Source organism: Ovis canadensis, chromosome 14 (assembly GCF_042477335.2).
Source record: "Ovis canadensis isolate MfBH-ARS-UI-01 breed Bighorn chromosome 14, ARS-UI_OviCan_v2, whole genome shotgun sequence".
Taxonomy (NCBI): Eukaryota; Metazoa; Chordata; class Mammalia; order Artiodactyla; family Bovidae; genus Ovis; species Ovis canadensis.
In genome coordinates this window covers 62,119,240-62,260,355 of record NC_091258.1, presented here as the reverse complement: position 1 = coordinate 62,260,355, position 141,116 = coordinate 62,119,240, and the positions used below count along the sequence as shown (strand labels likewise).

At 47.6% G+C, this 141,116-nt stretch overlaps 6 protein-coding genes and 1 pseudogene across 14 annotated transcripts; 2 read left to right on the top strand and 5 right to left on the bottom strand.

Annotated features, from left to right (window-relative positions):
• Nucleotides 1–21,602: 21,602 nt before the first annotated feature.
• Nucleotides 21,603–40,715, bottom strand: LOC138418859 (placental protein 13-like). 4 transcript variants are annotated; one of them, XM_069550756.1, is made up of 6 exons: nt 40,155–40,715; nt 38,657–38,731; nt 28,325–28,452; nt 23,019–23,098; nt 22,411–22,618; nt 21,603–21,859 (listed from the first exon to the last, which is right to left on the bottom strand). In XM_069550756.1, exons 4-6 carry the CDS (start codon nt 23,054–23,056, stop codon nt 21,746–21,748), a joined length of 360 nt encoding a protein of 119 aa, XP_069406857.1. In that variant the 5' UTR covers nt 23,057–23,098; nt 28,325–28,452; nt 38,657–38,731; nt 40,155–40,715; the 3' UTR covers nt 21,603–21,745. The 4 variants fall into 4 exon arrangements, with proteins under 4 accessions (XP_069406857.1, XP_069406859.1, XP_069406860.1 ...); XM_069550758.1 differs by having other exon boundaries at nt 40,403–40,709; XM_069550759.1 differs by lacking the exon at nt 28,325–28,452 and having other exon boundaries at nt 40,403–40,715.
• A 21,350-nt stretch (nt 40,716–62,065) lies between these two features.
• Nucleotides 62,066–65,889, top strand: LOC138418858 (EP300-interacting inhibitor of differentiation 2). Its single transcript, XM_069550755.1, has one exon. It carries the CDS (start codon nt 62,205–62,207, stop codon nt 62,856–62,858), a length of 654 nt encoding a protein of 217 aa, XP_069406856.1. The 5' UTR covers nt 62,066–62,204; the 3' UTR covers nt 62,859–65,889.
• A 12,360-nt stretch (nt 65,890–78,249) lies between these two features.
• LOC138929744 (alpha-ketoglutarate dehydrogenase component 4 pseudogene) lies at nt 78,250–78,560 on the top strand (annotated as a pseudogene).
• Nucleotides 78,561–81,990: 3,430 nt separating this feature from the next.
• On the bottom strand, nt 81,991–87,506 carry SELENOV (selenoprotein V). Its single transcript, XM_069549077.1, has 6 exons — nt 85,874–87,506; nt 84,399–84,423; nt 84,214–84,267; nt 84,029–84,103; nt 83,830–83,929; nt 81,991–82,107 (listed from the first exon to the last, which is right to left on the bottom strand). The coding sequence occupies exons 1-5, from the start codon at nt 86,893–86,895 to the stop codon at nt 83,840–83,842; spliced, it is 1,266 nt and encodes a 421-aa protein (XP_069405178.1). The 5' UTR covers nt 86,896–87,506; the 3' UTR covers nt 81,991–82,107; nt 83,830–83,839.
• A 1,608-nt stretch (nt 87,507–89,114) lies between these two features.
• DLL3 (delta like canonical Notch ligand 3) lies at nt 89,115–99,686 on the bottom strand. Its single transcript, XM_069549075.1, has 9 exons — nt 99,602–99,686; nt 99,188–99,469; nt 97,980–98,037; nt 96,804–97,046; nt 95,683–95,900; nt 94,612–94,834; nt 92,334–92,913; nt 92,011–92,095; nt 89,115–91,401 (listed from the first exon to the last, which is right to left on the bottom strand). The coding sequence occupies exons 1-9, from the start codon at nt 99,668–99,670 to the stop codon at nt 91,396–91,398; spliced, it is 1,764 nt and encodes a 587-aa protein (XP_069405176.1). The 5' UTR covers nt 99,671–99,686; the 3' UTR covers nt 89,115–91,395.
• Nucleotides 99,687–104,927: 5,241 nt separating this feature from the next.
• Nucleotides 104,928–112,394, bottom strand: TIMM50 (translocase of inner mitochondrial membrane 50). Of its 2 annotated transcripts, none has more exons than XM_069549073.1 (11): nt 112,130–112,394; nt 111,045–111,201; nt 110,490–110,521; nt 110,263–110,284; nt 108,338–108,396; nt 108,138–108,257; nt 107,655–107,759; nt 107,449–107,547; nt 106,636–106,792; nt 106,185–106,291; nt 104,928–105,137 (listed from the first exon to the last, which is right to left on the bottom strand). In XM_069549073.1, the coding sequence occupies exons 1-11, from the start codon at nt 112,235–112,237 to the stop codon at nt 105,036–105,038; spliced, it is 1,068 nt and encodes a 355-aa protein (XP_069405174.1). In that variant the 5' UTR covers nt 112,238–112,394; the 3' UTR covers nt 104,928–105,035. The 2 variants fall into 2 exon arrangements, with proteins under 2 accessions (XP_069405174.1, XP_069405175.1); XM_069549074.1 differs by having other exon boundaries at nt 111,817–112,261.
• A 1,674-nt stretch (nt 112,395–114,068) lies between these two features.
• On the bottom strand, nt 114,069–140,657 carry SUPT5H (SPT5 homolog, DSIF elongation factor subunit). Of its 5 annotated transcripts, none has more exons than XM_069549068.1 (30): nt 140,562–140,649; nt 140,222–140,299; nt 134,586–134,751; nt 131,126–131,191; nt 130,589–130,603; nt 130,038–130,107; nt 129,853–129,921; nt 129,682–129,747; nt 129,324–129,354; nt 128,534–128,602; nt 125,497–125,748; nt 124,244–124,333; nt 124,066–124,136; nt 122,342–122,447; nt 122,019–122,112; nt 121,795–121,931; nt 121,227–121,382; nt 120,999–121,145; nt 120,012–120,158; nt 119,800–119,925; nt 118,843–118,927; nt 118,393–118,512; nt 118,209–118,311; nt 117,998–118,125; nt 117,802–117,907; nt 117,179–117,337; nt 116,700–116,868; nt 116,381–116,584; nt 114,567–114,662; nt 114,069–114,490 (listed from the first exon to the last, which is right to left on the bottom strand). In XM_069549068.1, the coding sequence occupies exons 2-30, from the start codon at nt 140,294–140,296 to the stop codon at nt 114,347–114,349; spliced, it is 3,267 nt and encodes a 1,088-aa protein (XP_069405169.1). In that variant the 5' UTR covers nt 140,297–140,299; nt 140,562–140,649; the 3' UTR covers nt 114,069–114,346. The 5 variants fall into 5 exon arrangements, with proteins under 5 accessions (XP_069405169.1, XP_069405171.1, XP_069405170.1 ...); XM_069549070.1 differs by having other exon boundaries at nt 130,589–130,600; XM_069549069.1 differs by having other exon boundaries at nt 140,474–140,570.
• Nucleotides 140,658–141,116: the final 459 nt, after the last annotated feature.

Here is a 141,116-nt window from a genome sequence, read left to right as displayed (position 1 = left end):
GGACCACCAGGGAAATCCTCAAATTAAATTTTAAAAAATCATGCTCTCTTGCCTCTTAGCTTCCCTTTCCTGGACCCTTTGTTCAGTTTTTTTCCTCTCACCTTCATTTATCCTTCCTCAGTGTTTTTCTCTGCAAGAGGTATTACTCATGTATTTTGGTGAACATATGTAGACATTTCTGTATTTTCTGAGGACTTTTTCCCAGGACCCAGATTGGGAGATTACACTTTCTCAAAAACCATATGTACCTTGCTGAGTTTGTTATGAACTGTGCTGAACTGGCCACTGGAGCCTGCTAAACTCTAGCTATCCACTTAGGGTTTGTAGTGGTTTTTTGTTTGTGTGAATAAACTTTCAATAATGGAATAATTTTAAATTAACAGAAAAGTGGCAAAGATAATTAGAGAGTTTCCACAAACAATTCATCCAGCTCCCTTTAATGTTAATGTCTTACATACCCAGGTACATTTGCCAAAACCAAGAAATTCACATTGGTATATTAACTAAATTTCAGACTTTTTTCTTCTTTTTTGCTGCACTGGGTCTTCACTGCAGCGTGCAGGCTCTCTAGTTGTGGCGTGCAGACTTAGATGCCCTGAAGAATGTGGGATCTTAATTCTTCTATCAGGGACTGAACTATGTGCCCTGCACTGGCAGCAGATTCTAAACCTCTGGACCACCAGGAAAGTTACCAGACTATTTTTTATCTCACCAGCTCTCACCCTAATGTCTTTTTTAAAAGACTTTTTTAAAGAACAGTTCTAGGTTCCAGGCAAAACTGAGAGTAAGATAAAGAGGCTTCCCATATGCCCTCTGCTGCCACACATACATGGCACCCCCCACCATTGTCCACACGCCCCATCAGAGTGGCACATTTTTTATAACAGATAAAGTTACACTGACACATCAGAATCATCCAAAATCCACAGCTTACCTGAGGGTTCACTCTTGGGGTTATACATCCTGTGGGTCTAGAGACATGTGTACTAACATACATTCATCCTTAAAATATTATGCAGGAGGTTTTCACTGACCTAAAAATCTTCTGTGCCTCACCTACTCATCTCCTGCACCCTGGGAACCTCTGATTGTCTTACCATCCTCACAGTTGTACCCTTTACTGAATGTCCTATGTCAGAATCATACAGTATGTAGCCTTTTCAGATTGGGTTCTTTCACTTCGTAACACACCTTTAAGATTCTTCCATGTCTTCATAGCTCACAGTTTTTAGTGCTGAATAATATCACATTGTCTGAATGTACCAGTTTATTTACCCATTTACCTACACAGAAACACCTTGATTTCTTTCAATTTCTGGCAATTATGAATAATGCTGATATAAATATTTACATGCAAGTTTTTCAATGGACATGTTTTCAACCCCTTTGGGTAAACATATATAGGAGCACAGCTGACGGTAAACACAGTGAGAATACGTTTGGTTTTGTAAGAAAGCATCAAACTGTCTTCCAAAGTAGTTGTACCATCTTGCACCCTCACGAGCACAGAAGGAGAGTCCCTGCCCCTCCATACCTGCCTTGCTGTTTGGTGTTGTCTGTGTTTAGCTTTAGACACACTAGAGGGTTTGTGGTGTTATCCTGTTGTTGTAAGTTACAGTTCTCTAATGATGTCTGATGTTAAGCAGCATATATACTTATTTCCCATCTGTGTATCTTCTTTGTTAAGGTATCTGTTCGGATCTTTGCTGTTGCTCAGTCACTAAGTTGTGTCCGACCCTTTTCAGACCCCATGGACTGTAGCCTGCCAGGCTTCACTGTTCTTGGGATTCTCCCAGCAAGAAGACTAGAGTGGGTTGCCATTTTCTTCTCCAGGGGATCTTCCTGACCCAGGGATTGAACCCTGCATAGGCAGGCAGGTTCTTTACCACTGAGCCACCAGAGAAGCTCCTTCAGCTCTTTGGCCCATTTTTAAATTGATTTGTTCTTCTTCTTGTGTATTTAAGAATTCCTTGTTTTGACAAGAGTCTTATCAGATATGTGTTCTGCAATTATTTTCTCCCAGTTTGTATGTCTTCTCTTCTCATTCTCTTGAGTTTGCAAGGTTTTGACTTTTTTTTTTTCACCAGAAGAGAGATCTTTGTCAGCCAGTAGTTCTCAAACTTTAGGATACAAGAGAGTCACCTTGAAGGTTTGTAAAAACATATAAAGCTGGGTCCCACCCCCAGAATTCAATATATCACTATATATGTAGATACAGATTGGGACCCATAAATACACATTTTAATAAATTCCCAGATGAGCTGATTTATTGATCTGGAAAGCACACTTAGAGGACCACTGTTCTTGTAATCCCAGGGTAGTCTTTTTGTATATATTGAAACCTGCTCATGACTTTCTAGATGAACTATAAAGCCTCAGGTCAACTCTGTATCTGTTAAATATTTTCAGCATCCAAATTTGATGGCAGTTTTCTCTTTTAAAGAACCATTTTAATTTAGGTCATTGTAGAGCACAGAAATATTAGCAATATTCAATAACCTTATACAATGGATATAATTTAATTTCAACATTTTCTGAAATTGTGTATTTTCCATAATTTGGAGAGAATTTAGTTTAGAAGGGGTCATTTGCAAACCTGTAAAAATCACAGATGAGTCGCTGTGGGAGAGGATAGCTAGATATTCACCAGTCACATTTCCTCTTTCCCAGGCATGTGGAAAAATACATATGGATATTGATCTGTAACATTCCTTTCTTGTGATATCTTTGTCTGCCTTTGGTATCAGAGTAATGTTGGCTTCATACAATGTATTGCATAATTCAGCAGTGAAGCCATCTCATCTAGGGGGGTTCTAGTAGGGAGGTTACTGAGTCAATCTCTTTACTTGTATAGTTCTGTTTATATTATTATATTTTTTTTTCTTGAGTCAGTTGTGGTATATTAAAAACAACAACAACAAAAAAAAAAAACTTGGCTGAGTGGCCAAAATGGCAAAGTAGGAAGACCCTGAGCTCACCTCCTCTCATGAACACACAAAAGCTACAACTATTTACAAAGCAACTGTCCATGAGAATGACCCAAAAACTAACTGAAAAGATCTTCTACAACTAAAGATACAAAGGTATAAAAAAGAAACCACGACAAGATAAGCAGAGATGCAGTCAAGACCTACTTTAGGTAGGCAACCCACGAACAAGAGGATGATTACAACTGCAGAGATTCACCCGGAGGAGTGAGGATTCTGAACTCCCCAACCTAGAGGTTCTACATCAGGAAGACCAACCCCCAGAAGAAGGCCAGTGGGACTTACTTTGGGAGAGTCAGTGGGTGTAGGAAACAGACTCGACTGAAAGGATGCACACGGAATCCCTGATGCTCTGAGGCCCAGGGCAGGAGCAGTTGTTTGAAAGGAACCTGAGTCAGATGCATGTATAGATCCGGGAGAGCCTCCTGGAGGGGCAGGAGAGACTGGGACTCACCTGCCAGCAGCCCTTCTGAGGAGCTCATTCTACAAGGATACTGCTGCTGGTGCGTGTCCTTCTGGAATCTTCCCTCTAGCCGATTAGCACAGGACCTGGACCCACCCATCAGTTAGCTGGCCCCAGTCCCGGGATACCCAGTATCAATCAGCGGACTCCCCAGGGACCTGGCCCCACCAACCAGAGGGTCCAGGACCCACCAGTGGGCTGGTATTAGCTCTGGGACTCCTGGGGCCCCACAGCTAGTCCACCAGTGGGTGACACCAACTCCAGGACTCCCAGGACCCTGCAACAAAGGTCCTAGGACACATCTCCACCCACCAGTGGGCTGACACCAGTTCTGGGAACCCCAAGCCCTCTGCCAGAAACCCCTAGACCTGGCTCCACCCACCAGTGGTTCAGCAATGGCCCTAAGACACTGCCTCATTCCCCAATGTGTGGGGATCAGCCCCAGGGCCACCTCAACCCACTGCCAGACAGGCTGGGACCTGGATCACCCACCAGCTGGCTGGTACCAGCCTCAAGCAACCTGGGGCTCCTGAGCCACCTGCCCCAGAATCCGGCCCCATACAACAGCAGGACAACACCAGCTCTGGGACCCTGGTCCCTCAGCCATTCATACCAGAACCTGGCTCTGCCTGCCAATGGGCCAGCACTAACACCAGGACCCTTGGGACGCCCTGGCCAGCAGCCTTGTTTCCCAGCCCCACCTACCAGTAGGTGTCAGGACAGGGACTCCCTGAGCCATACAATTTCAGTTTGTGCTTCCTCTTAGAGCAACAACAACAAAACCTAACTCAAAGACCAGGTCAGAAGGGATCTGAGACTTGTCTCACACCCCTGTGCTTGGCACCCTTCAATAAGCTTTCACTTGGCTGCAAACACACACTGATGCTCAGAAAAAAGATTATGTTTCAGTAGATACTAAATCCTAGTTTTCAGATCTGTATTTACTGCCCAAGACTCTCCTCCAAAGATACCTGCTTATGGTTATGTTACATTATTGTGTAAAGTTTAACTGAATTATTGAAGGACACTTTAAGTTTACTTCTGAAGCTGATCACACCAGTCTATCTTTGGATGATCAGATGCCCTAAGAACTTCAAACGGGAGACTGTGTATACTTGAGAAGGCAGCACATAAAGGACTGTCTGAAACCTACATAAAAGGGCCCTCATCAGGTACTCTTAAAAAGCACATCTGCAACAAAACTGAAGGGAACTGACTGCTGAGTTTATTATTTCCCACTCAAGAAAGGGCTCTGTGTTGGACTGGCCTATAGAAAGGCCTGCTGATGCCAAAAGACACCCACATCAGGATAAGACCACAGCAGTGATAGGTGGCTAATCCAAGAATCGGAGTCAGGCTTGTGAGACCCATCCAGTTCATGTGACTGAACTGTTCACAAGTTGTCTCTCTTCCTACAACACTGAAAATTATTATTATTTTTTTACTTCCAACCATTCTGTTACCCCCAATATTTAAGATGAAAAGAAAACTGTCCAGTGAAGTTGTAAGAGTGTAGCTACTCATAACACGTCACTGCTTGTTTTAAGTTGATGCTAAAAGCAGCATATTAATACAATGTTTCTGTGATAAATTGGTATAATTGATAAAATGTACAGCCTATAAAGTGTTTCCTCATTAAAATGCCTCTGAGTTTGTTCACTATGTCTGATCAGTTTTCTCCCAATGTGGATAGCTAGGCGAAATATATATATATAAACAAAAGTAGGCTTAGCACAACAGGACATGATGTATCAACCACCCTGGCACCAAGCGGCAAATATTTTGACCTAGCAAAAGATCTGTAATCAAAACAGGAAATGACAGAAGAAATGTTCACATATTGAGTGAGGTATGGGGAAGTCATTCTGGCTTATACACTGTACATCTGCTTTAACCATTAAGGAAAAAATACATTTAGAAATCAAAACAAAGCTGGATAGCCCTTGTGGACATGGTTTCAAACAAATGCCTGTATTACTGTGAACTTGAATTTTTTGAAGCATATCAGAATCAAGAATACCACCATCAATTCTCAAAACAATATCTGCCAGCAGCTTCTAACTACAGCATTATAATCTCAAGGTAACAATGAAATCTTTCTCTTAACAGGACTTCCCTGGTGGCTCAGTGGGAATCCGCCTGCCAATGTAAGGGGCTTTGGTTCGACCCCTGGTCCTGGAAGAGTCCACATGCCATGGGGCGACTAAGCCTGGGTGCCACACTACTGAGCCTGTGCTCTCCAGCCAAGCTCTGCAACGAGAGAGCAGTCTCCACTCACTGCAACTAGAGAAAGCCCAAGAGCCACAGTGAAGGCCCAGCACAGCCAAAAATACATAAAATAAACAAAAATAGTAGTAACAAATGGTAGAGCTTAAGCTACAGCCTCTCAGAATAAACCACTAGGTTTTGTATCATGAATAGTGCTAGACAATTGCTTTAGATTAGATTTTAGCAGAAAAAGGACATGTATGTGCAGTAGTCATACGTGTTTTATATCTTAATGGCCAGATTACAAAGTTAGACCTACTTAGATAAAATTAGACAGCTGCCTATCAGGCTTAAAACAAGTCTCCCCAGAAGTGCCCAAGCCGGCCTGTTCTTCAGGATTCTTCTCCTTCTTTCCTCAGGGAATGAGATCTGCTTCCCGAAACTTATTAAATTTCCAATCGTCCCTCTTCCACTTCTCATAATTGGGTCTGTGGACCAAGGGAAAAACCTTAAACCATGAAAGATTCCAATCCAGTACTTGGAACACGGAAGATCCCAAAGCAGGGTCAATTCCCCAGATTGAGGCAGGATGATGATCTGTTTCAGCAAGAATTAGCTAGAGCAATTGTGGTCTTGTTTCCTCAAAGATTCAGGGGAAGTTAAAACAGGAGTGGGGATTGAAACCAAATTCCTCTAAAACCAATTCTCCTTACCAAGTTTCTGATTAATCTCTCTATTCAAAACTTCTTTCTTGTCCCCTTGGATCTCAATCCTGTGCTAACCGAACACTTCTCCACCAGAGTCAGATGGCTGTAACTGCTGTTTTCGATAACATCTTTAATGTACTAACATTGCTGTTACAGGTATCATTACTAATGTACAAATGCAGGTTGTTTCTCCAGAGCAAAATGAGCTAAGAAACCCCAGAGCTATGGACCCCATGGCCAGAGAATCATAACCAGGCACATCCTGATTCCTGAAATTACATTCAGGAATGTCACAAGATGACAATTAATCCCTGTCTCTGCATTCTTCCCCCTTATAAAGCCCCCTAACTCAAAGACCAGGTTGGAGCAAATGTAAGGGCTTGTCTTCCACTCCCTGCCTGGATGCCCTGCATAAACCCTTACTTTGCTACAAACACCCCCAAACAGAGTTTGTCTTTCTTGGCCATGGGTACACAAACCCTTACTGAAAGAACACTCCTGGAAACTTAACAAAAATGGTACAACGAGGCAGAAGAGTGTTCTCTATTGAAAGAGGCTAAATATCAATAACTGCAAATATGCAGATGACACCATCCTAAAGGCAGAAAGCAAAGAGGAACTAAAGAGCCTCTTGATGAAGATGAAAGAGAAGAGTTTTTTAAAAAGCTGACTTAACACTCCACATTCAAAAAAACTAAGATCATGGTATTGGATCCCATCACTTCATGGCAAATAGATGGAGAAACAATGGAAACAGTGACAGACTTTATTTTCCTGGACTCCAAAATCATTGCAGATGGTGACTGCAGCCATGAAATTAAAAGACACTTGCTCCTTGGAAGAAAAGCTATGATAAATCTAGAAAGCATATTAAAAAGCAGAACCATCACTTTGCTGACAAAGGTCCATTAAGTCAAAGATATGGTATTTCCAGTGTATGGATGTGAGAACTGGATCATAAAGAAAAAGGAAAGATAGCACCAAGTCGTGTCTGACTCTTGCAATCCCATGAACTGTAGCCTGCCAGGCTCCTCTGTCCATGAGATTCTCCAAGCGAGAATACTGGAGTGGTTTGCCATTTCCTTCTCCAGGGGAGCTTCCCAACCCAGATTGAATCCAGGTCTCCTGCAACTCTGGCAGATGCTTTCCTGAAAGCTGAGTGCCAGAGAATTGATGCTTTTGAACTGTGGTGCTGGAGAAGACTCTTGAGAGTCTCTTGGACTGCAAGGAGATCCAACCAGTCCATCCTAAAGGAGATCAGTCCTGGGTGTTCATTGGAAGGACTGATGCTGAAGCTGAAACTCCAATACTTTGGTCACCTCATGAGAAGAGCCAACTCACTGGAAAAGACCCTGATGCTGGGAAAGACTGAGGGTAAGAGGAGAAGGGGACCGACAGAGGATGAGATGGTTGGATGGCATCGTCGACATGATGGACATGAGTCTGAGGCAACTTCAGGAGATGGTGAAGGACAGGGAAGCCTGCAATGCCGCTATGGGGTTGCAAAGAGTCAGAAGTGCCTGAGCAAGTGAAAAACAACAAAAAGAGGCTAAAGGGATATAGGAACCCAATGGAATGCACAGAATCTGACTGGATCCTGGGCTTAAAATTTGCTATAAAAGACGTTTTTGGACAATTGGGGGAAATGTAAATATGAGTTATGTATTAGTTGCCAATTCTTAAGCAAGAGCAGAGTTGAACACCTAGAAATCTTATGGAAGGTATAAAAAGTGCAGCTTGGTGATTACCAAAGGGAGATTTGATAAGCACCTTCAGTTCAGTTCAGTTCCGTCACTCAGTCATGTCAGACTCTTTGCAGCCCCATGAATTGCAGCATGCCAGGCCTCCCTGTCCATCACCAACTCCCGGAGTTCACTCAGACTCACGTCCATCGAGTCAGTGATGCCATCCAGCCATCTCAACCTCTGTCATCCCCTTCTCCTCCTGCCCCCAATCCCTCCCAGCATCAGAGTCTTTTCCAATGAGTCAACTCTTCGCATGAGGTGGCCAAAGTACTGGAGTTTCAGCTTTAGCATCATTCCTTCCAAAGAAATCCCAGGACCACTTGTTAGAGAGATTGTCTTTACTCCATTATATATTCTTGCCTCCTTTGTCGAAGATAAGGTGTCCATAGGTGTGTGGATTTATCTCTGGGATTTCTATTTTGTTCCATTGATCTATATTTCTGTCTTTGTGCCAGTACCATACTGTCTTGTTGACTGTGGCTTTGTAGTAGAGCCTGAAGTCAGGCAAGTTGATACCTCCAGTTCCATTCTTCTTTCTCAAGATTGCTTTGGCTATTCGAGGTTTTTTGTATTTCCATACAAATCTTGAAATCATTTGTTCTAGCTCTGTGAAAAATACTGCTGGTAGCTTGATAGGGATTGCATTGAATTTGTAGATTGCTTTGTGTAGTATACTCATTTTCACTATATTGATTCTTCTGATCCATGAACATGGTATATTTCTCCATCTATTAGTGTCCTCTTTGATTTCTTTCATCAGTGTTTTATAGTTTTCTATATCTAGGTCTTTAGTTTCTTTAGGTAGATATATTCCTAAGTATTTTATTCTTTTCATTGCAATAGTGAATGGAATTGTTTCCTTAATTTCTTTTTCTACTTTCTCATTATTAGTATATAGGAATGCAAGGGATTTCTGTGTGTTGATTTTATATCCTGCAACTTTACTATATTCATTGATTAGCTCTAGTAATTTTCTGGTGGAGTTCTTAGGGTTTTCTATGTAGAGGATCATGTCATCTGCAAACAGTGAGAGTTTGACTTCTTCTTTTCCAATTTGGATTCCTTTTATTTCTTTTTCTGCTCTGATTGCTGTGGCCAAAACTTCCAGAACTATGTTGAATAGTAGCGGTGAAAGTGGGCACCCTTGTCTTGTTCCTGACTTTAGGGGAAATGCTTTCAATTTTTCACCATTGAGGATAATGTTTGCTGTGGGTTTGTCATATATAGCTTTTATTATGTTGAGGTATGTTCCTTCTATTCCTGCTGTCATGGGGTGGGAGGTGGGAATGGGGTTCAGGATTGGGAACTCATGTACACCCGTGGCAGATTCATGTCAATGTATGGCAAAACCAATACAGTATTGTAAAGTAAAGTAAAAATAAAAATTAAAAAAAAAAAGAAATCCCAGGGCTAATCTCCTTCAGAATGGACTGGTTGGATCTCCTTGAAGTCCAAGGGACTCTTAAGAGTCTTCTCCAACACCACAGTTCAAAAGCATCAATTCTTTGGTGCTCAGCCTTCTTCACAGTCCAACTCTCACATCCATACATGACTACTGGAAAAAACCATAGCCTTGACTAGATGGAAGGACCTTAGTCGGCAAAGTAATGTCTCTGCTTTTGAATATACTATCTAGGTTGGTCATAACTTTTCTTCCAAGGAGTAAAGCATCTTTTAATTTCATGGCTGCAGTCACCATCTGCAGTGATTTTGGAGCCCCCAAAAATAAAGTCTGACACGGTTTCCACTGTTTCCCCATCTATTTCCCATGAAGTGATGGGACTGGATGCCATGATCTTCGTTTTCTGAATGTTGAGCTTTAAGGCAACTTTTTCACTCTCCTCTTTCACTTTCATCAAGAGGCTTTTTAGCTCCTCTTCACTTTCTGCCATAAGGGTGGTGTCATCTGCATATCTGAGGTTATTGATATTTCTCCCAGCAATCTTGATTTCAGCTTGTGTTTCTTCCAGTCCAGCGTTTCTCATGAATATAAGCAGCATTTCTCTGCATATAAGTTAAATAAGCAGGGTGACAATATACAGCCTTGATGTCCTCCTTTTCCAATTTGGAACCAGTCTGTTGTTCCATGTCCAATTCTAACTGTTGCTTCCTGACCTGCATACAGATTTCTCAAGAGGCAGGTCAGGTGGTCTGGTATTCCCATCTCTTTCAGAGTTTTCCACAGTTTCTTGTGATCCACACAGTCAAAGGCTTTGGCATAGTCAACAAAGCAGAAATAGATGTTTTTCTGGAACTCTCTTGCTTTTTCCATGATCAAGCGGATGTTGGCAATTTGATTTCTGGTTCCTCTGCCTTTTCTAAAACCAGCTTGAACATCTGGAAGTTCACGGTTCACGTATTGCTGAAGCCTGGCTTGGAGAATTTTGAGCATTACTTTACTAGCATGTGAGATGAGTGCAATTGTGCCATAGTTTGAGCATTCTTTGGCATTGCCTTCCTTTGGGATTGGAATGAAAACTGACTTTTTCCAGTCCTGTGGCCACTGCTGAGTTTTCCAAATTTGCTTGCATATTGAATGCAGCACTTTCACAGCATCATCTTTCAGAATCTGAAATAGCTCAACTAGAATTCCATCACCTGCACTAGCTTTGTTCATAGTGATGCTTTCTAAGGCCCACTTGACTTCACATTACAGGATGTCTGGCTCTAGATGAGTGATCACACCATCGTGATTATCCGAGTCATGAAGATCTTTTTTGTACAGTTCTTCTGTGTATTCTTGCCACCTCTTCTTCATATCTTCTGCTTCTGTTAGGTCCATACCATTTCTGTCCTTTATCGAGCCCATCTTTGCATGAAATGTTCCCTTGGTATCTCTAATTTTCTTGAAGAGATCTCTAGTCTTTCCTATTCTGTTGTTTTCCTCTATTTCTTTGCACTGATCGCTGAAGAAGGCTTTCTTATCTCTCCTTGCTATTCTTTGGAACTCTGCATTCAGATACTTATATCTTTCCTTTTCCCCTTTGCTTTTCACTTCTTTTCTTTTCATAGCTATTTGTAAGGCCTCCCCAGACAGCCATTTTGCTTTTTTGCATTTCTTTTCCATGGGGATGGTCTTGATCCCTGTCCTGGAGATTAAGTGTATCAATCACCTCTCAAAGCAAGTAAGACTGAATCTAATCAGCTCTGTTTTATCTGGATGAAAGAATGTGTCCTCACTCTTGCTGTTGTTCAGTTGCTCAGTAGTGTCTGACTCTTTGCAACCCCATGGACTGCAGCACGCCAGGCTTCCCTGTCCTTCACCATTTCCCAGAGCTTGCTCAAACTCATGTCCATTGAGCTGATGATGCCATCCAACCATCTCATCCTCTGTCAGTCCCCTTCTTCTCCCACCTTCAGTCTTTCTCACCTTCAGTGTCTTTTCCAATGAGTCGGCTCTTTGCATCATGTGACCAAAGTATTGGAGCTTCACTTTCAGCATCAGTCCTTCCAATGAACATTCAGGAATGGTTTCCTTTAAGACTGACTGGTTTGATCTCCTTGCCTGGAAAAGTTAATCCACTTAGAAAAGTTAATCCACGTAGAGGTTGATAACAGAATTTAAAGCTTTAAGAATACTTGCATCTAAAATACATACATACATACATATATATATATATATATATAAACACTCCCTTTATTAAAAATCTAGCAGGCGTACCAGGAGATCTTTTCATACAAATCTACTTGCACAAATTAAATTTGTAAAATCTAACTGCTTTAAATGACTCAAAGCTCTGAAACCAGCATCCCACAATTATTTTATTTACTAGAGAAGACAATACTCTCACAGTTTCAGGATAAGAGTTAAAATTTTAAGGTGATTTCATATATTTCCTTTAATCTTATTAGAAACTATGTCCTGCAGGTTTACTGATGTTTAGGCTTTACAGATGAAGACCCTAAAGCAGCAGTCCCCAACCTTTTCGGCACCAGGGACCAGTTTTGTGAAAGACTGTTTTTCTGCAGATGGTGGGTGGGGAGGAGTGGGATGGTTTGGGTTGATTCAAGCACATTACATTTATTATGCTGTCACTGATTTGACAAGGCATGGAGTTCAGGTGGTAAAGTGAGAGAGAGGGAGTGGCTGTGGCCTGGTACCAGTCCTTGGCCTGGGGGTGGAGGACCCCTGCCTTAAAACTTAAGTAACTTGTTGTTACTCATGTTATTCATGTTATTCACATCAAGTGGCAAAATTAGATTTGCGCCTAGCCAGTCTGAACCCAAATTTCCCTGTCTTAAATGCAGTGGTATTAAGCACAGGCTCTAGGGAGTGAGCCCATCAAGCGTGGGATTCCCCAGTGGTTCAGTGGTGAAGAATCCACCTGCCAATGCAGGAGACTCAGGTTGGATCCCTAGGTCAGGAAGATCCCCTGAAGAAGGAAACATCAACCCACTCTAGTATTCTTGTCTGAGAAATCCTATTGACAGAGGTCTGGCAGGCTACAGTCCTTGGGGGTCACAAAGAGTCAGACATGACTAAGGACTAAACAACAAAAACAGCTAGGGAGTGAGGGCTTCAGTAGTTGCAGCTTGCAGGCTTAGATGCTCCATGGCAAGTGAGATCTTAGTTCCTGAACCAGGGATTGAACCCGTGCCCCTGCATTGGCAAGTGGATTCTTAACCTCTGACCATGAGAGAAGTCCCTCTCACGCTTAGGTCTGTCATGCTGATTACACTTTTGCACAAACTGCTTTTCCACCTGTATATTCTTCCCTTTTATCCTAACTTTTACTCTTTTCTCAGAGCCTAAACAATCTCCTTCAGGAAAATATTTCTTGACCTCCCTGGTCAGGTCAACCCATCCTAGAATTAGCCCTCAAAGCCCTGTACCTACCCTTTGTAACAATCATCACATTTGACTTTTTTTTTTTTTTTGAGGGGTTGCTGAGCAACATTTCCATATCTAGAACAGGAAAGCAGTGATTCTAACTGCTTTCCCCCATTCTCTAATGAAAAATTTCCAACAAGCACCAAAAGAAGAAGAATGTTAACCTAAAATAATAAAACAGTCAGTTATTTTACCTGCCAAACAGATTTATTCAGAAGCACCAAAGGAAGTACGATCCAAGACATGCAGCTATGGTGAACCACATGCAAGGCCATAAACAAAAGGAGAGGAGGGGACTTCTCTGGTGGTCCAGTGGCTAAAATTCCATGCTCTCAAATTAAGAGTTCAAGCGCTGCAAGTAAAAGGCCCTGTGTGTCACCACTAAAGACCCCCACACAGCACAACAAAATGGAACATCTCGCCTGCTACAACGAAGACCTGGCCCGAGCAAGTAAGTAATTTAAAAAAAAAAAAGAAAGAAAGAAAGAAAGAGGGACTTCCTTGGAGGTCCAGTGGTTAACACTCTGAGCTTCCAATGCAGGGGGAATGGGTTCGATCCTTGATCAGGAAAATAAGGTCCCACAGGTCATATGGCATGACAAAAAAAAAAAAAAATTTTTTTTTTTTTTTTTTTTTAAGAAAAAGGAAAGAAAACTCTTACTGAGGAAAAGGGAAAGTTTCGAGAAGCTGGTATAAACAAAAAGTCCATTGGAGGAAACTGAGAGTTTAAAGTACAGTGTATTTTCATTGGCTGAGCTGTTTCCAGGCAGAGAGAAAATCTTTCTTCTTCCTGCTGGGGGTCGTAAAGTAAGGTCACTTTTGCCAGAGAGCTGAGGTACATCTCTTCCTGCTGGGATCTATGATGACAGCCAGTGGCACATGCATAAGAGCTCCCTCTTCTGGCTGCCCAACTTCATTTTAGTGAGGTTTTTCCTTGATTAATTCTCACAAGAAAGAATAATAGAAAGAATGCCTATGTACCTACTCTCCCACTTTAACTATGAATATTCTTGTTTCATTATTCCTCCCACTTATTTGGGGGGGGGGGATTTTAAAATAAATCTCAGTCATACTATCATTTTTCATATAACACTCCAGAATTTATCTTAACAGATAACGACTTTGAAAACATAATCACAACTACCACTACAATGTTCCAGAAAACTCCCTGGATATCATCTGATGCACAGATTACATCTGAATTCTCCAACAGAATCTGAAGTGTACTTTTTCAATCATTGCCTTTCAAAGGCAATGGGGAAACCTTGACTTTTTCAGAAAAGGTCATCAGTAACAAACCCCTTCTAGAGAAATGTTAAAGTACATCCTTCAGATAGAAGGAAAAGGATACCAGTTGGAAATCTGGAGTTACACAAGAATGAAGAGCAATGGAAATGGGTGTTACATTGGAAAACATAATTGTTAAAGAGAAATTATAACAATGCATTGCAGAGCTTATAACATATAAAAATAAAGTGACAGACTGAGATAGCACTGGGAAGTTGCTGTATAACACAGGGAGCTCAGCCCGGAGCTCTGTGATGACCTAGAGGCACGGGATGGGCATGGGGAGGGGCTCAGGAGGGAGGGAGGGGCTTCTATGGATACTTGGGGCTGATTCACGTTGTTGTACAGCAGAAACCAACACAACACTGTAAAGCAATTATCCTCTAGTTAAAAAGAAAACACAAAAATAGCACACATGAGAATCATAGCATATGTTAGAGGAGAGAAATGAAAATGTGCTATTGTAAAGTTATATTGCTTATAAGGTGATATATCATTTGACATAGATTGTGTAAGTTAAACATGTACACTAAAATTCCTGAAGAACCACTAAAATAACAAAATGAAGATTTTTAGCTCAACAGCCAACAAAGAAGATAAAACAATAATAAAACTTGATTAGTTTAAAAGATGGCAGAAACTCTAAAACCCTGGTGAAAGAAATCAAAGAGGACACTAATAGATGGAGAAATATACCATGTTCATGGATCGGAAGAATCAATATAGTGAAAATGAGTATACTACCCAAAGCAATCTACAGATTCAATGCAATCCCTATCAAGCTACCACCGGTATTTTTCACAGAGCTAGAACAAATAATTTCACAATTTGTATGGAAATACAAAAAAACTCAGATAGGCAAAGCAATCTTGAGAAAGAAGAATGGAACTGGAGGAATCAGCCTGCCTGACTTCAGGCTCTACTACAAAGCCACAGTCAACAAGACAGTATGGTACTGGCACAAAGACAGAAATATAGATCAATGGAACAAAACAAAAAGCCCAGAGTTAAATCCACACACCTATGGACACCTTATCTTTGACAAAGGAGGCAAGAATATACAATGGATTAAAGACAATCTCTTTAAAAAGTGGTGCTGGGAAAACTGGTCAACCACTTGTAAAAGAATGAAACTAGAACACTTTCTAACACCATACACAAAAATAAACTCATAATGGATTAAAGATCTAAACATAAGATCAGAAACTATAAAACTCCTAGAGGATAACATAGGCAAAACTCTCTTTAACATAAATCACAGCAGGATCCTCTATGACCCACCTCCCAGAATACTGGAAATAAAAGCAAAAATTAACAAATGGGGTCTAATTAAAAGCTTCTGCACAATAAAGGAAACTATAAGCAAGGTGAAAAGACAGCCTTTGGAATGGAAGAAAATAATAGCAAATGAAGCAACTGACAAACAACTAATCTCAAAAATATACAAGCAACTCCTGCAGCTCAATTCCAGAAAAATAAATGACCCAATCCAAAAATGGGCCAAAGACTAAATAGACATTTCTCCAAAGAAGACATACAGATGGCTAACAAACACATGAAAAGATGCTCTACATCACTCATTATCAGAGAAATGCAAATCAAAACCACAATGAGGTACCATTACACACCAGTCAGAATGGCTGTGATCCAAAAGTCTACAAGCAATAAATGCTGGAGAGGGTGTGGAGAAAAGGGAACCCTCTTACACTGTTGGTGGGAATGCAAACTAGTATAGCCACTATGGAGAACAGTGTGGAGATTCCTTAAAAAACTGGAAATAGAACTGCCTTATGACCCAGCAATCCCACTGCTGGGCATACACAATGAGGAAATCAGAATTCAAAGAGACACGTGTACCCCAATGTTCATCGCAGCACTGTTTATAATAGCCAGGACATGGAAGCAACCTAGAAGTCCATCAGCAGACGAATGGATAAGAAAGCTGTGGTACGTAACACAATGGAGTATTCAGTTCAGTTCAGTCACTCAGTCGTGTCTGACTCTTTACGACCCCATGAATCACAGCATGCCAGGCCTCCCTGTCCATCACCAACTCCCGGAGTTCACTCAGACTCACGTCCATCGAGTCAGTGATGCCATCCAGCCATCTCATCCTCGGTCGTCCACTTCTCCTCCTGCCCCCAATCCCTCCCAGCATCAGAGTCTTTTCCAATGAGTCAACTCTTCACATGAGGTGGCCAAAGTACTGGAGTTTCAGCTTTAGCATCATTCTTTCCAAAGAAATCCCAGGGCTGATCTCCTTCAGAATGGACTGGTTGGATCTCCTTGCAGTCCAAGGGACTCTCAAGAGTCTTCTCCAACACCACAGGTCAAAAGCATCAATTCTTTGGGGCTCAGCCTTCTTCACAGTCCAACTCTCACATCCATACATGACTACTGGAAAAAACCATAGCCTTGACTAGATGGACCTTAGTCGGCAAAGCAATGTCTCTGCTTTTGAATATACTATCTAGGTTGGTCATAACTTTTCTTCCAAGGAGTAAGCGTCTTTTAATTTCATGGCTGCAGTCACCATCTGCAGTGATTTTGGAGCCCAATAAAATAAAGTCTGACACGGTTTCCACTGTTTCCCCATCTACTTCCCATGAAGTGATGGGACCGGATGCCATGATCTTCGTTTTCTGAATGTTGAGCTTTAAGCCAACTTTTTCACTCTCCTCTTTCACTTTCATCAAGAGGTTTTTTAGCTCCTCTTCACTTTCTGCCATAAGAGTGGTGTCATCTGCATATCTGAGGTTATTGATATTTCTCCCAGCAATCTTGATTTCAGCTTGTGTTTCTTCCAGTCCAGTGTTTCTCATGATGTACTCTGCATATAAGTTAAATAAGCAGGGTGACAATATACAGCCTTGAGGTCCTCCTTTTCCAATTTGGAACCAGTCTGTTGTTCCTTGTCCAGTTCTAACTGTTGCTTCCTGACCTGCATACAGATTTCTCAAGAGGCAGGTCAGGTGGTCTGGTATTCCCATCTCTTTCAGAATTTTCCACAGTTTCTTGTGATCCACACAGTCAAAGGCTTTGGCATAGTCAATAAAGCAGAAATAGATGTTGTTCTGGAACTCTCTTGCTTTCTCCATGATCCAGCGGATGTTGGCAATGGAGTATTACTCAGCTAGTAAAAAGAATACATTTGAATCAGTTCTAATGAGGTAGATGAAACTGAAGCCGATTATACCGAGTGAAGTAAGCCAGAAAGAAAAACACCAATACAGTATACTAACACATATATATGGAATTTAGAAAGATGGTAACAATAACCCTGTATGCGAGACAGCAAAAGAGACAAAGATGTATAGAACATTCTTTTGGACTCTGTGGGAGAGGGAGAGAGTGGGATGATTTTGGAGAAAGGCATTGAAACATGTATAATATCATATAAGAAATGAATCACCAGTCTAGGTTTGATGCAGGATACAGGATGCTTGGGGAAGGTGCACTTGGATGACCAAGAGAGATGGTATGGGGAGGGAGGTGGGAGGGGGGTCCAGGATTAGGAACACATGTACACCCGTGGCAGATTCATGTTGATGTATGGCAAAACCAATACAGTATTGTAAAGCAAAATAAAGTGAATTTTTTTTTAAATGGCAGAGAAAAAGTGAAGGTGGGAACAATAGCTGAGACAAATAGAAAACAAGTAGCAATATGTTAGACTCAATATTTAACAATATCAATAACCCAATTAAAAGTAGATTTAAATTAAACTGGATTTCCCACCATAATCTGACTAAAGCCACATGATACCCATATGAGTGCAATAAACCTGCAAAACTGGGAGAGATAATAAATCATTGCTTTAAACCAGTGTATTCTCAGGAGATTTCTTATTCTGCAATGAGTAAGTGGAACATCAAAACCAGAGTCTGGTCACTGCATCCATGTGTATAACTGTGCTTGTTCTAACAATAAATTCTGTCTTCCTCAGTCTAAAATGCTGACAACTCATTTCCAAACATAAAGACCTAGGTTTCTGACCACAAAAATTGGAAAAAAAAAACCCTTGCAATTGTTTGGATACAAGAAAAAAAGAGATTCTTTAAGGTCAGTTTTCTATGGTTCTCTAACTCTGTCTTTCATTAAAAATTTCAAGTGCTGACTTGGTCATTTTCTCTCTTTAATTTCTCCCATGCATTTTGCACAAAGCCAGGCAGGGGCTTGATATACATAAACATCCTTAGAACAAACAACCAATTACAGCTTTGTGTGGGAACCCACATTGGACACACACAAACACCTCCTCTGCCAGCTCCTCCCTCGTGGAAGGCCGGCCTTCCTGGGGGTGCTGTCATCCTTCTTCCTGGGGACCTGCTTCCTCAACTCACCCTGCCCAGGGAAGCAGGATGCCCTGGTCCTTGGCCCGAGATTCAAGCTGAGCAGCAGTCACTGGCCTGGGCCTGCATCTTCTGGACGTTCTATGTCCTTTGATAAAGAACCAAAGCCCTAAGCCTTCTCCCAGACCCCGAAACCTGCCAGCAGCCCTGCGCCTGCACTGTGTGTCCCTGAAGCTGGTTACACACTTGAACATCACGTGTGAACTGGCCATCCCCACACACACTCAGGAAGCAGCAGTTAGAACTGGACATGGAACAACAGACTGGTTCCAAATTGGAAAAGGAGGACATCAAGGCTGTATATTGTCACCCTGCTTATTTAACTTCTATGCAGAGAAACACTGCTTATATTCATGAGAAACGCTGGACTGGAAGAAACACAAGCTGGAATCAAGATTGCTGGGAGAAATATCAATAACCTCAGATATGCAGATGACACCACTCTTATGGCAGAAAGTGAAGAGGAGCTAAAAAACCTCTTGATGAAAGTGAAAGAGGAGAGTGAAAAAGTTGGCTTAAAGCTCAACATTCAGAAAACGAAGATCATGGCATCCGGTCCCATCACTTCATGGGAAGTAGATGGGGAAACAGTGGAAACCGTGTCAGACTTTATTTTATTGGGCTCCAAAATCACTGCAGATGGTGACTGCAGCCATGAAATTAAAAGACGCTTACTCCTTGAAAGAAAAGTTATGACCAACCTAGATAGTATATTCAAAAGCAGAGACATTACTTTGCCGACTAAGGTCCTTCCATCTAGTCAAGGCTATGGTTTTTCCTGTGGTCATGTATGGATGTGAGAGTTGGACTGTGAAGAAGGCTGAGCCCCGAAGAACTGATGCTTTTGAACTGTGGTGTTGGAGAAGACTCTTGAGGTCCCTTGGACTGCAAGGAGATCCAACCAGTCCATTCTGAAGGAGATCAGCCCTGGGATTTCTTTGGAAAGAATGATGCTAAAGCTGAAACTCCAGTACTTTGGCCACCTCATGTGAAGAGTTGACTCATTGGAAAAGACTCTGATGCTGGGAGGGATTGGGGGCAGGAGGAGAAGTGGACGACCGAGGATGAGATGGCTAGATGGCATCACTGACTCGATGGACATGAGTCTGAGTGAACTCCGGGAGTTGGTGATGGACAGGGAGGCCTGGCATGCTGCGATTCATTGGGTCGCAAAGAGTCGGACACAACTGAGCACTGAACTGAACTGATCTTTCCAGTCTTTTTTCTTTTTTTCAGTTTTGGAAGTTTCTATTGACATATCCTCAACCTCTGAGATTCTTTCCCAGCTATAACTAATCTAGATAATGGGCTCATCAAATGCATTCTTCACTTATGTAAATTTTTTACTCTGTAGCGGTTTTTTTTTACTGCTCTCAGAATTTCCATCACTCTGCTTCTATTGTCCATCTGTTCCTGTAGGCTGTACTTTCTTCCTTAAAGCTTGTAGCAAAGCTTTGTATTAAGTTTTGAAACCGAGATGTGGGAATCCTCCAAAGCTGTTCTTTGTTCAGACTCTCTTGGCTGTTTGGTGTCCCTTTCTGTTCCATGTGAATTTTAGGATCTGTTTTCCATTCTGTACACAGAGGCCACTGGCATTCTGACACTGACACTGAATTTCTCAAACCACACTGGATGACATATTTAGAATTAACGGTATTAACAACATTGTCTTTCATCCATAAACATGGAATGTCTCTTCATTTATTGAGGTTGCTCGTCTGTAATCTCTATCAGTGGTGTTTTGTCATTTTCGATGTGGAAGCCTGGCACCTCCTTGGTCAGATTTTGTCTTAAGCACTGTATTCTTTTTTTACGCCACTCTACAAGAATTGGTTTCTTCCTTTCCTCTACAGGCTGTTCATTGTCAAGGTATAGAAATAGGGAAGAAGGCTCAGAGGGCCTGAAGAGGTCAAAAGCAAGCAGCCTCCTTTTATATATGGAGTGTCTAGGAAATGGTAGGCACTCAGAAAGTGAGGGATTCCTTAGGTCCTATGTCTCTAGCAGACCTCCAGGCTGGAGGGGTCCGGAAGGATCTGGGTGCAGCCTCCTACATCACACTTCATAACTCCTGAAAGCTGCCAGATGTTCCTAAGCCAGGGGGACAGAAACCAGGAAAGCCACGCACTGTGGTTTCTGTCGTATCTGCCCGAACACCTGACATTCAGCTCCTGAGTTCGAGACACCCCACCAGGCTGACTTTGTCCTTGACTTATCAGTATTGAGTTCCTTTTGCCAACAGCACCATTCTCTAGCCCTCTCAGCATCACATAGGGTTCACACGGACTTTCTGGCACGTATAAAGGTAAGTTACAGAAAGGAGCTGTAATGGTTAATCTTCTGTGTCATCTTGACTGGGCTGTTGTGTGGTCAGGTGTTGGGTTATACGTGATTTTCAGTGTGTCTGTGACAGTGTTCCTGGGATGAGATTCACATCTGAATCCCCAGACTGAGTAAAGCAGACTGCCCTCCCTCGTGTGGATGGGCTCCCCCATCATCTGAAGACCTAAACAGCACAAAAATCTCACCGGCCCAGAGAAGGGAGGATTCTTCCTGCCTTCAGAATGGAACTGAAATGCTGGCTCTCCCTGGGTCTCGGGCTTCCAGACTCAGACTAGAACTACATCATTGAAGATCTTGGGACTCGTCAGTCTCCATAACCAAATTCCTCTGTGTGTACATGTGTACAAACACACACACACACACACACACACACACACACACCAGTCTCTCGGGAGAACCCTGACAAACTCAGGGACCAATAAATATTTGAGGAATGAAAAAACAAGTCAAAAGAGGCTCACATATAAAGTCGTATCCATTCCTTAAACAACCCCAAACCGGACCACCTTCTTCACGACATCCTGAGACACTCACTCTGTCTCTGCTTCAGGGAGAGCCCTTGACATTTTGGCCAACTGGGCCCTTCCCAAACCACACTCTGCATTCCACACCTGGGACAACTTTTCTCTTTGTGCCAAATCTGCCCTTGATGTCTTCCCTACAAGCAAGAGCCAAGTCCTAGTTCGTATCAGGAATCTTTTATTATCACTGGCATAAGTGTGAGGGCAGGGGGACATCCTGGCATCTTCTGGGAGTGGCCATGATCCTGCACATTATAGTAGAGTGTAACCGGATGGATATATTCACTGGAAGATCTTCCGCCCCTTATAACGTATCCACTGAAGTCAGCACGATATCTCCCCTCACATCCAGCATTTTCACAGACTGCAGGGGCAGGCGGTGCGCAAACTGGCAGATGGGCTTGTTTTTCACAAACACCTAAGGAAGGAGATATATTTCTTGTGAGCTCAGAACAATTAGGCCTCCCCTTTCCCTTTCCTATTTTCATTGCCTTCTCTAAAATTTCTTTACTCTGTAAAAGCAAAGCAGAAATTCTCCTCCTGGACATCCTGCCAAGACACTGCTGTAGGAATCATCCTCCATGTCCACTTCCTTGCCTCCAGAGCTGCCACCCCTGCTTTGCCCTGAGGGCAGGGGGCCTGCATGTCTCCCTCCACACTGCTGACTGTCCGATACAGGGAGAGCTGTGTGGAGTTCACCACAGAATCTCTAATTGTACAGCACACAAGATCCTGAGTATAGAGGCCTATGCTATACGGGGACAAGGTGCTCAGTCACTCTGCTGTGCACCTGAGATTCACACAGTAAGGGAAATCAATGACACTTCAATTTTAAAAAGCACATGTGTTAAAAGTACAAAACAAACAAAATTGGTCTGTTGCGATCACATCAGAGTTGGACTCTCCGCGTGTTTCTCCACGGCAGGTCCGACACAGCCACAGCACCCCACACCTGGAGGGCTCACACACCTGGTATTCATTCTCCAGCACCAAGAACTGCAGCTCAAATGGCTGGCCTGGCACAAAAGCGTCAGTAAGCACTTTCTCTTCCTTCTCCCAACTCCCGTTCGTGAAAGTGTTCATCACCACCATGCGGTCACAGTACGAGAAACGGAATGGAATGTTGCCGCCTTGCCCAGTACCAGTGCCGAAATCCACCTGAAGCTCTGGGTTCTTCCTGCAAAGACAAGAGGACAGCTCCTGCAGGCAGGCATTTACTGCAGACAACAACTTCCTCAGGAACAACCACAGCCCTTTTTTCTCTCTCCCCACCTCCTTCCTTCCCCTTCGCCTTGCCCTCTTTCTCAAAATATTTATACCTTTCACACTTTGCTATCTCTCTCTCTTTTCCTCCCCTGCCTCCCCCCATTCCCCTGCGCAACACACACACATACACACAGACACACAGAGGAAGGAAATCCTGCCTGGAGTGTAATCTCACACTTTTGCATGAGACACCTCAGCTTATTCCAATGATTCAAGAAGATCAAGCTCTTTCTAATGAGTGTCCCCAAGACATGCTAACACTCTCCCCTTCTGCTTCACCCTCCATCAGACATAAACTGGCCTCTACTCACCCAAAAGGAGACAGAAGGTTTGCCTTGATCTTCACCATGTAACACACAGTCAGGGAAACAGACTGCAGGTAGGGGTTCGGCTATGGAAGAGACGGATGCGTCAGTGAATGAAGAGCCAGTGTCCTCTCCCCCACATCGTTGCCCAAGCAGAATCAGGACACAAAACGTGATCTCCTCCCGCAGCTAAGAGACATTAGTATACCTCCAACAAGGAGACATTAATCCGAATCCAGATATGCACTCAGAGGCACAGATACATATGTTATATACAAACACTTCCAAACCCAGAGAAACAGTGTGCAAAAGGACATACAATAATGCAAATCCAGTGATTCCCACTCACACACGCACACTCTTTCCCATTCTCTACCAGCATTCATGCAATGATTGGTCTCAAGGTGACCCGGCACCAGCGGCAGAGGTAATCAGATTCCTTCCTCCCATCCTTCATACCAAGGAGTCCATCGTCTCCAGCTGGGCCTTTCTTCCCTGTTGAAACTGTGTGTGTGTCTGTCTAGAGAAGGCGCCCTATAAATGCAATTAGGAGCTGAGTCACTCCTGACCCTTTCACTCAGGCTACAGGGCCCTGCCCTCTATTCTTCTGAAATTCATGACATCAAAAGTGTGTTCAGTCCACCTTTGATTGCTTTACTAATAACCCTCTGTTTTGGGATTATGGTCATCAGATATTCTATGTGTAAGAAGACTGGGTCTAGCAGAGGTTACACTTTGAAGAAGGCTTAACAGTGGCAGAGCTTACTCTCTCATCCAGGTGGTGGGTCTCTCCAAGGACCCAAGAAGTGGGTTCAAACTGTACTCAGTTCAGTTCAATTCAGTCACTCAGTTGTGTCCGACTCTTTGGGAATCCATGAATCGCAGCACTCCAGGCCTCCCTGTCCCTCACCAACTCCAGGAGTTCACTCAAACTCATGTCCATCGAGTCGGTGATGCCATCCAGCCATCTCATCCTCTGTCGTCCCCTTCTCCTCCTGCCCCCAATCCCTCCCAGCATCAGGGCCTTTTCTAATAAGTCACCTCTTCACATGAGGTGGCCAAAGTATTAGAGTTTCAGCTTTAGCATCAGTCCTTCCAATGAACACCGAGGATTGATCTCCTTTAGAATGGACTGGTTGGATCTCCTTGCAGTCCAAGGGACTCTCAAGAGTCCTCTCCAACACCACAGTTCAAAAGCATCAATTCTTCAGTGCTGAGCTTTCTTCACAGTCCAACTCTCACATCCATACATGACCACTGGAAAAACCATAGCCTTGACTAGATGGACCTTTGTTGGCAAAGTAATGTCTCTGCTTTTGTATATGCTATCTAGGTTACTCATAACTTTCCTTCCAAGGAGTAAAGCATCTTTTAATTTCATGGCTGCAGTCACCATCCACAGTGATTTTGGAGCCCCTCCAAAATACAGTCTGACACTGTTTCCTCTGCTTCCCCATCTGTTTGCCATGAAGTGATGGGACCAGATGCCATGATCTTCGTTTTCTGAATGTTGAGCTTTAAGCCAACTTTTTCACTCTCCTCTTTCACTTTCATCAAGAGGCTTTTTAGCTCCTCTTTACTTTCTGCCATAAGGGTGGTGTCATCTGCATATCTGAGGTTATTGATATTTCTCCCGGCAATCTTGATTCCAGCCTGTGCTTCTTCTAGCCCAACGTGTCTCATGATGTACTCTGCATAGAAGGTAAATAAGCAGGGTGACAATATACAGCCTTGATGTACTCCTTTTCCTATTTGGAACCAGTCTGTTGTTCCATGTCCAGTTCTAACTGTTGCTTCCTGACCTGCATACGGGTTTCTCAAGAAGCAGGTCAGGTGGTCTGGTATTCCCATCTCTTTCAGAATTTTCCACAGTTTCTTGTGATCCACACAGTCAAAGGCTTTGGCATAGTCAATAAAGGAGAAATAGATGTTTTTCTGGAACTCTCTTTTTTCCATGATCCAGCGGATGTTAGTAATTTGATCTCTGGTTCCTCTGCCTTTTCTAAAACCAGCCTGAACATCAGCAAGTTCATGGTTCACGTACTGGAGACGCTGATATGCTTAATCTAAGTGCAATTCCTTGTGTCTACTGATAAATGACAATGATACAGCTATAACAGAGAGCTCCCTGGCTACCCTTCTTCATAAAACTGGCACCCATCCCATGCCATATGCAACTGACTTTTTCTTTGACATCAAACCTGTTCCAGAATCTTTGCTGGCAATTTCCCTATTGGCCCTAGACTTGGAGAGACACACCACCCGGATGAGAGTCTAAGCTCTGCCACTGTGAGGCCTTATTAAAAGTGTAACCTCTGCTACACCCAGTCTTCTTACACATAGAATATGATGACCATAATCCCAAATCAGAGGGTTGTTAGTAAAGCAATCAAAGGGATCCAACCATCTATCTATTCATTTGACAATTGCTTATTGAGAGATGAATCGGCAGCAGGCTTTGTACTATCTACATAAATGGGAAAAAACAGATAAAAATCTTGCTCTATGTAGCTTATACTCCAGCTGGAAAATATATGCAGTACCTTTCAAATTATAATACACACGTAAAATATATAATGTGTTAGAAGGGAAGAACTGTCTTCAAAAAGATGTGGGTAATAGAACACGGCAGTCCACAAAGTGCTTAATCTAAATAGGCTAGTTAAGGCAGCCCTTGTTGAGGAAATGAGAACTGAGCAAAGGCGTAGAGGTCAGGAGAAGAGCCATATGTATTCTGGGGAAGAACTTCTAGTTAGAGAGATCAGCATGCAGACCACAATGTGAAAGGACAACGTGAAGTTTCGAGGAACAAAAGGGTGACTGTGTGACTGGAGTCAAGAGACAGAAGGAGGGTTGAAGTCAGGAGATGGAAAAGCGGATCAGAGGCTATTGCAGGAGTCCTGCTGTAAGTAACTTGGGAGCTTGAGGCAGAGGAAGAATCTGTTCTCATTTGTGTTTTAAAAGGATCTCCTCTGCTGCTATGTGGAAAATAGACTGTACGTGGACCTGGACAAAATAAGACCATTCGCAAGGCCATTAAGTAATCCTGGAGAGCAGTGAACGGGACTTGGGTGAGGTTTGTGGGAGAGGAGTTGGTAGAACTGTGGAGTTCAGTAAAGAGGTCATGATGTACTCTGCATATAAGTTAGATAAGCAGGATGACAACATACAGCCTTGACATACACGTTTCCCAATTTGGAACTGCACAGAACTGGACAAAAAAAAAAAGAGTGACATATCACCAATGGAACAGCATTGAGAGCCTAGAAAAAATCCACACATAAATGGACAATTGATTAATGACAAAGGAACAAAGAACACACCATGGAGAAAGGACAGTCTCTTCAATAACTGCTATGAAAGTCGGGCATAAAAAATGGAAACTATTCTCTCACATTATATACAAAAATCAACTCAAAATTGATGAAAAGCTTGAATCTAAGACCTGAAACCAGAAGACTCCAAGGAGTAAACACAGGCAGCATGCTCACTGACATCAGTCTTAGCGGTATCTTTCTAGCTATGTCACCTGATCGGAGGCAAACAAAAGCAAAAATAAACATCAAACTAAACATCTCCTTCATGGTAAACAATACCATCAAGGACATGAAAAAATAACCTATCAAACAGGGGAGGATATCTGCAAGTGATACATCTGATAAAGGCTAATATCCAAAGTATATAAAGAACTCATACAAGTCCACAGCAAGAAAACAAACCACCTGGCTAGAAAGCAGACAGAAGCTGAATAGACAGTTTCTCATTATCTGGAAGAAGACATCCAGATGGCCAATGGGCACATGAAAAGATTGCTTAACACCACAAATTATTAGGGAAATGCAAATCAGAACCACAATTAGATACCAACTCATGCCTGTCAGAATGGCTATTCACAAGAAGGTAAAAAATGACAAGTGTTGGCAAGGATGTATAGAAAAGGGAACCCTCACACATTCTTGCTGGGAATCTAAATTGGTATAGCCTCTATGGAACAAGTTGAGGACAGAACTAACATATGATCCAGCTACCCCCCTTTAGGGTGTGTGCACAAAGAAGACAAAAACACTAACTCATAAGATAAACGCACCCCTATGTTTGTCAAAGCATTATGGACAACAGCAAGCTATGGAAACAAAAAGTGCCCGTCACTGGATGACTGGATAAAGAAGAGGTGAGATATAGACATATATATACATGAAACAAGACTCTGCTATAAAAATGATGAAATCCTGCCAATTGCAACAACATGGACAGGGCTTGAGGGCATCGTACTAAGTGGAAATAAGTCAGGTTGAGAAAGACAAATATCATATAACTTCACTCATAGGTGGAACATAAAAAGCAAACAACATCAACAAAATAAATAAGCCTAATGAAAATAAATGCATAGGAAACAGAATAGTAGCTATAGGGGGAGGCACAATGGGTGAGCACATCAACTGTACGATGACGGACAGAAACACAGTTTTTGGTCATGCAGACGATACAGAAGCAGAAGTATAAGGCTGCACACATGAGACTGTTATGATGTTATGAACCAATGTTACTTCACTAAAACACTAAAAGTGAGAATCAAGAGTGACTAGTAGGATTCTGATCTTATTTACTGAACTACTGAAGTCATACACTGAGGTCAGCAAACTGTGGCTGGGACCACTGGCAAGAAAAAAGGAATTCAGCTTTGGGCACTTGGAGGTTGAGATGCCTATTGTACAGGGGTTAATGCATGAATTTGGAAGAGAGGTCTGGTCGGAGATATAAAATTTAAAATTCTAACATATAGACAGCAATTAAAACTGTGCAATGCTGAGATCACCAAGGGAGTGAGTGCAGCTTACAACGGGAATGAATCGGCACTGAGTTGTTCAGATCACGGACCCAAAAGAAAAAGAGGCAGAAGTGAAGCACAGTGAGGTTAAGAGGAAATCAAGAGATCACATGATCATGGTCCTGAGTGGAAAAGCCGACCTGAAAAGGTCACATAATGTGTAAGCGCGTTTGTCTACCATCCTCAAAAGTGTAAAGCCAGAGACAGAAAGGACACGGGTGGTGCTTGTAGACGGCGGTCAGGGAGAAGCGCCAGATGCTGCTACACAGGAACAGCATGCAGTCCATCTTGACGCTGCAGTAATGTTTGATCTTGATTGTGGGGCTGGTTACACATGCCTACATTTCTCATAAAATGACACAGAACTATATGCATCCATTGTACTGATGTATAATCCCTGGTTTTGACACTCTACTATAATTATGTAAGACGTATACAATTGGGAAAAACTAGGCAATAGGTGGCAGCAGCAGTAAAAACCCACCTGCCAATGCAGGAGACGTAAAAGTCATGGGTTCGATCCCTGCGCCAGGAAGATCTCCTGGAGGCAGGCATGGCAATCCACTCCAGTATCCTTGCCTGGAGAATTCCATGGACACAGGAACCTGGGGGCTACAGTCCATAGGGTTGCAAAGAGTCAGACTTGAGTGAAATGACGTAGCACAGCACAGGCAATGGGTGCATGGGGCCTCACTAGACAACATTTGCAGCTTCTCGGGAATTCATAGTTCTTTCCAATAAAACTTTATCTTTTAAAAAAAATCTTGTTTTTAATTTTAAATTTATTCAGTTTTTAATTGAAGGGTAACTGCTTTCCAGAATTTTGTTGGTTTCTGCTAAATATCATCAGCAACCTAGATATAGAAGGGAAATTTCTCAACCTGATAGAAGGCTATAATAAATCTACAGTCAACATCACACTCAATAATGAAGAATGTTTTCAGTCTAAGATCCAAAACGAGCCAAGATTCATTATCACTACTACCTGACCTACTACTGGAGGTTTTAGTCAATAAAAATAAGGCAAGAAAAGGGAATAAAATAAATAGAACAGAAAGTCTGACCCTGCCTACAGTTAAGGAGATTTTGTATTGATTACTTGATACTTGGGAAAAATTAAACAGAATGAATCTCAAGGGTACTCTGAGGAATGAAAGATGTCGATCTCAACAGGTTACTTACTGTAGGACTCAACTCTTGACAGCACAAAATTCTAGTGATGAAGCTCAGTGCTCATCAAGGCTTCGGATCAGGCTGAGAACCTGACTATAAAGGGGTAGCACAAGGGAACAGTGTGTGCATGGAACAGTGGTGGTGGTTACACGGTGGCTACACACATGACAAAATGAGATGCTATCTCTCTCTCACACACACACACACACACACACAGAAAAACTGCTAAAATTCTAATAAAGCCTCGTGTTTTTAAAAAAAATATTGTGTCACACGGAAAAAAAATAAAAATAAAATAAAAAATATTGTGTCACATGGGATCTTTCACTGCAGTACACAAACTTTCACTGTAGTGGGGGAGCTCCGGTAGTTGTGGCCACCGGCTTACTTGCTCTGACGAATGTGGGATCTTAGTTCCCTGACAAGGAATCGAACCTGTACCCCCTGCAGTGGAAGCACAGAGTCCTAACCAGGGGACCACAGGGAAGTCCCTGGAAGCCTGTGTTAAATATCATTCCCGCCAACCTTACATGAAGATGCCCAACAAACATGGGTAAGCAGTCACCACTTCTTCTAGAAAATGAAGCAATTGACAGCAGTGTTGATACGATTTGCAATTTCCTCATTGCTTTGTATTACACATATTACTTTTTATACTGTTTAACATTTCCCACTGTCTTGCATTACAGCAAAGGTGACACGGCTACTAAATACTTTTCATATTAAATCCTAAGATCAGATACATCAGCGTGGTTTCACCAGAATTTTCTCTTCCTTGTTCTGATTAAATTTTAAACATGAAATACCTCTCTATTTACTTTACGTTCATTTAGTTCAGTTGCTCAGCCGTGTCCGACTCTTTGTGACCCCATGAATCACTGCAGCCAGGCCTCCCTCTCCATCACCAACTCCCGGAGTTTATGCAAACTCATGTCCGTTGAGTCGGTGATGCCATCCAGCCATCTCTTCCTCTGTCGTCCCCTTCTCTTCCCCCCAATCCCTCCCAGCATCAGGGTCTTTTCCAATGAGCCGACTCTTTGCATCAGGTGGCCAAAGTACTGGGGTTTCAGCTTCAACACCAGTCCTTCCAATGAACACCCAGGACTCATCTCCTTTCGGGTGGACTGGTTGGATCTCCTCGCAGTCCAAGGGACTCTCAAGAGTCTTCTCTAACACCACAGTTCAAAAGCATCAATTCTTCGGTGCTCAGCTTTCTTCACAATCCAACTCTCACATCCATACGTGACCACTGGAAAAACCATAGCCTTGACTAGACACACCTTTGTTGGCGAAGTAATGTCTCTGATTTTTAATATGCTGTCTAGGTTGGTCATAGCTTTTTCTTCCAAGCAGCAAGCATCTTTTAATGTCATGGCTGCAATCACCATCTGCAGTGATTTGGAGCCCCCCCAAATAAAGTCTGTCACTGTTTCCCCATCTATTCGCCAGGAAGTGATGGGACCAGTTGCCCTGATCTTAGTTTTCTGAATGTTGAGTTTTCAGTCAACTTTTTCATTCTCCTCTTTCACTTTCATCAAGAGGCTCTTTAGTTCTTCTTTGCTTTCTGCCATAAGGGTGGTGTCATCTGCATATCTAAGGTTATTGATATTTCTGCCGGCAATCTTGATTCCAGCTTGTGCTTCATCCAATCAGGCATTTCTCATGATGTACTCTGCGTATAAGTTAGATAAGCAGGATGACAACATACAGCCTTGACATACACCTTTCCCAATTTGGAACTGCACAGAACTGGACCAAAAAAAAAGAGTCATACATCACCAATGGAACAGAATTGAAAGCCCAGAAAAAATCCACACATAAATGGATAACTGATTTATGACAAAGGAACAAAGAACACACCATGGAGAAAGGACAGTCTCTTCAATAACTGCTATGAAAGTCGGGCACACAAAAAAAGAAACTATTCTCTCACATCATATACAGAAATCAACTCAAAATTGATGTAAAGCTTGAATCTAAGACCTGAAACCAGAAGACTCCAAGGAGAAAACACAGGCAGCATGCTCATTGACATCAGTCTTAGCGGTATCTTTCTAGCTATGTCACCTGATCGGAGGCAAACAAAAGCAAAAATAAACTAAACATCTCCTTCACAGTAAACAATACCATCAAGGACATGAAAAAATAACCTACCATACAGGGGAGGATATCTGCACACCACAAATTATTAGGGAAATGCAAATCAGAACCACAATTAGATATCAACTCATGTCTGTCAGAATGGCTATTCACAAAAAGGCAAAAAAAGACAAGTGTTGGCAAGGATGTATAAAAAAGGGAACCCTCACACATGTATAATATAATATATGAAATGAATCACCAGCCCCGGTTCAATGCAGGATACAGGATGCTTGGGGCTGGTGCACTGGGATGACCCAGAGGGATGGTCGGGGGAGGGAGGAGGGAGGGAGGTTCAGGATGGGGAACACATGTACACCCGTGGCAAATTCACGTTGATGTATGGCAAAACCAATACAATATTGTAAAGTAATTAGCCTCCAATTAAAATAAATTAATTTTTATTTAAAAAAATAAAAATAAAAATCTTTTACATATTCTGTCTCTCAAAGAACTAAGATCCTGTAGAGTTGTGCAAAATTTTTTCTATTTTCATTTTCATAAAAAAGAATTCACCTGCCAATGCAGGGGACATGGGTTTGATCCCTGGTCTAGGAAGATTCTACAGGCTGTGGGGCAACTAAGCCCACGTGCCAAAATGCTGATCCTGTGCTCTGGAGCCCAAGAGTCACCAACTACTGAGCTTGTGCGCTCCAACTCCTAAAGCCTGTGCACCTAGAATCTGTGTTCTGCAATGAGAGAAGCCTCCGCAATGAGAAGCCTGTGCACTGAAATGAAAAACACTCCTTGCTCCCCATAACTAGACAAAGACTGGACACAAAGACTTGGCACAACCCCACAGAAAATAAAATGAATAAAATAAAAAAGTTTTAAAAACTGCGATAGTAAAATAAACCTACATTCCATACTATGGACTCATAAGCCATATATTAAGACAGGTGAAATTTCCTTATGCTTCCCTCATGAAATAGACAAAATATTAATATAGGGATAATTCAACAAGAGTTAGCAGTTCCTAAATATTAAAGTACTGGTATGTTCTATCAATAAAAATTAATCAGAAGTTGCAACATAACCAATGAAAAAAGGAACTGTATCATAGCATGTTTATGGCAGTAGTTCAATGTTTTATTTTTAGGGCCCTCAAGATGAGTTAAAAAGTTCTGGTAAATATCAGAGAAGCAGGATCCCTATCACAAAAGCTTTCAGCACCAACTTAAGAGGCTTATACTTGGTTCTAAGTACACCTGTGAGCCTTGGGAAGCTACAAGGAAAGCAACAGGTCATCTTCTGCCATCAGACACCGTTTATTAAACAGAACAATTGGTGAAGGCCAAGTGTCTCCACCCCTGAAGACTGTCCCATCCCCAGAACCCCTGCTGCAAAAGCTGTCACATGGACAGAAAGCATGGTTTGGAAATCAGGGGATGTTTATTTCAAGGGGGCCTGTCATAGAGAAGCTACTCAAAACAGACGTGTGGAAGGAGTGCACAAATAACCAAGCGAGTGAGTGTGCACCGCTTCTAACCTGAATAGTAAACCTGGGACACTGTTTCTTATAGATCTCTCTGATATACAAGATCTACAAGGGTGATGTCTCCTCCCACCTCCCTTGATGGTGAATGGTTGGGGCAGGACAAGAAGAAAGACTCCATCTATATAGGGAACAGAGCAATTCTTGAAAATAGCCCAGACTCTAATGGGAGCATGCCTCAGATCTGAATGAGCTGAGTATATTAAAAGCAGTTGAGAACAGAATCCAGGCTTCACTCCCTGCCTCTGTGTGACCTTTTGCAAGCACAGCTAAGGCATCAGCTTGGAGATTCTACCCTGTGGTGCTGGAGTACAATCCCTTGGGATGCCTTAAACCAAAAGCCATTGTATGGTATAGTTCTCAATAAGCAGAATACCCAGGTTTGGGCAAATGAGAGGTGGATGGAGAAGTGACCCCTCTCACCATGACCCACTTGGAGAATATGAGTTTCTGTCCTGGAAATTCCAGATCTTGAAGCTCTAGAGGTCTTGGTTTTCAGGAGAAGGACCACATCCACCAGAGGACACAGCCAGAGTTCCATTAATCTTAAGCTCTGGTTGCCACCCAATCACTTTTGGGCTCTTCATGCCAAGAGAACAGCAAGCAAAGAAATAGATTACTATACTGGCAGGATACAGAACTGATGCCATGTAACAGGAACAAGGAAGAATACACCTAGAACTTTTGATGTTTCCATGTCCAAAACTAACTGTAGATAGAAGACTGCAGCATCATCAGTGCAATGAGGGAAAAGTAACCAGGGGTTCAGATCGCTCAGACAAGAAGGCATATAGCTTATTCCAGCAACTAAGCAACACAGATCAAGAGAAGTACTGGCCACATATGAGAGAAGTCTAGAATAATATAGAAGTAAAATTTGACCAAGGCCAGCCAACTACAGCAGTGAAGACCTTAACCTGTCCAATGGTATATCTTTTTGAAAGACAAGTGTGACTTGCTGCCACTTGACAATCAGTGGCAGGATGGACTGAACTTCACTGAGGCAACAGTAGACATGAGTGGTGCAGGGGAGACTCTAACAGAAACCATCAGCACCCTGCTCACACTTCTTGGTGTCTGTGTACCAGTGGATTTCCAACAGCCAGAACCTTCATCAGTGCCTTACTGTCCTTTTCTGGAACTATAGGAAACAATACTCCCCATAGATGCATGGCAATCTGGAAATGCCAAGGAATTAACATGTACCAGGAAACAACTCTAATCAAAGATACTCAGGAGTTGGTGTATAAATTGCCCAAAACCCTCAGTCTCCCATGAGATAATTCTGAGGCATGGGTTTTGTTACTTCCCAGAGTTTTCATGTGGCCTTAACTTTCTGCTTTGTACTGTAGTCACTGGGTTAATAAAGCACTCTTTATCACTTTCCCTTCCCTGTTAACACATCCCCCCCCCCAACTTCACTTCCCAAATAAATCACTGGCACTTGCTCCCAGGTCTAAGGGTCTACTTCTGGAAAAACTCAAATAAAGAGACATTCTGTAATATTTTTCAACAGTTTCCCTTTTCTGTTGCACCTTGAGGATACATGCACACTAAATCACTTCAGTCGTGTCCAACTCTTTGTGACCTATGGACTGTAGCCCACCAGGCTCCTCTGTCCATGGGATTCTCCAGGCAAGAATACTGGAGTGGGTTGGCATGCTCTCCTCCAGGGGATCTTCCTTCCCAGGGATCACACCCGTGTCTCCTGTGGCTTCCGCACTGCAGGTGGATTCTTTACCGCTGAGCCACTGGGGAAGCCCAGCTTAAGGATAGTTTCTTGGGCATAAGCAAATTTAAGATAAACCTTAAGGACAATTTATCTTAAATTTGCCTATGTCCAAGACTCTTCATCTCTCTTCCTTCAGGTTTCATTTTCTAGGCGTATTACTTGTTTTGTTTCACGTGAGAAAGCTCTTGATGTGTTCCTATAATTGACACTTTTTATAAGCATTTCTACTGTATATGTGCCAATTGTTATTTCTAGTATTACTAAAATAACTGTAAAATATTTATCCCCAAATTCCCCAAAGGCTACAAGTATGTAAACAGAACCCAGCTCTTAGTCTTGTGCAACCTCAATGCTTCTTTATGGACATTTTCAATTAACAGTTTCTGGGTCACACAGGCCTGATATTTTTTATCAGTGACAGTACACATCCATTCTACTAGTTAAGGTCTACCATAAATGGACAGCTGCAATATTAATTTCTCCTGCTAGCCAAGCAAAATCCAGAGCCACGAATCCTATATGACTATAGTTCCACTAGCCACCATTATTTCAAAAGTTATCTGATCTAAAGAAGTTATCACCAAGATCTTTTAACAAGTGGAATATGCAACCTCATTGATGGTAATGTTATTCTCCAAATACACTGTCCTTCTCTTATATTACTGTGGTGGACTCTGCTAGTATTTCACAAAGTCCTTGTCATTTTTTCCGTAGCATAGAGATAAGCACACTTCCCAACCTCCTTTGCAGTTAAGCATTTCTATGGCTGACTTGTAGCCAATGGAATATAAGTCGTGGCCACCATGTCCAAGCTTGTCCCACAAAACCTTCTATGCAGGCTCTATTTTCCCTTCTTCTTCAAGCTGACTGGAAGCAAATCTCCCACAAAACCTCCTATGCAGGCTCTATTTTCCCTTCTTCTTCAAGCTGACTGGAAGCAAATCTCCAAGGTGACCTGGGAACCCATGGGCTAAGGAATGGCAGGGCTGAAACCAACCTGGTTTCCTGAAAGACAGCAGAGAGCACTCCAATTAAAAGGCAGAGATTGGTAAAAATTATTTTTATGATTCAAATATATGGTGGCTCAGATGGTAAAGAATCTGCATGCAGTGTGGGAGACCCAGGTTCAATCCCTGGATCAGGAAGATCCCCTGGAGAAGGGAATGGCTACCCACTCCAGTATTCTTGCCTGAAGGATTGCATGGACAGAGGAGCCTGGTGGGCCACAGTCCATGGGGTCTAAAAGAGTCAGACACAATTGAGCGACTAACACTTTCACTTACATGCTATCTACAAGACACAAATCAGATTCAAAAACACAAATAGGCTAAAAGTAAAAATATGAAAGAGATATACCAAGCAAACAGTAAACAAAAGAAAGCCAGAGTGGCTATGCTAACACTTTAAAATCAGACTTTAAGATAAAAATTATTACTACAGACAAAAATAAATTTTTTTTACTAGAGACAAAGAATGACATACTAAGAGAAATCATTTAATCAAGAAGTAAACAAACATATAAACACCAACAACAGAGCCCCTAAATACATGAAGCAAAAAACAAAATCAAATGGAGAAACAAACAATTCAACAATAATAGTTGGAGATTTCAGTATTCCACTTTCAATAATGGACAGAACAATTAGGCAGAAAGCCAAGGAAGCAGAAGACTTGTACAACTAATCCTATCAGAAATTTATCATTCACCCAACAAGAGAATGCAGATTCTTCTCAAGTGTACATGAATCATTCTCCAGGGTAGACCATCAATTCAGTTTAGTCAGTCAGTCCTGTCTGATTCTTTGCCACCCCATGGACTGCAGCATGCCAGGCCTCCCTGTCCATCACCAACTCCTGGAGTTTACTCAAACTCATGTCCATTGAGTCAGTCATACCATCCAACCATCTCATCCTCTGTCATCCCCTTCTCCTCCCACCTTCAATCTTTTCCAGCATCAGGGTCTTTTCAGATGAGTCAGTACTTCACGTCAGGTGGCCAAGGCACTGGAGATTCAGCTTCAACATCAGTCCTGCCAATGAATATTCAGGACTGATTTCCTTTAGGATGGACTGGTTGCATCTCCTTGCTGTCCAAGGGACTCTCAAGAATCTTCTCCAGTACAACAGTTCAAAAGCATCAATTCTTCGGTGCTCACCTTTCTTTATAGTCCAACTCTCACATCCATACATGACTACTGGAAAAAACATAGCTTTGACTAGATGGAACTTTGTTGGTAAAGTAATGTCTCTGCTTTTTAATATGCTGTCTAGGTTGGTCATAGCTTTTCTTCCAAGGAGCAAGCATCTTTTAATTTCATCACTACAGTTACCATCTGCAGTGTTTTAGAGCCCAAAAAATAAAGTCTGTCACTGTTTCCCCATCTATTTGCCATGAAGTGATGAGACCAGATGCCATGATCTTCGTTTTCTGACTGTTGAGTTTTAAGCCCACTTTTTCATTCTCCTCTTTCACTTTCATCAAGAGGCTCTTTAGTTCTTCTTCACTTTCTGCCATAAGGGTGATGTCATCTGCATATCTGAGGTTATTGATATTTCTCCCGGCAATCTTGATTCCAGCTTGTGCTTCTTCCAGCCCAGCGTTTCTCATGATGTACTCTGCATAGAAGTTAAATAAGCAGGGTGACAAATATACAGCCTTGACATACTCTTCCTATTTGGAACCAGTCTGTTGTTCCATGTCCAGTTCTAATTGTTGCTTCCTGACCTGCATACAGATTTCTCAGAAGGCAGGTCAGGTGGTCTGGTATTCCCATCTCTTTAAGAATTTTCCAGTTTGTTATGATCCACACAAAGGCTTTGGCATAGTCAACAAAGCAGAAGTAGATGTTTTACTGGAACTCTCTTGCGTTTTCAACGATCCAGCAGATGTTGGCAATTTGATCTCTGGTTCTTCTGCCTTTTCTAAATCCAGCTTGAACATCTAGAAGTTCAGGTGTTTTTTTTTTTTAAGTTGTTTCAAGCTAGTTTATTTAGGGTTTCCATTTTCACTCCTCAATCGATTTTATGTATTTCTCATATGCTTCTTCACTAGTTCATCTAGTTCTAAAGGGTTACTGAATGTCATCTTCATCAGCCAACCATCTTCATAACAAGATTTGCTGACAAGTCCTGGACTTTCTGCTAGAGTTTTATTAATTTCAGTTACTTCTCCTGATAAGAGAATAGAGTTCACACTTTCCAAGCCCCAAACTTCTGTTTGTTCAATTTCGTCCCAACTTCAGGCAGACTACGGTAAACATCTCCCAAAGCTTCTTGTGCAAAATTGCTAATTCCCAGTGTTTCAACACCGTTTTCTGTTGTAACAGATTCGTGTTTTTCTGTGAATTTCCGTACCCACAGCAGAGCGAGGCCGGTGCACAGCACTCAGACAGCACCCGCCCACATTCCCCAGGGCGACGGGCGTGCACTGTTCCAAGGTGGGCAAAGGGTCTCCGTGCGCAGCATTTAGAGCACCCAGGGGCGTCCCTGCCAATTCAACATTTTTAAAAGACTGAAATCGTACACAGTATGTTGAGCACAATGGAACTAAATAAAAATCAACAACAGAAGAAAATTTGGGAAATTCACAAATGTGTGGAAATTAAACAATAGTCTCCTGAAGAATCAACTGGTCAAAGAAAAAAATCACAAGAGAAATTTTAAAATATTTTGAGATAAATGAAAACAAAAACACAAAATTTATGAGGTGTAGCACAAGCACTGTTTGCAGGGAAACTTAGAGTTGTAAATGACTATATTAACAAAAAATAAAAATTTCAAATAAATAATTTAACCTTCCACTTTAAGAAACTAGAAGGGAAAACTAAATCCAAACAAGCAGAAAGAAATCATTTTCAGACAAAATCAAGAATCAAAAGTTGGTTCCTTGAGAAGATTAACAAAACTGACAACCATTAGGGAGACTGACCAAGAAAAAAAAAAAAAACACCTCAAATTATTTGCAATTGTCAAAGAAACTAATTTTAATGTTTATTAGAACTTACAAACATTCAGCAAAGTTACTGGACAAAGCAACATGGGAACCACTGGCATTCTTATACACCAGCCCAGGAGTCCCACAGCAATAAAGAGCCCATTCACAACAGCAAACAAATGCTTAACATTTCTAAAAATCAAAAACAATAAAAGGCAGGCAAAGTTTAAATTGCAAAATGTATCACACACATAAAGCTTATATAACAAACTAGAACAACTAAAATGAAATTTTAAAAAATAGTCATATAACCACCAAGCTTCAGAAATAAAAACATTTGTACCTGTGAGATGAGCTCAAACCTGGGACCCTTTGCTGCCGTGGTTGCACCTAGGCAAGGTGCCTAGACAAGGACCTCCTAGAGCAATAAAATATAAAGAAACCATAAGGAACTAAAGATAACTCCGTGCTGCAGAGTTGAGGCAAATTATGAACAGGATACAAAAAGACCAAAAACCCAAACAGCACCACCAAGCGGATGGGCAGATCAACTAACCCATCCCTCCATCCACCCCGGCCCTCACCCGGACGCTCACTCTCATATAGGAAACCGGCTCATCACTCCTTCAGAGAGCAGAGCAAGGGAACCTGTTCCTTGTTTTCACTCACTCCTACAGCAACACGAGTCCCAATAAAGCCTCGCCTGAATGTGCCTGGCCTGTTCAATGTCCGTTGATTAAAGAGGCTAAGAACCCTGGTTGGTAACACCTGTGAATCTCCCTAGTCATCCCTCCCCACGGCCTCAACTTGCTCACTGCCCCAGGTAAAGTCCATTTTGAATTTGTTTCTCATTCGTTTTTAGTCACAGTTTTACTAGCTACATCTATAAACAATTAGGGGGGAAAAACTATAAAACTTATATAAAGAAAACTGACACATACATCACATTAATACAGGAGAAAGATTCATTTTAAAAATTCCAGTTCTTCCCTAAATTAATCTAAGAATTCACGAATTCCTCCGGAAAATCCCAGTAGGCTTTTACAGAAATTCTCAAACTGACTCAAAACTTCACACTGTAAAGCCCAAAGAGAACTGAGACAATCTCGAAGAACTAGGAAGGAGATTCAAGCTCATTCACTGTCAATAAATCACATATTAAAGTGTTTGATATAAATATAGTAAGAATGCACTGGTGCAGATAAGCAAATAAATTAATAGGAAAGAGAGGTGGGACTTAGCTCCTGATCCTGTGGTTAAGAATCCTCACTTCCCACTGCAGGGTCCATGGATTCCATCCCTGGTCAGGAAACTAGGATCCAGCGGGAAGGGAGGGAGAGAGGGAAGGAGGACAGTCCAGATATAGACCCAAGCACAGAGGTGGCATTACAAGAGGGTCTGGAAGACAGTTCCCCTATAAGTTAGGAGCAGTCTGGGATGAAAGTTTGGGGAGTTGCAACTGTAGGGTAGGCAGAGAAGCCTGCCAGAGACTTAGATTTAAGAGGAAGGGCAGAGGGGTAGATGGTGTGGAGAAAGAAACGTGAAGGATGGAGGCTGGGAGAAAGAAAATGAAGAGCGGGAGAAGGAGAAAGGTAAAGTGGATGCGGGTAACGGAAAGAGAAGACAGCAGGGGCGAGACCAAGAAGGAGAAGGAATAGAGAGGAAAAAGGGAAGGTGAAAGAAAAGCTGGAAAGAGAAAAGCAGATGGGAAACACACAGGTGCAAAGGCATATGGGTTAACAGCAGACACGGGAGGGCCATTTCAGGTTTCCAGCACCAAAAGTTGCAGTTTTCCAAAACAAAATAGGGTCTGAGACACTGATGCTGTGAATGTGCCTTACCAAGAGTTACTTGACTAAGATTCAAAGTGTGAAGCAGCCGTTCTCATTCGTTAGGTACCAAGAACAACTTCAGTTCAGTTCAGTCGCTCAGTCGTGTCCGACTCTTTGCGACCCCGTGAATCGCAGGACGCCAGGCCAAGATCATGGCATCTGGTCCCATCACTTCATGGGAAATAGATGGGGAAACAGTGGAAACAGTGTCAGGCCTCCCTATCCATCACCAACTCCCAGAGTTCACGCAAACTCACGTCCATCGAGTCGGTGATGCCATCCAGCCATCTCATCCTCTGTCATCCCCTTCTCCTCCTGCCCCGAATCCCTCCCAGCATCAGGGTCTTTTCCAGTGAGTCAACTCTTCGCATGAGGTGGCCAAAGTACTGGAGTTTCAGCTTTAGCATCAGTCCTTCCAAAGAAATCTCCTTTAGAATGGACTGGTTGGATCTCCTTGCAGTCCAAGGGAGTCTTCAGCCGGACGGAAACAGCATAACTAACCTTCTCTCAGGCACGGTCTCCACAGCTGTGAGTTCAAAGTGCGGCGCGTAAGCAAACACACTCACGCTCACGCATGCGCAGAGTAATACATACGCGCGTGCGCACGCACTCACGTGGTCACACACAGTATCGCGGTGTCTCATTGTTCCGCTGTTTCTGAGAAGCATGCAGTTGAGCCTGTGGGTTCGAGATGCCCAAGTTGCCTACAGGCAGCAGTGTCCCGCCGACCCCAGCGTGGCAAAAACCGACCGCAATGTCCTGCAGGTGGAGATAGGCTTCGAGAGGTGGCCAGCAAGGCCCGCGGAGCCCCAGAGGGACGCTGAATGACGGACAAGGTTGGAGAAGGCCTCTGACCACAAGAGGACGTGGGTCTCTGAGAACTGCTCTGGCAAGAGAATGGCCCCCGGCCCAGCTGCCTTCCCACGACCCCAACGCAAGCCCGAGGGCTTTGGGCCTGACTTGGAGCAAGTGCAGCCTCTGTTAGGGGAAGGGGTGCCCAGCGCCCCGGGCAGCCAGTTAAGAGGGTATGGCAAACCCAGCTGGGTGTTTATGGATGTGTGTACAGCAAAGGAAACAGTCCACGATAGCCTCTGGCAAACGCGTAATCCCAACGTCTTATCTGGATGCCTATACATTTAAGTAAGATTTCTTTGCATCTGTGGCTCTCAGTCGCCTGGCTGCAGAGCTCGACTATGATAGGCCGAAAGACATGCGATATCCTGTACATCAAAAGAGGAGAAGGCTGCCTTCAGAGAAACCTGCCCTTCTTTTTTGAATTCATTTAAGAGAGTCTTGCCAATCCTACAACTGAAACATTTTTATTCCAGCATGTGGTGTGGAGTGCCGTGGACTGTATATAGGGGGAAAGAAAGCACTTCTTTCACAGTTTGGAGAAAATGGAAGAGTATGATTAGGAAACAGAAAATAGGTACTATTCATGTTGGATCTTCTGAAGCCAGTTTTTAGAAAAAATCTTGATTGATGCAGACTCTTTTTTTTTTTTCTATTTGTGTATCTTGCATTTTATTTATTTATTTTTTAGTTTTACTTTATTTTGCAGACTCTTTTGTCTTTATTGTGGAAAGTATCTTTTATCTTTGCCTCACTACAAAAATTGGTTTTACAAGAATAAAGCTTAACTCAGCAACTTGCAAATAGCAAAGTCCATGAATATTAACCAAGTTGAGAAAAGAAAGAACCATAAGATCCAAGTTTCTAAATTTAACACCTGGAAAATTGGTGTCCTGAGTCTTTACTGGGGCTCCTAGGTTCACTGCCCACATGATTTTTATTAGATCTGTTCCTCTGCTGAATTAACAATTTCCTAACCTTGCATAATTCAGGAAGTGAGCCAATCTGATCAAGATGCATTATTCTTTTAGTGTTCTATTGATACTATTCATGAATAGTCTATTTAGGATTTTTCCATCAGTATTCATAAGTGAGATTGCTATATGTGCTGTTGTGTAGTCTTTCTTGGCTTTTAAAATAGGTATACTCACTTTATACAAAGAATTTAAAAGCTCCATTAATTTTTGTGTGTGTGTGCTCTGAGATACTTTAAAATGCATTGGGAAGGTAAATGATGTTATTGATTCCAACAGAAGCAGAGACCTCCCACTCATTGACCCCAGGCTTTGCCATTGGACTTAACCTGGCCAGTGAAATGTGAGCCGTAGTGATGAGTGTCACTTCTGGACAAAAATTTGGAGAGTGTGTGTAGTTCCACCATTTCTATGTTCCGTCTTGCCACAGGAATGGCATGTCCCAAGAAGGCAAGGCTTCTTCAGGCTTGAATTGAAGAAGATACATGGAACAGAATCACTGCTGACCCAGAGCAGATTGTAAGTAAAACATAAATTCTGGGGACATCTGGTACAAGATTCCACATGCCCTGGGGCAACTAAGCCCATAGGTCACAACTAGTGAGCCCGAGGGCCTAGAGCTAGTGCTCTGCAATGGGAGAAGCCACTGCAATGAGACACCTGTGCACCACCATGGAGAGTAGCCCACGCTCACCACAACTAGAGAAAGCCCACGCGTAGCAGTGAAGACCCAGTGCAGCCAGAAAACAAATAAAAGTTTTAAAAATAATAATAAACTCTATTGTCATAAACCATTGAGATTTGGGTGATTTTTATTAGCAAAGCAAATTACCATTTATTCCTGGTTCACAGGAAGAAGTGTGGGCTGGAGCCCTTAGGCCAGCCAGCCTCACTCCCAGGAGCAGTAGCCTCCCGTCATTTGGAGCCACATAAAACCTTCTTAGACTAAGGATGGAAAAAAATGGAGTACTTGTGGGAATTCTCTGGTGGTCCAGTGGCTAAGACTCCACACTCCCAGTGCAGGAAGCCTGAGTTTCATCCCCAGTCAGGGAGCTAGATCCCACATGCCTCAACTAAGCGTTTGCATGCTGCACCTAAAGATCCTGCATGCCGCAACAAAGACTTGGCACAGCCAAGTAAATACTTCCTAGTGGAATGTCTGTGTCATGATCCAGCGTTGCAGCATGGTTCCTGAGAAAGCCTTCAGTCATAGAAAGATGAGGCTCTGGAATGGGGTTGGTGTGGCTTGAAAAATCCCCATCAGATGCCCCCTTAAAAAGGCTTCTCCTCAGCACTCCAAGACACAGAAGGGATCTTACTCAGACGATGCCTGCCAACCTGGTGAGACAGGTGCTAGGGCTGGGACCCTCTCCCTACCCCTCCCCTTTCTCTGAGGACCTTTAACCACAGCTCCAAGGAGAAGAGAGGTGAGTGTGTGTCCCATTGCGTGCCTGTTATTAATATATTGTCTTGTGACTGACCTGGGTATGGGCTGACGGTTATTCCCTCTGCCTCAGTCAGAGGGAGGTGGGTTGGTGTGAATGTGCCTGTAACCTCTCATCCCTTCCACCTCAGCCTGGGCCAAACCAGATGCCCTTCACCCTCTGTTCCCTGTGGGAATATTCCAGCCTTCAGGAGAAAAGTGAGCAGCCTCATTCCCAGTACCAACATCTACTGCACGCACACAGCCGAGGGGGACTGAAGGTGGACAGCTGGCACCCAATTGATGGGCCAGATTAATGCTAATAAATACCCAACATTTTCATTGAGCTTAATAAGTTCTGTGCTGTGTTACAAGGACATGACGTGAGTTAACTGACTTATTCCTTACAACACCCCTGTGAGGTAGGTACTGTGAATATTATATCAATTTCATACCTAAAGCACCTGAGTCACAGAGCTATTAAGTCAGTTGCAAGTTGTTACACAATGAGCCACACCAATTCCCCAGCACAGTTAAAGTGCGAAGGAGGAGCTGCACCCCAGCAGGCTCAGACTTTTTCCGCTTTCTCCACATCCTGGTGAATTCCTGCTCTCCAGATGCTTCATCATCACTTTTTATCCCCCACCTTGAGCTGAGTTTCATGAGTCCTCAAATAGGGAGGGGCAGGGGAGAGTCCACAGCCTGACTTTGAGTGATGGGCAGTCATTTGAGCAAGTCTTCCTGAGCTTGGAGTCATCACATAGCCTAGGAGGTGTGGGATAGGGAGGCTGTGAGGACTGTGTGAGCTGTATCAGTCCCCAAGGCTGCCGTAGCTATCACAGACTGGGCAGCTTATAAGAAATTTATTTTCTCATAGCTCTGGAGGCTGAAGTCCAAGATTAAGGGTGGTTCAGTGGTAAAGAACCTGCCTGCCAATGCAAGAGACATGGGTTCAATCTCTGGGTCAGGAAGCTCCCCGGAGAAAGAAATGGCCACCCACTCCAGCATTCTTGTCTGGGAAATCCCATGGACAGAGAAGCCTAGTGGGCTACAGTCCACAGGGTTGAAAGAGTCAGCCATGACTGAGCGACTAAACAACAGCATAAGTACATAGTACACCCCTGGGACAGAGAAGGGTCTAAGTAACATGCAGACACACACACACACACACACACACACACACCCCCTTTGTCATTACATGTGCAACAGAAGTCATCCACAGGGAGGTGGGATGGCAGCAAAAGCGTTCAAGAGAGCCTCAGGGCTCCTTGGTGGTCCAGTGGCTAAGACTCTGCACTTCCAATCCAGAGGGCACAGGTTTGATCCCTGGCCAGGAAACTAAGATCCCACATGGCCCAAAAAGAGAGAGAGAAAAAAGAGACCCTCAGTCTCTGCTATGAGAGCTGTCTCCATGGCTTTGCACTGCGACTCCCAGGAAAAAATCTGTACTTTCTGTGGAAGAAGTGCTCAGTGGTTTGCTCTGTACAGGACGCTCCAGCACTGCAGCTGGACATAGGAATGTTTTAGAAGGAAAACCATCCTCAGAGGTGAGACTTCCAGGGTCAGCCTCGGTTGTTTCTAATGCAGTTACAGTAGTGAATCCTGTCTCCCAGCATTGGTTGTATTCACTAATGTTTATAAAGAAAAGCATTTGTGGGACTTCTCTGGCGGTCCAGTCGTTAGGACTTGGGACTTTCATGCCATGGGCCCGGGTTCAGTCCCTGATCAGGGAACTAGGATTCCACACTCTGCACAGCACGGCCAAAAAAAATAAAAGCGTTTTTGAAACCTTAATATGTCTGGAAGAAAGTGAGAACAGAGTCTCTCCTGGCTGTGGAGAACCATCACTCTCCTGCAGAATTATGGTTTTCTAGACAGTGGAATTAATAGGGACAGAGTAAAGGGACAAAGCAGATAATTTAAATAGTTAATTCCACTAAACGATTATAAGTAGAAAAAATATGGGAGACCCCTGTAAGTTAGTGATTACTCAAGAAAGCAGGTTCGGGGCTTCACTGGTGGCTCAGTGGTAAAGAATCCGCCTGCCAATGCAGGAGACACGTGCCTCACCTACTGAGCCTGTCTGTGCTTGAGAGGCAGGGAGTTGCAACTACTGAACCCACTGGACACAACTAGTAAATCCCATTTGCCTGGAGCCCATACTCTGCAGCTAGAGAAGCCACAGCAATGAGAAGCCCACGTACTACAATGAAGAGTAGCCCTCACTCGCCACAACTAGAGAAAGCCCGGGCAGCAACGGAAGCCCAGTTCAGCCAAAAATAAATAAGTGAAAGAGAAGACACTTTCTTTAAAAGGGAAGGAAAGCAGTTTTGCTTAACCACAAAACCAGGCAGGCTTGCTTAGCAACAGAAGCACAAGACATGGCCCCAAACAATAAGACACCAGTGCCGTGAGCCCCACAGCCTGCCCAGTGAGCTCAGTAAGTTAAATGATCCCTAGGACACTCTCTCAGCACACATGAAAAGCAAAAATGTATGGACCTGGTTTGACCAGGTAGGGACAAGAAAACTCCCCTGCTCAACTTGGAGGAGGAGCTAATGATGGAAGCATGACATCTGCTCAAGAATGACAAAGAAGTTCTTCTCCCCTTCCTTTGATTATAAAACTGTGGGCTTCCCTGGTGGCTCAGGTGGTAAAGAATCTGCCTGTTGTGCAGGACACCTGGGTTCAGTCCCTGAGTGGGGAAGATCCCCTGGAAGAGGGCATGGCAACCCACTCCAGTATTCTTGCCTGGAGAATTCCATGGGCAGAGGAGCGTGGTGGGCTACACTCCATGGGATCCAAAGAGTAGGATACAACTAAGAGACTAACACACACGAGACAGTAGCCCAGTAAGTCCTCAGGGGGGTGGCATTTCTCACCCACCCACTTGTAAACCTCACAAGGGTCCTAGTCTAATAAATCACTTCTTACCTGTCACTTTGCCTTTGGCTGAATTCTTTTCTGCACTGAGACATAAAGGACTGTGGTACTGTACAGAGCTCTTCGGAGCCCCCTATAACAACAACCAAATGGTTTCAGAGTCATGTCGAGCACAACTGAAATTCTACTTTGTAAGCTTTGTGGTCTTACAGGCTAGACATGCAAGCAAATGCCAACTTTCTTTAATATACCTGGTGAAGGAAGAACCAGGTTAAAAACAACAACAATGTACTAAGTAACCATTTGCCAGGAAACACAATGTCCCTTACATTGTAAAAGTTGCATCAAAAGACAATGATTCTGGGAATATTGAGGGCCTTGCTTTTATGAAAGAATATGTCCCAAGAATGTTAGTTTCTTCATCCAGTAATTATATGGTAAATACATACTTTGTGTCAGAAACTGTTAAAGGTACCTGAATAAACAAGGGCTGGGGAGTGTAGGTGTGACGTAGTTCATTGTATATCAGTTGGCCAAAACTGTGGCTGCATTAGGAACCATCAGAAATGAAGGCAACAGGGGACTTCCCTGGTGGTCCAGTGGATGAGACTCCGAGCCCCCAGTGCAGTGCTGGATCCCACACGCCAAAACTAAAAAGAACCCACAGGTTAAAATTAAGACATGGCACAGCCAAATAAATAAATATTTAAAAAAAAAAAGAAATGAGGGCAACATAACTGAATTAACAAATGAATAGATATTCTCATTAGCTTTCAAACAAAAATTGCAGGGTGATTGCAGGAGTTTGGTTAGTACCATGGTTCTAACCTTGGCTATGCATTAACATTTCCTAAAGAGCTCTTAAAAACCCCAGTCCCAAGCTGCTTCTGACAATAATCAAGTCAGAATCTCGAGAAGAGGGATATGGGCACCAGCAAAGCTTCTGGTGATTCCAGTGTGCAGACAAGACTGAGAACCAGTGGGTTAGAAGAATAATTTGTCGCAGGATTGATGTTATTACATGAGCATAGTCATAGCCTCCACAAGAGGTGCTGGGAAAGTTTGGGAAACGCTCATCAGAGTGAGTGTAGCCTGGGCTTCCCTGGTGGCTCGGTCGGTAAAGAATCTGCCTGCAGTGTGGGAGAGCCGGGTTCAACCACTGGGCTGGAGAAGATCCCCTGGAGAAAGGAATGGCAACCCACTCCAGTATTCTTGCCTGGAGAATTCCATGGACAGAGGAGCCTAGCGGGCTACAATCTGTGAGTTGCAAAGAGTGTAGCCTAATTTGAACCGGCCCAGTAGAATGAATAAGACCAGCTTGCGCTTCATTTTCCTCAGTGAAACATAAAGGGGAAAAAAGGTTAAGAATGTTTTGCCTAATTTTTTTGCCTATTTGAAGACAGTGAGCCAGTAGATTCTGAATGGTAAGATCAGTTCCACTTCAGGGGGGACTTTCAGAAACAGTGCATCTCAAAACACATCCAAAATTTCAGAAAAGACTTCCACTTGACAAGTTAATGAGAGAGGAAGCACTTGATCAATTACTCTGACATAATCTCCAAACAACACTCATAGGAAGACATGAACAGTGGTTGACAGCTTGCCTAAATTTTCTCACAGTGTCAACAATTTCTGACTCTTTGCGACCCCATGGACTGTAGCCTACCAGGCTCCTACCAGGCTCCTCCCTCCATGAGGATTCTCCAGGCAAGAGTACTAGAGTGGGTTGCCATTTCCTGCTCCAGGGGATCTTCCTGACCCAGGGATCGAACCTAGGTCTCCAGCATCCCAGGCAGTTGCTTTAACCTCTGAGCCACCAGGGAAGCCCATCAATTTCAGAAGTCCTCAGCAAATCTGAGAAGTCCCTCTAACTCCTTTCAGCTCTTGTTTCTATCAAGAATTTGACTTGGCTGCCCTCTAGAGGGCAGAAGACTGACACCAGGGTGACCAGTCCTGGGAAATAATGGCTGAACTCCACCACCTAGTGGTCCTAACTGGAGTGTGGCTTCTGGACAGCCATTTCTAGGATCCTCTGAGGACTGAACTCTATTTGGAGGTTTCTATTATTTATTTTGCATTATTTTCGCCCGTGCTGGGTCGTCACTGCTGTGTGGGCTTTTCTCGACTTGCGTGTACGGGTTTGCCATCGTGGTGGCTCCTCTTACTGTGGAGCACGGATTCTAGGGTGCTCAGGCTTCAGTAGTTGCAGCACATGGGTTCAGTAGTTGTGGTTCCCGGGCTTAGCAGCTCCTCGGCCTGTGGAATCTTCCCAGACCAGGGACTGTACCCGCGTCTCCTGCATTGGCAGGCGGATTCTTTACCACTGAGCCACCAGGGAAACCCTTTATTTTATTTCATTTCATGTTGCACCGCATGGCTTGGGGAATCATAGTTCCCTGACCAGGGACTGAACCCAGGTGCTTGGTTGGCAGTCAAAGCACAGAGTTCTAACCACTGGACCATCAGGGAATTCCCCCTATTCAGCAGTTTATGTGCAAACTTATTTTTCCAAGGTTTATTCACAGTAGTGACTTGGGAGAAAGGATATAAAAAGAAATCAAACTCGGACAGCAGAAGGATGTTACCAAAAATATGAGCTACCTTTGTAGCTCACCAGTGATTTCCCTGGTGGCTCAGTCAGTAAAGAGTCCTCCTGCAATGTGGGAGACCTGGGTTCGATCCCTGGGTCAGGAAGATCCCCTGGAGAAGGAAATGGCAACCCACTCCAATATTCTTACCTGGAGAAGTCCATGGACAGAGGACCCTGGTGGGCTACAAGTTCATGGGGTCGCAAAGAGTCGGACACAACTGAGTGACTAACTTTCACTTTCACCTTTGTAGGCTAGAGATTAAAACAAAACGGCCATCTTTTTTTTTTATTTTTTTATTGAAGTATACTTGATGACCACCTTTTAAAAATGTACCTTTTGTACTTGCCTGGTGGGCCAGTGGCTAAGAATCTCTCTGCTATGTAGGGGACACTGGTTCAATCCCTGGTCCCAGGGGATCCCACATGCCTCAGGGCAACTAAGCCCGAGTGCCACAACTACTGAGGCCTCAAGCCTAGAGCCTGCACTCAGCAGGAGAAGTCATTGTTATGAGAAGCCTGCGCACCGTAGCAAAGAGTAGCCCCAAGCAGTCTCATCTGCCACAACTAGAGAAAGTCCAGGCAGCAGCCAAAAATAAATAAAATATATTCGTTTTGAAGAAGAGTCAGGTCATCAATCTAATAAATGATTATTGATTGGTCAGAAGCTCAGTGTGACCTCAATAATTTGCTTAGAATTGGGGTGAAGAAAGAAGTTGTCATGCTATGCTGGAAAATTTTTTCTGTGAAAAGAAAGAACTTATTATTTCAGTCGGTAAATGAGGATTAAGCATTTCCTCTATATCAGACACCATTATCAGTGCTCAAGTAGGAGTGCAGCAGAAACTGCTTACCAAGTTAGTAAACTGGCCTCTATTGTGGGTGGGTTGGGAACAAAGAGGAATGAAGATAATATAATTGAATTAACATCATGGGAATCTTGACTATGTCACTCGCTATTCATCTGGTTAGCTATCAGACAGTATGACTGAACCTATCGCAAGGATTTGGTTAGAAAATAACTTGTGGGCTTCCCTGGTGACTCAGTGGTAAAGACTCCGCTTGCCGGTGCAGGAGACACAAGTTTGATCCCTGGTCCCAGAAGATCGCACCCGCCATGGAGCAAAGGAGCCCACGTGTCACAACTATTGAGCCTGTGCCCTAGAGCTCGGGAGCCACACCTACTGGAGCCTGAGCCCTAGAACCTGTGCTCCCCAAAAGAAGCCGCCACACCGTGAGGAGCTTAGCCACCACAACTAGAGAGTAGCCCCCGCTGGCCACAACTAGAGAAAAGCCCATGCATCAGTGAAGACCCAGCCCAGCCAAACAGAGATAATAAATAAATACCATTTTTAAAAAGAGAGACAGAAGGAAGCAATGTGGCCATGGCAGAAAGGCGGACGTGATGGAGCCGCAAGGCAAGGAAGGTGAACAACCACCAGAAACCAGAAGAGGTAAGAGGGTGCCTTCTCCCGTGAGGTCTCAGAGCGAGTGCAGCGCTGCTAAACAGCTTGATTTCAAACTCCTGGCCTCCAGAACTGTGAGAGGATACGCTGCTGTTGTGTTCAACCATCCAGTTTGTGCTCATCTGTTATGGCAGCCTAGGGATATTAATACAATTACCAACCTTGGCTCACATCAACTAGGCGAGGAGACTGCCCTGGCGGTCCATGGTTAAGACTCTGAGATTTTATTGCCAAGCACCTGGGTTGGGGAACTAAGTTCCTACAAGCCACAGCTCAGCCGAAAGAAAAAAAAAAAAATCAACCACGTGGTATCAGAGAGCAAGCTCTGTGAGGGTTTCTGGCCACTGCACTGTTAATACTAAATGTTCTGACTTAGTCACTGAGCTCCCTACGTGTAAAGCAAATAAGTCTCATGTTCAAGTACTGGATAGGGGATTCCCTGGTAGCTCGGTGGTAAAGAACATGGGTTCAGTAGTTGTGTCTCCAATGCAGGAGACACAGGTTTGATCCCTGGTCAGGAAAGATCTCACATGCTGTGGAGCAAAACTAAGCCCGAGCACCGCCGCTATTGAGCCTGTGCGCTAAGGCCTGGGAGCCACAGCTACTGAAGCCCTCGAGCCTGGAGCCCGTGCTCGGCAACCAGAGAAGCCATGGCAACGGGAAGCCCGAGCACCGCGACTAGAGAAAAGGCCGCGCAGCAACGGAGACCCGGCACAGCCAAAGATAAAACAAACTTAGTTTTATAAAAAAGACTGGGTAAGACGGAAGTTCTTTATAAATGATGGGCCTTTACTGTGTCTATATTCTTTCTCTGATAACAACAGCAGATAGAGAAACAAGACAAGGAAATGAAACAGAAATATCTGCATTTAGAAGAAAACCGCAGTAGGCTATGGAAGATGTTTGTCACTGTGGTTTTGTATCGGTATTTCCCGTATAATGTCACTATTTTGAAGGGAAAAGAAAGTAATTTTGATGTAATTATAAAGAATTCATTGTTGGGCTCAAGGGCTTCCCAGGCAGCACTAGTGGTAAAGAACCCGCCTGCCAACGCACGAGACATAAGAGACATGGGTTCGATCCCTAGCTTGGGAGGATCCCCTGGAGGAGGGCATGGCAACCCACTCCAGTATTCCTGCCTCAAGAATCCGGTGGACAGAGGAGCCTCAGGAGGGGTGTGGGCTACAGTTCATAGGGTCACACAGAGTCGGACACAACTGAAGCAGCTTAGCATGCACGCACATAGCAGATCAAGATCCTAATCCCATTGTTGGCAATAGCAAGTCACCAATAAGAAGAGATGAATTTGTGAAACTCGAAACAAGTTGAGTCTCTCTAGGTCCTGAGAACAGCTGTCATAGTTACTGGGCTGTCACATGTCCTGCAGAAATATTGTGTCCTAGGCAGTAGATGAATGGTATGGGTTATTTTCTTTGGTAGCTTCAGAGCTTTTATAAGATACAGATGAAAGGAAACCAAAAATGATACAGATAAAAGTCAAGCAAGATACTCATTTTCTTTGCACACCCGTTGGATAAGATATTTTGAACCTATTGAGTGAATTTTTGTGAGTTCCATATCATTCATTTAGTTTTGGGGATTTCAGTTCAGTTCAGTTCAGTTCAGTCGCTCAGTCGTGTCCAACTCTGCGACCCCATGAACCGCAGCATGCCAGGACTCCTTGTCCATCACCAATTCCAGGAGTCCACCCAAACCCATGTCCATCAAGTCGGTGATGCCATCCAACCATCTCATCCTCTGTCGTCCCCTTCTCCTCCTGCCTTCAATCTTTCCCAGCATCAGGGTCTTTTCAAATGAGTCAGCTCTTCACATCAGGTGGCCAAAGTATTGGAGTTTCAGCTTCAACGTCCTTCCAATGAATACCCAGGACTGATCTCCTTTAGGATGGACTGATTGCATCTCCTTGCAGTCCAGGGGACTCTCAAGAGTCTTCTCCAACACCACAGTTCAGCACTCAGCTTTCTTCACAGTCCAACTCTTATATCCATACATGACCACTGGAAAAACCATAGCCTTGACTAGACGGACCTTTGTTGCAAAGTAATGTCTCTGCTTTTGAATATGTTGTCTAGGTTGGTCATAACTTTCCTTCCAAGGAGTAAGCGTCTTTTAATTTCATGGCTGCAATCACCATCCACAGTGATTTTGGAGCCCCAAAAAATAAAGTCTGACACTGTTTCCCATCTATTTCCCATGAAATGATGGGACCAGATGCCATGATCTTCGTTTTCTGAATGTTGAGCTTTAAGCCAACTTTTTCACTCTCCTCTTTCACTTTCATCAAGAGGCTTTTTAGCTCCTCTTCACTTTCTGCCATAAGGGTGGTGTCATCTGCGTATCTGAGGTTATTGCTATTTCTCCCGGCAAGCTTGATTCCAGCTTGTGCTTCATCCAGCCCAGCGTTTCTCATGATGTACTCTGCATGTAAGTTAAATAAGCAGGGTGACAATATACAGCCTTGACGTACTCCTTTTCCCATTTAGAACCAGTCTGTTGTTCCATGTCCAGTTCTAACTGTTGCTTCCTGACCTGCATACATATTTCTCAAGAGGCAGGTCAGGTGGTCTGGTATTCCCATCTCTTTCAGAATTAGGCTTCAAAGGAGCTTCAGGATTATCGGACACCTTGGTATGTGAAAGTCAGTGGTGGGGAAGAGGAAGCTTAATTTCACTCTGATTCAACATATATTTTTTGAGTGCCCACTACATAAAAAATTAGAAAACACTGTGTGGGATGTTAAAATAGACAGAAGATGAAAATAGACCCCAATTTTATGCCATCACAAGAATTAACTTGCAATGGGGACTTCCCTGGTGGGCCAATGGCTAAGACTGTGAACTCCCAGTGCAGGGGGCCTGGGTTCGATCCCTGGTCAGGGAACCAGATCCCACATGCCACAACTAAGGGTTCACATGCTGCAGTGAAATATCCCGTGTGCCACAACTAAAAAAGCCTGCATCCCACTACTAAAGAGGCCACATGCCCCAACGAATATTCTGCACACCACAACCAAGACCCAGCACAGCCAAATAAATAAATGAATTTTTAAAATTAACTTGTGATGGATTAAAGACTTAAACATGAAACCACAGAAGTCCTAGAAGGAAGCACAGGGAAAGAGCACCTTGACATTGATCTTGGCAATAATTAGTTTGGATATGATACCAAAAGCAAAGAAATATGAGTAAGTGGGATTACATAAAACTAGAAAGCTTCTGTACAGACTCACAAATATAGAGAACAAGTAAGTGATTACCAATGCGGGCGTGGAGGAAGACAGGGAGATACAAACCATTAGGAATAAGATAAGTTCAAGGATGTACTATACAACATGGGGGATATAGTCAATATTTTGTAATAACTGTAAATGAGAAGTAAGCTTGAAAATTGCATAAAAATTAAAATTTTAAATAAATAAGTAGCTCCCACAGAGCAAAAGTAACACTCAACAAAATGAAAAGGCAATCCATGGAATGGAAGAAAATATTTGCAAACCATCTATCTGATAAGGGGTTAATGTCCAAAATATATAAGGGACTCATACAACTAAATTGCAAAAAAAGACAACAAATCTAGTTTTTAAATGAGCAGAGCACTTGGATGAACATTTTTCTAAAGGAGAAATACAAATGGCCAAGAAGTACACAAAAAGATGCTCAGCATCACTTATCACTGGGAAATGCAAGTCAAAATCACAGTGAGGTATCTCCTCACACTTGTTAGAATGGCTATAATCAAGAAGACAAGAAATAACAAGTGTTGGCAAGGATGTGGAGAAAAAGGAACCCTTGTTCACTCTTGGTGAGAATGTAAAGTGGTATAGCCACAATGGAAAACAGTATGAAGCGTTCTTAAAAAAATAAAACAAAAATAGTACTACCCTATGATCCAACAATCCCAATTCTGTGTATACATCCAACAGAAATGAAATCAAGATCTCAAAGAGGTGTCTGTACCCCGGCGCTCATTGCAGCATTATTGACAATAGCCAAGATATGGGAAAAACCTACATTTCTATCTATAGGTAAGTGGATAAAGAAGATGAGATAGATAGATAGATAGATAGATACTATTATATGTATATATATATATGTTGTATATATATACATGTAGAGAGATAGAAAGAGAGAGGAAAACAGTAGGATGGGAAAGACTAGAGATCTCTTCAAGAGAATTGGCACTATCGAGGGAACATTTCATGCAAGAATGGGCACAATAAAGGACAGAAGCGGTAAGGACCTAACAGATGCAGAAGACTAAAAAGAGGTGGCAAGAATACACCAGAAGAACTATAACGAAAAACTGTCTTAATGACCCAGATAACCACGATGGTGTGGTCACTCACCTGGAGTTTGACATTCTGGAATCTGAAGTCAGGTGGGCCTTAGGAAGCCTTACTACAAACAAGGCTAGTAGAGGTCATGGAATTCCAGCTGAGCTATTTAAAATCCTAAAAGATGATGCTGATAAAGTGCTGCACTCAATAGTGCTGCAGAGTTGGAAAATTCAGCAATGACCACAGGACTGGAAAAGGTCAGTTTTCATTCCAATCCCAAAGAAGGTCAATGCCAAAGAATGTTCAAACTACCGTACAACTGCTCTCACTTCACATGCTAGTAAGGTTGTGCTCAAAATCCTTCAAACTAGGCTTCAGCAGTATGTGAACCGAGAACTTCCAGATGTACAAGCTAGGTTTAGAAAAGACAGGAACCAGAGATCAAATTGCCAACATTTGTTGGATCATAGAGAAAACAAGGGAATTCCAGAAAAACATTGACTTCTGTTTCATTGACTATGCTAAATCCTTTGACTATGGATCATAACAAACTGGAAAATTCTTATAGAAATAGGAATACCAGGCCACCTTACCTGTCTCCTGAGAAACCTGTATGCCAGTCAAGAAGCAAGAGTTAGAACCTTACGTGGAACACCTTCAGTTCAGTTCAGTTCAGTCACTCAGTCGTGTCTGACTCTTTGTGACCCCATGAATCGCAGCACACCAGGCCTCCCTGTCCATCACCATCTCCCGGAGTTCACTAAGACTCAACGTCCATCGAGTCGGTGATGCCATCCAGCCATCTCATCCTCTGTCGTCCCCTTTTCCTCCTGCCCTCAATCCCTCCCAGCATCAGAGTCTTTTCCAATGAGTCAACTCTTCACATGAGGTGGCCAAAGTACTGGAGTTTCAGCTTTAGCATCAGTCCTTCCAAGGAACACCCAGGGCTGATCTCCTTTAGAATGGAACACCATACTGGTTCAGAATTGGGAAAGGAGTATGACAGCCTGTATACTGTCACCCTGTTTTTTTAACTTATATGCAGAATGCATGCATGCTAAGTCACTTCAGTCATGTCCAATTCTGTGCGACCCTATGGACTGTAGCCTGCAGGGCTCCTCTGTCCAGAATACTGGAGTGGGTTGCCATGCCCTTTTCCAGGGATCTTCTCAACCTAGGGATCGAATCTGCATCTCTTGCATCTCCTCCATTGGCAGATGGGTTCTTTACCACTAATGCCACCTAGGAACCCCAGGTATGCAGAGTACGTCATGCAAAATGCCAGGCTGGAATCAAGGTTGCTAGGAGAAATATCAACAGCCTCAGATGTGCAGATGATACCACTCTAATGGCAGAAAATGAAGAGGAACTAAAGAGCCTCTTGAAGAGGGTGAAAGAGGAGAGTGAAAAATCTGGCTTAAAACTTAACATTCAAAAAACTAAGATCATGGCATCAGGTCCCATCACTTCATGGCAAATAGATAGGGAACAAGTGGATGCAGTGACAGATTTTCTTTTCTTGGGCAGTGACTGCAGCCATGAAATTAAAAGATGCTTGCTCCTCAGAAGGAAAGCTATGACAAACCTAGACAGTGTATTAAAAACGAGAGATATCACTTTGCCAGCAAAAGGTCTGGTTTTTCCAGTAGTCATGTACGGATTTGAGAGTTGAATCATAAAGAAGGCTGAGCACCAAAGAATTGATGCTTTGGAATTGTGGTGCTGGAGAAGACTCTTGAGAGTCCCTTGGATAGCAAGATCAAGCCAGTCAATCCTAAAGGAAATCAACCTGAATATTCATTGAAAGGACTGATACTGAAGCTGAAGGTCCAATACTTTGGCCACCTGACTCGAGAGCCGACCTATTGGAAAAGACCCTGATGCTGGGAAAGATTGAAAGCAAAAGGAGAAGAGAGTGGCAGAGGATGAGATGATTAGATAGCATCACTGACCTATTAGACATGAATCTGAGCAAACTCCAGGAGATAGTGAAGGAGAGGGAAGCCTGGCGTGCTGCAGTCCACGGGATCGCAAAGAGTTGAGCAAAAGTCAACAACTGAACAACAACAAATTGTTTCACTGTTGAGAAAAAAGAAAATCATGCCATTTGTGACAACATGGATGGACCTAGAGGGCATTATGCTAAGTGAGATAAGTCAGACAGGGAAATGGTATCACTTATACGTGGAAACTAAAAAATCCATATTCACAGAAGCAGAGAATAGACTGGTGGTTGTTAGAGACTGGGAGGTGGGGGAAGTGGGGAGAATTGGTCAAGGGTACAAACTTCCAGTTTTAAGATGAGTAAATTGGGGAGGGGTGGGGGTGGAAGGGAGACTCACGAGGGAAGGGATATGCGTATACTTATGGCTGATTCATGTTGTTGTAATGGAAGAACCAAAGTTGTAAGCAATTATCCTCAATTAAAAACAAAAAATTTTTAAAAGGTGGATAAGTTCTGGGGATCTAGTATTCAGCATGGTGATTATAATTAATAGTGTTATATACTTCAAAGTTGTTAAGACAGTAGCACTTAAGTATCTTTACTACCATCACCAAAAAAAAAAAAAAGCTAGTTATGTGAGCGGATGAAAGTGTTAACTAACCCCATTGTAATTACTAGAAAATACATACACATATCAAACCATCACATTGCATGACTTAAACTTACTCAATATGTATGTGTGTGCTTGTGTGTTCAGTCACTAAGTCAGGTCCGACTCCTTGCGATCCCATGGACTATAGCCCCCCAGGCTCCTCTGTTCATGAAATTTTCCAAGCAAGAATACTGGAGTCGGTAGCCATTTCCTTCTCCAGGGAATCTTTTCAACCCAAGAATCGAACCCAGGTCTCCCTGCATCACAGACAGATTCTTTACCATCTGAGCCACCCGGGAGGCCCAAAACTTAAACAATATTTCATGTCAATTCATCTCAGTAAAGCTGGGTGCACCTTGCTCTCTAGACTTCTTCCTATATTAAGATCATTTTTCTACAGGACCATGCCCATAAACTTCCTAGAAATCCTTTTGTCTCATTGGGAGGCACTGCCTCATATTTTTGAGCTCTTAATAAAGGGTCGTAAAGCCACACCCTTAATTTGATCAGTACTCACAGGCTTTTTCACTTTGACCATCTTTTGTGACTGGAGAGATTGGATGTGAGAAAAGCTTTTCTTTCCCAGGCTAGCAAGTCATAGGCCTTCTATAGTTCTTCTAAATTCTGGGAAATCAGTCAGTTCCTTCTATAGGTCAGCCCTTTCTTGCTAACCCTCATGATACTCAACAGTTAGTAACCAGCATTATGTCTGGGTATTGCCCTAGCCAAATACTTTCCGTTTTCTATTTCTGTCTCTATTTCTGGGTAATCACAGGCAACAGTTGGCCAATTATTTCACTACAACGTAACATGAGTCATCATTTTTTCTGCTCCACTAACAATTTCCTCACAGCTCTCCCTCCGTATTTTAGCCTTTTCTTAGGACATTACCTAAGTCCTGATACCAGTTTCTGGAACAGCTATTTGTCATCGTAATAATGTTGCATGGCAATTCACGTTAATCACGACAACATAAAATAACAAGCATTTATTTAGCCTATGAGCCTAAGCCTAAGTCTAGCTCAGCTGGGGACTGATTGTTTTTTTGTTTTTTGTTTTTTGGTTTTTTTTTTTTTGCCTGCCCTGACCAGTGATTGAACCCAGACCCCAGCAGTGTAAGCAGAGTCCTAAGCACTGGACAGATAGAATTCCCAGGACCAGGAAAAAAAAAAAAGAAAGAAATCCAAGGACTGACTGGTCTTATATGCCTTGTCTGAGACCACTTTCCAAATTGTCTTCCACCATCCAGCAAGCTGGTCCAGGGTTGTTCTCCTGGTCGAGACAGGAGTCCAGGAGAGAATGGAAGAAAGAAATGCTTCTTAAAGCCTAGTCTCGAGACTGACACACCATCATTTCTGCCTCATCCTACCGGTCAAAGCAAGTCACAAGGCCAGCTCAGATTCAAGGGATAGAGAAAAACAATCCACCTTCTGATGAGAAGCGCTGCAAACTCTTATCACAAAGGGTGTAAGAAACAGAGAGGATGGAGAATGGGGGTTACTTTTACAATTAATCTAGCACAGTAACAATCTTGGGGAAAGAGACAAGGCTTGTAACATCATGTTTAGGGTCTCACCGCAGCGTTAAGTATCTCAGGAGAAACAGGCAAACATGGAAAAGCCCTTTAGAGGAAGAGGCACCTATATCTACCATTTCAGTTCAGTTCAGTCGCTCAGTCGTGTTCAACTCTTTGCGACCCCATGAACTGCAGCACACCAGGTCTCCCTCTGTCCATCACCAACTCCCAGAGTTCACTCAAACTCATGTCCATCGAGTCGATGATGCCATCCAACCATCCTCTGTCATCCCCTTCTCCTCCTGCCTTCAATCTTTCCCAGCATCAGGGTCTTTTTCAATCAGTCAGTTCTTTACATCAGGTGGCCAAAGTATTGGAGTTTCAGCTTCAACATCAGTCCTTCCAACGAATATTCAGGACTGATCTCCTTTAGGATGGACTGTTTGGATCTCCTTGCAGTCCAAGGGACTCTCAAGAGTCTTCTCCAACACCACAGTTCAAAAGCATCAATGCTTCGGCATTAAGCTTTCTTTATAGTTCAACTCTCACATCCATACATGACTACTGGAAAAACCATAGCTTTGACTAGATGGAACTTTGTTGACAAAGTAATGTCTCTGCTTTTTAATATGCTGTCTAGGTTAGTCATATCTACCATTAAGTCAGTTCAAGCCCATCTAGTGAGCAGAAGATGTAAGGCCTAGGATAATCAGGGGTAATAAGGATATAAGAATGGGACTTCCTTGGAGGTCCAGTTGATAAGAGTCTGCCTGCCAATGCAGGAGACTGAGTTCGATCCCTGGGTTGGGAAGATTCCCTGGAGAAGGGAAAGGCTACCCACTCCCGCACTCCCGTATTCTGGCCTGGAAAATTCCATGGACTGTACAGCTCATGGGATCACAAAGAGTCGGACATGACTGAGCTACATTTTTCTTCTCCTTTCTTTCTGTCAATGCAGAGGACACAGGTTCGATCCCTGGTCCAGGAAGATTCCACATGCTTTGGAGCGACTAAGCCCAAGTACTGCAACTACTGAAGTCCATGCAACAAGAGAAGACACCTCAATGAAAAACCTGCACACTGCAACTAGAGAAAGCCTGCACACAGCAGTGAAGACCCAGCACAGCCACAAATAAAGACAATTTTAATTTTTAGAATAGTCTTTGGGGAAAACCAGATGCAAGAAGGACATTATGATTTCCCCAATTATCTAAGCCAAATGCACATTCTGAATTGTGGTTTCATTCCATATCCATAAAAGTACAGATTTAATTTCAAGGTTAACATGGGTATTTATCCTTTAAAGGATATCTTTGGTCAGAGGAAGGACAAATTTCCCACCAGTGCTATTTATCACAGACTTTGCAGCCTTTGGGAAAAGCAGATCCTGTCTCTTTCCTCATTATCTCTCTTATTTTTCCTGTAAAGAATATATCAGCGTGGGGCCCCTGATATCAGCTCTATTGATTGTTTAGTCTGAAGCATGACTGAAATTGTCCTCAAGTGATTGTGAAACACTGATAGTGAGTCAGAGACTAGGATGCTGCAGCCACTACACAGGAGAAACACTGGGAGCAATAGCTAACCTGGAATCTATCTCAAACGTTTGCTTTCATCTCCCCCACATGAGCATTTTTGTTCAATACACCATAACTGGGGGAGAGTTGTTTTAGGTTTTGGGGGGCTGCAGCACACACCTATGAGAGATCAGAGTCCTAACCACTGAACTGCCAAGGAATTCCCAATACAACATGCTTTTATTTATTTGTTTGCCTGTCCTAGGTCTTTGCTGCTGTGCACAGGCTCTCTGTAGTTGCAGCGATCGGGTCACTCTTCATTGTAGTGCACAGGCTTCTCATTGCAGTGGCTTCTCTTGCTGAGGAGCACAGGCTTTAGGCTCACGGGCTTCAGTAGTTGTAGCTCTCAGGTTTAATTGCTCTGTGGCATGAGGGATCTTCCAGGACCAGGGATCGCACCCGTGTCCTCTGCATTGACAGGCGGATTCTTATCCGCTGTACTACCAGGGAAGACCCAAGTAAACCATGATTTTGTTTAGAGCTATTGCTATCCCATCTAAATCTGGAAATTCTTTTATTAAATATTTGTGATTTTCCAGGCAGCCTGAGGGTGGCAGCAATGGACCTTAGGTCTCCGAACTAGCCTGGGCACCTTAAAGGAGCCACACACACTTAAAAGACTGCAGAGATGCTGGGGGGAAGTTGTGTTTGAAGCAACACAGGCTGGATGTTGTGTTTTTATCAATGTAGGGCTTAGGAAAATAAAAATTCAACTTTATGATCTGCAGATGAGACCTAATGCCTCAAATTAACTGCTCCTGACAGGGCAGAAAACAGTGAGTCACTGTTTCTGTTGTCGTGATGCCCCTGAATCACGACAGGGGTTATCGTGAGCAACATTAAAGGGGGAATTTCTTCATAAGGTATTTCTCATGTTAATTAGAATAAAGAAAAATAACTGGAGAGTCAGTACTTAAGATGCATGTTGCAATATTATGAGACATAAAAATAATGGTAATGAATGTGTAACTATGGAAAAAATTATCTATTTATAATTGCAATGAAAAACATAGGTGATACGTAAAAATAAGGTTTGAACGAAACCAGACACAAGAGTATATAAACTTCAAAAAAAAAAACAAGCAAAATTAAGGGATACACCCTTAGGTAGTCAAACAGAAAGAAAAGCAAGAAAATGATTACCATCACCACTACTATACCATCAGTATAGTAGTTACCCCCGCGTAGAAAGTGATAGAAGGGAGGAAGGATTCTGGGATACTAGAAATAATTCCTTGACCCGAGTGGTGGTCATAGGTACGTTCACTTTGCAATAAGTCATTCTGTTGTATATTTATATTTTGTATATTTTTTTCTGCATGGTATGTTGTACAAAAAGAAGGTTTAGAGGACTTTCCTGGTGGCGCACACCTTCATGGATCACAGTCTTGTGGTGAAAAGACTTGCCGAACTCAATGAAGCTATGAGCCATGTCGTGCAGGGCCACCCAAGACAGGTCATAGCGAAGAGTTCTGACAAAAGGTGGTCCTCTGGAGGAGGGAATGGCAAACCACTTCAGTATTCTTGCCTGAAAAATCCCATGGACAGAGGAGCCTGGCGGGCTACAGTCCATAGGGTCTCAAAGAAGACTGAAGAGACTTAACACACCGCCCTCAGACTTTCTGGGTAAGATTTCAGGTGTGTTGGCTCTTCCAGCCGCTAGGTGGTGCCTGGAAGACTGCAGTCGCGCGGGCAGGACGCATGCGCAGTACTCAATTTAAGCAGCACACCCTACGCTCGCGCACGTGGGTTTGCACACACAGCGTGGATCAGTGTGCAGAGCGCTCATGAACGCGCAGTTACGTGCACTTACGTGCACATCGCTAACCGCGCTGTGCCGTTATCCCAGTATTTGTGCTAGCGGCCGAGCTGACCCCGCGATCCGGGATGTCCGAGCTGCCCGCGGACAAAGGTGTCCCACCGGCGGGCGCAGCAAATGACAACGGCGACGTCCGGCAGGGGGAGGTAGGCGGCAGGAGGCGGGAGCCGGCCCCCGCGCAGCCTGTGGAGGCCAGGGACCGTCCGATGGCGGCGGCCGGAGAAGGTCCGATGGCTTCACCCGTGGAAGGTCCAGTGCCGGGGGCCAGGGAAGGTCCGATGGCGGCGTCCAGAGAAGGCCTGGGGGCAGCGGCCAGGGAAGCCCGGATGGCAGAGGTCGCCCGATTGTTGGTGGAGCCAGCGGAGGAAGAGGGTCCCGAGGGCAGACCCTGGTCCAGGAACGGCCCGGGCCTGGCTGCGTTACCATATCTCCGCCTCCGTCACCCACTTGGCGTTTTAGGAATTAATTACCAGCAGTTCCTCCGCCACTATCTGGAACACTACCCGATTGCTCCCGGCCGAATTCAGGAGCTTGAAGGACGGCGCAGGAGATTTGTGGAAGCCTGCAGAGCCAGGGAAGCGGCGTTTGACGCAGAATATCAGCGGAATCCTCAGAGGATGGATTTTGATATTTTAACATTTAGTATAATTCTGACTGCATCTGAAATTATCAATCCTCTGATAGAACAACTTGGTTGTGATAAGTTTATCAGTAGAGAATAGTTTAATGATGCAACTACTTTCAGAAGAACTCTGCCTTCAAGACAGTGTTGTATACCACTCCTGCAACTTGAATTTACAAAGTACTGAGAATAAGGCAAAGCACAGCTGGGGGAAAAAAGGTAGCTTATCGAGAAAAACTCAGAAGAAATGAAAAAAAGATCAAAACCTTATGACTCTTTTGACGTCCTTTGAGTTTGTGATTGATCCAGATTCTTTTCCCTGCATTGTGGAAATGTCTTTTCAAATTGCTTCACTGAAGAGAAGAATGGTTTTCTAAAATTGAGGCTTGATGAAGAAAAACTGCCAAGAGAGCCCATGGTGAGGAAAGAAATCATCAAATAGCAGTGATAGGAACAGGAATTCCTGTAGGACTGGAAGGCCATGGAGAGAACTGGAAATTGTCAGTTCTGATAATTCCTCTTGAGTTTTCTTCACGTCAGTTTCAACAGAAGTTATTAGTGTAAGATTAGTTTTGTGTTTTATGAGGCATTTCAAAGGACAAGCAAAGTCAATGCTGTATATATTATACGATAAATTGTGTATTCAAGAATATCTGAAATTTCTGGATTTTTTTGCTTTTTAAATACCTTTTTGGTAAATATTTGTAAGCCCCCCAGATATAAACTGCACAATGAAAAGTCTTCTATCTCTGTCCCCTCTCCACCCAGTGCTTAGTACAATTCCCATCTATAACCACAGTACTTCTGTCTTTCCAGTTTCCCTATATATACACAAGTAAATGCAAAGCTGGGTGGTTTTATTGGTTTTGCTTTCTTCATTACAGAAGTTGGCAAATTATATTTATTGATTTATGCATTGCATTTTTAGTAAGAACATAAGGATCATTCCAAACCACTATAGTTCCTTATTCTTTTTTAGAGGTGTATTTCATTCCATTCTGTGGTTATGTTGTAATTTACATAACCAGGAACATACTGATGGGCATTTAGGTTTTTTCTATTGGCCAAAAAATAAAAAGCAATAATAGTTAATCTTGTCTGCATATCTCATAGCATGGGTACAAATACAGTATTACTGATTCTAAATGCAGTTTTCATATATTGATATCTCTGAAATTGAGGTCTATCTTACATTTGATGGTGAATACAGCATTTTCATAAAAATGATAGCACATCTTAGATTCTTTATTACATAGAATATCTGTAGTACGTGTGTGCATGCTAAGTTGCTTCAATCATGTCCAACTCTGTGCGACCCTATGGACTGTAGCCTGCCAGGCTCCTCTGTCCATGGGATTTTCCAGGCAAGAATACCGGAGTGGGTTGCCATGCCCTCCTCCAGATCTTCCCGACCCAGGGATTGAACCTGCTTCGAACCTGCATCTCTTACATCTCCTGCATTGGCAGGCTGGTTCTTCACCACTAGCGCCACCTGGGAAGCTCTCTGTACTACAAGATCGCTGTAGTTTGTAGGATTTCCAGAAGTGAGAATTTTGAGCTGAATGCACCCATTTGAAAGTTTACAGATATTGTTATGTTGCCTTCCTTCCTTGTTGTACCCCTTTGCGTGGTCAGCATTTCCCCTATAGCCTCACCAACAGTGTTATCAAATGTCTGAATTTTGCCAATCTAGAAAGTTGAAAAATGGCATAAGAGTTTTAATTTGCTTTTCTCTCATTATGAGTGAAGTTAAATATCTCTTCGTTTGACTCGCATGTATTCCATTTTCCATGAACTATCTTTTCATCTGTTTTGTATGTGTATACTTTTATTTATTTGTTTATTTTTGGCTGTGCTGGGTCTTCATTTGCTGGGCAGGCTTTCTCTAGCTGCAGACAGCTGGAGCTACTCTCTGGCTGCAGTGCATGGTCTTCTCATTGTGGTGGCTTCTCTTGTTGAGGAGCTTGGGCCCTAGGGCTTGCGGGCTTCAGTAGCTGTGGCGTGTGGGCTCAGGAGTTGCAGATCCCAGGCTCTGGAGCACAGGCTGAAGAGTTGAGGCACACAGGCTTAGTTGCTCCAAGACCTTTGGGATCTTCCCAGATCAGGGATTGAGCCCGTGTTTCCTGTATTGGCAGGCAGATTCTTTACCACTGAGCCACCAGGGAAGCCCCTGTTCATATCTTTTCTCTCTTTCTCTCCTGAATCATTTTGTCCTTTCTTGATTGATTGTGGTAACTACTAATGACATAGTGAGATATGATAATAGATTATAATGTGAGTTATGGATATTTTTTCCTCTTTTGTCATTTGTCTTTCATTTTCCTGAAAGCCTTTTGGCATGGAGACTTTTGCTTTGTTTCCTCTTTTCTTTTAAACCTGCCAGATTTGGGGAATTCCTTACCTGTCCAGCGCTGGGGTGTGGGTTTGATCCCTAGTGGGGAAACAAAGATTCTGCAAGCTTCCAGGCATGGCCATAAAAAAAAGAAAGAAAAACCTGCAAGATTTTGAATCTCAAGGTTTTCTTGGTATGTATGTGTATGGTTTCATTACTCATATTTGAGTCTTTGAACCGTATGGAATTTATCCTGATGTACACACAATATGAAGTAAAGATCCAATTTTCTTTTTCAGATGGCTACCTGGCTGCCCCAACACCAGTTACTAACTAGCCCAGCTTTTCCCTACTAACTTTGTTTAAAGATGCTTCTTCATCATATACCAAACTGTAGCTTAAATTTTCTGATTAATTTTACATGTAATGGTAATGGTCTTTGTCACTAAGTTCTGTCCCACTCTCTGTGACCCCAGGGATTGCAGCCCACCAGGCTTCTCTGTCCATGAAGTTTCCCAGCCAAGAAGACTGGAGTGGGTTGCCCTTTCCTTCTGCAGGGGATCTTCCCAATCCAAGGATCAAACCCACAGCTCCTGCATCTCCTGCCTTGGCAGGTGGATACTTTGCTGCTGGACCACCAGGGAAGCCCACCTCATTATACCCCATTTTCAGAGTGTTCTGGCTATTTTTGTTTATGTTTATTACTATATCAACCTCAAAGTCAGCTTACCTTATTTCAAACAAAGTTCTTTATTAGAATCACATTACATTTAATAAATCTGGAATAACTGCTATTTCTAACATATCCAAATGATTCGTTTTTCCATTTTTTAAAAATTGAACTTTATTTACTTATTTATTTTTGGCTGCACTGGGTCTTCGTGGCTTTGTGCAGGCTTTTCTGTAGTTACAGCAAGCAGGGGTCACCCCTCTTCAATGCGGTGTGCAGGCTTCTCGTTGCGGTGGCTTCTCTTGTTGTGGAGCACAGGCTCTGGGCTCACAAGCTCAGTAGTTGTGGCTCACGGGCTTAGTTGCTCTGTTGCATGTGGGATCTGCCCCATCATGTCTCTTGCATTGGCAGGCAGATTTTTATCCACGCACCACCAGGGAAGTAAGTCCTGTTTTTCCATTTGTTGAAAACTTCCTGTGTATCCTCCAGAAGAGTATCAATGTTTGTCCTTAAATGAACGTTCCTCAAGTAGGTCTTTCATGGATCTATTCATTTATTTGTCGGTATTTTATCTTTATGGTTTTTCTATAGTAAACGAGGATTATCTGTGTTATATTTCCTTCCTTTTTTAATATCTATGTATCTGGCTGTGCCGGGTCTTATCTGCAGCAGGCAGCATCTTTAGTTGCCGCGTGCAGGCTCTTAGTTGTAGCATCTGGGATCTAGTTCCCTGACCAGGGCTCGAACCTGGGCCCCTTGCATTGGGAACTCAGAGTCTTAGCCACTGGAGTACCAGGGAAGTCCCTGTGTTATATTTCCTAAAAGCTTGCCCATGTATCTGAAACTAATTCATTGCTGCATATTTATTTGATAGCCTGTTAACATAGTGAATTCTCTGACTGTTTTACCATAGTTTTTCATTTGAATCTCCTAGATTGGGGAACATGTCATATGCAAATAGTGACAGTATTGCCTTTTTATAATCTTCATACCACTGACTTCTTTCTCTTTGTTAGTTCCTTGGCCAGTACTCTCTAATGTAAAATAATATGAATGACAGTGAAACATCCCGAATTTTGTCAGAGGCTGTTTTTTTGACTCTGCTCAGTCTTCATTGCTGTGCCGGCTTTTCTCTTGTTGCAGAGAGTGGGGGCTACTCTCTAGCTGTGGTGCTCGGCTTCTCACTGTGGCTTTTTGCAGCTCCCCGGCTCTAGAGCTTGGGCTCAGGAGTTGAGGCTCAGGGGGTTAGTTTTGCCCCTCGGCATACGGGATTTGGGGATTTTCCTGTATCAGGGATCTAACTCATGTCTCCTGCATTGGCAGGCGAAATCTTTACCACTGAGCCACCAGGGAAGCCCTCAAAGGCCTTTCCATAATCTATGAAGGTATTATATTTCTATCTACCACCATGATTGCGTTCTTGCAATTCTTGCATTCTTCAAATGATCCTTATTTATAAATGAGGTATAATCCCCCCATTTTGGGGGGCCCCTGCCAAGCAGTTGGAAGGATCTTAGTTCCCCAAACTGGGGAACAGTTCCCTGAATAGGGCTCATCAGTGAAAGCGCCAAGTCCTAACCACTAGACTACCAGGGAATTCCCTTGGCCACTTCTTAGATTCCATTTTTTTGAGACCTGCATGCACAGAAACTAAATTTTGTTTCTTTTTCTCCTGTTAATCTGTCTTGTGTTAATTTTACTATTAGTCCAGCCACAAGACCTCAGGACAGATGCAGGGGGAAATTTCCCTTTCCCTACCAGTTCCTTCATACCTTTCCAATCAAATCCACTCTCACAATAGACCCCTTCACTTTGGTAGATTTGACTGAAAATCTGGTGGGGGGGGTGGCGGTCACAGGGCTGGGGTCACCCCATGGAGGACAGTCCTCCCCACCTGGCTGACTCCTTTCAACTTCTCTGTACCTCAACCCTTTTTCCCCCTCTTTCCTCTTCCCCTTTCATCTCAGGAGCAAAATCAAGTCCTCTTTTTGTCTCTCAAAGCATTTTAACTTTTGCCCTGACAATTTAAGCGGCAGTGTCACCATGGACAGTGACTTGACGCCAACTCCCCAGGTCAAGGACACAGGGCTCAGTTACAGACACGGCTATAAGTTCAGGGACCCCAGGCCTCTCCCACTGCTGACCAGCTGGCTTCAAGCTCGAGGGTTCTCACTACCCATTCAGGTTCAATAATCTGCTAAGATGACTCACAGAACTCAGGAAAGCACCATAGTTATGATTACAGTTTCACGGCAGCCAAGGATACAAATCATAACCCCAGCTAAAAGGAAGAGATGAGTAGGGCCAGGCCTAGGAGGGGTTCCCAAATGTGACATTATTGCCATCCTCAGGAACGCATCATCCCGCCAACACATCCGTGGAAGAAAACATGCAGTGAAAGTGAAAGTCACTTAGTCGTGTCCGACTCTGCAACCCCGAGGACTATATAGTCCATGGAATTCTCCAGGCCAGAATACTGGAGAGGGTAGCCTTTCCCTTCTCCAGGGGATCTTCCCAACCCAGGGACAGAACCCAGGTCTCCTGCATTGCAGGTGGAATCTTTACCAGCTGAGCCACAAGGGAAGCCCAGCAATACTGGTAGCCTATCCTTTCTCCAGGGGATCTTCCTGACCCAGGAATCGAACTGGGGTCTCCTGAATTGCAGGCGGATTGTTTACCAACTAAGATGTGAGGGAAGCCTGAAAATATGCAGAGTGTTTACCAACCAGGGAAGCTCACCAAGCCCTGAACACGTTAGTCGCTCAGTCACATCCGACTTTTTGCATTTCCATCGACTGTAGCCCCCCAGGCTCCTCTGTCCATGGAATTCTCTAGGCAAGAAAACTGGAATGGGTAGCCATTCCATTCTCCAGGGGATCTTCCTGATCCAGGGATTGAATCCAGGTCTCCTGTATTGTAGGCTCAGATTTAAATTGCAAGGTTCAAATTCCCTAAAACTCTGGGGTGGCCCAAACCTCTCCCCACCTGAGTAACAAAGACACTCCTATTATAACAGGGACAGCTGCTGGCAGGCACGCATTACCGTTACCAGGCAACCTTTATCGCCATACTGCTTGTTAGCTCGGAGGTTAGAGGCCTCTTTTGGCCAGTGATCCTGCAGTTCTCCTGTGGAGACTGAGGTAAGAAGTGGATCACAACCTTCTCCCAGGGGCCCTCCTGACTCTCCAGCCTCGGGCTGGAGGGTGAGCTGAGAGGCCGAGGGAACAGCCTGGGGCTGTGTCCAACAGGACTCCAGGGGTCTCACCAAGGCCACACACTGGCAGGGCCCAGGCCTCGAGGCAGCGGTGAGCCTCGTCTATCCCAGCGGCAGCCAGCACCGGTCAGTCTGCGGGGCCGGGCCCCTGTTTGGGCAGCCTGAAGTCTGAGGGCCTGTTAAATCCTGGGCACCCAGCCCCTTAGAGATGACAGCTGGGCAGGGCCTGGGGACCTGGCCTGGAGGGTACCACCAGCTGAGATCTGCCTCTTCAGCCAGACCTGGGCACTGGTGGGAGGACCCAGACTGGGTGCTGTGCTGGATAAACGCTCCCCAGCGGGGTAACGACCCCTGCAGGGACCCCCCACTCCTCTTAGCCAGGACCCGGATTCAGAAGGTGAAAGTTGGTGCCTTGGGACCTTGCCCTTTCTTGTCAGAACGGAGTAACAGTTTGGAGATTTACAGAAACATCATTACCTGACTTTTGACCTAACTTCAAAAACAAAGGATCTGACACCGGGAAGCTTACAGCAACCAACCATTCCTCTCCCTCACCTTGCCTGTAAAAGGGTGTTGCTGAAAGCTTGTGAGTTTGGGATTTTTAAGGCATGGGCCACATCTCCTTGAGTGGCTCTGTAATAAACATTTCTCTGTTCCAAACTCTGACGTCTTGGTGTTATTTGACCTCACTGTGCATTGGACTTGCATTCGGAAACACTGTCGCTGGAAATTCCAAAGACTTATATGACACCTTCTGGGAACCAGGGACAAAATCCAGGCAAATTAACATGATAGTTCTTCCAAAATAATATTGGCCTCTCGTTATGAACTCTGGGGGAAGAAAGTCTCTGCCCCCAGGATTGATGTTCCAGTTATCTCTCTGTGCAACAAAGCACCCTAAAATGTAGTGGCTTTAAGCAACAACTGTTTTTTCACTGTTCACTCTTCTGTAGGTTGATGGGCTCAGCTCAGCAGTTCTGCTCTTGTGATGTTGGCCAGAAGCTCAGTTAGGCTGGAATGTCCAGGACATGTCATTCACACGTCTGTCACCCTGGTAGGGGCAGGCTGGAAGGCTGGGCCTCTCCCTTCATGGAGTTCCAAACCTTCCTCTCCAACACTATAGCCAAATTTCTTGCTTTCATTCTTTCTTCTGCGTTGCAGTGGGTCTTCATCACTACCCTTGGGCTTTCTCTAGTTGTGACGAGCAGGGGCTACTCTCCATTTAGGTCCCCCAGCTTCTCATTGCACTGGCTTCTCTTATTGCAGAGCACAGGCTCTAGGCACACGGGCCTTAGTAGCTGCAGCATGTGGGCTCAGTAGTTGGGGCTCACAGGCTTAGTTAGTTGCCCCACAGCATGTGGGATCTTCCTGGACCAGGGATCGAACCCATGTCCCCTGCATTGGCAGGCAGATGCTTATCCATTGCACCACCAGGGAAGTCCTGCCAGATCTCTTATCTGGCTGCCTCAGGGCTTCCAAAAGTGCAAAAGTAGGAAGCTGCCAGGCCCTCCGATAGCTCAGGCCACAAGCTAGCACATTTCTGCTTCATGCTATGGGTTATAAAGTCCCAGCTCATTTCGGGGGAAGGGAGGCCATACCAAAGGAGGTGAATCCTGAGTGCTGTGGTTCATGAGGGGCCATCTTTGGAAACCAGTCACAGTGATGATATACCTACCATGGTCATCCATTAAGAGAGCTTTATATATGGCATCTCATGGAATTTTCACAATTGTAAAGACTATTCGCGTTAGCATGTGCATTTTACAGATAAGAAAATTGGGGCTTACTAGCTGTCTCAATCAGGGTTCTCCTGAGAAGTAGCACCAATAGGAAAAACTTCCGTCATTTATGTTTGTGTATATGCGGGTATCCCATGGACGGAGGAGCCTGGTAGGCTGCAGTCCATGGGGTCGCTAAGAGTCAGACACCACTGAGCGACTTCACTTTCTCTTTTCACGTTCATGCACTGGAGAAGGAAATGGCAACCCACTCCAGCGTTCTTGCCTGGAGAATCCCAGGGACAGGGGAGCCTGGTGGGCTGCCGTCTGTGGGGTCGCACAGAGTTGGACACGACTGAAGCGACTTAGCAGCAGCAGCAGCATATGCGGGTATAACATACATTATATATGTATACATATATTCTGTATACAGGCTTCCCAGGTGGCACTTGGGGTAAAGAACCTACCCGCCAAGAAAGGAGACATAAGAGACATGGGTTCGATTCCTGGGTCGGGAAGATCCCCTGGAGGAGGGCATGGCAACCCACTCCAGTATTCTTCGCCTGAAGAATCCCACACAGAGGAGCCTGGTGGGCTTAGGGTTTCAAAGAGTCAGACATGACTGAAGCGACTTAGCATGCATACTGTATAGACAAACAGAAAAAGAGATTTTAAGGAACTGGCTCACAAGACTGCGGAGGCTGACAAGTCCAAAATTCTAAGGGGAAGCCAGCAGTCTGGTAACTTAGGTAAAGCTCATGTTGTGGTCTTGAATGTGAAGGCTGAAAACTCAGGCAGAATATCTCTGTTGCAATCTGAAGGAAAATTCCACTTTTTAAAAAGCCTTTTGGCTGCTCAGCATGTGTGGGATCTTAGCTCCCTGACCAGGGATCAAACCCGTGCTCCCTGCATTGGCAGTGAGGAGTCTTAACCACTGAATTGCCAGGGAAGTCGACTCTTTCAAGAAACTTGAGTTTTTGCTCTTAAGGCCTTCAAGTGATTGGATGAGGCCCACCCACATTATGAAAAGACATTCGCTTCAATCAGAGCCAACTGTGTATCTAAGAACATCTAAGAAATGCCTTTACAGCGGCATCTAGACTAGAGTTTGAGCAAACAACTGGTTATCACAGTCTAGCCGAGTGAACACAAAATTGACCATCACACTTGCCCAAGTTCATGCAGCTAAGAAGCAGTACAATCAGGGCTCAAACCCTAATCTGACTTCCAAAACTAATACTCATAATCAATTCATCAGCGATTGCCAAAATGCACCACCTTTGGAAAGGAACTGGAGTGCTGATGAGAAAACTTTTTCCCAGGACTCCACTCTGACTTGAGAAGACACTTCTTGAGATGTCTACCCACTACGTCCTCCTTTCTCCAAGAATCTCATTCCACCCTCTTAATGATGTTTGACCATTGTGACTCTACTTCCCATGCCACGATAGTTGCTTTGACAGATGGTGGCACTTCAGCTAGGCAGAGCCAGCGAGATACTCCAGTAATGGAGCTGGACTGCCATGGTTCAGATCCCTACTCTGCTTCTTACCAGCAGTGAGCACGAAGGGAACTACTCAACTTCTCAGTCTCTCATCTGTAAAACGGGGGTGATGTTAATAGTCTTGATCTCATAGAGTTACATTATGAAAAATTATCCACAGTCTGCAAGTAAGACAATTGATGACTGCACGCCCTTTCAATGTCACATTGAGACTTGCTTAACTGGCTTAGCTAAGTGTCACTCAATTCTCAAGGACAATGGTTCTGAAATTTTATGGTCTCAAAACCTCTTTAGACTCATAAAAATTATTGATAACACCAAAGAGCTCTTGTTTATGTGCATTATGTCTGTCCATATTTACTGCGTCAGAAATTAAGCCTAAGGTTTCTAAAATATGTATTTGCTTCATTTTTTAAATGTTTTTAAAATCATTAGGAAATTCCCTGGTGGCTCAGTGGTCAAGAATCCACCCGCCATCCACCCACCCATGCATGCAGTTTCCATCCCTGGGTTGGGAAGAACCCCTGGAGAAGGAAATGGCAACCCACTCCAGTATTCTTGCCTGGGAAATCCCATGACAGAGGAGTCTAGCGGGCTACAGTCCACCAGGTTACAAAAAAGTCAGACCTGATTTAGCAACTAAACAACAACCCATAGTTAGGGCACTTCGAGTTCACTGCCAAGGGCCCAGTTTCAATCCCTGGTCAGGGAACTAAGATCCCACAAGCCAGGCAGCACAGCCACCATAAATAAAGAAATAAAATTACATGTTAACTATTTAATGAAAAATAGCTCGGCTTCCCCGCTGTCTCAGTGGGTAAAGAATGCAGGAGATGCCGGTGACTCAGGCTGGATCCCTGGGTCAGGAAGATCCCTGGAGGAGAAATGGCAACCCACTCTAATATTCTTGCCTGGAGAATCCCATGAACAGAGGAGCCTGACGGCCTACAGTCCGTCCATAGGATCGCAGAGCGTTGGACCCAACTGAAACGACTGAAGCAGGCACGAAAAATAACTGGTTCAGAAGAATGACATCTGCAACTTGGCAGATGAGAAACTCTCTCTCCTCTTCAATCTACAACCACTAAAACATTCACAGCACAATAAAGGCACCTCGGTCCGTCAGACCAGGTGTCCAGAGAATTCCACACATCTGTACACGCAGAGGGGAATGTATAGGGACAAGCTTTACAACCCTGGACACGGCAGAGGAGCCAGGTGCAACCCAGCTCCCCGCCACCCTCGCCCTCCCCTCGGGGCGGAGTCTGCAAGGAGCGCGGATCCCGAAAGTAAGGGAAGAGCCCACCGTCTCCGAGCCCCAGGCGGCGATACCAGAAATACTGGCAGAGACAAGGCATCAGTGACCCCAGAGGCACAAGGAGCAATAAGGAGGGTTTGGAGCAACCTTAACGCAGTGGAGGGTGAAAAAGGCCAGTGTAACCAGAGAGGCAGAGGCAGCGCCGGAAAGAGAAACCCAAACCTTGTGCCATAGCACCACCTACTGGAAAACGGGAGAAACGCCTCAATTTTTTTCTTTTTTCTTGCCGGTCTCTCCTCGCTCGCGGTGCTTTAGTTCCCCAACCAGGGTTTGAACAATGGCCCTTGACAATGAGAGCTCCGAGTCCTAACCACCGGACCGCCAGGGAACTCTCTGAAACGCCTCAACTTCTAACCTGTTAAATCGTTAGCATCAAGCAGAAAAGGGTCCCCTACTACAGATACAATGGCAAAGGAGCAACGCGTCAAGAACCATGAAGAACCACGGAAACACTGTAACAGAAAAGAAAATGGCAATCCTCCAGAAACTAACCTTGAAGTCGCGCAAAGAGTATTGAGATCTCACTGGTAGGGAATTCAAAATGGCTCTATGGAGAAAATCAAAGAGCCACAAGAACATTCAGAAAGGTAGTTTAGTGAACTCGGGATTCAAATTAATGAACAGAGGAAATACTTAACCAAAGAAATGGAAACTCTAAAGAGAAATTAGAAATTCTGGAGCAGGAAAACTCAGTCAATGAGATGAAGAATATACCAGAAAGCACTGGACATAGAGCACACAATGTTTGAAAAAGACAGTTAGCAAGCTTGAAGATAGAAATCTGTACGTAATACAAGTAGAAGAGAAACTAGCAATCAGATTATTTAAATGAGGAAATTCTAGGAGGGCTATCTGTTTTAGCAACGGCAACATTAAGGGAGTGGGTATCTCAGGAGAAGAGAGGAGAGGGCAGAGAATTTATTTAAAGAAATAATGGGGTGGGAGTGAGGTTCAGGATGGGGAACACATGTACACCCGTGGCAGATTTATGTCAATGTATGGCAAAACCCCTACAATATTGTAAAGTAATTAGCCTCCGATTAAAATAAACAAATTTATATTTTTAAAAAAGAAATACGAGTGAATTCCCTGGAAGTTCAGTGGTTAGGACTCTTGCGCTCTCACTGCCAAGGGCCGAGGTTCCATCCTTGGTTGGGGAGCTAAGATCTCACAAGCCAAGCAATGTGGGGAAAAAGAAAAGCCAGCCCAGGCTCAGCCAGGAGGAGAAAGGACAGGCTTCTGGAGGAGGCCTGAACACCAGGCCACCAACCCAGCTGCCAAGGTGCTACATGAAGCCTCTTTGGCCTTATGACTCTGATGGGCCATGATCCCATCATGTAAATTTGGAAATTGTTCTGTCAAGTAGAACAGAGCATCAAAACCAAAATAACAAAAATGGGTTTGGGAGGGGGCACCATTATAACCCTGGGCCTACTCCAACTCAAAAAAAAGAAAGAATAGAAGAGCAGCCAAGGCAACAGAGAGGAGAGGCCCTGGGCTCACCTCCTCTCACCAGCGCGCCGGGGTCTCGGCTGTCTGCAGAACAGCCATCAGTGAAAAGGAGTTGGAGCCTACCAAATGGGACCTTCCCTAGTGGTCTAGTGGTTAAGAATCCGTGCTTCCATTGCATAAGGCACAGGTTCAATCCCTGGTGAGGGAACTAAGATCCCACATGTCTTGCGGTGGGGCAAAAAAAAAAAAAAAAAAGACCTAGGGAGGGGAACTTCCCTGGTGGTCCAGTGGCTAAGACTCTAGGGCCCAGGTTCAATCCCTGGTCAGGGAACTAGATCCCACATGCATCAACTAAAAAGCCTACCTGCCTCAGCTAAGACCTGGTGCAGCCAAGTAAGTAGGAAAAAAATCACATACTTTTAAAAAGACTTAGGGAGGAGCCATGGTGAGACAGGTGGGAGGGCAGATTCATGATACAATCAAATCCCATACCCCAGGGTGGGCAACCCACAAGCTGGAGAACAGATGTACTGTGGAGGCTCTCCCTCAGGAGTGAGAGTTCTGAGCACATCAGGGTCCCCAGCCCCTGACACTGGCACCAGGAAGAGGAGCCTCCAGAGCATTTGGCTTTAAAGTTCAGCAGGGCTTCCCTGGTGGCCCAAACGGATAAGAATCTGCCTGCAATGGAGGAGACCTAGGTTCAGTCCCTGGGTCGGGAAGATCCCCTGGAGAAGGGAATGGCAATTCCAGTATTCTTGCCTGGAGAATCCCATCGACAGAGGAGCCTGGTGGGTTATAGTTCATGGCGTCGCCAAGAGTCAGACAGGATGGAGCAACTAACACTTCATTTCAGTGCGGGATTGCGGGAGCCCCACAGGACTTAGGGAGGTGGTGGCGTCCCTTTAAAAAGGCACTTGGCACTGGACCCAGGGCAAAAGCGGTGATTTGGTGGGAGCCTGGGCCAAACCTACCTGCTGGTCTTGGAGAGTCTCCTGCAGAGGTGGGGGTGACTGTGGCTCCCGGTGGAAACACGGACATTAGCAGCAGACACGTTGAGGAGCATTTGGCCAAGACAGCGTGGCGGCTGCCCTGTTGGCTCCTTGGTGCTAGAACCTGGCCCCGCCCAGCCGCTTGTGGGGCCTGGGTTCTGGATGCCTCTGGCCAGGCAACTAGAGGGGCAGGGGCATGGTCCCACCTGTCTTGGTCGGAACTCGGGTTGGAAAAGAATTTCCAGACACAAAGCAGAATGAGAGGAGGGTTTATTAGAAAAGGAGATGCTGATAAAATGGCAGGCTTAACTCAAGGGAGAGCCGAAGCCTTTCGTAGGCTACTAGCCAACTTTCATAGCCTCCAGACAAAGAAAATTCCTGCTGGAAAGTTGCGTTAGGTGGTTGGGTGGTGTGCCATAGGGTGTTTACTGGAGTGGGCATCTTTGCCTAATTGGGAGTCAGGCAGCTTGTTAGTGAAGACCAGGGGGCTTTTGGAAAGGTTACAAAGTGGGGTCAGTCAGCTTCAGAGGTGACCTTGGTTCTGGGCTCTGCTTCTGGCCTTGGTGCAAAGCCTCGCACCGGTAGCACCAACAGCAACTAGTGAGCCGATGAGCCACAGCTACTGAAGCCAGCGCACCCTAGAGCCTGTGCTCCACAAGAGAAGCCACCGCAATGAGAAGCCCACACACCGCAACTAGAGAGCAGCCCCTGCTCTCCACAGCTCAAGAAAGCCTGCACGCAGCCACGAAGGCCCAGAGCAGCCAAAGAAAAAGAGAGAGAGAGACAGCTGTGATCTCCCAGTGCAGGCCAGAACCCTACCCTGGCCCCAGAAGCCACTAGCAGGCCAGTGAACATTTGGGACACCCCAGACCTCATATCCAACCTCATATCCCACCCCTACTGCACTGTCAATGACCTGAAATGAGCTCTGGGATCCCTGAGCACTGCAACCAGACGCCAGGAGCCAGCTGTACCTGCCAGTAGTCTGGCACTAACTCCAGGACTTAGCGTCACCTGCCAGTGGGTGGGCAACAGCCCCAGAGTCCTCAGGACTCTGACTCCATCCACCAGTGAGCCAGCGCTAGCCCTGGGGCGCCTAGTAATCTGCAACCAGCCACCTCATTACCAGATCCCACTTCCCCCAAACAACAGCCAGCAGCACTCACACAAGTCAGGGCCTGGCAACCAACCAGAGTAGGGGCCAACCAAGCCTATCAGATTACCCACACAGGGAGCCCTCCACTACAGAAAGACCCACAGAGCCCACTTAGGGGGAACCCCTAGAGCATATAGCTTGGTTGACGAGAAGGGAGTGCACTGCTGGGACACATAGGCTGCCTCCTACAGAGGGTCACTGCTCCAAGGTCAGGAAATGTAACTATGGTGCTCTGGGACAACCCAGAGGGATGGGGTCCGGAGGGAGGTGGGAGGGGGTTGAGGATGGGGGGACACATGAGCACCCATGGCTGATTCATGTCGATGTATGGCAAAAACCACCACATCGTTGAAGTAATTCCCCTCCAACTAAAATAAATTAATTAAAAATAAATAAATAAAAATTTAAAAAAGAAAAATAACTCAACATTCAAAAAACTAAGAAGAGAAAAAAAGGCATGTTAACTGACCTGCCACATACATAAAAAGACAAACAGCAACTTACACAAGATGAGATGGTAGAGGACTATGTCCCAGATGGCAGAACAAGATAAAACCCCAGAACTAGGTGGAGACAGGCAATCTACCTGAGCAAGTTTTCAGAGTAATTATCACAAAGGTGATGAAGAACTTAGGAGGAGAACAGATATACAGAGTGAGAAATCAGACTTTTTTTTTTTTTTTAACAAAAGAGCTAGAAAATATAAAGAAGCACCAGAAAAGAAGGATACAGTAACTGAACCCAGGACTTCCCCAATGGTCCAGTGGTTAAGAGGCTCGACTCCCAATGCAGGGGGCCTGGGTTCAATCCCTGTTCAGGGAATTAGATCCCACATGCCGCAATTAAAAAAAAAAAAAAGATTCCACATGCTACTGTAACTAAAGATGCCACAGGCAGCAATGAGGGTCACCTTAGAATTCTGCTTACAATAAAAACCTTTATTAAAATACTACCTTATGGTTCCTTATATTTATCTTATGACATATTGGGCTTCCCTGTTGGCGCAGACGGTAAAAGCGTCTGCCTGCAATGCGGGAGAACCAGGTTCAATCCCTGGCTCACGGGCGCCAGCCGCCCAGGACTCCTGTTATAACCGCGGCTCGCCAGCGACCCGGAAGCTGTTCCTTCTCGGGGGGTCATGGTGCGCAGCAAGATGGCGTCTGCCAGCGGGTTCGTTCAGGTAGTCAGGCCACAGGCTCCATTAATAAGGTTCCCTGACAGACAAGACATCCTAAACCAAATGTATCAGAAGTTCTAAGATCAGCGGGACTACCATCTCACACTTCTTTAATTTTACAGGATTCTAAGGGAAGTAAATGGCCAGACTGGCTGATGCATCAGGGTCCACCAGACACCACAGAGATAATAAAAACTTTACCTCAGAAATACAGAAGGAAACTTGTGTTTCAAAAAGAAATTGAATGTATCCAACGTGGAGGTCCAGAGTAATCACTGACAATGTGGCTGCTGTTTGTCATCAGAAAAGGAAGAGTCTTTCTGAAAAAGGACTTCCAGAATGACAAGTGAGAAACTGTATATTAAACAATTTTAATAAATATTCTGTAAAAAGAAAAAAAAAAGATGAATAGAAAATTTAGATGGACACTTATATCTCCTAATTTATGTGTCTTGGTCGGCTTCTCTATAAGCTTACCTGATTGTTTATATACTGTATACCTTAATTAAACTATACATTTAAAAATGTTAGCCTATTAACTTACTCTTGAATATCAAGCATAACAGTGTTGAACTATTGAAAGCACACAATGTCTAGTGAACCGTCAAAAGCTTCCAGTAATTTCACTTTTCTTTCAGTTTCCATGTAAACATGGAATATATTTGGCAGAACTGCAGCTTTCTGGAAGTAATTTTCCTGAACTTGAATGAGGATCCGTGAAATGATAACTCCATTATTTGTTCTTACTTCTCAGTGTTTTTGTATTCACAAAGTTACTGAAGTATAACTGGCTTATTAACAAGCATATCCTACTCTGCTGCTACTGCTGCTGCTGCTGCTAAGTCACTTCAGTTGTGTCGGACTCTGTGTGACCCCATAGACGGCAGCCCACCAGGCTCCCCCATCCCTGGGATTCTCCAGGCAAGAACTCTGGAGTGGGTTGCCATTTCCTTCTCCAATGCATGAAAGTGAAAAGTGAAAGTGAAGTCGCTTAGTCGTGTCCGACCCTTAGGGACCCCATGGACTGCAGCCCACCAGGCTCCTCCATCCATGAGATTTTCCAGGCAAGAGGACTGGAGTGGGGTGCCATTGCCTTCTCCGATATCCTACTCTAAATGATAAAAATATACCTATGGTAAAACAGGTGACTTTGTGGTATTAAGACAAGGGAGTTAACACAAAATATTATATGTAACTTTATTCAGAAAAGAAATGCCAGAGTATAAAATGGAAAATGAGATCAAAATGAATATAGCATAGGAATAACATTTGACCAGAAATTGTAATTTATTATGTTTTCAGGGGGGTTAAAAAAGTCTTATTCTTTGGTTTATCTCTTTGTTTTGATTGTGATCATGTATACAAATCCTGATAACCATAAACTTTCTCAAACTTAAAAATCCCTGGGTCAGGAAGATCCCCCAACGGCCACCCACTCCAGTACTCTTGCCTGGAAAATTCCATGGATGGAGGAGCCTGGTGGGCTACAGTCCATGGGGTCGCAAAGAGTCTGACACGACTGAGCGACTTCACTTTCACTTTATGACATATTAAGAACTCTAGAGTCAAACCCTTTGATTCACCCACTGCGTTCTCATTCACATGCTCCCAATGCTAGTGTATATATCAGGATGGGGGCTTCATGGTACCCCCAGCTGTTGCTTCCTATCCCTGCTCAATCTCTGTTGAATCACTCCCTGTTCTCATGATCCAGACAGCTTTGTGGATGAGGCCAGGCTGCAGAAAATCTGTACCCATTATTAATGAGATCAGGAAAAGGTAGTAGGCAACTGGTGAACTGGAGGTGCGCTGAGGGAGGGGAGTGGGGAGGGGCACAGGCTGGGCTGTGAGTGGGTGGGTGGGTGGGCAGCGGGCGGGGCATTGTCTTGGAGTCACAAAAGAAGACTGAGCCAGGCTTCTGGGAAAGTTTTACTCTCCTAATAAAGTGATCCAGCGGGCATGTCCTTGCCGTCTACTCTCTTCTGCCTGGAAAACAGACATAACCGGTAAGGGCGCAACCATGAAACCACAGGCATGAGCTCCAAAGCCAACACATCATCACACATTGATGATGGCAGAAAAGAAGTGGAGAAACACTCTGGGCTTCCCATGGCAGAGCTGGACAGCTGGCTGAACTCAGCCCTCTCCCATCAGTTTGAAATCAAAATCATTTGCTGCTTCTATTGTCTGAGGTGGCGTTAGTGGTGAAGAACCTGCTTGCTAATGCAGGAGGCATAAGAGACAGGAGTTCAATCCCTGGGTCAGGAACATCCCCTGAAGTAGGAAACAGCAACCCACTCAGGGGTTCTTGCCTGAAGAATCCCAGAGGAACCTGGCGGGCTACAGTCCATAGGGTTGCAAAGAGTCAGACACAACTGAAGCGACTGAGCACATATTTTATGAGCCACTGACGGCCCAGCTTGCTGTTACTCGAAGGCAAGAGCCATCCTAACCAATGTCTACTTTAAATTTTGTATTTATTTACTTTTGGCTGCCCTGGGTCATTGTTGCTGCATGTGGGCTTTCTCTAGTGGTGTGCGGTCACTGCAGTGGCCTCTCTTGTTGCAGAGCAAGGGCTCTCGGGCACTCAGGCTTCAGGAGTTGTGGCTCATGGGCTTAGTTGCCCCTCAGCAGGTGAAATCTTAGTTCCCAGACCAGGGATCAAACCCATGTCCCCTGCATTGGTAGGCAGATTCTTAAACATTGGACCACCAGTGCTGTACTTAGTTGCTCAGTCGTTTCGGACTCTTTGCAACCCCATGGACTGTAGCCCCCAGGCTCCTCTGTCCCTGGGGATTCTCCAGGCAAGAACACTGGAGTGGGTTGCCATGCCTTCCTCCAGGCGATCTTTCCAACCCAGGGATTGAACCTAGGTCTCCTGCATTGCAGGTGAATTCTTTACCCTCTGAGCCACATGGAAGCCCAAGAGTACTGGAGTGGGTAGCCTATCCCCTTTCCAGGGGATCTTCCCCACCCAGCTATCGAACTGGAGTCTCCTGCATGGCAGGTGGATTCTTTACCAGCTGAGCTACCAGGAAAGTCCTCAAAAACCTACTACTAACTGAAACTTATGTATCTTGTATAAAACTTTGGAAATTTCACAATTAAGCAGTATGACAGTCATTTTGCAGGAGAAATTGAGAATCAGAGAGGTAGTGTCCCCTGTTGGAAGTCACACAGCAGCTCCACGGTAAAGGTCTGACTCCCATGTCTTACACTGGACCTTCTGGAACATGCCTATTGACCCCACGGAGTCAGATGGTGAGCAAGGGGCTCATCAATGCCTACTGAATGCATGGACGGTCTTCTCCCAGACAGTTGAGACCCCTCCCAGCACTGACATTCTAAGATCTGTGGGTTTTGCAAGTGAACACCAACATGTATGGAAGTTTGGAATGTCTTTTGAGCCTTGCCACCATTCCGATTTCTGTCTCAACCCCTACAAATGCCAACAAAATGGGAGGTTTTCAAATTCCAAACCAGGCCATGGGAAATAAAGATCCCACAAAAGAAAGAAATTGACTTTGACAATGTGAGAACGCTGAAGCTACACCAGGTGGGGAGCAACAGGAGTAGCCTTCTGTTCCAAGCTGGCCTCCCCACCCCCGCCCACCCGGTCCAGGAGATGCTGGGAGCACGGTCGCAGGCAATGTCCCCAGACATCAGAAGTGAGTGCGGGGACAGGAGCAATCAGACGAGAACACAGGAGGCAGACTCTGTATTTCCCTCTCCACCTCTCCCTGACCCTGTCCCAGCTGCCATCAGAAAAGGACCTGATTTGACATCATTTCAGCCCTTCTCACCATCCTGCTGAGGCTCCTGAAACGGGGAAACAAGAAAGAAAAAAAAAAAAAACTCTAAAAAGTAAATAATAGCATTTGTAGGGCTTGCTATGTTCAGGCACCTCTAAGATTTTCCGTTTCCATGGTTTATAATGCCTAGCAGAGTCTCCTTGACATTTTTGAAACACACCAGACACACTCCTACCACAGGGCCCATGCACTTTCTGTCCCTTCTGCCCAGAATACTTTCCCCTAGATATCCACATGCTTCAGTCCCTTACATCCTTCAAGTGTTTAAATATCACCTTCCCAATGAGATTGTCTCTGACCACTCAACTTAGAGTTGCAAAAAGTCCCCGGCAGCCTCCAAAGCCCTTTCCCTACTTTATTTTTCTTCTCATCACTTATCTCCTAAAGTGCCTTCTAGGGACTTCCCTAAAGTCCAGTGGTTAAGACTCCTCGCTCCCACTGCAGAGGGCACAGTTTTGATCCCTGATAGAGGAACTAAGAGAGGAGGGCATGGCAACCCACTCCAGTATCCTTGCCTGGAGAATCCCCATAGACAGAGGAGCCTGGGGGGCTATAGTCCACGGGGGTCACAAAGAGTCAGACATGACTGAGCGACTCAGCATAGCACAGAGGAACTGATATTGGACATGCTGAATGGTGCGGCCAAAAAAAGAAATAAAAAGTAATGAAATGCCTTCTCTTCACCTAGGGTCTTCTTCACTGTCTTCCATTAACTGTCAGCTCCACTAGGCCAAGGGTTTGTGTCTATTTGGTTCACCACTGTATCATCTCCAGGACCTAGAACCATACCTTGTAGGTACTCAGGAAATACCTGACTAAAATGAAATCCAGTGGAGTTAAAGACACGTGACTCAAGACGGGCCAATGATAGCAGTGTAGTGACGTTCCCTTGGCCCTGAGTGATTCATTCAGAGACGGATGTGTAACTTAATCCATGCCAATGGGAATCTTCGCTGGGATTTATGGTATACTTATGACGAGTATATCAAAACTCAACAACTTGTGTGCTTTAAACATGTACTGTTTCTTATGCATCACCTACACTTCAGTAAAGTTGGAAATAATTGTAAAGTAGATACACAATAGGCAAAGTATTAAATCAGTAGCAGCTTATAAATATCTACGTAGCGAGTGGTTTTAAAAATCCAGTATTGGTGGAAAATAAATGGTTGTGTCTATGCTTTAAAACATTAAGACAACGTTAGCAGTAGGACTTTCTGCAATTATTGAGTCCATGTTCTGTATCTGCACTGTCCAATACAGCTGCCACATGTGGCTGTGAACATTTGAAATGTGGCTAGTGGGACTAATAACTGAATTTTTAATGTATTATTTTCATTAACTCCATCAAGGTGAAAAGACACATGCTGTTATTGTCACATATTGCCACAGCACAGCTTTACAACTAAAAGTTTAAAAAAAAAAAGTTATTTGAAAAAAAAACTGTATAGTTGACATACGCTGAGCATACTCTAACATACTCTGAGCCGTGCACTATTTATTACCTTATAAGATGCATTTTATGGAATTAACAACCCCATTGTACAGATGAGGAAACTGAGGCTCAGAAAAGGATATAGATAACTTAACCTGATTGCAACAGTGAGGATTGGTTGAGCTAGGATTGGGGCTAAGGTGTCTTTGACTCCAAGGCAAGGCCCTGCCTTCTGCCTGCCCGCCCACCCATGGTCCAGCCTCCACCGCTCCCACCTCACTTCCCTCACCTCACCTCCAGCCCACTAGTTGCCTGCTACCCTTTTCTTGAACTCCTCATTGAGCAGGTTCACAATTGTCTGTAGCTTGGCCTCATCCACAAAGCCATCACCATTCTGGGCACAGAAGGGAAAGAGCACAGACTTGTATGTAGGTCTCTCACCCCCTGGGAGCTCCAGCCTCCCTCCCTGTCCAGGAACCTTGCTCAGAATCACCTTCTTTGAATGTATCAGTTTCCCATCCACAAACACTTCAAACTCCCCTGTAGCCTGGGCAGATATTTCTTCCTCCTGGGGAGGGAATGGTGGAGGTTAGTGGAGGCAAAGAACTCCCCTCCAAGTCCCTTGGAGTCTTGGAGCCCTGATTGCCCCCCACTGTCCCAAGCCACCAGCACACTCACGAAGATTAGAGAGTTTGGAAATTGCTGCTCCAGACTCTTTCTCAGTAGGATGTACTGTGGGGAGGAGATGGGATTATGTGGTCATGGGATCACAAGGTCATAGGTCTTGAGAAGAGGGAAAACAGGAACCCCTTCCAGACATCGTGGCTCAAACTCCCCCCACCTCCAAAGCCAAAACTACTTACCCGCAGGCTGTAGCTTCAGAGGCCACTGGAGGCCGAGGACAGAGAGGAGGGAGGCAGAGAGAGGTGGAAGGAAGATACATCATTAGAATCTCCTGAAGTCCAGAGGGACACTGTGAAGAGCTAAGTCAGATCTCATCCCTCCCCTGCTCAGAAGCATCTGAACACAAAAATAACAGAGTCCTCCCCACGGTCCACAAGTCCCGACAGGATCCACCCCATCACCTCTCTGCTCCATCTCTTCCCTCTGTCCCTCTGGCTTCAGCCACAGGGACCTCCTAGCCCTTCTTTCAAAGCTCCAGGGCTGCCTTGCCTCAGGATCTTTGACCTGGCTGGTCTCTCTGCAGAATACTCTTTCCCTGGTAGCTCAAAGGCTCCTTCTCGCCCCTCTTTCAGATTTTTGGTCGAGTATTGCCTCCTTGTGGATACTCCAGCTAACCTGTGACACCCACCCACCCCCACAAGATGCCTTTTGTCCATAGCACTGGTCACCTTCTAAGATACTAGATAACTTGCCATGTGCTGTGTTTATTGCCCATTTCTGCCCCTCCACATCAGAATGTCAGTGCCACAGCCATCTTTGTCTTATTCACTACTGTGTCTCTGATGCTGAGAGTAGGGTCAGCACATGGTAGGTGCTGAATAAATGGTTGTTCAGTGAATAAAATAATGAATGAATCCATGGAGTCAGAGAAAGAGAAAGAAGATGGAGAATTCCCTGGTGGTCCAGAGGTTAAAATTTCACACTTCCACTGAGGGGTGCACGGGTTTGATCTTTGATCCTTGGTCAGGGAAGCTTTGCGTGCAGCACAGGTTTGACCAAAAAAGGAAGAAGAAAAAGGAGGACATAGGCAGAGAGAGGCGGAGGAGAGGGGGAAAGAGAGAAGGAGAAAGAGCTACACATCACAAGGGGAAAGAGAAACAGGCAGTGAGTTGGAGAGAGAGCTAGAGAGAAACCATTGCATGGAGGCAGGGCAGGAGGGGTTGGGGGGCACTGGAGGGGAAGACAAAGCCTCACCCCCAGCCACGTTCAGTCCTGGGTCTCAAGGAAGTCAAGGAAGGTCACTGCTGTTTACTCTCGTCATTGACACAAAGATTCCACTCTGGGATCACAAATGTGGACCCCTCTGGCCTTTGTATTCAGTGGGCCCCCTTTCCCTTGCTACCCAGATCCCCCTACTTTTATCTGACCCTCCCCACCCCACTTGGTAGCCTCATCATGGAGAAGTTGCAGCCTAAGACCCACCTCCCAAGAAAGGCTGTTTCTAAGCCGTCAGCCTCTGAAGTTCTCCCACTCCTCCTCTTCCCTCTTCCTGCCCCCATCTCCCGCCCCGACCCCAGGAAAACATGGCTTGGCTCAGCCCTCTGTCTCCTGAGACCTGGCCCACAGGGGCAGGAGAGTGAATGAATGAACCCAGAGCTTTCTGGTCCCAAAGAGAATGGCAGGCCCAGAGGCGGAAGCAGGGACAGCTTTTTACCAGTAAACCACTCGAACCATGATCTTGTTTTCCGCTTTGAGGTTCCCACTGATGGAGGCTAATGCGGTGGCAGGAACCGGTAAGATGGCCTGGATGGCCCCTAGGATGGGCGTCCCTGGGACATGTCCAGAAGAAGAAGCTATCAACTTGGTGGTCGATGGGTCTGTCCTCAGAGGGGACCCGCGGGATGGGGACCGCAAATCGGTGGCCAATGGAGTATGAGCAGGAAGGGGCTCTTGGATGGGAGGAAATCCACTGGTGGCTGATGAAGCTTGCTTCACCCTCGGGCTTGGCTCAAGATTCTTGGCAGGCGACACAGTGAGCGTGGGTTCAAGTTCCAGGGGCGGGCCCGAAGGCAGAGACGAGTCAGGGAGGGATTCCAAGGCAGGAATCAGGACCCGAGATGGGATCGGGGTTGGGATCGGGTCCGGAATTGGGATTTGGACCGGAGTCGGGGACTGGATCAGTGTTGGGGTCCCGATTGGTGTCGGGATCCGGACAGGAGTCGGAGGCCGGACGGGAGTCGGGGGGCGGACGGGAGTCGGGGGCCGGACCGGAGTCGAGAGCGGGACCGGAGTTGGGGTGCGGACCGGAGTTGAGGGCGGGACCGGAGTTGGGGTGCGGACCGGAGCTGAGGGAGGGACCGGAGTTGGGGTGCGGACCGGAGTTGAGGGCAGGACCGGAGTTGGGGTCCGGAACGGAGTTGAGGGCGGGACCGGAGTTGGGGTCCGGAACGGAGTTGAGGGCGGGATCGGAGTTGGGGTTCGGACCGAAGTTCGGGTCCGGACCGGAGTTGAGGGCGGGACCGGAGTTGAGGGCGGGACCAGAGTTGGGGTCCGGACCGGAGTTGGGGTCCGGATGGGGGTCAGGGTCTGGATGAGAGCCGGCGTCCGGACCAGAGTCGTGATCCGGGTCGCAGTCGGAGTCCGAACCTGAATGGAGGTCCTGCGCTGGGTCGAACCCCGGACCGGAGTCGAGGCCTGAGCCGGGGTAGGGGCTGGGGTCCGCGGCTGGTTGTTCATGGGGTCCCGCGGCGCACCCCAGGTAGCCGGGGTGGCGATCCCTCCCTACCCTCCTGCCTTGGGGCGGGAAGTCTCATCCGCACTGGCTTCTAGCGACCACAATGGGGCGCTGTTGCGCAGGGTTCCATTGGGCGCGCGGATTCTACCGCCCCGAGCCGGGGATGGGGCAGGGACCTCTGGATCTCACCTGATAACTCCCATCCCACGAATCCCTACCTCCAGTTGCCAATGTCCTTAATGTTCAGGCATTCACTATATGTTTATCGAGTGCCTGCAGTGTGCACCCTCCTGAGCTGGGTGACTCTTCAGACACAGCAGTCAGGAGACCGTGTCCGGAGATCAGGCTCCCTGTACAGTAAGGGAGATATGCGTGAGTCCGACTCTGCGATCCCAGGGACTGTAGCCCGCCAGGCTGCTCTGTCCATGGGAGTCTCCAGGCAAGAATACTGGAGTGAGTTGCCATTTCCTCTTCCAGGGGTTCTTCCTGACCCAGGAATGGAGCCTGTGTCTCTTGCACTGGCAGGTGGATTCTTTACCACTGAGCCACCCGCAAAGCCCAGGGGAGATATACCCAAACAATGACATTCCAGTGAGGTCAGAATGAGGGTGACCTGGAGAAGAATAACAACAGATCTTACATTCACATAGCACTAAATGCTATACACATGCCCATAGCTGGAACGCGGCAGAACCAGGATTCAAACCACAGCTATCAGACTCCAGGGTCCGGACACAGAATCCTGGATACAGGACTCTATCACACTGCGAGCTCCTCCATGGTGGGAACTTGTCTGGCTCACTGCTGAATCCCCAGCTCATACAATAAGGCCTGGCACACAGTAGGCACTCAATAAATGTCTTTTTATTTTGAAACAGCTTTTTAAATATAATTTTATTTACTTCCCTGGTGGCTCAGATGGTAAACCATCTGTCTACAATGCAGAAGACCCAGGTTCGATCCCTGAGTTGGGAAGATCCGCTGGAGAAGGAAATGGCAATCCACTCCAATACTATTGCCTGGAAAATTCCATGGACAGAGGAGCCTGGTAGGCTACAGTCCATGGGGTCGCAAAGTCAGACACGACTGAGCGACTTCATTCATTCATTCATTCATTTTTGACTGTGCTGGGTCTTTGTTGTTGCTCAGGCTTTTCTCTAGTAGCAGTGAACAGGGACTATTCTCCAATTGTGGTGCTCAGGCTTCTCACTGCAGTGACTTCTCTTGTTAAGGAGCACTGGGCTCTAGGATGTGCAGAGGCTTCAGTAATTGCGGTTCCCTGGCTCTAGAGTATGGGCTCAGAAGTTGTGGCACACGGGTTTAGTTGCTCCATAGCACGTAGGATCTTCCCAGACCATGGATCGAACCCGTGTCTCCTGCACTGGCAAGTGGTGGATTCTTTACCACCAGGGAAGCCCCTGCAACAGTTGTAACACTTCCCAGAAGTTGGGAAAATAGTACAGAGAATCCCAGTGTAACTGTCACTCAGCTTTCCTCAATAACAACATCTTAAGTAACCACAGTACGTGATCAAAACCAACTAGTCCAATACTATTAGGTCAGGTGCAGACCTTATTCAGATTCATGCAAGGGTTTCAAGCAGAAGCCTACAGTGCTTCTCAACCTCTGAGAGTCCTTCCTGTGCTAATTTTTGGGCCTGGGTTCCCAAAACCAGGAGGATCAAGAAAGACTGAACTTTCTGTGTGATGCTGGGTAAGCCTCTTCCACATCTTTGGGCTTTAGTTTGCTCCTCCTGAAGTAGGCTTTCCTCTTATAGCATAATATTGAGAACTAACATTTACTGAGCAGCTATCATATGCCAGCCTCTGTTATAAAATGCTTGTAGTTATTAACTCACTACTCACAAACTTCTGAAGCAGATTCTATTACTAGTCTCATTTTACAGGAGAGAGAGGTAAAGTGACTTGTTTGAATAAGTGGCAGAACCAAGATCTGAACCAAAGCAGTCAGATTTCTGTGTGTTTGCAAGCTTTGGGTTTTGTTTGTTTGGGCTGCATCGGCTCTTAGTTGCGGCATGCTGGATCTTTCCTTGTGGCCCATGAACTCTAGTTGTGGCACACAGGCTCAGTAAGCTTGCGGTGCACAGGCTTTATTGGATCTTAGTTCCCACTAGGGATTGAAGTCCTGTATTCCAAGGCAGATTCTTAACCACTGGACCACCAGGGAAGTCTCTGGCTAGGTGAGGTGGTGGGGAATTGTCTTTGTTTTTGCTTTTTTTTTTTGGAGTGGTCATTTAGGTTACTTTATTTCCTATTACCATTGTGCTAAATGCAGTAAGTGTACACCTGAAAGATTTAAAGCTCTGCCAAAAGAGAAAAAAAGGACCAGTTTCTCCTTGGTGTGGAATACCTTACACCTGAGTCCTCTGGGCTCTCCCTCCTTTCACCTTTAAAGTGAAGGATTTGTACCAGAATAACTTTATCTTCCTTGCAAGCACTGATCATCCAAGATGGTCTTCCTTGCCCCAGAAGCTGCTAGCTTAGGCTAAGTCTACAGCAGCCTGTGAGGAAAAGCCATGGAACAAATCCTGTTTTAAAGGGCCTGCTGACTTGGGTGTGGAACTCTTCCCTTATGGTGGTGAATCAGAACTCTGGCCATCGCTCTCTGATAATCCATCACTGTTCCTGTGATGACTCAGAGATGTGTACAGCAATGGTGCCAAGATTCTGAGACAGGTAAGGCATCCTTAACACAAGGAACTACAGCAAAGAGAGAGCCCATGGGATTCAGCTGCCCGCTTTCAGATTTTACGCAGTCGTTGATCAAAAACACATGATGAGGGTAACAACTTTCCATCTTTGCTTTTAAACTGAGTTCTGCACTCTGGGCAGATGGCATAATTTATTCAAGGCAGCAAAGACTTGGGCTCTGAAAAGCAATTTGTCTTTGAAGGAATAATGGGGCTGGTGTTGATGTCTGTCTTTAATCTCAATTTAAATATTATTTGATGATAGGCTTTTGCTTCCATGTCCATATTCCCCTCCGCCCCGCCTTTTTTTTTCTTTAATTTTTACTTTTTGGCTGTTTAGTGTGGAATGTGGGATCCTAGCTCCCCGCCAGGAATCAAACCTGAGCCTCATGCATTGGCTGCATGGAATCTTAACCACTGGATCACCAGGAAGTCCCTCAATGTCCATATTCCTTAATGGTACAGATTATCCTCATAACACAGAAATTCAATATGGTGAAACGTGAAAGAGGAGTTTGTACATATAGGTATGCATTCAACATGATATCTGCCAACTAAATTAAAAGAATATATGTAACTCAACTAACTTCAATAAAAAAAATTTTTTTAAAGAATATGTGGATCCCTTGGCTGATGGCCTTCATAGAAGGACTCCTTCATTTGTTATTACTTTTCTCACCGTTCTCTCATCTTTCACCCCTATGATTTTGCTCATTTCCAAAGGTGTTTGGGCACTGTCTCAGCCATTAGAAAATACGGGGAAGGAGGACTGGCAGAAATTGGCTGATGTGGGCTTTTAAAAAAATTCATTTATTTATTTATTTGGCTGCACCATACCACTCAGAAAAGTGTGGAGTCTTAACTACTGGAGAGCCAGAGAAGTCCTGATGCAGACTCTTTAGCTTCAGTGGTCGAAGTAGTATTAGATGTATGATGCGCTGTTTTAGGACAGTCCTCAAATTTAGGAAGATATCCCCGTCTCTACTAGATCTTAGATTTGCTCCATCTTATTAGGAAGGAGCAGCAACAATTACCCCACTCTCTGAGCCTCCCATTCCTCTGTAGAATAGGTTCTTTCTGTTCTCACCACCTGGTTCTGTTTTTTTGCCTGCCACGTACAGTACTTACATCTAGTATTAATAACAAACCCTGACTTTTGGTAGAGAAAGGGACACTCTTTTGCTCACGTATTCCATGTGATTTGAACAGGCTAACCTTAATCCCCACCACACACCAGGCAAATGGCCAAGCCTGGCCAATCAAAATAAGTCATACTTGTCTGGCCACTAGTTCAAGTAAGGCCATGTGACAAGCCAGGGGCAGTGAAAGCCCATCCATCCTACATATGAAGTCCTCCCAGAGATAACTGGAGAAAAAACATTGAGCCTCTGAACTCAGCCCTGCTGAAGCGACACCTGCCACGAGATTTTCAATTTTATGAACTAATACATTATCTTGTTTATTTAAACACCTTTGAGTTATTTCCGACCCTCTGCAACAGAGTCTTGTCTATTATTCTTCTCAGGAGACAAAAATCTATTCCCTCAGCCCCAACACCACATACAAAGCACTCAACTTGATGAGTCAAAGCTGATCAAACTAAGAGCTTTTATAGCTGTCTCTGGAGGGATAGGGAGAGAAAGAGAGACAGGATATAAATAACCACTATGTACAACTTTCAATGGCAAAATTCTCCCCGTCACCCTTTCCAGCTTGAATTCCTAAGTGTCTGAAGCAGAAAACACAAAAACATTCAGGTTCTGTTTCCACGTGCTCATGGAGAAGGGCCAGGTCAAGCCTAGAAACAGAGTAAGTAGGAAGTATTAGAAAGGGTTGCCTCTGGGACTTCCCCGGCGGTCCAGTGGTTAAGAATCCAGGCTTTCAATGCCGGAGACCTGGGTTCCATGCCTGAACCGGAACTAAGATCCCCCAAGCCAATGGGTAGGGCGAAAATAAGGGGAAGGGGGGCTGCCCTCTGCCTTTCCTCCCTCTCTCCAGTGACTGGAAATCAGTGGAGAAGCTCAAGCCTGAAGCTCCCCACCTCTTGAGGCCCAAAGGTCATCTAAAGAGAAGATGCCAAGGAGCTCAAAAGGACACTTAAAAGGGATGCTGCTGCTGCTGCTGCTGCTGCTGCTGCTGCTGCTGCTAAGTCGCTTCAGTCGTGTCCGACTCTGTGAGACCCCATAGACGGCACCCCACCAGGCTCTGCCGTCCCTGGGATTCTCCAGACAAGAAACAGAACTAAATCAAGTGAAAACTGAGAAGTGGCCTTTAGAATCTTCCAGAGACTCTACCCACCCCCACCCCACACCCATTTTACGGAGAAAGGGGATCTACAGCTAAAGCAGGGGCTGCCTCTGTCCATTGTGCCCAAAGTGCGCAGAGGCGGGAGAGGTGGGTTAACTACCTCCCGAGCATACATGGAAGGAGCAGATATGACGTAAATCGAACGAGCGTCTCCATCTTCAGGGTGACTCCAGTCTGAGGATGGGCTACGGGGGAGAAAAGTAAGATCTAGACCCTTTAAATTCTCATATCCTGTTTTCCCACCCGCCACAGAGAGGAACCCAAAGCCAACCAAGGGACTTGTGAAACGACCCAACCAGAAAAAGGCTGGAGAGAAACGGACCAATCAGGAAGGTCCATCAAGGACTCAGGTCAATTGCACCACAGAGATTAATGAAAGCAGCCAAGGAGCTCAAGGCTTACGTCTGCGATCGAGCCCCTCACCTCGCGCCGTCCCCGGGACCTTCCTGCGTCCTCATGTTGTTGAGTGCATCAGGAAGCGCGTGGACCGATGGCTCCGGGGTCCCCGCCAACAAGCGAGGCCCAGTATCCCGGCTAGGGCCACGGCGTCGCACGTGGACCAGCAAGAGCGCAGCGCTGGCCAAGCCCGCGGCCACCAGCAGTCCCAAAGCTGGCGGCAAAAGGAAGCGCTGTGGGTCCCCCTGTCTCAGGCCGGGCTGGGCCGCCGGCAATGCGCCCGCGCCGTCGGGGTGAACCGGGAACTCGCACCGCGCGCCCATGTAGCCCGGCGCGCAGGCGCAGACGAGGCCGGAGAAGTGCGCGTAGCAGCGGCCGCCGTGGGCGCAGGGGCGCGCGGCACACGGGTCGGCGCGCTCCCGACAGTCGCGGCCGCCGAAGCCTAGCGCGCAGGAGCAGCGGCGCGCGCCGCCTCCCTCCAGGCAAGTGCCGCCGTTGGCGCAGGTGTGGCCGGTGCAGTCTTCCAGGTCGTGCTCGCAGCGCGGCCCCGCGAAGCCGGCGCGACAGCGGCAGCGGAGGGCGTGGCCCAGATCCAAGCAGAGTCCGCCTGCGGGGAAGGGAGCGTCAGGGAAGCGGCTCCCCCGACCCACCCGCGCTTCTTTTTCTCAGCTCGGAAGTCCCCGCCCTCACCTCTTCTCTGGGCCCCCTCTATCTCGTTTAATTCAAGGGCTCTGGGAGTTCGCCTGGAAAGCCAGCCCGCCTCCTTTCCCCCCGAGTGGTCTTGGATTGACTGAGCCTCACACCTCTGTTTGTCTCTTTTTGTCTCGGCTTTAACCGTACTGAAATAGTTAACAGTTCCAGAACGACGGGTCTGAACCACCTTGCCTTTGCCCATGCCTCCTCCTCCCCTTTCTCTTCCTCCTTTTCTCCCATTCTTTTCCCCTGCTCTCTTCTCAGATGTACTCAGGCGCCCCCTCCTCCCGGAAGCCATTCCTGATTCTTCCTCCATCCCAGCCCTGCGCTCCCTTAGCCACTGTTGGCTCTGTCTGAGGACGACTCTGTCTTCCCCTCTGGACTGATACCCCTCTGAGGACAGAGCGCAGAGCTGTCCTGGTCACTACTGTGTCCCCCGTACCACTCAGCCCAGAGTAAACACAATGAGTGTTTTGGAGAGCAGTGGGCTTCTAAAAGGCTTCCCCCCGTGGCTCCGTTCGGGAAGATCCTCTGGAGAAGGAAGTGGCAACCCACTCCAGTATTTTTGCCTGGGGAATCCCACGGACAGAGGAGCCTAGTGGGCTACAGACCATGGGGTCACCGAAAGTCCCACACGATTTAGCGACTAAACAAGTATTATAAGAAGAAGAGGTCACTGAGCCCTTCACATTCCTGATCTCCTTTAATGTTATAATACCTATATCAAATCAGTACCCTCCTGTGGCTCCATCTCCCTCAGGGTAACACCAAAATCCTCTCCGTAACCCATGAAGCCCTACAGGCTGACCTCCCTAACCTCATCTCTGAATCAACCCTCACTCACTCTGCTCCAACCACATCCACTTCCCCACCGTCCTCAGCACATTCCTGCCTCAGGGTCTTTGCACGTGCTCATCCCTCCTCCTGAAACATACTCTTCCCTCAGACTCCCACATGACTCCCTCCCGACCTTCAGCATGGCCTTCCCTACCCATTCTAGCTGACGTGTCAATCTGCCACCCATACACACTACTCCCCACCCCCCGCCCCCGGCTTTATTTTTCTTCTTAGGTTTTTATCACCATCTAACCTTTGTGTGTCTGTGTGCATGCAAAGTCGTTTCAGTCATGTGCGACCCTATGGACTGCAGCCTGCCAGGCTCCTCTGTCCATGGGATTCTCCAGGCAAGAATACTGGAGTGGGTTGCCGTGCCCTCCTCCAGGAGATTCAAACCTGGTTTGAACCCCAGGGATCAAACCTGCGTTATGTCTACCTGCATTGACAGGTGGGTTCTTTACCACTAGCGCCACCTGGGAAGTTCCTCTATGATGGTAGAAGTTTCCATCTCATTTCCTACTGCATTCCCAAAACAGGGCCTGGCACACAGTGGATGGTCAACAAAGATTTCTGAGATAGGAATAGCATCTCACCCAGTTCACAGAACAAACTGAGGCTGGGCAGCCAGGGGGAGAATCACTTCCTCAGGCCTCAGGGCAGAATCAGGATCCGCCTACCCTGCCCCGCAACCGTGTGAGCCAAGCCCTTTTCTTGCCCACTGACCATGCAGGGTCCCCCACCTTCATCCCTCACCACTCTGTTCTCCCCACCTCACCATTCCGGCATGGCTGCAGGCTGCACCGGTCCACCCGCTTCTCACAATTGGAGCCTTGGAAACCGGGCGGGCAGTGGCAGATGTAGGCAGAGTCAGGGTCTGCGCCCCCCACACACAAGCCACCGTTGAAACAAGGTCCATCCGCACACGTCACCCCGCTCACCTCACACCGCAACCCGTAGAACCCTCGGGGACAGGTGCATTCGAAGGACCCCAGGGTTTCCTGGGCACAGGCAAGAAGACTTGGGATCAGCATTCCCTTGGAGTGAAACCCTATCCCGCTCCTCACTCCGGTCCCACCTCCCAGGTCACAGAGGCCTCCTGGGGAAGTCCCTGGGCCAAGACAACCCCTCTGTTCTGTGTTTCTGGGTCTGCCCACCCAGCCCCACAGAGGGGAGGCTCTGGAGGCCCCGAGAGATTCCATTCCCACCTCTATACCTTTGCCGATCAAATGCTGCCCGCCCTGTCTGCCCTCCCTGGTGCTGCCTGCATGGCCCTGGCCTAATTCCAGATCCTAGCTCTAAGCCCGCCTCCTCCGTGAAGCCTTCCCTGGGTCTCCCCTTCTCATACCCTCCGTCTAACTTGAACGCTGAGTGTTTGTCACTGGCCCCCTCACTGAGCTCTGCTTCATCGCAGGCTTACCCCCACCACCACCTTTGCTTCCCCTAGGCCACTCATCTGGTCTAGCTTCTCCAATCACCCCCCATCCACCAAACTGGACTTCAGAAGCCCAGCCCCGGCCCATCTCCAGGAAGTCTTCTCTGATGCTCGCCCATCCCGAATCCTCAACTCACTTGGTCCCACCACCCTTACCTGAGCCCTGAGTTGTTCCCTACCCCACAGGATCCCTCAGCATTCCCACATCCACACCTTTAGGTGCCACCCACTGGGTCTGCTCTCTCCAACGCCCATCACCTCATCCTACTTCAGAGCCCCAGATGCAAGCTGGAGACCTCCAGGAAGCCCTCCCTGATAGCTAGCCTCCCTGAGGCCGCTGTGTCATGGAGCCCCAGACAGGGGACTCCCCGAGTAAAGTATGGTCCAGGATGAGGTGGGAGGGTTGATACTGACACTACAGCTGCCCCCATTGGCACATGGGTTCCCATCACAGGGCCCAGGCCCAGGCACGAGGCATCCAGTGGTGGCAGATGATGGGCCCCTGGAGCTGAGGCAGCTGCTGCTGGAGACAGGGATTGTGCAGAGGGGCCCAGTCCAGCCCTCCAGGCATCGACATTCATCGGGCTGCTCACAGAAGCCGTGCTCTGGGCTGCAGCCTGCTCGACACACCGCTGTGGGGGGAAGGAGAGGCAGAAGGAAGAGGAATATTGATGAAGGGCAGAGTCAGGAGGATAGGAAATCAGAGACCATTCTGAGCACTTTCCCTGCAACCCTTGTTTGATCTTTGTGACTGACAACCCATTATGCTACCTGGTATTGAGACCCCCGTTTACAGACAGGGAAACTGGGGCCCCAAGAGGCGGGGTGATTCACCCAGCAAGGAAGCAGTAGAGGGAGGATTTAAAACCCAGACCAATGAGTTCCAGAGTCTGTGCTCTTGGAAGGAGAATGGAGTGGGGGCTCCCAGGTCTGAGCCTGGAGAGAGGGAAAGGAAGAAAGAAGATTGAGGAGGGACCCCCCCCCAGCCTTTCAGGGGAAATGGGAGGGCCTTGGATTAGGGCGGGTCTGGGAGGATATGGTAAGCCTGGGAGTTCTAGGGGCTCAGACACTGGGGTATCCAGGTAGGTGGGGATCCCAAGCTTTAGAACACAGTGGGGTCTGGAGTGCAATCGCAGGGAGCGGGGATTGGTGGGGCAGGGCGGTGGGGAATGGGAGGAGATACCCAAGTTCCTGAGTAGGAGTAGGAAAGCCCCAGAATTAGAAAAGCTTTGGGGTCTGAGCATCGGGAAAGGGGTGTGAGTATGGATTACGGGATGAACTGGGGGTACAAGATGGGAAATGGGTGTGAGATTCCAACTGGGGGAGACAAGAGTGCTGGGAAGAGGGAACGGGGCTGGAGCGTCCAGGCAGGGCTTTCCCTGAAGGTGGTAGCTGGATCCTGGGAGCGGGCTGAAGACCCTGAGTGGAACTGGGGAGAGGTTCTCGGGTCCCCAGTTCCTTGAAGCGGGTAACCAGGTTGTGAAAGGGGCTTGGGGGCTGTGACGGGATGGGGTGGGGTTGAGTGCAGGACTCACGCGGTGCCTCACACTCGTCCTCAACCGGCGCGCAGGGACGCATTTCCGGGTCACATCGCAAGGGAGCGCCACGCGAGCGGCAGAGGCGCGCGCACGCAGCCCCGACGGCCGGCGGCTCGCAGCGCGCACGGTAGGAGAAGCGCAGCTCCCAGGCGCCTGCGCGTTGCACGTCCCGGGTCCACGGGCCCCCAGCTGCCAGAAGACGCCGGCCGGCCACGCGCGCCAGCAGGCTCCAGGCGGCACCTGCGGGGAGAAGGGAGATGTGCTGGGATGCGGCCCGACTCAGTCTCGGGTTGGAGACGGAGGGCGCAGGCTCGCACTCTCCCTGCCCATCTCAAGGAGGTCAAAACACGCCTTTTGAGTTCTGAGGATGACAGTTACTTAGCAAGGCTGCAAACACCGCCAGTGAGCCCTGGGGATCTTTGATGACGCGATCCTGATGATCGTCATGATGATAACGGTGCTCCCGAAGCTGAAATGCCCTTGTATTTGGCCCTAGGATCTTTGCATATTAAAGTAGTGAAGAGACCTCTTAACCACCCTGGGACGTATGATAGACACCCCTTTATGGCCAAGGGACAGTGACAGTCTTTGAAGTGAGGTCAAAACACCTCCAAATTGTGCCTCAGGATCTTCTTATATGAAAATGGGGACAGACCCCCCGCAGTGGGTCTTATATAGCACCAAAGTTCCCCTCCAATTAAGGTTAAGATAATCGATTGTCCCTCCCTGAAACCTCTCTGGTGAAACTGCAACGTCCCAAAGGGCTCCTGGGGCCCTCTATGTAGACAAGGTGACAGAGCTTGGCATACAAGAACAAGAAAGTAACTCATATTGGACCCTGGGTTCTCAAAATCAGATGGTGACAGAGCAGGACTGTTAAATATTATATCCTGGTCCACTGACTCAATTCCAAGAGAGTAAGAGAGCTTCTCCCGGCCCCCAACCCGCTTTGTCTGATGTCAGGACATTTCTGTATCGACACGCCAAGAATCCTGGGGCTGTCAACGGCCCGCACCACACTCTAGAACTGTGACGACACAGTTGGGGGCAGCAATTCTGTGAACACCCCACCCTATGGACAGCCCAGTGTTACTCTCCTTGACCTCACATCATGCCCCAACTCCCTGGAGCCCCCACACTCCGCAGCAAAGACCCGGAACTGAAGACACTTACCTCCAATCTGTCCACCTAACTCCTCTCTCCAGGTTTCGATGATGAGAGAGAAGGTGCCCTGGTTGGGTGGAGGAACGTGGGAGAAAAGAATGAAGACAGTGGTCAGGACAGGTACTGGTCAAGGCCAGACTTTAGGGGAAAAGAATGATGACCGTGCTGGATGCCAGACATGGACAGGACGATTCCCACAGGGACTGGCCCAGGGAAGGAATGACTTTTTCAGCTGTCTTTATCGAGCATTGAAGGACTGATGCTGAAGTTCCAATACTTTGGCCACCTGATGTGAAGAGCTGACTCATTGGAAAACACCCTGATGCTGGGAAAGACTGAAGGCAGGAGAAGGGGATGACCGAGGATGAGATGGTTGGATGGCATCAACTCAATAGACATGAATTTGAGCAAACTCTGGGAGATGGTGAAGGACAGGGAGGTTTGGTGTGCTGCAGTCCCGGGGGTCGCGAAGAGTCGGACACCACGGAGTGAATGAGCAATGACAGCTGAGCACTCACTGTGTGGGAACTCGAGATACCTAGTTGAATCCCTCAAAAGGGACTGCTGTGATCTACCATGACGGTCCCCCGTTTGTTTTACAGATGAGGGAGCTGAGGCTGGAAAAGAGAAAGTCACTTCCCTAAAAGGACAGGCGTCTAGAATTTTTAAAAAAAACCTGTGTTCGCCCCTATGCTTTGAGGGTTGTGGGATGGGAAATAAGATTTTGGAGGTGAAAAAGTCATGGATTCAGGCCCCGACTGAAAGGTGTGAGATAAGGTGAGAAGATATTGGGGGTACCCAAGACAGAGTGTAGAAGGGACCCCAGGTGCAAGGAAATTTGGGGATAAAAATTAGGATCCCAGTGTTTAGGGATCCCCAAGTAACACGGGGAGGGTTCTGGGAATTGAGAATTTCCAGAAGGTAAGCGTAGGGTTCTGGGAATTCGGGTTTCAAGATGTGGGTTGGGGGAGGGTGGATTTGGGATTCCTAGAGGGCAAGTTGGAGTCAGAAAATTGGGTCGCAAGAGTCGGACACAACTTAGCTGCTGAGCATGCGCGCATGGGTAGGGTTTCCGCGTGTGAGAATGTGGAATTCGAGATAGCGGTACTGGGAATTTGGAGTCCCAGGAGGGCAGGGTGTTGGAAGTTTGAGGGCAGATGGCAGCTGAGGTTCTGGTGAGGCCCCCCACACGGGATTGCCCCGGGGCTGGGTCTCACCGGCCAGGCGTCCCGGAAAGGCACGCGCAGGAGGCCGTCCGGCAGCCGCAGTTCCGGCGCTGGCGCTCCAGGTTGCGCAGTGTAGACCGGCCCGCGGGCACTCAGCGCCGCGCCCAGGGTGCAAGGAGCCTCGGCGGTCTCCTCGTAGAGCCCTGGCTTCAGGCAGACCCTGAAGAAGAGACGGCAGGAGCCCCCGGGCTTGCAGGGGGACCGCGGGGCGCCCGGACCTGGTCCCGGCCCAAAAGAGTGGATCTGCAGCTCGAAGACGCCGGCCGGCTGTGCCTGGGGCGGAGAGGGGAACCGCGTGAGGGGGACCGGGGCGGGGGAAGCAGGCGTCTCATCCTTCCCGCGCCCTGTCCCCAAGACTCCCGGGTCTCCCTCCCTCCCATACCCCCCTTCCACGTTGGCTCTGACCTGGGGAAGGAAAAAGAGCGCCAGGATCACCGTCGAGGAGAGGAGCTGGGGCATCTGCGGGGCGACCATGGCCTTTCGGGGGGCTTTGGGAGCCGCAGCTGCGGGCTTCGGAGCCTTATATCTGAGAGGACGGCTCCGCCCCTTCGGGCAGCCGCGGGCTTCGGGGGACCCCAGGGGAGGAGGTCGCAGGGGAAGGAGAGCAGCGTGCTGGAGCGACAGTGAGATCCTGTCCTGGCCACAGGCGATGTAGTGAGTGTGTGATCTTACATGCCGTTGTGGGCACAACCTTGTGTGACTGAGGACAGGGTGGGGTTGGGGGTTAAGCTCGCGTGTCAGGTTGGATATGATTTTAAGACTCAGTAGGTATGTGTGTGGTATAAGAGCTACAGGAAGGGGAGGGTACATGTGACTGTGATTGTGTGTCTAGGTGAGATTGTGTAGCTCCACGTGTGCCTGAAACTGTATGGTTAAACCTCTTTGTGAAGTCGTAAATAATTCTAAGATTGTGTGTGCGGTGTGCGGTGGTGGGAGGGGCGGTCGCATGCTCACACCTGCATGACGACGAACATGATTTCATGGTTGTGTGACTTTCTGAGATTGCCGTGGCTGTGTAGATGCCTCTCCGTGCAGTTGAGTGCGTGATTGTGAGCTCCTGTATAGTTGTAGGAACCTGTGACTTTGTGGTCTGTGCAGCTGCCTCTAGGTGGCTGGGTTTGTGTACATGGTAAGGTCTGCACCAGGCTGTGAATGACTGAGGATTTGTGTGTGAAGGAGTCTGGGTGTGGAAGGTCCAGGGGTGTAGCCCTGTGTGGCTAGGATGAAGATCCAGTGTTCTTTGTGGACCCGTGTGTGCGTGTGTATGCCTGCATGCTCAAGTATGTTCCCCTCCCCAAAACAAAGCCACCCTCCCAACTCCCTGCCCCCGCCCCCCCATCACAGACGCACCAGACGCCCCGCCTCAGAGGGGACTCCCAGCTGTATGTAAATGCCGCCATCTGCCGGGCGGCCGCGCCCCTCCCCCCTAGGGCCGCAGCTGGGCTGCCCGTTTGGCCTCCGGAAGGTGTGAGCAGCAAATGGGCAGGAAATTCTGTCCTCACGGATCAGGGGCCCGCTCCCTCCACTCTAGGATGAATGGAAGAGGGGGCCACCCCCGCGCCCTCCAGAAGCCCCTTAGTATTCCAGGACGTCCGCAAGGCCAGCCAGTTAGAGCAGATGTTCCAGCCCTCTGGCCATAATCATTTTACTCCGTGCCAGGTGCTGAGCAAAGCCCTTTAGATGTAGTAAACTTTTTTTTTTCCCTGCTAGAATTAAAAAAAAAAAAAAATCCTACTTAGAGGCTAATAATTAAAAAGGAAAATCCAAGTTCAGTTATGTACAGACATATTCTTCTTTTGGAGAAGGTGCTCAATCCACCACAGCTCAGTAGAGCCAGGCATACAGTGAGGGCTCTGGCATTTTTAATGAATAAAAGGACTCAATCTAAACAGTTTGTTCGTCGTCCTGAGGATGGGAGTCAAGGAGGATTTGGGCAGGGGCGGGCCGTGGTCAATTGTGCAGACCATCCCAGCTTTCTTTGCACAGATTTTCCTTCTACTTGTATATGCTTTCCACTTCCTCCTTTCTTTAATTCTGTTCTTACCATTCGGACTTCTCCTCCCGTGGGAGGCCTTCCCTAACACTCCCCAAGGGGGTCAGGCACCCCTTGTGTCCCCACAGCCCACTCCCCCCCGTCTCCTCTATACCAGCCGCGACCACTGTGGCTAGTAAGGTCTTTCTAAGCACACATCTGACCATGGCCCTCTCCTACATAGACTCTGCCGTGCCTCCCCAGTGCCTTCGGACTTCTGAGATGCCCCTGGTGGCTAAGATGGTAAAGAATCCGCCTGCAACACAGAAGACCTGGGTTCCAGGGAATGGCTACTCACTCCAGTATCTTGCCTGGAGAGTCCCATGGCCACAGGAGCCTGGCAGTCCATGGGACTGCAAAGGGTTGGACGACTGAGTGACACGTTCCCCGTACTCAACAAGTTCTGTGGCCCCGAAGCCATAGAACCTTGTAGATCACAGTTACTGGGAGGCAAATTAGGCCCTCTTCTGGGATAGGTAGAGCAGTGAGCATCCCATCCTAGGAGATACTCACGTGGAGTTTGGACAGCCGTTAGCTGTTGGGGAAGGCAAATTCCTGCCCTGAATCATAACTGGAAAAGGTAACAGATTCCAGGTCTGATACAGCTCAAAAATTTTAAAGATTGTAAAAACTGCCAGCCTTTATTGAGGGTTTGTGCCAGGCCTGTTTCCTGTGAATTCTCTCAGGTCTACATGTGTACCTTAAGGGCGTTCCAAACATCTTCTTGGCTGTTTAGGACTCTCCCTTATGTGCCCATCTTAGAGCCCACAGAAGGCCACGCTAAGGTGACATCTGAGCAAAGACCTAAAGGAGGGGAAGGAGCCCTATGGATCTCAAAAAAAGTTTACCAAAAGGGAATAGCAAGTGCAAAGGCCTTGGGGTGACCATGCCTGGCACTAATCTCTCCGTGGTTTGCCTCATTTCATTCTGATCTCTGCTCAAACACATCCTTCCGGGCCTTCCCTGACTGTTCAATTCAATCTAAAACAGTACTCCAGTCCCCAAACCACTCTATCTCCTTATCATACTTTTCTTTATGCATTTATTTTACCCCAAGCAATCAGACCATTTTCTGTCTCCTCTATGAAAACATCACCTTGAGAGCAGAGCTTTTTCTCGTTTGTTCACTGATGCACCCTCGTGCCTAAAATGAGGTCTGGCAGTTGGTATTTGTATTTCCTGAGAGAAGTCCTATTATTAACCTCTTATAAATGAGCAAGCTGAGACCTTGCCCAGGGTCACATGACTTGTGATTGGTGTGCAACCTGGGAATTATGCCTTAATGTTGGCCCAGTCCTGCCAACTGAAGGATGCCCTGATGCAGCTTGAGCATTTAATATAAACACCCAAGGCCACGTTGCATAAGCAGTGTCTCAGAGACCACCTGGCACCAGTCAAATGCCCTCTCCTCCCCTCCAGCTTTGACCAGGACCTGACTACACCATCCCCAAACCAGCACAGCAGCGGGGAAAACGCCTGGGGGAACCCACTGGACTGAAGCACTGCCCAGAGTGCTAGCCCTAATTCCCAGGGGCTACAGGCCAATGAACTGAGGTACTTCCTCCTTTCATGCCCCGTGGGTGGGCAGATCCGAGTCTTAGTTCAGAAGGCTCCGTGTGTCACCTCCTCTGGTAGGTGAACATTCACTTGCAATGGCTCCGTCCACAATCCACTCTCCCCAGGATCACGAGCCCCAAATACGTTGCATTCAGTTCAGTTCAGTCACTCAGTCGTGTCTGACTCTTTGCGACCCCATGAATCGCAGCACGCCAGGCCCCCGTCCATCACCAACTCCCAGAGTTCACTCAGACTCACGTCCATCGAGTCAGTGATGCCATCCAGCCGTCTCATCCTGTTGTCCCCTTCTCCTCCTGCCCCTAATCCCTCCCAGCAGTTCCTATGCAATATTGCTCTTTATAGCATCGGACCTTGCTTCTATCACCAGTTACATCCACAACTGGGTATTGTTTTTGCTTTGGGTCCATCCCTTCCTTCTTTCTGGAGTTATTTCTCCACTGATCTCCAGTAGCATATTGGGCACCTACTGACCTGGGGAGTTCCCCTTTCAGTATCCTATCATTTTGCCTTTTCATACTGTTCATGGGGTTCTCAAGTCAAGAATATAGAAGTGGTTTGCCATTCCCTTCTCCAGTGGACCACATTCTGTCAGAGCTCTCCACCATGACCCGCCCGTCTTGTTAGGAGTTTCCAACTCTCAAAGCTATGTGCAAAAACACAGGCCCTCCCTCAGTCTTGCAGATGCCCTCAAGCTAGGGTGTCCTGGATTTTGGGAAACTCCCTCTTGGATTACAAATGGTCTATCTCATGGTAACACTTCCAGGTGGGGGTGGGGAGTTGCAATTTTAAATTCCTTATAGACATCTGTGAGCTTTTAAAAAAAATCTACCAGAGTTCAAAAGTTCAATCTGGCCTGCACAGTTTCAAATACATTTTAATTATTTTAACAAATACGAGGGAAGCGCTTTCTAGAAGTATTTAACTAGTATTAGTACTAAACACTGGCTGGAGCTGGAGGCTAAGACAGCTGGTGGGGGGGCCTGCCAAGATAGTACAGGATAGTTCAGCCTGTGAAGAACCAATATGGCCTGGCAACAATAAGCTCCACTGAATATACATACAGCCTCAGCATGAGCCCATTTACTCCTCCCGACCACTCTAAGACAGGTGTTATCATCGCCATTTTAGAGCTGAGGAAAGGGAGGCAGAAAGGTGCTTCCGAGGTTCCCACAGCTGCCATCTGAGTGTCTTTGTGGAGGGTCTCCATCCACCCTCAAGCCTAGCCTGTGAGGTGAGTACTAGTATTTCACAGATGTGGCAATTGAGGCACAGAGCACAGAAGTTAACTTGCTCATTTGCTTGTGACCACACAAGTCAGGGAGTGGTAGGGCTTGGATCTGAACTTGGATTTGGGAGTCTGGAGGGACTTCCCTGACTGTCCAGTGGTTGAGACTCTGTGCTTCCGAAAACAAAGTGTGGAATTCACACTTAAATGATACCCAAATGTGTCATCCAATGCAGGAGCCAGGAGCCGCAGGTGGCTATTTAAAATTAATTAAAAAGAAACAAAATTAAGAATCTCATCCTTCAGTTACCCTCGCCGCATCTCAAGTTCGTCATGGCCCCACAGCCACTGGCAGCTGCACTGGCCAGTACATGGGGTGAACATGGTGGAAAGTTCCACTGCAGAGTTCTGCTAGTCTGCAGAGTTAGGAGCCAACATTTAAAACTGAGAGATTCAACATAAACATCCCCGTTCCTGGCTTCCACTGAAAAATCAGAACATCAAGCAACTCCAGGCCCACCTTAGGGCCCCAGCTGGCAGAGCCGGGCAGCAGCTGCCCCCTTGACATGAGGAGTCTCTGGTCCACGGTGCCCCACAAGCCCACACTTGATACATTTACACAGCAGCCTGGTGGCTCCAACCCCACAGCGCCATCCTCTTCTTTTTCCAAAGGGAATCTGGGGCCAAAGAGGAAGACACACTTGCGCAGACCACACGGCACACAGGAAGACACAGGCAGGGCAGGGTCCTGCCCAGGGTTTCAGATTCCCAGGCCAGGGTCAAAGACCAACCCACTCTGTGGTCGGCAGCTGATCAGCCGCTGTGGGATGAGGTCCCCCAGTGTCCCACACTGCACCCTGACATGCCCATCTGGAGACCCTCTGGACACTGGAGTGTGCCATCTGGGATTAACTTTATTGGACATGTGGTTGCCCAAGCCATGGTCTGGGAGCGCTGGGCCTCGGGCCTGGAACCCAGGCACTTAGTTTGCGGAGGCCCAGAGGTCAGGGCTGTTTGGAGCGAGGCCACAAGCGGCTCGTGAGAGAGCTGAAGAAGAGGTTCTGCTTGCTGGATTTGGAGAGCTCAGCCAGGCGCTGCTGTTCTTCCTGGAGTTGGGGGCAGACAGAGAGGAGAGTCAGCCTGAGGGCCACCTCCATCCTTAAACCTCTGCCCAGCCCAGACTCCTTTACCCACCAGCCCACCAGCCCACCAGCCCAGACACAGGATGAGACCAGACTGCAAAGACTGCCGTCAGACATTGGAAAAAGCCAGCTGTGAGCCACAGAAGCCCAGACTCTCATAATCCCCGTCCCTTGAACCCTGGGGACCTAGCCCAGGCCCTCCCCCGATGATGTCATCTTGCTCCCTGAGCCCCTGGTGCCCAGTCCTGAGCCCTAAGACCCCTGTCTGGATGCTGAGGGATGCCAGGCCCAAATCTCCAGGGACCCCTCCTCTGTGCCCTCAGGAGCACCAGTCAGGAACACAACCCCAAACCTGGTCAACCTGAGCCTAAACGCCTGGGAATCTCTTTCTCAATCTATATTCTTAGCCCCATCTACAAATGATGAGGATCACACCAAGGTCATCAGAACTTGCCCAAACCTCGGGCCAAGTGTCCAAGGATCCCTCTTCCCAGACCTGATCCAAACCCCCACCCTACAAAATACCAGGGCCCCCAGAACATCAAGGTCTCTGAAAAGAGAGACAGAAATGTTAGCTGCTCAGTCGTACCCAACTCTGTTACCCTGTGGACTGGAGCCTGCCATGCTCCTCTGTCCATGGAATTCTTCAGGCCAAAATAATAGCGTGGGTTGCCATTCCCTCCTCCAGGGGCATCTTCCTGACCCAGAAATCAAACTGGGTCTCCTGCATTGCAGGCAGATTCTTTACCATCTGAGCCACCAGGGAAACCTTCAAGGTCTCTGGACCTATCTCAAATGCCTGGTGTTTCCTGCCTCCTGTCCTCAAAGCAGGCTGTACGATCTATTGACCCCTCATTACAAGGGCCTTCGGGGACGGGTGGTGTGGAAGAGAAGGCCCTTGAAATGAGGTCACACAGTCAGATTGGAGACAGGTTGCTTAGGGCTCCTCCATCAAGAGCCTGGGAAGCTGATGGGACATCCCCCAACCACACTGGGGATCTGAGCACCCACCTGCTCTAGCCGGCTTTGCCGCTGTTTGAAAGCCTCCAGTGGGTCTTCCTCTAGGGCGTAGTGCTCCAGCACGGTTCGGACATCCTCCACACCATTCAAAGCAATGGCTGGGGACACAGCAGGTGGGGGTCAGCCAGGATGAAGGCCAGAGGGAGGTGGGGCCCACAAGGGTAAAGGTCACACTTGGGGGGGGGGTGGTTGGAGTTACATGGACCCTTCTCAGTAGCCTAAAAGGGCTCCCCCTGAACATTCCTGCGCATCCTCTAACCACTCCAGAAGAGCATCCCCAACATTCTAGGAAGCTTCTAAAGACTACAAGATGCTTATGGATCTCCTGCATCTTAAATCCCCAGTTTTCCATAAAAAACAAGCCAGGATCAAGCATCAATCATTCCTCTTGGGGGTCAAGGGCTTCAGGGTCAGAGGCCAGGAGGTCAGGGGTCAGCCTCACTCTTGAGGAAGGCAGACAGGTCCAATAAGACCCGGTCATCGGAGTTGCCATCCCAGGGCCGCAGGGCAACGCCGTTGTAGGGCTGTAGGCGGAAGGCTTCCTTCTTGCAGTCCACAACTACTACTCGGGCCGGGTCCCGATTCAGACACGAAATGTCCTAAAAGTGGGTGAAAGGTCAGGTCAAGGCCTGTGTTCCTTCTCTGCCAGGCAGGAAACCAAAGACGGGGAGAGAGGCAGATAGATAGACCACACACACTTGGTATCTCACACTGAGAGCACCACAAAAAGGCCTCTTGAAGACCAGGCTGGGATGATGACACCCAACCTTCCAGGGAGTGGGGAGCAAGCCACACAGACTCCTAGACCCGAGCCTGGGCACACAGACAGGTTGATTCGGAGGTTCCTTGGGGAGGGAGGTGGCCACTTGTACATTTAACCATAGGCCTCTGGTGTTTGTGACAGGTTGCAAGTTTTTGAATCGCTCACAGGTAGAGGTGCAGACTGTTCCACAGCAACACACATGGAGTCACACAAAGACAGGCACCCAGACAGACCCTTCAAGAGCCTCCATTACAACCCATTTCCCTCTGAACCTTGAAAAACTCCATAGACCCCTAGACCCACCAAGACAGTCAGAAACCCAATAGACGATCAAGACGCATGGGTATTTGGACAACAACCCATAAAGAGACCCAATTCACAGCCCCACAGACTCCTGGACCCCTATCACCAGTCACAGCAACAGATCCCAAGGCAAACAAGTGCCAGCTTTCCCCCAAATCCCAGAGGCCCACCATGGCCCCCACATGGCACCTTAACATGGTGCCCATCCATGTATCTCGTGGCGTCCCGGAACAGGCGGTAGGAGATGAAGCCGTGGGGGTCCACGCTGTCGATGAGTGGAAAGGCAGTCTGGGGGTGGGGTGTGGGGAAGAACAAGGTCAGGCTGAGTCCTGGCCCTGCAGCTCTCCCTCACCTCTTACCGCATCAACCACCCCAGCCCAGCCCCGGGCCCTCACCATGCCAGTCTCCGATGTAAAGATGACGATTTCATACAAAGGGGCGAGCTGCTGGAATAAGGTCTCGATGCCTGGACGCTTCTTAAACCTCCAGCCAGTGGCTAGCTGGAAATGCAGTGAGAACAGTGACACGCTGAGACCCAGAGTATTCTCTGTCTCTGTGGCTCGCGGAGGGATCCACAGGTACAGGGCTGTGACTGAGGGTCTAAGAGTCTGCAGGATCGGGTCCCCCAATAACAGCTGACTCCCCTCTAGCACTGACTGTGTGCCAAGGTACACCTGCAATAACCTACGGGCTGGGAAGCAGCACAGGCGAGGAACGCAAGGCCAAGGAGGGGTGACCCCTCTTCCCCAAGACCACAGAGCAGAATGGGGGCTGAACCCCAGCCTGGCTCCAGCATCTGTGCTCCTGACCATGTCACCACAAGCCAGCCACCCAGGCCTATGCGGTATCCCCAACCCGCTGCTTTCCCCAAGACACACCGACCACTCAGGGTGCAAGAGGACGCCAGTGAGCTCCAAGACCAGCGTGTATGGGGGTTGGTAGTACGGCTCCCGCAGAGGGTCTGGGAGAAGGCAGGGGCTGGTGGGCTCAATGATCATCTGTGAAAAGAGCAACCAGGTCTGGGTACTCAGACAAGGGGGGCGGGAGGATGGTGGGGGTGGGGTGGGCTCCTGCTCACCTGTCTGTAATCTTTGAAATATTTGTATGTCCGGCGCAACTGCTGTACCAGAATTGGATCTAGGAGAACACCAGGGCAAAAAGGGATTCCAGGATAAGCTGCTGCTCAACCCCCTGGACAAACCAGGGGTTTATCTACCAGATACAAACAGACCTAAAACACCCATCTGGTTTGAAATAGCTCATTTCCAAGAACCAAGGCAAAAGGGAATGACATCACTTACTGCCAGGTAGGAACAAATGTTTTTATTCACCCGTCAAGTTTTAATCTGAATACTTATATCCGCACATCACCCCAGGTATAAAATAGAATGCTGTATCTGCCCACTTAAATCCCGCATATGTATAAATAAATCTGCTAACATTATGGCAGTATATTTTGTCAACTCTGAACCTCTAGGTCTCCAGGTGTGCCCACTTTAAGCGAGTATGTGGAATCTAGATAAGCCACGATAAATACACACACCTCTATATGGGCTTCCCAGGTGGTGCTAGTGGTAAAGAGCCCACCTCCGATGCAGGAGACATAAGAGACTCAGGTTCAATCCCTGGGTCAGGAAGGTGCCCTGGAGGAGGACATGGCAACCCACTCCAGGGTTCTTGCCTGGAGAATCCCAGGACAGAGGAGCCTGGCAGGCTATAGTCCACGGGGTCGCAAAGAGTCGGACATGACTGAAGCAACTTAGCACACCACTAGTTGGTTCTCAACTAAAAAGCAATTTTGTTCCTCGCTTCCCAGGAAACTTCACAATGTCTGGAGACATTTTTGATTGTCACAACACTGGCATCTAGTGGACAGACACCCCAGACACTGCTAAGCATCCTACAATGCACAGGACACTCCCCTAGGACAAAGAACTATATGACCCAAGCTATCAATGTGGCTGAGATTAGCAAATCCTGGTTTAAAGCAATACACCAAGTCCAGTTTAAAACAGAAATCTTACATGACTCCCTATTTCAATACAGTATTTTTAGTGTAGTTAAACTACTATCTCTAGACCTGTCTTTTTGAAACCAAAACACTGAAACACCACTTAAGTTGTAAACACACACACTTTAAACCTACAGGTTTACCCGTTCACCTTAAATCAGTATGTTGACTTGTTTAAAATAGTATGACTCTACATCTGCCCAGTTAACACATACTTAGCTACCTGCCAAGTTTAAAGTGAAAGTGAAGTCGTTCAGTCGTGTCCGACTCTTCGTGACCCCATGGACTATACCCTACCAGGCTCCTCTGTCCATGGAATTTTCCAGGCTAGAGTACTGGAGTGGGTTGCCATTTCCTTCTCCAGGGGATCTTCCCAACGCAGGGACTGAATCCGCGTCTCCCGCACTGCAGGCAGATGCTTTACCCTCTGAGCCAACATCAACGTAATAACACGACGGCTTGCAAACATCTCCAGCACAAACAAGTGGCTTTCTGGACCTACCAGTTTTATATTTCTCTTGGGAAGGACCAGGTGTGATAGAATTGGCAGCTTCCCTCTACTATCCAATTTGTCAGAAACTCCCTAAAAGCTGGCTAATCAGAAGGCGGAGAGGGAGGAAGGAGGCATTGTTTTGGAAATGAGCTGGATGGGCTATGGCCTGGTGGGAAAGAGAGGCTGTCATAAACAAGGGGGTGAGGGGCTGCAGATGCTCAGATCTAAGGCACAGGAAGCCATGTGTCTGGCAGAGAAAGCCCAGTTCTCCCCCAGGCAGTCCCACCTACCCAGGAGTCCCCTCCCCCACTGCCCCTGACCATCTGCTCCTGGGCTGAGGGGCCAGGGAAGGGGACTGGAGTTCTGTATGCCCCTCTTCCCCCAAGCCATACAGCTGCTGACTCCCCCACCTCCCAGTGGAAGTGGGCGGGGGGAACCAAATGGGGAGGGCACAGTAGAGAGGGTCAGGGGACCCCAGAATCTACGATTGTATACTCACCGTTGTCGAATTCATCGGGAATCTGGGAGGTAGAGAGAAAAAAGAAGGGTTTGGGACGGCAGAGGCAAAACCCAGGCAAGGAATCTCCGGGGCCGTGGGAGGAGCAGGCAAAGGTCCCTGGGAGGGAGGGTTCACTCCAGACCAGAAAGGAGCCTGAACAGACCAGATGGGAGGAGACCCACAGGATGCGACCCCTGGTAAGGCCTCTGTGTCTCTCTCCCACTCACCTTGGCACCATTTTCATCCACAGCATTGTTTCCTGCAAGGGAGATAGTGATGAATGAGAAACTTGAGGCCTGGTCTCCTGGGACTTATGGGAGGAAGAGGGCAGAGGGCCTAGCCTCCTGGGTCTGAGGGAAGGGGGCTAGAGGTATGGTCTCCTGAGAAAGAGGAGGGGGCTGGTAGCCAGAATATCTGGGTCTCTGAGACAAGGAGGGCTGGGGCAGGGTCTCCTGGGTCTCTGAGGAATAAAGAGACTAGAGGGAGGACTGGAATTTTGGGTGCTGAGGGAAAAGGTAGCTTAGGGGGCTGGTCCAGACCTCTTCTTCCCCCCTTTAAACTGACTCCCTATAGCTTAGTACAGGAACCAACTAGAAGGAGTAGAACCTTGAGCAGAGGGGTAGTAGGGGGATTTCTCTCACTTCCAAGTTCCAGTTGGCTGCCCTGAGGGAGGAGCCAGGGAAAGAAGATGGGTGAAGTCCTTAGGGGAAAGAGGGGGCAGTCCCCCCAGCAGAACAGAGGGCCAAGAGAACATAACTGGGGGACAGGGATATGTTCCTCACCGAAGATATAGATGACGCTCACGGTCCCACCAGCCCCAAGCAGCCCAGCGAGCCAGAGTGCCACTTTTTTGGCATAGCTGGGACCCTCAGAGCTTCTCTGCTGCTGTGGTCCCTGCGTCTGGGCCTTAGTGCCTGCTCGGCTCCCAATCTCTGCAACCTGCAATTGAGAGGGGGTAGCTTGGCCAAGAAAGAAGAGAAACAAGGTCGGGGTGTTTCCAGCACCCTGGTCTAAGAAGAATCAAGGTTGAGAGCCAGGAAGAGGACACCCATATGGCCTCCAGGTGTTGTGTGCCTAAAGGGGCAGGTAGGGGACTGGGTCTCTCAGAAAAGTCAAGAACTAAACTGGCGCTATGATCCCAGGGGTTCAAGAGATGACAAGCCCGGGGCCCAGGATCCTACAGAACCGGAGCGCGGGTGGAGAAGCAGGGCAGGGAGATACGATCAGGGACCCTGACTGAACACTGACTAAGATTTCTGGAGCAAGCCACTGAAGGCCACGCAAGAGGACAGGACGGGGAGTTAAGTCCTCCGGCCGTCTGGAGCTCACAGTGGCGTATGGAGGGGGACGGAAGGGAGGGGCAATCGCCTGCTGGGACTTGGGGAGCAGGGCACAGAAGTAATGGACCCGGAGGTCAGAAGGGCAGGGTCTCTGTCAAGATGGAGGCAGGTCGAATCAGAAGACCTAGCAACACCACCAGCACCACGGCGGGGAAAATACCGCGAGGCCAGGCTGGGACTCCAGTGTCCTGGGCCCCTCCCCTTCGAGTATTACCTGAACCGTCACCGAGACAGGAGAGCAGGTGACCCCTCCTTCCCCGGCGCCCACGTGGGGTCGAGAAGCTGGGGTCCAGAAGAGGTGGGATCCAGAGGAGGTAAGGTTCAGAGGACACACTTGAGTCCCCAAGCATCTATCCCAGGGAAGCAAGGGCTGCCAACCCCGGGAAGCGGGGAAGAGACTCAAAACGCGCGTGGCGTTCCATTCAGCACCTTGAGGTGCTGCGTTCCAGAAGCTCCGGGCGGCCCCGGCCCGCCCGGAACCACAGGAAGGAGCCCCAGCACCCGGGGACCAACCCCATCCGGCTCACCTGGTCCGGGGCCCGAGGGGGCGGCGTCGCGAGCCTCGCACACAGCCCCCGCGCGCCTTGCCGGAGCCCGCTCCGCAACCGCAGGAACAGCGCCGCCGAGGCCGCCATCTTGCGCTGACGCCACGCGGCCCCGCCTCCTCACTCTCTCCCCCCGCCCCGGGCCGGGGCCGCGGCCAATGGTAATACAGGGGCGGGGCGGGTGGACGGGAGCCCGAGAGAGACAAAAGGCTGCGGGCTGGGAGTCTCCCGCCGTCACGTCCTGCTCAGGCCGGAGGGCGTTCCAGCGCCCACGCCACAGGACGGGGCGGGACACCCACTGCCCGGGGTCAAGCGGAGGCCATAAGGAAGGGACCCAATTGTTGCTGGATTTGTCCTAAAAACTAAAAGCCAGCTTCACACACCTTCCTCACGAGCGACCGAGAGGCCTCATCCGCCTTCCCTCCCCTTCTCCCAGCCCTTTCTTGCTTGAGTTTCCTAAACTGGGTCTGGAAAGTCAGCCAGTTTCATGGAGGCTCAGCCAAACGAACCGCTGAGGGCTCAGGGTACTGAGAGGAAATCCGAGAATTAGAGGCTACGGGAGCCATGATTAATCTTCCACATGTAAATCACCACACGGCATTTAGGGATAAATACTAAGATAATAAGGACTTCCCAGGTGGCTCAGTGATAAAGAATCCGCCTGACAAGCAGGAGACGCAGGTTCCATCCCTGGGTGGGGAAGATCCCCTGGAGAAGGAAATGACAACCCACTCCAGTATTCTTGCCTGGAATATCCCATGGTCAGAGGAACCTGGACTACAGTCCACGGGGTCGTCGGTCACAAGAGTCAGACAGGACTGAGCGACTAAACAACAGCAACAACTAAGGTAGTAAACATACGAAGTCAGGTGAAAGACACAGAATTTTAGGGTTGTGTTACTTCTGGAGGGAAATGGACTGGTCCTTCTTATTTGGTACACAGATAGCTCCTAAATTGGGTGGTGGAGACATGGGTGCTCCTGACATATCCTTTAAAACATTTTAACTATTTTAATACAAGTTATATTACATTTGTAAGAAGACGTGAACATCAAATGAGAAAAGTGAAGGTGGTTAAGGTACTAAGCCCCATTCTCTACACTGCTCCCCAGCCCCACCCAAACCCTTAGATGAGCTACAGCGATTCTGAGGTTACTGCTAGATGGACTCGAGGGAAAGGACCATCAGATGCTGGAGCCTGCACCATAGGTCCTATTTAGATTTGTGGAGGGATTGTTGTTCCACCACTGTCATGTCCCAACTGTTTGCGACTCCATGAACTGCAGCATGCCAGGCTTCCCTGTCCTTCACCATCTCTCGGAGGTTGCTCAAACTCATCTCCATTGTGTCAATGATGGCATCCAACCATCTTGTCCTGTCGTCCCCCTCTCAATCTTTGCCAGCATCAGGGTCTTTTCTACTGAGTCGGCTCTTCGCATCAGGTGGCAAAAGTATTGGAGCTTCAGTTTCCGCATCTGTTCTTCCAATATTTAGGGTTGATTTCCTTTACAATTGACTGGCTTGATCTCCTTGCAGAGGGGACACCAATTTTCACCTAACACAGCTCAAGCACAAGTTAGATGTAACTTTGTCAATCACATGGCAGTCTCTGTTCTAAAATCTCTGGCCAGTGTCTTCTCATACATTCAGTAGTCTCTGGGGCAGGAGTATCACTTTCTAGATGAGGGTTTGAGTTGAGCTGAGTTCAGTTCAGTCGCTCAGTCGTGTTCCACTCTGCGACCCCATGGACTGCAGCACGCCAGGCCTCCCTGTCCATCACCAACTCCCGGAGTTTACTCAAACTCCATTGAATAACATGAGGCTTAAGTAGGACCATTATCTGCTGAAGACCCCACAGCAAGGTATTAAGTGGGCTCTGCAAGTGACTCCACTTACAAACCAGAACACAAACAGACAGGACTTTTGACGAAACAGTTTTTTATTGAAAGACCGTAACACAAAAGCAAGCTGGGGAAGGTGGGGAATAAGAAGGTGGGGACCCTCCCCCAGACTCTACTCTGATTCCCATGAATATCAGGGAGGGAGAAAGGAACGCAGAAAGGAAAATAAAAGAAATCCTGAACCACCAGGCTAGACCTACTCCCGGCCCTGGATCCCAAGGCAGAGCCAAGGACCAGGGAAGGAAAGAGGGATGCTCTCCATCTGCCAGATTATCTGCCAAAGTCCACTCTGCCTGCCTTAGGCCTCCAGGAGCTTCCCCAGGAAGCGGAGGTTGAGGATCTTGAGCTGTTCGTCAAGGTCCATGCGGACAATGCCATCCTCGCCATCAATACTCAGCAGGACACCTGTGGCTTCCCGATCCTCACCCAGGATCACCTTCACCTGCAGGGGGACAACACACGGGGTCAGGGGCCACGGCAGCAGCCCGACGCCCCAGCGTCCCCTTGCTCTCCCTTACCTTGTTGTTCTTGGTGGGGGTGATTGGCTCCAGGTGTTCACTGGAGATGCTGACAACCTTCTCGCTGTCCTTCAGGTACACAGAGCACATGCCTCCCTGGGGGTGGGGACAGCCTGGTCAGCTCCCAACACAGGACTGATACTCCCCTGCCCTCAAGGGACACAGGATCAGGACTCACTCTAAGCAGTCACTTTCCCAAGGTGACATAGGGGCAGGAAAGGGGAAGGCTGGGCCTGGTTCCAAGGCCTGAGGTCTGTGGTGTAGAGGGGATGGCGGGGCAGGGTGATCAGACCAGCAAGAGAAGCATCTGCATGAAGCTAACTTAGGGCAAAAGGGAGACTGCTGCTCAGGCCCTTCACTCGTGTCCCACACTGGCCTCAGCTTCTCCCTGACACTTGCTCCTTCTCCTGGGCCCCTGTCTCAAGGATGGCCCCAAGGTCCCCGGCCTGTCCATTTAGGCTCCTGAGGCTAAATTAGGCTCTCTCCCACCTCCCTCCTTCCCACAGCCCAGTAGTGCAACCTGACCTCCCCCTGGGCTCCCAGCCCCTGATCCCATCTCACCACACCTGATCCATCTATGACACAGCAATAAGTGAATTAATTCCCAGCGACACATCTGATCCCATCCCTGCTGAGATGCCCACCCACCAGTGTCCTCAGGACACAATCCAAGTTCTCCAGGCTGGCATGTAACCTGCTGCAGCCTCCCCTCTGGCCTCATGACTCACTTCCCCCTTGACTCTTTAAGTTCCAGCCACAGTGCATAAACTTCAACTCCCCACGTGTGCCAGGCTTTTCCTCTCCTGCAGGCTTCTGCACATGCCCCCTAGCTTCAGCGCCCTCACCCCCTCCCCGGCCATTTCCCTTGGCTTTCTCCTATTCATTCTTCAGGTCTCGACACAGACATTAACCTTCTCCCAGAAGCCCTCCTTGAACACTTATAAAGTTGGGTAAGGTGCCTCCCCAGGGTTCACATAGCTCCCCTTTCCTTCTGTGCTTCCCATATCCCAGCTCGGGCCATCAGGCTATCTGGGGACATGTCTGTCTCCCCATTGGGAATGTGAGATCTGTGAGGGCAGGCTGGAGCTGTCTTCATCTCTAGTGTTTGTTTAATTAATTCAATTAATATGTACTGAAAGGCCAACAAAGTGTCAATCTTGCATCGAGAAACTGGGGCTATTTAGGAAGAAAATACAGACCTGGTGATCAAAGAATCCCATATGAGTAAACTTTAAGTTTTTAGGCAGCAGGTAGATAACATGAAAAAGAATTACATGAACCCGAAAGAAAGAGACCTAAGACAGCCCAGGTGTTGCTCTGAAGGATGAGTAGGAGTTAACTAGACAAAGAACGGAGGGCAGCGAGTCCTAGACAAAGGAAAGTAACGAGCAAAGGCCCTGAGGCTGAAGAGAAGTCAGTGACTAGGGAGAATGAAGGGTCGGCAAAACTGGAGCAGGGGCGCCCATGGGGCACGGGGGTCTGGTGCTAAGCCAAAGCCTGGCACAGAGGAGCACTCAGTTCTAGTTACTGAACTGTCAAAAAGTAACCATACTCCTGGGTGCCAGTCACTAGATCTCCCAGGCTGATGGGGGCCATGAGCATAAAAGGCAGAACTCCCTGCCTTGTGAAGTTTTGCATGCCAAACCTTTCCACATCTATGTCTCGAGCTATAAACAGCTACTGGAAGATGTGGATAGATAGTAAGAAAAATAAACAAACAACAACAATGAAAACCAGGACAAACCAGTACCAGAGAGACTGGGGACCCCAAAGGAGAGGATGCCTGCCCACCCTCCAGCTGGGGCCTTACTTACCGTGACACTGCGGATGACACCCGTCTGCCCCACCACCTGTGTATCCAGGTAGGTGTCCCGCACCTTCACCTGGATGTCAGTGGTCACCCAGTCGCTGGAGTTCTGTTCAATGCCTGAGCCCGGCGTGTGCGGGTTGTAGCCACCTGGGGAAGGAGCTCCAGGTGTCATCGGACTGTAGCCAACAGGGCTTGGGCTGGGGCTGGCCTGTAGGGAAAAGGGGATGCGGTTGCTGGGAACAGGTCATTTGGCCTGGGTGTCCCTACAGGCCCAAGGCCCATCTTAGCCCAGCACACTCAAGGGCGTGTCAGTTGACCAGTACCTGATATGCCATTGGCGAGGGTGTGGGGTGGTAGCTGGCTGGGGAGTGGGTATTCTGGTAGCCTGCTGGACTTGGCGCCACCTGGTGGTAGCTCTGAGGGCTGGGGCTGGGCTGGTAGGAGCCTTGCGGAGAGGGGGCGGCATAGGGGGAGAACTGGTCTGTGTTGTACCTGCAGAGACAAGGAGCGAAGCGGTACTAGTTGGGGGCATTAGAAGGGAAGAGAAGAGACTTCCCTGGTGGTCCAGTGGTTAAGAATCCGCCTTGCAATGCAGGGGGCCTGGGTTCAATCCCTGGTCAGGGAACTAGATCCCACAGGCGACAACTAGTTCACATGCTGCAATGAAAGATCCCGCATGATGCAATGCAGACCCAATGCACCAAATAAATATTAGGAGAGAAGGAGGTGATGGCAGCGAGGAGGCTTTGGCAGCGAGAAGGTTTTGGCAGCAGCTGATAAGGGCTAGCCCCAATGGACTCACATGGCTGGTGTCCCTGGAGTCTGTGGGTTGTACTGTGGGTTGACCTGCGGGGACGAGGGGTCTGGGTAGCCAGGTGTTTGGGGGTTGGGGGTGCCCCCGTAGGCCTGTGGGGATGGGGTAGGCTCATCATCAAAGGCATACTCATATTCTTCCTCAGCCCTGTTGGGGAGAGAGGTCTGTTGAGAATGACTATGGTGGTCACAGCGATGTAGCGAATGCCTCCAGGACAGCACGGAACACCAGGCAAAACCAAGGCAACCTCATCCTCACAGACAGCCCATCCAGAGGCCTCTTTTCACAGGTGGGCACACTTGGGAAACAGAGATGAGGTTGCCCATCCAAGCTCATGCAACCAGCCACGTAACGACGGTCACACACTCTGTCTCCAGGCCCACGTCTTAATCCCAACTCACTACTCTGATGGGAGCTGGGGAAATGACTTTGGCTCCAGCCCCAGCAAGGCCTACCCTCCTTCACATAACCAGCCTGGGGCTGGGAGCAGAGGACTCAGGGTAGGTCACACAGACCTGACCATTCCATAGACACCCAGTGGAACCACTCATGCACACAGGCACGCACACGGGCACACACACTCAGGGAACCTTGCTCCGGCCCCAGCTCACCGTGATGGTGTATTGGGGTTGTTTGGGTCCCAGGCCCCACTCTGGGCAGGAGTGCGGCTGCCGTCATGCAAGGGCGTCTGAGAGCCATAATGTGGGGTGCGGCTGCCTGGAACGGGAGAGAGATGTGTCCGTCAGTTCTGTCCTGTCTCTAGACCCCTCCACATCACCCCCATCCCTGTCTGCTGGGAGCGCTCACCATCCTGGAGGGGCGTCTGAGAGCCGTACATGGGTGTGCGGGAGCCAGAGCCGTACATGGGCGTCTGGGAGCCATACATGGGTGTCCGCCCGTAGGTTGAGGCCATGCCGCCTGGGCGCCGTGAGCCCCTGTAGACACAGAGAACAAGTAGGGTGAGCAGGGCCCTCCCACCGCCCAACAGCCTTCTTCCCAGCCCGGCCCTGGCCCGTACACGGTGGTGAGGCGCTGGCGGTCCACTGAGATGGTCTGGCAGGTGGAGTGCAGCTCCACGCGGGCAGTGGACTCTGTGGCGTCCTTCACCACACCAATGTAGCCTGGTGGGGAGGCAGGAGGTCAGCAAGCGGGCTCTCCTCCCCACGGCCCTCCCCGGGCCTCCACACAGCCCTGCAGATCACCTTTGTAGGGCCCCTGGGAGATGCGCACAGTCTGGCCGATGAGCTCATTGTCTCTCCGCCCTCGGCCCCTGCTCATGCCACCACTGCCGCCACCTGGGCTGCCAAAGCCACCGCGCTGACCTGGGAAGGAAGAATGTCACTAGTCCCTGGTTCACCCCCCCACATGCTGTGCCCATAGCCAGGGTCCCTTCCAGCCCCCTCTTCGCCTGACTGCCCCCAACCTCTGGGTTAGGAGCCTCCTCTGCGGGCCCCCCCACCAGAGCCCAGGGCTTTCCCTTCACAGCCCTGACCACCCTGGGCTGTCACTGTTGGCAGGGGGTTGGGGGTCGGGTCTCCCCTGGGCTGTGAGTCTTACCATCTGCAGGCTGGCCCAGAGCAGATAGTGAGTGCAGGCTGAACAACATCCCTCCTCCAGCCCCCAGACATATCCACACCCCAGATCCCCCTCACCTCCAGCACTGGGGTGCATAGGGCTGCTGATCCGGGGGCTCATAGGGGCAAAGCCTCCTACTGTGAAGTTGGTCACATCGCGAGGCTAGGGGGAGAGACAAGAAGTGAACTGGCAGCCAGGGCCTGAGTGACAGGTTCCCAGGCCCCACACATCCCACGTCTGTTGTTTGAACCTGCCCAGCAGCCATCCCTCCCTCCTTCTGGTCACAATGGCTCAATTCCCTTTAGGAAAACTGCCACCCCTATGCCACTGTGGGCCTGTCAATCAAGAGGCAAGGAGTGGGACTACCATGTGGTGGTCAGGAATTTAAACCCCCAGTGACATACAAACTGCAAGCCATGGGGATTCCGCATTCCATCTGCAGGGCCCTGAGGAGACCATCTCCTGATCCCAGCTCCCCAGATTCCACATCTGATTTCCTTTTGGATACCTAGTTCTGCACAACTTCCTACAAATCCCACCTCAGGAACTGTGCTGTCCCGAGACATTCATGGGGTGCCCTGACCCTTCCTTCAAGTCTCTGGCTTAAATGCCACCTCCTCAAGGAGGTGAGTCTGTCCTTAGCGTCCTCTCTAAAGCAGCAACCCCCATACGCTCTCTCTCATCTCGGTTTATACTTCACCATCAGCCCAAGTTGTGCTACACATGTGTTTATTTATCTGCTCATCTCCAGAGGAGCAGCACTAGGAGATGGGTTTTTTGTACTGCTCACTGCCGCAGCTCCAGCATCAAACACCTAACAGGTGCTCCATAAAACTGAATGAATAAATGATCTGGTAAACAGATCAGAATCTCAAAACCCTTTTTTTTCCCACAATTTGCCAAGGACCTGACACTGACATCTGCCCTCCTGTCCAAACGGACATCAAGCCCATTTGTGTCACTCCTGAGGCCAGGGAAGACCAGACAGCTGAGCCAGGTGGCCAGCAGACAGGGTGCCACCATGCCCGCCTCACCTTCGAGCCTCCTGCCAGCACCAGGTGGCGGGTCTTGCAGACAAACATGCCACCATTCTCCACCAGTTTCTTGCAGTGCAGGAAGGCGAAGCTGCGGAAGAGATGGCGAATCTCGCCTTCCCGGCCCTGGACGGGGGAAGGACAGTCAGCTTGTGGCCACGCCCTACCCCAAATCTCTCAGCTGTAACAGATGGGACAAAGCTTATACTCACCGAGTGGGGGCCGTCAATGACCTTGACAATGTCTTTCACGTGGATATTATTCTGTTCTGAGTCCAGGGCCACGGCAAAGCGGTTGTCTTTCTTCCGGGTCACAGCCTGGTGCCTGACAGTCACCACCTTCCCATACATGTTCAGCACCTATGGAGGGACGGGAGGGGATACCGAGTGGCTGAGAGTGGAAAGGCGTCATGTGGGGCAGGGCTTCCCTGCAGTGGGATGGTTCTTCCTATGGGAGACTGTCCCAAGCTCTGCAGGATGTCTAGACTCCCTGACTCTGGGGCAGGCGATGTTAGGAACCACCCCCTGGGCACCGGGTCACCCAAAAATGTCCCCGTCATTCCAAAACACCCTCTAGAAGGAGACTCCATTCTGACTAAGCATCAGGGACCTGAGATGAGCAGAGGAACAAACGTTAACATATTAGTTAATGTCTATCCATCACTCTGTGCCAGATGGGTACTAAACTTCACACAAGATTCCACTGAGGCCTCAAATTTCCCTCTGAGGTGGGTGCTGTCACAGCTCCCATTTTAGAGGGAAAATCTCAGGCCCAGGGAGGGCAAGTTACTAGCTCAGGGTCACACAGCAGAACGTAAAAGAGCTGAGATGAGAACCCAGAGTCTGGGGTCCGAAGCATTCATACTCTTTGGCTGCCGCATCCTCAGTGAAAGGGAGGAAGACACTAGCAGCACCCAGCCCTGAAGCCCAGCACCCAGTGCCCAGGTACGTATCTGACTTCAGGGTTCAGTCACAGCCAGTGAAGCATATGCCGCTGCTACTTCCTTTTCACAAGGTGTGATACTGAGGCACAGAGGGGCTAACTGACAAGCACTTGCCCGACCGATGTTACACAGCGGGCCCCGCACGACAGAGCCAGGTCTGCACCCGGAGCAGTCTGGGTTCTCGGCCACCTTGCTCCGCCACCTCCCAGGATGAAGAGCTGGAGGGAGAGGAGACCCCTGCGTGCAGCACACACACCTGGAAGGTCTCCCGCTCCAGTCGCACGATGACACCCACGGTCTGGGGGTCCAGCTGCACCAGCTCCCCCCATTCGTGCTGGCCCCCGACATCCACACCTGATGCCGTCTCTGAACAGAGCTGCAGGTCCCGGGGGAGCACCTTCAGCTGTAGGAGATGGGAGTGGGTGAAGCAGGGTCCATGTGGCTCCGTGTACATCCACCCCGCTCCCAGCCCCCCACCAGCTACCTCGTGCATGGTGAGGTCAGAGAAGAGGATGACAAAGTTCTCTTCCACCCGCACGATGAGGCCTGTGTCGCCCTCAAACCGACCAGCGATCACCTTCACATGGTCCCCCATCTTGAAGTACTTGCGAAGTTCCTGGGCCGGGAACTCCAGCATGTCCTGGGGATGGGGGTGAGGACAGCGAGCAGGTTAGGGAAGTCACCACAGACCACGTGCCCACCCGCCTTCAGATTCCACTCGTATTCCCAGAAAGTTCAGGCCACAACCCACACCAGGCTCACGCCCCCAACTGGAGACCACCCTCAGCCTGCCCCAGAAACCCAGGATATCAGCCTGGACAAGCCTTAACCCTGCATAGAGATGGGCCATCCCCAAGACAGATGACACCAGACTACAGAGACCTCCTCAGACCCACCTGGAGACAGCCTCACCCTAGACACACACCACTGGGCCTGGACAAGTGTCAGACGCACCCACCCCCAAGCAAACTAAAACCAGTGACCTCAAGAATCCTCCATGGTCTCATCATGCTCTCAACCCAGCAGGTACACACGAGTGGTGCGGCCCCCACCTTGAGGTCCTCGTGCTTGGGCATGATGGTGATCTTGTTGCCGTCCACGCTGAGGATCTTGCCCTGAAGGTTGATAAGCTCGCCCTCGCACACCTCCACGTTGTCCCCGGGCTGGAAGTTGTGCTCCCGCTCCTTCCCTGCGGGGCAGACACAGGGCTAACCTGGGGGCTGCTCACCATGGGCCGCCCTCTCCTTGGACTGGGTTACCGACCGTGACCTCATACCTGTGCTTTCAGTCACCACCTCCAGGTCGATGCCCTCTGGCTGGTCCTCAAACTTCTCCAGCTCAGACAGTGTGGGCTTCACACCCTCTGTGATCTGAGCCCCAAAACAAGAGGAAGAGAAGGAAGCAGATGAAGGTCAGAGGCACAGCCCAGCTTAACGGGCTGGAAAGATGGTGAGGTTATTCTCCTAGGGATACTCCTTTGAGGATTACCTGGGACAAACCCAGATAACCCACTGCTCTGGGGCCTGAACTGCAGGAGGGAGAAAGCTGGGCCTTCCCACTCCCTACCACCCTTGGCACGACTCCCTCTGGGACTCTTACCACAGCAGACATGGCAAAACTCTTGAACAGAAAGCCCTTCCGGCTGTAACGGTTCCCCTCGAAGATGAGGAAGTCACCGTCAGAGGCAACGTCACCCCCCAGGGATCTGGAATTTTGTGGGGGAGAGAAGAGGGTGTTAAGAGGCTTGTTGGGCCTCAGTCTCCTCTGCTAGCAAAGGGGGAAGTGGACAGGGGATGTCTGAGCCATCCCATCCCAAACACCCGCTCTGGGTGGAAGTGACCTCTCACAAAGCCCGAAGGCCCTGCCTCGATGGCAGGGTACATTGCTCCCGCCCCTCTGCACTCTGCCGCCCCCTTCCCTGCTTTATTTTTAATGATGGCTCATTAACACCCTCTGATGAGCTCCTGTTTGATCCATCTCCCTAGAATGGCAGTTCCAGAAGGGCATGAACTTAGCATCTTTTATTCACTATTTACCCTACAATAGTGCCTGGCACACGGCAGGCATTCACTCGTTGAGTACGAGCTAGACAAAGTATCAGACCACGCTAACAGTTTATAATCACACACACCTGACCTCACTGACTCCTCTCCAAAGCCCATGGCATCAGTAATAGGACCCTCACTTTCCAGGGAAGTGAGAGAATGAGGCTCAGGGAGGGTACACGATATGGTCAAGGTGGCCAAGCCTATGAGTCTAAGAGGCAAGGTTCAAATGCAGGGGTTAGGACTCCCGAGCCTGTGCCCTAACTCTCCTGGCCTGCGTGTGCAGTGACCCACATGGGTCATGCGGGCAGGGGGACCCTCAGATCCTGCCCCATGCTGCTAGAGTGGGGAGGGAAAGCCTGTCCACTTCTCAAAAATGGGAGTGTGCAGAGCAGGTTGGGTTCCTCCCGCCCATCATCTTCTCATGCACACGGTGCATCTAGGGAGAGGGGTTCGAGTGTGCTCAGCTGGGCAGGTCTGGGCACTACGTCAGACTGACGGCTGCGGGGCAGGGAAAGGTCACTCTGGTTTGTTCTCAATAAGGGGATTTCCAGTTGGGGGGAGACCAGTGCTGTAAATGAGTCCAATTCAGGCATGTGAAGTATTAATCTGGCCTGGCCTAGAGGTATTAGCCCAGCCTAGCAGATCAACAGGCTCATTCTACAATCCAGCCTTTATCAGAATGAAAAAACTGTCTGTTCACATTTACGATGTGTTCCAGAGCAGGACCAGAGGGCAAGTGTCACTGGCTGCTTTTGTTGCTTCATCCTCCTCACCTACCCTCCCTGCTGGAGCCCCCAGAAGCCCTGGGATGATGGAAACCCTGGGGTGCTCCAGAGGTCCACTCAGCTGGGGAGGGGGAGAGGGACAGAGACGTCCTGAGCAGAAGGGGCTCTGCACCCCATCTGAGGTGTCCAGGCATTAGGAGATCAGGAAAGAGACTATAAGGCCTGATGTGTCGACAAATCTCATTTCAATAAGTGACACCATTCCTCACACTGACTAGGTACCAAGTGCTATTTTGGGCACACACACATATTAATTCTTTTGAGTCTCAGTGCAATCCTAGGAAGCGAGGGTTACTCTTACTGATCTTTGCAGCAGAGGAAACTCTGAGGCACAGGTATGTTAAATAGCTTGGCTAAGGCTACAATGCCAAGTTAACCACTCATAAGCTAAACCCTCGACGGCTCTGGGAGCCCAGCTCTACAGGAGAATCTGCAAAGGGACATCCTACACCACAGATCTGGGCACCCGGCCCAGCCCAAGGACACTCACCTGATCTTTTCTGCATCAAACAGCCTCTGTGGGGGCCGCTTAAACTTCTTCCTTTTGGCAAACCAGTCTTTCTGTGTAGGAAAAGAGGCATGGATGGGAAGCATGCGGGACGAGGACTTGGCCACCAGCAGGGATCAAGCACGCCCTCCCCGCTCCCAGCAGCACATCCCCACAGTACCAAGCTCATGCGGGCCTTGATGCGGTCGTAGTCGATGCGTGGGATCATCTTCAGGGAGATGGTGTTTTGACTTGGCTCCACATAATCCACCTGAGAAGTCCGGTTGGGAGGTCAGCAAGGCCCCAGCGTTCCCTCCCCAGCTCCAGACACAGGGAGGGTGAGGAGATGCCAGGAAGGGCCAGGGACAGAGCATGATGAGAGGAAACGAAACTGCTGACAACTCCTCCAGATTCATTCTCTAGACTGTCTTCCCTCCAGCCTGAAATTAAGTACCCACTGACGACAGCTCCACCTGGATGTCTAAAAGATCCGTCAAACCCAGCATAACTGCAGCTAACCTCCTGATTGCCTCCAAATCTGCTCCTCTCCCCACAGGTCCCCGCCATTCCTCCTTCTGCTCAGGCACACAATGTGGGAGGCACTCTTCACTCCTATCTTTCTTTTACACCCACATCCAACCTGGAAGCAAACCTGTCAGCTCTGCCTTCAACAATTCTGACCTCTTCTCCCCCCTCTACTACTGCAACCTCGGTCCTGTCCACCATCACCTGCAACCCAGACAGCAGTCTCCTCACGGATTTCCCTGCTCCTGTGGCCCCATCCTGTTTATTGCAGGGTTTCCTTAGCCAGGTGATCCTTTGTTGTGCGGGGTTGTCCCAGGCCTTGTCAGATGTTGGCAGCATCCCTGACTTCTACCCACTGAATGTTAGAATCAACTCATTTCCCAGTTAAAACCACCAGAAATGTCTCCATTCTATGTAAAAGGTCCCCTGGGGGTACCCCTGCTTGAGAATCAGTGGTCTGATCTCCATGTAGTCAGCAGAGTAATCCTATTAAAATCCAAGCTTCCCTTGGAGCCTCCCATCTTACTCCAGTAAAAGGCAAAGTTCTTGGATGGGCTACAGGCCCCCATTGCCTCCCTGAGCTCATCTCCTGCCACTCTCATCCTCGCTCACTCTGCTTCGCCCATCCTGGCTCACATGCTGCTTTCTGCCACACCTCTTTCCCGAGAACCTCACATGGCTCACTTCCTCACCATCTTCAGATCATTACCTAACATTCATCGAACACCCACAGAAGATGGTCCTCCATTTCCTGTGTGTTCGCAACAAAGTCCAGACTCTGCTTCACCTGACCTGAGTGGGTTCTGCTCTCTGACTAAATTAGAGGGCTGGAAAGGATAAAGCATAGAGAACGGAGGATAGAACAGAGCGCCCTGGCCTCCTCAGCTGCCCCATCCCAGCCCCAGGCACCTGAGCGATGTCATCCTTGTAGATGCCCCGCTTGAGGCGGACCCAGGATTTGGGTTTCAGGTTGGCCACCTCCTTCACCACTTTAAGCACATCCGTCATCTCCTTGATGGGCACCATCTGCTGGTTCCAGTATCCAAGCCGCAGGTTGCCCACACCCTCGATGGCCTGCTTCACGTGGGTCTGCTTGTAGGCCTCCACGTAGATGTAACCCTTCACATGCTCCGGTGCCACTACTGATTTGATCTGCAGGGGCTGGAGGGCCAAGCCGGTGGGCAGAGACAGTGAGACATGACTGCTAGTACCAGAAACGACTGCCACCTCAGCAAGCTCTCTCCCAGGGATTTATCCCATAGAAACACGTTGTGCAATGACCCCATCACAAGGATATGCACTGCAGTTATTATCATAGAAAAAAAGCGTGCTCAGAGGTTTAATTTACACCTGCAAACACCAACTTAAAAATCTGTTCAAATCAATAACCTAAATTTCCACCTTAAGAAAATAGAAAAGAAAGAGGAAATTAATCCCAAAGCAAGTAGAAGGAAGAAACAATAAAGATCAGACTGGAAATAAGTGAAACAGAGGTTAGAAAAACAATAGGGAAGGTGGTTGCTTGAAAAGATCAATAAATTGGACCAATCTTTAGCCAGACTGACCAAGGAAAAAAAGAGAAAAAACTCAAATTACCAAAATCAGGAATGAAAGAAAGGACACTACTACCAACCAAACTTCGAGAATTTTAAAGCATACTATGAATAACTGCATGCTAACAAATTAGAAAACCTAAATGAAATGAGTATTTCTTTTTTGTAGAAAAACATAAAACTACAACTGACTCAAAAAGAAATAGAAAATCTTAATAGACCTATACACGGTAACGATTTTGAACTAATAATCAAAAAACACACACGCACACCCACCAACTCACCCAAAGCCCAGGATTAGATGGCTTCACTGGTGAAATTTATCCAACATCTAAAAATTACCCCCACTCCTTCACAAAAGCCTCCAAAAAATAGAAGGGGGACATTCCCAATCAGTCCTATGAATCCATTATTCCCCTGATACCAAAACCTAACACAGACAACATAAGAAAACTACAGACTAAATCCCCTATAAACACAGATGCAAAAACCTTTAATGAAACAGACCATCAAATCCAGCAATATATGTTCATATCGTATGTGAATTACATTTCAATTTTTTAAAAAGCAAGTAGATTGTTTCAGTATTGTTCCTAATAGCAAAAAATGGAAACAACTTTGTATTTCCTGGGCATAGAAAGATGATAAATCATGGTGCTGAGAAAAGGCTCTCTGCAGAATGATATATATATAATACCATTTTATTTTTTTAAATACCTATTAGGTATTAGATATTTTAATAATCATGTAAACATAGAAATTCAAGTTTTCATTCCATGTTTTCCTGGTTTTGACAATACACATACTCAACATGGGGCTCCCCAGGTGATGCCAGTGGTAAAGAATCTGCCTGCCAATGCAGGAGACATAAGAGACTTGGGTCCAATCCCTGGGCCGGGAAGAGCCCCTGGGGGAGGGCATGGCACCCCACTCCAGTACTCTTGCCTGGAGAATCCCAGGGACAGAGGAGCCTGGCGGGCTACAGTCCATGGGGTCACGAAGAGTCACACAACTGAAGCGACTTAACAAGCAGCACATTTTCCAGTATGCAGGGAAGATGGTCTGGAAAGACACGAGATTGTGCGTTCAGTTCCTCAGTCACGTCCGATTCTGCAACCCCATGGACTGTGGCCCGCTAGACTCCTCTGTCCATGGGATTTTCTCCTCAAGAATACTGGAGTGGGTTGCATTTCCTCCTCCAGGGGATCTTCCCAACCCAGAGATCAAACTGGCATCTCCTGTGGCTCCTGCACTGGCAAGCGGATTCTTTACCACTGAGCCACCTATGAAGCCAAGGAACACAGACCAACAATAATTACTTCTGGAAAATGGGACTCGGGTATGGAGAGATTTTGGCTTTTATGATATACATGTACCATTTGAGTCCTGTGTCAAATGAGGTTACTAGAATCTTGCCTAGGGCACAAAGCAGAAGTCTGAGCACATTTAGAATCACGATCTGCACGTCCTGCAACTGTCCACTGGCCCCACTGACACACACCCACTGCTCCGACAGGTGAAAGCAATGCCCTCGGTCTAATACAAATTACATTCAGCGAGAAAGTTACCAGTCAGCAGGCCTTGGTTCCAAAACTAACAATTACGCCTCTGAAAACAACTGAACACGTGCTGTAGAACAAGCCCTGACTTAGAGTTGGACATGTTCAAAGATAACTTAATTCTAAAGATGCTGAGGTGAAAACAAGGGGCACAGAGAGGGGAAGTGGCTCGATCAAGGTCATAGAGTGAGGAAGCCACAGGGGCAGGATTCAAAACTCAACAGTCTAAAGATAGATCTGTGCCCTTCCTGCAGCATCTGCTGCCCTGCACGCAGTCAGCATTACTTCATGTCTCGCGTGCTGCATGTAAGCGAGCCCTGACAGGGCCGGGACCAGCGCTGGCACGGCCACTGCTGCACCCTCGGCATCGCTGAGCGCGGGGAGCAGCCCAGAGGAGCGGCTCAGTGGACTTTGATAACACTGAAAGAGAAGGAAGGAATTCTCCTGACAGGCCTGTTCTGTGATGCACTTGGCCACACTGCCCTAGGCTAGGACTCCCAACCAAACAGCAAGAGGGTGACAGCTGCCCACCGGGGTTGGTGAACAGGAAGAACTCACCCTCAGGCAGAAAAGGCTCAGGAAGAGAGATGGCTGACTTTCAGAGGGGTGCAGGGGCTGGGGAACCCTGCCAGAAATGCAGAGAAAATGAAAACAGCACCTCGACAGGCACAAAAGCACCTTCAACCCAGAAAGGGATCACTTTCTAGCTGAAGCAGCTCACTTTAACAGGCAGTGCAGCTCATCTGGGGTGCCTGGTACCCCTGACCCTGTTCTGTCTCTCACTCTGGGCTTTAGCCATCTCTCACCCCGAGGCTGCCTGCCTATCCGACTCACCGTGTCTGTGAACTGGTAGGCAATGAACTTGCGCATCAAGGAAATGGCTGTGGCCCGTTCCTCCCCAATCTGGAAGAATAAAGGCAGGCTTGAGAGAGACAACAAGATGGGGAACAGGACATAGGAAAGTGGGCAGGAGAGAGCAGCAAGGAAGACAGAGCCGGGGAGGGCAGGATAGGGGTATGGGATTAAGAGCTACAAACTACTATGTATAAAATAAAATAAAGCTATAAGGATACACTGCACAGCACAAGGGACAAAGCCAATATTTTATAATAACTACGAATGCAGTTATCTTTAAAAATTGCAAATCACTATGCTGTACACTTGAAATTTACATAATATTGTAAGTCAATTACACCTCAATTAAAAAAATACAGACAGACAGTGTCATTGGGCAAAAGATAAAGTAAGACAGCAGGAATTTTCCTGGCTGTCCAGTGGTTAGAAAGGACTCAGTGCTCTCAGTGCCGGGGGCCTGGGTTTGATCCCTGGTTGAACTGCACAAACTACACAGTGCAGTCAAAACAAGAAAAAAATAAATAAAACAGGAGAGAGAGAAGAACAAGAGAGAAGGAGGGGTCAGAGAGCAAGAGGCACAGACGGCAAGCAAACCTGGGAGGAGACACTTAGTGAGGGAGAGGGGAGGGGGTGAAGAGGGCGGGGGAAGGAGAGGAGGCAGAGGCAGAGGAAGAAGGACCAAGAGACTGACAGGTCAAGGCGAGCTCCCCTGACAAGGCCGCTTCGCCATTCCTCTGCCTCCCTCAGGCCGTGAGGCCAGGGCACACACCTTACATTTGACAGTCCACAGATTGGGGTCCCTGACAGGAGAGGAAAAAGAAGCCCTTTAGTAAATCTGTCTCCTCATGGGAAACATACACACCACCGAACCCACCCCTCTTCCTCTCCCTCCACATCCTCTCCCTTCTCCATCCTGCCATCCGCAGGCAGAGGAGGGAGAGAGAAAAGCACCAACTGAGCAGGCAGAAGAAGGAGAGAAAAGCACCAACTTGCCATTCCCTTCTTTCCCCACCAGCCACCACTCCGTCTGTGCAACTCTGTGGCCTGATTCACTTCAGGGAGTGAGCCATGTGGGCACACCACCCCATAAAAATTCCCACCTAAGCCCTCCTGTCCCACCCTCTTACTTGACTCCTGGGAGCAGCTGCTGCTGGGTGATGTCATCCGAGAGCTCATCAGACCCTCCATACACCCTGGAGAGAGAGGGGCAGTCAGGCAGGAAGGGCGTCTGTCAGACCCCAACCCTCCTAAGGGACCACATGCTCCCAGGCCCACCCCAGCCCAGCACACGCCCTTACGTCTCTCCCACAGATGACTTGGCATATTTCTTCATGTAATACTCGCCCAGTTCTTCTTCGCGCTGGTCCCTGGGGTGTGTGAGAGAAAGTGAACGACAATGGAAGGTTGAGGAGAGGAGGGTGGGCTGACCTGCCCCCAGATCTCCCCATGGAAGCCGGCCTCACCCTTCCCCATCTCAGCTCACCTCCAGAGGTTTTGCAGGCGGCGAGCCCCAGACCGGTCTTCATCCAGGACAACATTGTCGATGTTGGAGGCTGCAAAGAAATGGGCAGACAGGGTGAGTAAGGGGAGATGAAGAGCGGGGGCCAGGAGAAAGCGGTGGGGGACTGGGGGTCAGAGTTGGGTCCTGGGGCAGGAGACACCTCACTGAGGAAACCCCCAACCCTCAGCCCCTCAGCATCCTGCTCCCAGTGTCCTCCTTGGGGGTGGGGCCCAGGAGCTGGGGACACCCAGTTGGCCCTAGCCACTCACAACCACTGTCTAAGCACACCCTGAACTCTACCCCATGCCACTCACCCAGTCCCTCACCCCTGCACCCCACAACACTCACACATAAACACACACATACTTTCCCAGGCCAAATCTGGCCCCAGAACCCCCTGCCTGGGGACCCTGCATGAGTCAGAGCCCCCAGGGCTGGACAGGGGCCAGGGGTGAGGGAGGGTGCCACGGGCAGGAAGGAGGAGATGTCAGGACATGGGAGGAGGGTGGGGAATCACACTTTCAAGCTCTTACCTTCGATCTCTTCTACTTGGAGGAAGAGGTGGTGGTGGTGGTGGTGGTGGTGGTGGTGGTGGTGGTGGTGGTGGGCGAGGGCAGACAAAGTATGAGCCAAATTATAGCAGCGAAATCAACCAATGGGTGGGGGACAGGGGGAGGGAAGGACACAAGAAGGTTGAAAATCAAAAGTAAAGGCCAGGCACTGGGTGGTTGGGGGAGAAGCCGAAATGTATGAGGCGCACAGAACGGAAAATAACAGGGGAGGGGTGGCACTGGCCCAAGAAGTGGGGGGTAGCTTGGGGTACAGCCTGCCCCCCCAACCCCCAGAAGGGATTCACTGGGGCCCTGGGATCCCAGAGTCCTCTCCCCACAGCCCCCAACCCCCCAGCTCATGGGCCTAAAAGGAAAAGGGTGCAGAGCTGGTCTCTCTGGCAAAGACAGAAAGAAGCAAGGTGAGGAGGGTGAGGGGCAGGACAGTGCGGGGGTGGGTGGGCTCTCAAGACCCTCTCAGCCACACCCCCGGCGGTCTCCGGGAGGTGGGGCCCCCCTCACCTTTCTCCAGGATGTCCTCTGCTCCATCCTCCCACTGGTCCTCATCCTCGTATTCATCATCCACATCTGAAATGGAAATGCCGAGTGGTCAGCAGTGCAGCCAGGGCAAAGGTGACCTCATCGCACCAGCTCCCAGAAGATATCTCCTCCAGGCAGTGGGTATCATGGACCCCCAGCTTCCAGATCAGGACACTGAGGCTTGGACAGGCAAGGTTCCTGCCCAAGGCCTCAGAGGTGCTTTAAGCCCCAGGGACAGTCTCATGTGTGGATCCACCTGATTCTAAAAGTTATCCCTCCCTCCCACCACCCACAGATCCATTTTAAAAACAAGATCCAAATAAGCAAGCAAAAGAGTTCCCTCCTAACTATTAAGGGAAGACTGGTACATAGCTTTTTTTTTTTTTAAGACAGGATTCATGGTTTGTTGGTTTTATTATTCTCTTACATTTCTAATAGCCAACACTTAATGTTAGGGTACCAAGTGCCCTGCCCCTCCTCTGAGTACTTGCTAGATTACTCACTGAATCTTCCTGGCCACCCTAAGGGAGGTATCACCATCTTTCTAGTTTCACAGTGAGAGATCCGAGACACAGAGAGGTCATCTAACTTGTCCAAAGGCTCTCAACTGGTACCTGAGAAGCAATCTGGCTCCAGGGTCCATGCACCTAACCTCTTCATTACATGTATTCTTTTGTATGTATCAGACACTACACCAAAAACTTAACATGACAAAAAATTCCAAAGTGTACAGAAGAGGTAAGTGTTCGGTGAGTCTCCCTCCCATTTCTAAGCCCTTTCAGTCCCCTTCCCAGATGCAACCGTGTGACCAGTTTCTGTTCTAGAGATAATCTGGCCACACATAAAAAATGCCTATAAACCTCCCCCCCCCCGACTACTACTTTCCCTCCACACAATTTTCTAGCCCGTTGTTCTGTCTCACCCTCTTTCTTTAAGCAATAAGACGGCTTGGAGCTCTTCCACAGCGGCACACGCCTCACGCGCTACCTGATTATCGGCCCTGTAGCTCATCATGCTGTTGCTGTTTAGTTGGTAAGTCATGTCCGATTCTTTTGCAACCCCATAAACTGTATCCTGCCATGCTCCTCTGTCCATGGGATTTCCCAGGCAAGAATACTGGAGTGGACTGCCCTTTCCTTCTCCAGCGGATCTTCCTGACCCAGGGATCAAACTCGCGGCTCCTGCGTTGCAGGCAGATTCTTTACTGCTGAACCACCAGGGAAGCCCGGAGTTCATTATACCAGGCCCTAATCAAGAGTGCACACTGAAGTCACCGAACATTTGCAACTGCACACCAGACCGCAACAAGCGTCTGTTCTCATATCTTCATGTACCTGGGGGTGAATTCCTCAGAGGGAATTGCTCCTTCTAAGGGTCCCTGCATGGGGAATGTTAATGGGCACTGCCACAGAGCTTTCCCACAGGCAGTACCCAGTGACAGTCCCACCACCACTAAGTGGGTGTCCCTAGTGACCACCATCTGTGTCAGATGGCGTGTTATCCACTCTCTTGATCTGAGTCCATCTGCTAAGACCTTTTCTCTAAGCAAGGACTCCCTCCCACTCAGCCTTTGAGAAAAGGCCTGAAGCTCTCTGAGAACCAGGAATACCCAGGGCATCTCCTGCCCTTCTGTTCCCTGGTTTCCTCTCTGGTAAGAGGGTCCCAAGAAAATGAGGGGTGGCGTTCCAAGTCACTCCCCTTTGCCTGGGCATAGGCAACAAGCACAGGGACAAGCATCGCTTGCACAGATGGTGGTGGGCGTATCAAGTAGTATGGCCTTTCTGGGAGCTTATGTTTGGCCAAAGGTATCAAAAAGCTTTAAAAAAATATGTATCCCCTTTGTCCAGCAGTTTGACTTAGGGATTTACCATGTAGAAAATCTGCATGGTCTATGTTAGATGAAAAAAACTGCACCTTCATTTTCACTAATCTCTAAGTATTTACATCAATCGTGAACAACGGCAACAAACCACAGCATGTCAAGCAGTGAAGTCTGGCACTTTCATAGCATAGTATAACTACAGATACCTCAAAATATTACTCACAGTCATTGCTACTTCAAAATTAGATTCTTAACAGATCCTCCATTAAACCTTGCTTTTTCAATATGCCAAAAAAAAAAGCAGCACATACATCACAGTGTTCTCCTTTTCGGCTGCACTGCACAGCATACAGAACCTCCCCAATTAGGGACTGAGCCCACACTCCCTGCAGCGCAAGTGCAGACTCTTAGCCATTAGGTCACCAAAGAAATCCACGTTACAGTGTTCTTCTAATATTCAGATACCGTATTTCACCATAATTGTTTCCTTTGGAATTCTATGTACTTTTTTTTATGCATTTCACAACATGATTCTGAGAAGGGTTGGGGATTCACACTTCCATAGGCTTCAGCAGACTCTAAAAGGGGCCACAGCACAAAAAAAAGATTAAGAACCCCTAGCCCAGACAATAACTTGCATATATGTGTTTAAATATATATGAAGATATTCATGGTAATGCTGCTTACTCCTGAAAATTATACACAATTTCAACGTCCACTAAGAGACTGGTTCCATAAAGCACAGTTTAGAATGGAACACTAAGCAGCCATCAGAAAAGACATATTTCTATGATGATGATGCTAACAGTTAAAATTTATTGAGGACCTGCCAAATGTTCAGAAAACTTTCCTTACATTTAACTTAATTCATTTAACCTAACTCATTTAACTTAAGCTATGTACATTACATATACCTCCACAATCGCTGAACAGAAAAGCAGTTACAGAACAGCAGATATGATGTGGGCCCACACAACGTGAATAAATAACCACCCTGTTTTCTGAGGGCTTACTGCAGGCTGGCCATTACATTTTGGGTTGCCACCAACTTGATGTGCTTTACACGCTTGATCCCCCAAATCCCTGAAAATATTCCTGCTGAAGTAGGCAGATCTGCCTGCTGCCTTGCACAGAACAGTAAAGAGGCTGAGCGAGACAGGCAGCCACTTGCCCAGGGCCCCTGAGGAAAGAGCAGAGCCAGGCCAGGATCTGTCTGCCCCTGGTGCCCTGTCCAGCTGCCTACTTCTGCGTCACCTGAGCTTTTCAGGACTAGCACGGCATATCGCCAGTTTTTAAAAACATGACAACGGTATTTTAATTCTGTGTTTTAAAAGGCTCTATCTTACAGGTTATTCAAAGGAATATTTGGGGGTAAAATTATGTATTTGAGATCTGCTTCAACACCTTCTGGTGGTGGGTGGGAGTGAGGAGGAATACACAAAGCAAGTGCAGCGCTGAGCTGTTCACTACTGGTAGCACACAGGGCACCGTATACGGTCCTACCGGTGAGTGTCTGACATTTACCGAAGGGAAAAGTTTAACAAGTGTAATACCCTGGAGAAACAGAACCGAAGGTGGAAGTCCAGCGTCTGCTCAGCACCCGCCGGCCCTGTCACATACCAGCCTCATCCAGAATGAAGCCGCCATGGCGCGGTTTCTTGGGGGGCCGGTCGTCATCTTCCTCCTCCTCTTCCTCATCATACTCTTCCTCCTCTTCCTCCTCCTCTTCCTCCTCGGGCTCTTCCTCCTTCTCACTGCCCGCTGCACTCCGCCGCTCCTCCTCTACCTGCAGGGTGGGGGGGTTGGGGAACCAGTGTTCTGAACCCCCCAAATTCAGACACCATGCTCTCCATCCCTAAATCTGACCTCAGCTCTGCCTGGCTGATCACCGCCCCCTCTGCTCTGTGAACACGCTCTTCCACCCTGGCCGGGCCTCCCTAGTAGCCATCCTATCTCAGTGACGGCACCACCATCCACCCAATCAGCCTCTGGGAGCCGACCTGGGCTCCCCCTCCCCTAGACCTCCTGGCTAGCCTCTGCCAGGCCTCTGAGCACTCTCTCCTTTAGGCCTGACCCGCGGTCCCTGTCCTTCTCTATACGACGACTCCCCCAGGCCATCTCATCCACTCCCGCGGGCGTGTCACTGTGCCAATGACGCCCAGAGCTGCTTCCAGTCTGCACTGCTTGCCAAGGTCACGGATCACCTTCCACAGCTGTTTCTGTGGACAGACTCTGGTCCTTACCCGTAAGACTTCTCACCCCACCGACTTCTCTCTCCCTAGGGAACCGCTCTACCCTTGGCATCTGCCGCATCACTGCTGGTTTTTCTCTAACCTCTCCACCTGCTCCTCTGCAGGTTCCCCTTACTGGGCTCACCCCTCACATGCTGGTGTCAATCACCAGGGTTCAGCCAAAGGCCCACTTTCCTTCTCCCTCTATGTACTCCTCTCTCTGGCCCTTTTATCTTCCACGATCTCACTTCCTGTCTCTGTAGATGACAACCCCATCTGTCTCCAGTCCCCAACTCTTCTCCCAGAACTAGACACCCTCATGTGCCAACAGCCTCCTGGATACCTTCCCCTGATGTCCTCTGAGCCCTTCACATCCACCATGTCACGAACTGGCCTCAGGGTCTTTCCCTAGACCCATGCTAGCCTCCTCTAGCTCCCACTAGGCACCAAACTCTTGATCTTTCTACTTTCTGAACATTATCTCTTCAATCTATCCCTTTCCCTTCCCAGAGCCCCCTAGCCTGTGCCAGAACACTGCCCTCTAAAGTTGAATCTTTGCCCCAGCCTCCTTTCCTGTCTCTTGACCTCCAATCCCCTCTTTTCATACAAATCACAAAGAGACATGATTCATACCAAACAGTGTCCCCAAACATTAACCTTTCCCTCATTAACTTCATGACTTCTCACCATCTCCAAATCAGAACAACCAATCTGGTATTTTTCTTTAAATTCACTGGAAATTTTACTGAAGAGGCACTTCTTTTGCTTTTAAACATTTCAGAAGTTAAAACTAAATGTTAGCTTGTTATAAACAGGGCTTCCCTTGTGGCTTAGCTGGTAAAGAATCCACCTGCAATGTGGGAGACCTGCGTTCGACCCCTGGGTAGGGAAGATCCCCTGGAGAAAGGAAACGGCTACCCACTCCAGTATTCTGGCCTAGAGAATTCCATGGACTATCCATGGGGTTGTAAAGAGTAGACAGGACTGAGCAACTTTCACTTCACTTGTTATAAATAGAAAGTAACCATAAAATTAAAAGGAAAACAATGTTAACTAAGTTCCAACATGATTGGAACTTGCCTGTTGCCTCCTGCAGGCTAAGCCTAAAGCCTGTTCTCCCTGCCAAACACAGAGACTAGCAAATTTCAGAAAGGTGTTCAAGACACAGTAGCACTAAAGTGAAACTTTCCCCATGACCCAGTTAAAGATAAGATATGCAAATAAAAAGGAAATTAACTGTCTTACTAAATGATTCAATGTGGTTTCAGGTCTTATTTTTATTCCACCTAAAAGCACTTCTCATTACTCCCCACCTGGAAAGCATCTACAGTCTTGGGAAACTATGATCTAAAACATGAATCTGATCATTTAGTCCCTTGCTTAAAACAGCCAGGGCTCCCCACTGCCCTCAGGCGAAGGCCCAGCTGCCTGGTGTGCAAGTGCACATTGGGCCCACCGCCCCTCCCTCTGTGCCACCTCCCCAGGCGGCCTGGAGCCTCCTAAACGCTGGGTCCAAACCCACGGAGGCTCTTACAGCACGCTCTCCTAGCACTGTCCACCATCCGTCCTCAGCATAAAAAGCCATCTTCCTCTGCCTCTCACTCATACTTCTATCAAAATACTCTTTCAGGAAGTGATGCTTGCCCTCTCCCCACCAGGGAGAGTCAGGCACATTCTCTAGGCTCACAATCCTCTGGGCTTCCACCATCACAGCCCTGACCATGTGAGCTAGCTCCCTGAGTGAAAGGCCCAAGATAGCTCAGACACTCTTAGGTCCTCAACACCACCCAGCCCAGGGCTGGGAACAGAAGACGGCTTTAAAAATACAGCTGACCCTCAGATAACATGGGGGTTGGGACTCTGACCCTCTATGCAGTCAAAAATATACACATAACTTATTGGCAACCCTCCAACTACAGGGTTTCTCAGTATCCACCATTATAAATCTCGGGATTTAACCCATTTTGGACCTGGGGTATAATATACTATTGAAAAAAAAGACCACATATAATTGGACCCAAGCAATCCAAACCCATTTGTTCAAGGGTCAATTGTATTTGTTCAAAACAGAATTCTGACTAGCCCATAATATCCCTTATTTTAACTCAAATCAGGACCACAGCCTGATTTCCAGGAACTCTGCATCATCGCCCTGGGTCAGTTCCAGCAGTGTTCTTGCTAACCCTGGCTCCCCATTCTCTGAGGAGACAGTTCTCACTATCGTCTCTGTTACCTCAGGGCTTGAACGTGCTCTGACACAGCCCATCCTCAGCATGCCCTAGAGTAACCATCGGCTTATAAACTATCTCAACCTCAACACAGGGCTCGGGAGGGAGACTGATCCTAACATAACAGGAACTCACTCAAAGAACACTTGCTGAATGGATGAATAAGATGATCACTCAGGGACTTCCCTGGTTAAGACTCTGTGCTTCCACTGCAAGGGGTACTGGTTTAATCCCTGGTGATGGAATTACGCTGAATAATAAACCAGATAACTGCCTCAACGGTGGCTCATTATTTGCCATCTCTAGCTGTCCATCTAGGGCTTCCCTGGTGGCTCAGATAGTATAGAAACTGCCTGCAATGCAGGAGACCTGGGTTTGATCCCTGGGTCAGGAAGACTCCCTGGAGGAGGGCATGGCAACCCTCTCTAGGATTCTTGCCTGGAGAAGGACAGAGGAGCCTAGTGGGCTACACACAGTCCATGGGGTCACTGAGTCAGACATGACTGAAGAGACTTAGCACACACACACACACACACACCTGTGTATTCACAGGAGCCAGTCCTTTAAGGACCATGTCAACACTTGGCTGTCTATAAAGCCCAGCCAGGGAACTTCCCTGGTGGTCCAATGGTTAAGAATCAGCCTCAAAAAAAAAAAAAAAAAAAAAAAACCAACACAAAAACGAATCAGCCTCACAAAGCAGGGCATGCAGGTTTGATCCTGGTCAGGGAACCGAGATGCCACATGCCAGGGAGCAACTGAGCCCAAGTGCAGCAACTCCTGAGCCTGCATGCACCGGACCCTATGTGCCACAACTAGAGAGTCCACGCTCTGCAACGAGAAGCCCCCTCGAGCCACAACTAGAGAAAGCCTGTGCCACAACGAAAACCCAGCACAACTAAAATAAAAATATAAAGCCCAGTCAGACCTATCTCTGGAGGTGAGGAAAGCCTCCTGCCTTTCCTGGTGAGAGCAGGTGAGCCAGCAGGTGAGTTAAAAGACTGATGTGGAGAAAAAAAAGCCCGACGTGGTGTTAAGGAAGTGAGACCTGCACAGTACAAACCACACTGCCTCAGCCAGGCAAAGGAACTGGGGATCCTGGTCTCATTACCACCCGGCGTTAACCACAAGCTCAGTGTCTTGAGGCCATGAGTCAGAGGACCAAGGACCCAGTGAGACAGCTTGAAGGAACGGCCTTTCTTGTCATCTTCCCATCTGCCCCATTCCTATTCTGGCAAGCTAAGGACTCCTCAAAGAGCATGACAAGGATTGACAATCAAATGCCTGCAAGTGGGCAAACAGGAAACGTAAGAAAATGTGGCAGTTCAAGGGAAGCCTATGGCTCTCTCCATCCATCTGATGTTTTCCAGAACCCAGGTTATGAAATTTTCCTTTTCTTAAATTTGCATGATGACAAATGGCAATTAATATACTCTGGGAAGTAGAGAAATTCCCAGTTTTAAAGGTGGGTGTCAGGATTTCCCTTATGGTCCAGTGGTTAAGACTTCGAGCTTCCACTGCAGGGGGCACGGGTTTGATCTGTGGGCAGGGAACTAAGATCCTATACATCTTAGTTGTATGGCTAAGTTTCACTTAGCCATGTACAGTGAAAAAAAAAGGTGCGGGGGCGGGGTGCCACTTTTTGAGCAAAGAACTGCTGTGGACCTCACCTGATTTTTACATAAAACTTTTTACAAGTGTTGCAACTGACTTTAACAATAAACTGGCATTTTTGTAATCATAGTATCATCTCTTTGTCAGTCTAATCATTGCCTACTAAATGCAAACTCTGTGAAAGCAAAAATTTCCCTTGCTCCACTCTCCCTAACACCTAGGAAGTCTCTGGAACACAGCAGAAGGTGCTCAAATATTCATTTGTTCAACAAATGAATAAATCAAAAATAAATGAGGCTAATAGAATAAAAGAATATCTACAATCAGATATGTCCCAGGAAATGTCTGTATTTGGTTCCTAAAGACTGACATTCAACAGACCCAAAGCACAGTGATCTTTTCAAAATACTAGATCATATGCCTCCTTTGCTCAAAAACTTCACATGGCTTCACCTCACTCGGTTAAGGATAAATTCCTCACCACAGCCTTCAAGATCTGACATGATCTGGCTCCTGTTACAGCTACTCTGCTCTGATACAGGCAAACTGGACTCGTTAATTTCTGAACACCGTAGACATGCTCCCAACTTTGCACTTGCTCTTCCCCTTTATGGGAACACTCTTCCTGCATACGACATGACTCACTCCATCACCACCAAACGTCACCCTCCCAGGTGCACCGTGGTCCTACTGAAAGTTCAACCAGGACTCCCTAGTCCCCTTCTCTTCTCTACGTTTCTCCAGTGTCTTCTAGCTTAATAAATGACTAACTGATCAGCTATGTTTGTTTACCTTCACCAGAGCAAAGAAAGATTTTTTTAAAAACCTGCTTTGTTTACTGGTTTAGCCCAAGGGTTAAGAATTGTGTCTAGCATGTAGTAAACACTAAAAGTATATTTCTCCAATGACTGAGCATACCTAAAAATAAAAACTAATATTTCTTACTATAGTCAAGTCCTTCAAAAACATCACTTGCTATCTCATTGTACCTGGAATATCCAAGCCCAGCACCTGTGCTTCTGCTTGACTTGGGCTTGCCTATTTCTCTCTCTCTACCTCCCGACAATCTCTAAGTCCCCAGAGACCAGAGCTCGTCCTGATCCTCTCTAGGCTCCCATAGGAACCGTTGTGCCTTGGTCCTGTCCCCAGGCCCCATATCTCCCCCAGCGTCCCGGCCACAGACCTCGGCCTCCTCGCCGTCACTGCTGCGCTCGCTGTCCTCCTCCTCGGAGAAGTTGCTGTCCTCGCTGTCCGACATCTTCTGCTCGCAGGGAAAGACAGCGGCCTCAGCGCAACCCCCAGTTCGGAATCCCACCCCGAGCCTCAGTTTCCCCTAGGGTTCCAGGAAGAAAAATCCCTAAACGCACTTCCGGCAGCCTTGTCTGGTAACCGTGAACCCGAAAGAGAACCCCCTCCCCCACGCCACCTGCCATACCTCCTGAGCTCCTAATACAGTCTCTACGCCTCCCTGGCCTCCAACAACCCCCTGGCCTGAAACCCCGGCCTCCAACCCACTGGCTCACCGCTCTAGCGACTCTTTAGCCTTCGCTACCAGCTGCTGTTCACACGACGCCTAACTGGGATTGACGTGCTCTCTCGCGAGAATCTACCCCTTCGCCCCGCCCGCCTAACGCGAGACTCCCGAGGCTCGTCCCCGATGACGTACTTCAGGACGCCATATTGAGAGTGGCAGAGAGTTCTTAAAGTAGGGCGTGGAGCCGACATTTTCAGAGGGTCAAATGGGCGTGTTTTAACTCCCCTCTGATCGGCCTTTTCTTAGTTCATTTCAGTTCAGTCGCTCAGTCGTGTCCGACTTTTTGCGACCCTATGAATCGCAGCATGCCAGGCCTCCCTATCCATCACCAACTCCCGGAATTCACCCAAACTCATGTGCATCGAGTCGGGGATGCCATCCAGCCATCTCATCCTCTGTCGTCCCCTTCTCCTCCTGCCCCCAATCCCTTCTAGCATCAGAGTCTTTTCCAATGAGTCAACTCTTCGCATGAGGTGGCCAAAGAATTGGAGTTCCAGCCTCAGCATCAGCCAGAAGTAATTTAGTCCAGATGCCTAACGCGGTG

What these genes read in the sequence shown, in the direction of transcription:
- SUPT5H (XM_069549068.1), bottom strand. Translation starts at nt 140,296, where the DNA reads ATGTCGGACAGCGAGGACAGCAACTTCTCCGAGGAGGAGGACAGCGAG. An exon ending in TGTGGACTGTCAAATGTAAG is followed by an intron (nt 128,603 to 129,323) that starts GTGTGTGCCCTG and finishes TTATTCTTCCAG; the next exon opens with ATTGGGGAGGAACGGGCCAC. An exon ending in TATGCACCCCAGTGCTGGAG is followed by an intron (nt 118,513 to 118,842) that starts GTGAGGGGGATC and finishes CTTCCTTCCCAG; the next exon opens with GTCAGCGCGGTGGCTTTGGC.
- LOC138418858 (XM_069550755.1), top strand. Translation starts at nt 62,205, where the DNA reads ATGTCCGAGCTGCCCGCGGACAAAGGTGTCCCACCGGCGGGCGCAGCA.
- LOC138418859 (XM_069550756.1), bottom strand. Translation starts at nt 23,056, where the DNA reads ATGGTGAAGATCAAGGCAAACCTTCTGTCTCCTTTTGG. An exon ending in AACCTTCTGTCTCCTTTTGG is followed by an intron (nt 22,619 to 23,018) that starts GTGAGTAGAGGC and finishes TTGTCTTTGCAG; the next exon opens with GAAGAACCCAGAGCTTCAGG. An exon ending in TGCTGGAGAATGAATACCAG is followed by an intron (nt 21,860 to 22,410) that starts GTGTGTGAGCCC and finishes CTCCTTCCTTAG; the next exon opens with GTGTTTGTGAAAAACAAGCC.
- TIMM50 (XM_069549073.1), bottom strand. Translation starts at nt 112,237, where the DNA reads ATGGCGGCCTCGGCGGCGCTGTTCCTGCGGTTGCGGAGCGGGCTCCGG. An exon ending in CCTGTCTGCCTTCCTCAAGA is followed by an intron (nt 106,292 to 106,635) that starts GTGAGGCTGACC and finishes CTGTGTCCCCAG; the next exon opens with CCATTGCTTTGAATGGTGTG. An exon ending in GGCAAAGCCGGCTAGAGCAG is followed by an intron (nt 105,138 to 106,184) that starts GTGGGTGCTCAG and finishes CCCCAACTCCAG; the next exon opens with GAAGAACAGCAGCGCCTGGC.
- DLL3 (XM_069549075.1), bottom strand. Translation starts at nt 99,670, where the DNA reads ATGGTCGCCCCGCAGATGCCCCAGCTCCTCTCCTCGACGGTGATCCTG. An exon ending in GGACGAGTGTGAGGCACCGC is followed by an intron (nt 95,901 to 96,803) that starts GTGAGTCCTGCA and finishes TTCCCCCCACAG; the next exon opens with CGGTGTGTCGAGCAGGCTGC. An exon ending in CCAATGGGGGCAGCTGTAGT is followed by an intron (nt 94,835 to 95,682) that starts GTCAGTATCAAC and finishes GCCTGTGCCCAG; the next exon opens with GAAACCCTGGGGTCCTTCGA.